This window comes from Pelodiscus sinensis, chromosome 4, assembly GCF_052426305.1.
Source record: "Pelodiscus sinensis isolate ZL-2025 chromosome 4, ASM5242630v1, whole genome shotgun sequence".
Classification (NCBI taxonomy): Eukaryota; Metazoa; Chordata; order Testudines; family Trionychidae; genus Pelodiscus; species Pelodiscus sinensis.
In genome coordinates this window covers 50,814,467-50,958,645 of record NC_143055.1, presented here as the reverse complement: position 1 = coordinate 50,958,645, position 144,179 = coordinate 50,814,467, and the positions used below count along the sequence as shown (strand labels likewise).

Sequence of the window (144,179 nt, the reverse complement as noted above, 5' to 3'; positions counted from 1 at the left end):
ACACTGCAGGCCTTCTTGGCCCAGTGATCACTTCATAAGGTTCAAAGCAAATACAATTTATTAAACATCAACTGATTAAAGAGAATAGAATAAGAAACAATGAGAATGGTTAAATGAGAACACACAGCCCTGCTCTGTAGCACAGGGACATCAACACAGCAGTCTGCAGAGTGTAAGGACAGTTCACAGTCTCTTCCTTAGAAGCCCTGGAAGTGCTGCAAGGGGCTGCAGGCTGGACACGCTTGCACTGGCAGTGACCACACAGCCTCAGTCTCTAAGTGGCCAGACCCCTCTCCCAGTCCAGAGCCTTTCCCCACACTTTGCAGGTCCCAGTAGCTCACCACATCCAGCTGCAGGCTGTGCTGCTTGGCTGTTCCAGCTCCTTGTGTTGCTTCTCTGTTCCTTTTGGCTTTCTGAGCACTGCCAGTCTGCTGCTCAACACAGGGTCTGCACTGCTTGGCCTGTCTGTGTCTGGTTCTGTCGCTGCAGGACTTCTTCTTGTACTCCTCTTTCAGCTCTCTGTCTTTGCAGGACCTCTTCTGCACACAGCTTGTTTGTTCAGAGCCAGAGCCAGAACAATCCCCACTTACAACCTGTCAGTCAGGCTGAGCTGGAGTGTTGACTGCTTTCCATTGTCTCTGGGGTCTGTCAGTCTCATGAACCCTTCCCCTTCTGAAGCTGGTAAACCAAAAAACTCCCACAGAGTTTTAGTAAGGGGTAACAGTCCCCTTACACTTGTGTTAGTGGTTCCATGTTTGTCACTGGAACCAAGAAAAATACCACCTGGGAAGGAGCTGCATTTTGCATGTGGGCTGCCAGTTTGTTCACCCTCTAGTCTGCTTTAGGTTTGTAAGACTGTTCTGCTAGGGGTTAGGTGAAACATCAGTGAAGCTGGTGGGTGTACCAGCTGCCCTTCATTCTGGATACATGTACAATGCAGCTGAGTGCCTTTTAGAGTAAGAGAGCTGAAACAATGGAAGCCAGTGCCCGAAACACAGGCCAGATACAAGGCTGGTCAAAAACCAAGATATGTGAGCTGCACTCTCGCAGAGCTGAGTGCATATGTGTTGGGGTGTATCAGCCCCGCACTGTGAAGACTGAGGCTAATCAGGCCCACCTGGCCGAAGAAGTCCTGCCCCCACAACTCTGCTGCGCATGCTCAGACTGCAGCCCAGGTATAAAAGCCTGGAGAGAGGCTCAGTCTGTGCTGACTTCTGGAGAGAAAGGACCTCAGAGGGGAGCTCTGGACCTGCACCAGCCAGCTGATTGGCTGGAAGACAGCAGATACCCAAGGGCCCATTGGGACGTCTCCCCAGCTGTTGACAAGGGAGAAGCAGCTCCCAGGGAAGTAGTGGACTCAGTGAGCACCTGGAACTCCAGCCCACTGGATCAGATAGGCAGTGGCCCAGGGAGGGGACGGGAGCTGCCTCTCCCACCCTGGAATCCTCGGTGAGTTTTGGATGGATTACCCAGTGAGCGAGTGGTGAATCCTCCTGCCACTCAAAGGACCCTGGGCCGGGATCCAGTGGAGATGGGTGGGCCTGGGTCCCCCTACCAGGGGTGTAGCCCCTTCCCATTACTTTGTGTACTGATTCTGGCCAGTGAGCCCTGCCTTAAAGGGCCAGCTACTGACTTTGGGTATTGACTCTTGCTGGTGGGCTGCAAGAGTCCCTGCTTTAAAGGGCCAGTGAGCTTGTCTATTCGACCAGTTCTAGTTGTGCAGCCTGTCAGGCCATAGGGTTGGGGCTAGGCCATGGCACAGGGTAGAGCATGCAGGACGGACAGTAGACCTAAGAGGGGGAAAGTACGAACTGCCCAGCGACAGCATATATGAACAGTAGTCAGAAACACCACAGAATCAGACAGACAAAGCAGTAAAGAGTGAAACACAATCAGAGAAGCACTTTTAGTGTGACCCGAATAGCCACAAGATGTGGCTAGTTGGAGGAGTCTTGAGCCACAGCCACATGGAGGAGCTCTGAGCCACACCATGGCCGATCCCCAGGGCTGTGGAGGGGACGGAAGCAATTGTGGAGGTCTGAGGAGGCTAAGCCTCGCCGGTCTTTCATTTTGTACTTCTGATGATCTTTTACGTATATTCTTTGTAAATAAATTTGATTGCATCAAAAAACACCTGACTGCCATCAGTTTCTCCTCCTAACTGAAACAACCTGGAAGATCCTGAATATTGGTTAACCACTCAAGTCAAAAGGTATAACAATATGGCATCTGAAAGAGTACAGGAGGTTTTTCTCTTAAGCCATCTATGGCTGTGTCCAGACTCAGGGTTTTTTTTTTAAAAAGTAGCCTTTTTTCGAAAAAACTTCCCCTGCGTCCAGACTCAAGCCGAGTTCTTTCGAAATTAATTCAAAAGAACGCGGCTTTTCTTTCGATGGCGGTAAACCTCAATTTACGAGGAAGAACGCCTTCTTTCAAAAGTTCCTCTTTCGAAAGAAGGCGTTCTTCAATGTAAATAGGGCTTCTTCGAAAGAGAGCATCCAGACTCACTGGATGCTTTCTTTCGAAAAAGCAAGCCGCTTTTTCAAAATTTCTCCGTGCAGTCTAGACGCTCTCTTTCGAAAGAGGCTCTTTCGAAAGATGCTTTCGAAAGAGCCTCTTTCGAAAGAGGCTTGCAGTCTAGACATAGCCTATGACAGTCTGGCCAACAGCATCAGCTATTGGCCACACCAAAATCTCTGTGCTCAGATTACCTGATAGTAGACAACTTGCAGGTCCTACTTTGAGATTGCCCTTCAAAAAGAGAATGAGAAAAAGCAGGGGAAATCCCAACATTTTGGACCTTATTGTCAATGAGTAAACAAAACAGCTATTGTTAAGAGCATTCAGTTACCTTCACTGATGTTGATAATCTTTGAAAATAGACACCCCTCTTCATCTGTCCCCCAACAGCGTCCTTATTTTTCACCTGAGTGGCATTTACAAACAGCCTGAGAGCAGCATACATTTCATTTCTGCCTACTCTATCCAGATAATCTTCCCCATTTGTAAAATGTGCAAGAAAAGAAATAAAGTGAGTCCATCAATGACCGCAGCATGTCTAGTACATGAAGGGATGCTTTGTGCTGATTAATTCTGTTCCATGGTTGAACTACTTAGCCTTACTGAAGTCAGTGGAAGTTTTGTCATTGACTTCAGTGGGGCCAGGCTTTCACCCCACGTTCATACTGTATCTCTGTGGATCCGCATCCATGCATGGGTCCACACAGTTCATATGATCCCTGCAGGTCCACATCTTGGAGAATGTTACACAAGCAAACCATATCATGATAGGTATTTGTGCTTTAAAAATCAGCCAGCCTTTGAAAACAAAAGAGATGGCAATAAAGCCAGTTAGCAAATGACTTAGAGAACTTTTCAGGTCATTTAGAAGAAACTATGTCTGCTCTTGATAGTGTGTCTAAAATTTCATTGCAAAATAATAAAATAGTGAACAAACTGGAATTGTTCTCAGAGAATTTCTCCCTTTTGCCCTCCATTATTGGTTTCTTATTCCTCCTTCTAACGTTCTGCCAGTTCTTTGCATTTATATCTTTCCCCTCCATTCTCTTCACCCAGCTTCAATTAAATGTCCCTCGAACAAGCAAATATAAATGAAAACATCTGCCAGCTCAGATGAGTATGAGCAGAGTAAAGACTGTTTTCAGCTATAAATTCTTTGAGATTTAGCCTTTTTCTTTAAAGACATTTCTGATTCACTTATCTGTGATTATGCAAATTACATGTTGATGAGTCTGTGAGGAAGGATTATTTCACTGAATAAATTAGCAGGATCTTAATAACAACAAGAAGATATGCTTCACATTTGCACAGCACCTTTTATCCTGGTGAATCCCAACATACTTTATACAGTGCCACTGAAATGGTGTAAGACTTGAAAATAAAAAAAATAAAAAAATCACCAAAGAACCAATTCTCTATTCCCATTGACTTTACACCAGAATACATCCATTGACTTGATTGGAGTTACACCTGTTTTATGCAAGTGGAAGTAAGACGAGATAAAACCCCTAACCCTTCCCATCATTTGCTCCTGTCAGAGAAAGTACTGCTCTCTCCTCTACCCTGATTCCTCTTTATGAAAGTTCTAACGGTGTTACTCAGTGCTCCGTGATTGTCTTCCTCCTCTCTTAACTGAGAAGACATGGGATTAAACAAGCATACAATTTAGGCTCTGAAATGGTTGCTCTGCATTAGTTTGCAGGATATATCTGCCCACTCTGGCTTTACTTTTCAGTCACCCTAAAATTTGTCCTTAGAAAACCCTAATCAAAGCTCCCTAGGCTTTAAAGCTCTCTTCCTCGTGCTTCTTTAGGTTTTGTAGGTATTTGCCATCTGTGTCTGAATTCCTGAGAAGCAACTCCCTCCTTTGCTATCGTCTAGTGTAATTTAATAACATCCTGGACCTATTTTCCTAGCAAGCTGTTTGTTTTTTAAAACAGGAAATTCTTTTATTCTCTGAGAGAGAATGAATGTCTCCATAGCCTGTGGTTTAGGGTACTTACCTGAAAAGTGGATACAACCCAGATTCTAGTCCCCAATCCAGTAACAATTTAATTATTTAAAGGCTTCAGGGGAAGTGGGCTGTGCCTATGAAAGCTCATGATACCATCTACACGTTTTGTTAGTCTTTAAAGTGCTACCAGACTATTTGTTGTTTTTTAAGTTTAATTATTTAAACAAAGTGGAATGATTTCAATAGGAGAGAGACCTACCTTAACATCCCTTACCTATATAGCATGGTGGTTAAGGAGTCTGGAGCAGACTTATAGTTAAGGTGTAGGAAACCTAGCTTCACATTTTAGCCACTGGACTACAGGGAATAGGGGTTCTTCCTTTTCTGTTTTGTGAATGATGCCTAAGTCTTTATGAATCGAGCCTGAAAAAATTCAAAACATTTTTTCAAAAATGTTTAAACGATTCCTTTTAGACGTTTCAAAAAAATCAACCAAAATAATTTGAATCTTCATTTTTTGATAAAGATGATGGCCAATATTTTTTATGCAGTCGTCATTAGAATTTGTTATGTTGCCTACTCTATTTCAAGGGCTATTCTGGATTTAAAAACATATGTTCCTAGTAACAGTCTTTTCACAGTTTTTGCAGTGTTTTACATACCCAGTACATTAGGCTAATAAAATGGCAGACTGCTAAGCACTCTGATAAAAAGATAGGACTTGAGCAGAAACAAGTCAGTGGGAGTCTTTTGACTGACTTCAGTGGGCACTAGACAAAGTCCCTGAGGCACACAGAACAAAACATCACCCAAGAAGTTTGTAATTTTTGTTTTGGGATGCTTGAAGAGAAAAATTAAACACTTTTTGTACTGTACATGGAATTATAGTTCCAGATTGGTGTCTCTAGGGAAGCAGTCAGGGTTTATCTAACAGACATTTAATTAAATTAGGATGGCTTTAGATAAGACAGCAGTAATCAGCTCAGACTCCTCCTACACAGACTTATGAGTCTGTGAAGAAAAGTATTTTTTATTGCTGTTAACAAGACTACAAAGAGCTTTGGCAGTTAAAAAGAAAGAAATAGAAACCAAAGTACATAGTTTAATTTTAAAATGGGATTCAATGCCTTGGAAGACCACATAGGCAGAAAACATCAGCTCTTTTCAAGTGGCTTCAGAATGGTTAATATCCCCTTCAAGCTCTCACTCATTGATTAAATCTTTGTCATTTCAAAGAATGGGTTTCAGAAAAAAAAATACAACATATGTTCCCCAGACTGGAGGGGGGAAAAAACACAAGATACACATTGTTAATATGTTGAGCCAGATTCCCCATTGTCCAGCCTCTTACGTAATCATTTACCCCAGCATCAAACATGATACCATTAGAATGTGGTAGTATTTTATACCCACACTTTGCACTGAAATAAAGGACTACCCCCAGGTGCAGGGCTTTGGAGAACAAAAAGCCTTAAGAATGGGTCCCAAACTGCGTGTGTGTGTGAAGAAATTCCAGGGTATGTGTGAGGCATGAGGCGACCCAGCTTCCCCCCCCCCCCCCCCATCAACTCCTGTCTCCTTAAGTTTTGCTGCTATTTTTGTTTTTTTGGCCCTGGTCAGTTCCTTTTTTTTTTTTTTTGCTCAACAAGTTTTGCTGCTATGGGAGGAGGCGGAGGGGGGACACGTGAGGGTTTCTCAAAAATCAAAAAGGGGGCATGATGCCAAAAAGTGTGGGAACCACTGGAATAGGACAACTAAGAGTAAAGATGACTGGGTTCTGTTCCCAGGTCTGCTACTAGCCTGCACTGAAACCTTGGACACCTTATATAACCTCTCTGCACAATTGATCCAACTGGAAAAAAGAGCATAATAATATCCACTTTATGGTGCTAGTTAGGCACCATGTGATCCTCAGATGAAAAGTGCTTTAAACAGGCATTAATGGGAGTACCCTTAGCTCTGGCTGCTGGGAGAGCATCGAGTTTGCATGGCAGGTACTTCATCACATGAATTACAATCTGTTTTAAGTGGAAGAGGAAATACTGGTGTGGTGAAACACTATCTCCAGCTTGGGTCCAAAAATGTCATGAGATCTTTACATTTCACTTTTGTGTCCTCCTTTTAAAAATTAAGGGATATAAGAGACTAGGTCAGTCAGAAGGGCTTGAGGCAGGAAGGGATTTTTCTCTCTCTCTCTCAGATCAGACTAATCTTAAAACAAAATTGTGCATACTTTGAATAGCAGGAACTGAATGAAAAAATTATATAGTAACTTGTACTAGATGTTAAAAGTAGTTGAGCAAAGGATATGCAAAAGAAAGAATTAAGATGTTAAGACTAAGTTCCACAATGGCCTCCAAAGTGTAGTTACCTAACAGATATCAGTACGTTATTATGTGCAGGGTCAGTGAAATGTCACTTGAATTTAACAGAATCCTTGTATTAGGCCAAAAAACTCTATAGTAAAGCATCTAAGCACTGCACTATTGCAATATTTGTCACAAGAAATGTGCTTTTAGAGTAAATGCTGTTACTTTTCCCATAGGCTCCTTTTGTTAACTTACTATATAAAACTGTTATTAACTTAAACACATAGTATTATAACAATTGCCCCACTAACAGCAATACAGTTGAAAATCAGTTTCTTTTAACTAAGGCTAAGATTTTGTCAGAATCCATGACTTCTAGTGACCTCTGTAACATTTTCCGCATCAGCCCTGCTAAGGCAATGAGGCTAGAAGTGTCAGCTGGCAGCAGCCCAACAGCTCTCTGCTGCCAGGCATTGAGGGATCCTGCAGCTCCCAGCCACCATGGGTGGCATGGAGACACTGCAGCTCTGAGCCAACACAGACACTTAGGCTGTGTCTAGACTGGCAAGTTTTTCTGCAAGATCATCTGCTTTTGAGGAAAAACTTGTCAGCTGTCTACACTGGCCGCTTGAATTTCCGGAAAAGCACTGACGATCTCATGTAAGATCGTCAGTGCTTTTCCGGAAATACTATGCTGATCCCGTTTGGGCAAAAGTCTTTTTCCAAAAGACTTTTGCGCAAAAGGGCCAGTGTAGTCAGCACAGTACTGTTTTCCACAAAAAAGCCCCGATCGCGAAAATGGCTTTTGCGGAAAAGCATCCTGCCAATCTAGACGTGCTTTTCCGAAAATGCTTTGAACAGAAAAGTTTTCCATTAAAAGCATTTTTGGAAAATCATGACAGTGTAGAAGTAGCCTTAGAATGTGTAGACTACAGCCCTCTTTCAACAGAGGGATGTAAAGTAGGCACTTCAAAATTGCAAATGAAGCTGGGATTTGAATTTTCTGAGCTTCATTTGCATAATCGTGTCATGGCACACTTTCAAAAGAGCTATTTCAAAAGTAAAACCACAATCTAGACGGGGTTCTTTCAAAAATAGAAGCCTTTTTTGAAAGATCCTGTAAACCTCAGGCTGTGTCTAGACTACATCCCTCTGTCGATAGAGAGATGTAGATTAGGCACGTCAAAATTGCTAATGAAGTGAGGATTTAACTATCTTTTGAAAGTACAACCCTTTTTCGAAAGATCCCTTATACAGGATCTTTCGAAAAAAGGGTTGTATTTTCGAAAGATCTGCATCTAGACTGCTGTTTTGTTTTCAAAAAAGCTCCATTTAAAAAAAAAAGTGGCGGCCATGTTTATGCTAATGAAGAGCAGGATATTTAAATCCCCACTTCATTAGCAATTTCAATGTGCCTAATCTACATCTCTCTGTCAACAGAGGTGTAGTCTAGACACACCCTTATTGTCTAGACTACAGAATTTTTTTAAAAAAGTGGCTTTTTTTCAAAAAAACTTCCCCTGTGTCTAGACGGCTGCTTTGTTCTTTCATAAGGAAATCGAAAGAATGTGGCAGTTTTTTCTATTGTGGAAAATTTCATTTTACAAGGAAGAATGCCTTTTTTTTTAAAGTGCTCTTCGAAAAAAGGCATTATGTAATGCAAACTGTGCTTTTTCGAAAGATAGAGCACCCAGGCAGTCTGGATGCTTTTTCAAAAAAGCAACTTGCTTTTCCGAAAGTACTGATTGTAGTCTAGATGCTCTTTTTTGGAAGACTTTTTCGAAAGTCTCTTTTGAAAAAGTCTCTTTCGAAAGAGGCTCCCAGTCTAGACGAAGCCTTTTTGAGGTTTACAGGATCTTTTGAAAAAGCCTTCCCTTTTCAAAAGAACCGCATCTAGACTGTGGTTTTACTTACAAAATAGCGCTTTTTCAAAAGTACGCCATGATGCGATTATGCAAATGAAGCTTGGGAGATTCAAATTCCACCTTCATTTGCAATTTCTAAGTGCCTAATTTACATCCCTCTGTTGAAAGAGGGATGTAGTCTAGACACACCCTGGGAGACCCCGCAACTCCCAGTAGAGGCAGAGAGATCCCCATGCTCTCAGCTGGGGCAGCTGTGGGTGCTGGACCTTTCTCCCTTCCAGTTTTCTCATAGTTATTTTTAGTAAAAGTCAGGGGCAGATCAGGGCTTCCATGATTTTTTGATTATTGCCTGTGATTTGTCTAGGTTTTTACTGAATAGAACTATGACAATGTTAGACTTATTTATAACCCCTATTTCCGCAGGCTCACAATATTCCAGAACAGTCACTTAAAATGCTGGAATGTTGCTTGCTTGTTCTGTGCACAGTGATGAGTAATTTAGAAAAGACTGAGCTGTAAAGGTATGCCTACATTGCGGCACTATTTCAGGATACCAGTGTCGTGAGAACCACAGGTCCGATGATGCATACCCAAGGGGGGAAGGACAGAACCAGGTAGACAGTTTTAGCAAATAAAATATATTTATTTATGACAGTGATGAATTTATAGTATTTATTCTAAGATTTTTAATAGACCATGTTACTAATGAATTTACAGTATTTATTCTACAATTCCTAGTTAAATGTTTCAGAGATATAAGGATGGGAATGGCAAGGGGAATAGTCTCTATTCTAAAAATATCCAGCTACACTAATTAAATAACAGTGATAACTACAAACTCTATGTACTACCCAAAACAACTATAACACTAAGCTTATACAATGAAGAAAATCAAATCATACATACCAACTTGCACAGCACACGGAACATTTCAAAGATATTGGTTTGGTTGTGAAGGCCTTGGTTACACCCGAGTGTCGGGGGAGGTGGCTGGTCAGTTGATCAGGCTGGCAGCGCTTTGGAGTATACGGGAAGGCACACGCACGGTGGTACATGTGTTGTGAAGACCTCCTCGAGTGACCTATGCGATGGGTATTTATCCCCAAATCTCCACATCGCTTTCCCGCACTTGCATATTACCATATACGGCCCAACAGTCACCAATTGCGGGTCTGTGTCCCAGGGATTTGGCTGAAACTATGCAGGTTTCATACGACCAGGTAAACCCCACAGTTCTCATGCCAAGGTGACAGGTGGGAGAGTCTGAGGCTATTTTCCCCTTTTCACACCTTCCCTTTTTCTAAAGGCAATGGTATGCAGGAAGGGTGTGGCCGGTTTCTCCCAAGGAGTACTGCAGCCCACTATAGCAAGAGCAGCCTGGCCAAACTTTTTTACTGGGGAGGCAGTTTTTTTTTTCTAACAACCAGAAGTATCCCGAAATAGCTACTCCACATCCACTGAAGCAGCCCATTATTTGGAAATAAGACTTTGAAATAACTCTTGTGGAACAAGCCGTCCATTAAGTGCAATTTCAGAATAGCGCCAAATTGCAAATTAATTTATTTTAAAATAGCATATAAATAAGCTATGCAATTTTCATAGCATAAATTGTGTCGCGTATTTCGAGTTAAGGGTGCTGTATAGATGCACACTAAGATCTGAGCAGCACTTATGTTGCAGTTTCTTCTGCTGGGAAGAAAAGGACTAAGAATGGATGCCATATTCTGGAATTGTGGGAGTTTCATAAAGGAATATCAGAGTTTGTCCTCTTCCCCCCAAATTTTCCTGGGTTCCCTTAAACATCCCAGAAGTCTTTCAAAATCTTCCTGAAGCTGTTGCTTCAAGGAATTGAGAGGACTTACAGGATATCTACCTAGAGTACACTAGAAAATGAACAGCATGATTAGTATGAACACACTGTACCTCCCATACTTTTACCAGCGCTGTTCTGTCAGTTCAATCACTAACCACACAACTATATTCCAAGTGGCAGCATGTGCCACTCCAAAATATAACTGCTTCTATTACAGTAACAAAGAGACAACCATTACAATATCATTCATGTACAAGTTCTGAAACCTATGTAAGAGTTGATGTACACACACTTTCAACAGATCACACTGTAAAAATGGCTATCTTGGAAAACTTTTGTAAAACAGCATTTAATGTACCTTTGGGCTGATGGATGACAATAAAAGGGGTTTCCAGAGGTAAATTCCCAACATAGATCCAATCCAATACACAATAAAGTTTATGGACAGATTCTGTTAATTTCTAATCAGGACCTTATCTTTTCAGACTATTTGTAACGGTTACATGAAACTTAGAAGGGTGATCAGAAAGGTTGCTTTGACCATTAGAAATCAACATGAAAATCTTGTGTGTGCAGAATTTATTTATCTGCATTCCTGTACTTCCTGGTTTGTCTTGAGAAAAAAATACCATAAGAACCACTTCTCCAACCTTTGGGTGTATCTAGACAATAGAGGGTTTTTTTTCGAAAAAAGTGCTTTTTTTTTTAAACTTCTCCTTTCAAAAGTAAATCCAAAGAACACGGCAGTTTTTTCGACCGTGGAACACCTAATTTTACGAGGAAGAACGCCTTTTTTTGAAAGTGCTCTTTCAAAAAAGGCGCTATGTAATACAGACTGCCTGGGTGCTCTCTTTTTTGAAAAAGCGGCTTCCTTTTCAAAAGTACTGGTGGTAGTCTAGACGCTCTTTTTCAAAAGAGGCTTTTTTGAAAGTATCCTTTGAAAAAGAGGCTTGCAGTCTAGACGTAGCCTTTGAATGTATCTACTAGTACTGGACTAAGAAAATTGGTATTAGAATCTCAAAATTTTCTTCTGCTTGTGTTTTGATCAAAGGTTCATGTGTATTCATGTTTTATTCATGCTAGTTTATATATGTCCATTCACCAATTTACAGAACCCTCTCTTTGTAAGTGGAGTACCAGTGTAAGCTTCTGTATCAAATGTCTGATAAATAAGCATGTTAACATCAAAGAAGTGTTTTTTGGCCTTTCCCCATGTTACTAAACATTTTGTATTCTGAAAACTTTAATTCTTTATAATTTCTGACTTCTGTAAGGTTTTGATAATGTTGATCACAAAATGCTTTATTATAGATAAATTTTGATTATGGGTTTGACACATAGCTAGTGACAATGAGTCAATGATCTCATGATACCTCCAGTAGCTAGTTAAGATAAAGGAATACACTCAAGCTTATATCTACCAAAAGATAAAATGTTTAGGAGATGTTTATTGGTTCAGACTGGGCCACAGATGTGAGTTTTGTATGGAGTGGCAATAGCCTCTCAAAAGATAAACTGCAAACTAACCTAATTATAATCCCAGTTGTCAGCCTCTGCAAGTTTTTCCCCAAAAGAAACTTCCTAAAACTTTGCATACAAACATCATACCAGAGTAAAAACTTTAAGGGATGTTTTGCAAAAATCAGAAGTGGGGATTTTAACATTCAATTTTGAAAGTTTTTGAGGGGGGACAGGTGCACAAAGTGGGCTCAAGAAATATGCAAAATGGTCTGGTGAAGAAACTCCAAATGCCGTGTGGTGTTCACCTTGCTGAGAAAGTATTGTTTAACATTCAGCATGGAGGGGTTTGATGGGGAAATTATGCAGATACATTAAAACAGCCTATAATATTCTGCACTACTTAACCATGGAAGAAATTAATTAGGGTCTGATTAAAGCAAGGTTATAAAAAGGGGAAATTTGAGAGGAAAAGGAAGAGAATACTTATATAGCTATGCTGTAGTGTAAGGAAGTGAGGGGTTTGGAGGGGCTCTATACATTTATTTGCTGTGTTATTGTAGTCATGTTGGTTCCAGCATATGAGACGCTGAGGCAATCTCTTTTACTAGGATCTGTTGGCAGATGAATAAAGCTTACAGAATTGTATAGCTTGTCTCTGCCAACAACAAACTTTGACCCAATAAAAGAACCTCACTCACCTGATCTCTCTAATATGGTATTATGGCAAACAGTGCTAGTGGTCATAAAAATATAAGCAGATAGGAACATAAAAATGCTACACAACGAGTTCTCCTGTGGTACCTTAAAGACTAACAGGACTTGTTGCTTTTGCTGAAAGATGCTATACACAAACAGTTAGCTCAGCAGTACGCAACCCGTGGAAGTCGCAGCTGTGTTCCTGGGGTCGCAGCGCAGTGATCCGGACAGCTGGTATTTTCTGCTTTTCCCAGCTTGGCACCCAATGGACATGCAGCGGGGGTGGGGGAAGTTGCAGGGGGATGTCTCGGCAATTAAAGGTAGGTTTTTGGGGGGTTTTTTTGCTCAACAAAATTTTCCCGGTGGTCGCGAATGAAAAAAAAGGTTGCGCACCACTGAGTTAGTTGTTGAAGGTTTTGCGTGGACTAAAGTTCTCTCCTTTTTTCAGCAGTTGAAAATTCTGTATTGAAGAGCAGCTACACAAAAGGAGGACAGATACTCTGGCTCCAAGTATGGACTAACTATAAGCTTTGGAGAGCAACCAGGGAGTAGGTGTTTCCCAGGTGTCAAATGGAAAGACTGAGGCAGGAAGGAGAGAGAGGGAGGGCAGCAGTAGGTTAGGTGGACTATGGTCTGGAGGACTGAGCAGCATGTAGTTGTGTTACTTTAAATTTAAAATAACTAATTCACACTGAAAAGATAATCACTGTGCTGTTAAGATTTTTTTGTTTTTGCAAATCTCTTCTCTCTGATTGGCTAATGATGGCTGTCAGCCTTTCAGAATATAGGGATTTGCATACTTCCTGGTTATTGCACAATAATCATGGACTTGTGCAAATCTGGGATCCTGAGGCATAGTGTGTGGCTTTGCAGTTGCTGAGCAAAAAATTGTATTGTTATGAGTAAATAAACATACAACATCCCTGCACTCCAGCCCTACCAATGCTATTTCATCACAATGCTAAATTACCGTCTTTCCTGACGATAGGAATACATATGTTAAAGGAGAACCAAGTTACTACTTGATAAACTATTTAAACTTGAAGAGGATGTCCCATCGTTTGAAGTAGTTCTACTACAGTATGTAGTACAATCATCAGAGAATCATTAGAGAATTGAATTGTGAGTGCAGTGATATTCTTTTAAAATATCTTTTCTTTGGGATATAGTTAAGGTGTTAGAGTCAGAAAAGGACATTTGATCAGTAAAACATCATCTCTTTATAAGCAGTTGTGTAAGGGTGCATCTACACAGCAGGGCTTAATTCGAAATAAGCTATGCAAATTGAGCTACATCAACTGCATAGCTTATTTTTAAATAGATTATTTCAGAATTGGGAGCATCTACACTTATTTCGAAATAGAGCACTCTTCCTCTGACTTCCCTTATTCCTCAAACAATGCGTGTTTCCGGAGTCAGAGTAAGAAGTCCTCCAGCTTGACAGTATTTTGTGCCCATGAAAGCTCATGGTATATATATGTTTTATTACTCTATAAAGTGCTACTAGACCAGTTTTTGTTTAAGTATTTTGACAGTATTTCAAAATAACTGCCTACTACATAGATGCAGACTGTGTTATTTTGGACTAGCACTACTTATTTAAAAATAGTGTTGTAGTGTAAACGTACTGTAAGAGAAGCCCCCTGTGTGCTAAATAGTGAAAACAGCAGAGTCCAGCTTTATAAAGGATATTTTATGCCTCATGGCATAAAGCCTTCATAATAAGAGGGCTTTGTTCCCCTGTGGGCTCTTCGGACTCTGAGTTTTCTGTTTGGTTTGTGTCTAAAGATGAATTCTCCAGAAGCTCTTTTCCCTGGAGGAAGGGAAGGGAGGAAACTGATATAATATTTGTGGTGAGTTTTAAAGGTATATTCTATTTTTGTAAGATTTGTGACCCTGTTACCCGCACAAATTTCTCTTTCCCTTCCACACTGTAGGGATACACACCTTTACCCAGTTCCTAGGGCTCAAGGTGCAACCCTGTTAATTTACACACCCACCCTTATCCAACTCCAAGGGCTCAGGGCACATCTTCCTGAGGGTCGGCAGGATCTTTAGCCACTGAAAGAGCCTCACACAGTAATAGCCTTATCCTCTATTTATTGACAGTTCCCAAACAAGCAGAATACACATGCTAAGAACACAGTGTCATGCTCACGAATCCTGGTACAGGCAGACTTTCCCTGTTGGCCAGGCAAGGTCAGTCTCTCTGGATCTTAGTGGCTACATATCAGGGTCTGGTCTTAGGCTATATCTTGGAGGGGAGTTCTTCTTCCAGGTATTCCCCCTTCTCCTTGGTGTTCCTTGTCTCCCTTTGGTCCCTTAACCAATTATGTTAGTATAATTTTATTAACCAAATCATAACAAAATTACCTAACCAATCATATCCTACCTCCTTAATTGATTTTACACCTAACAAAATTAATTATACAGCAGACAGGAACAATTACAAACCAGACAGTGATCACACAGACAAACATTAGGAAAGTGCAATGACAATGACCATAGAATGAGGATTCCATAACCTCAAGTATTGATAAGCAGTTCCTTGCCAGACAGAATGGTGTTTCTTAAGTTTTCTTTGCCCATCTTGAGATCTGTTTCTTTATCTGGTGACAGTGGGGGAGCTATCAGGACAAAATCCCCTCCTCACAGCTTGGTGTGACACTATTTTAATACAATTTAGATGGAATGTGAGGATGTGACTCTAGGCCTTACAGCTAATAGCTGCTGCTCTTCAGTCTGGCCGCAGAAGAAGGCTTTCGTTCAGGCCTACCACAGGCCTTCCAACATGGCTACAGAAAAGCCATATTGTTACCCCCCCCCCCCCCAATAAACCCTTCAGTGCAGAATGGTCCAAGTCTTCGGCACTGCCAAGTTACCTTAGGCTACAGAGACACTGGGATTTCATTTGTCTTTGAGCAGCACGGGGTTACACAGAGCACTATGCACAGTCCATGCACAACCAAAGACACAGGCCTGAAAGCACCAAAAGGAGTTTGGTGTTGTGTTGCTGAGCATTGCCGTGCCTAACTTGTAGGTACCTAGAAACATCACTGTGATTCTCAAAGCCTGAGTTAGATGCCTGAGTTTCTATACAATGCATGGGAACAGGTAGGCCCTTAGACTGTGATTCACAAGAGTCTGCATACCTGCCAGGGAGACACCTAAACTAGATGCCAGTGATAGGGAGTGTATGGTAAGCCCCACCTTGTCTCAGAGAGGTGCCTGAATCTGGAGGGGAGGTGTCTCCCTCTAATTGGGATTGTCAGCTGTAGCCTATGAATCTTCTCCAGCTGGTAGGTGTTTGTGCTGTTAGCAAGCAGCAGAGGATGGCCACAGAGAAGTAATGTTGAGCGTAGTGGTTAGTAGTCTCAACCTTTGGCCAACATATCTTGAGAAAGAAACTCTGGGCACATCTATACTGCAGAGCAAAAGTCAGATTCAGCTATGCAACTTCAGCTATGTCAATTGCTTAGCTGAAGTCAAAACTTAATTAGGCTTTTGGTGCTGTCTCCACAGCAGAAAGCTGAAGGAAGAGCACTCTTTCTCTAACTTCCCTTACTCCTCATAAAATGAGGGTTACAGGAGTCAGAGTAAGAAGTTCTCCAGCTCACCATTATTTCGAAATAATGGCTTGCTGTGTAGACGTGCTCTTTGTTGTTTTGGAATAATATCAGTTATTCCGAAATAACGCTGCTGTGTAGACATACCCTGTGTGACTATAGTCTAGTGATTAGAGCACTCATTTTGAAGAGCCAGGGTCCAATTCCCCAGGTCTACTAATCATTTATTGAGAGTTCAATAGTTCCAACGGGAGGGATTGAGGGAGCAGCCCTTCCCCCGTCAACACACACAGTAGAATATTCCATAAGCCAGTGTTTAGAGGACTCATCCAAGATATGGGTATGACAGAAGGTTGGTTCAAATCCCTTCTCTCTCTCAGGTGGAAGGGGAAATTGAATTGGGACCAGGTGAGTACCTTAACCACTGAATTGAATATTATGAGGGAAATTGTTCTCATCCTCCTTCCCCTGCAACATAAGCAGAGATCCAGAGGCTCAGACAAGATTTGGACTCCTGAATTCTTAGAGTGAGGCAGCAGTGTGCATCAAAAAGGCAAAATCATAGGGCCCTAAGAAACTTTTATTGCAAAACCAGCCACTGAGTTCAAGCACCTGGGTACAACTCCGTGGTTCCAAAATTGGAACCTAGCTGCCTAATTCCTTTTGTGCAACCCTTGCCCTGAGGTGCTCAGAAGCTAGCTTGTGAAGTTGCTTACCTATGCGAGGAAAGTAAAAGGTTGGATAAAATCAGTGACAAAAATGCATACTCTTAATTTTCCTGACAGTAGAATTTTGCTTCCCACCCACAAGATGGAGCCAGCTAATTGAGGTTAATTTTGGTTCTTTCCCATGTTGTGTTTATATGAGGAATACTGAAAGGATTTGGGTTTAGTATTCAACATACCATGATTTGGAAGTTGTTCAGAGGGACTCTTAATAAGGTTCACTTTTGTTGTTGTTGTTAGCAACAATAGCTTATACAGCAAGACTGGCTTCATCTTAACTTAACATGAAATAGGTCAGTATTAGGCTAGACAGTTTAATTGTGCACTTTGTATTTGGGATTAACAGTTAAAATAAATAGTCCTTTTCTTCCCTTGGTAGCTGAAGAGCCAGCCTTACTAACTGACTCAAGACTTCTTAATTGGAGCACTGTATTTGTCAAAGAGCACAGAATAGTAAACAGGATTAGACACACTGAAAAAAAGCTCTTTATCATTAGAAAGTTTGAATGTGGGAAGTGGGATCTGCTTTAAGTGTTAATTGTTATACTGATTTAGTGATTTTTCAAATCCAGAGGTGAGATTTTTGAAAGGGGAAAGCACTTAAAAGCAGGCATCTATCTATATATAATTTAAAATGAAGTTTTTAAGGTTCACAGACTTAGACTTATTATTAGCCACTTGAACAGATAAGCAACTTATTCCTCTTTAATTAGTGGTTTCTATTAAATATAGTTGATTTATAGATTTTTTTTAAATCTTTTTTTCACTCAAATGGATGAAAACCAAAACTTTCAAGGCTGAGTCAGACACATTATGTTTGTAACTGTAGCAAGAGGCAAAAGACACAGGGTATGTCTAAACTACATTCTATTTTCGAAAGAGGATATGCAAATTCTGTGGATCTTTTGAAAGTGAAAGTAGTCTGGACGTGATTTTTTTCGGGAAAAAAACCCTTTTTCGAAAAAACAAACAAACAAAAGTGCAAACCTCATTTTTTAAGGAAGAGCGGGGGGGGTTTCCGAAAAAGGGGTTTTTTCCCCCCCAAAAAACGCATCCAGACGACTTTCATTTTTGAAAGATCCACTTTTGAAAGTGAGATTGGAAGAAGATATGTAAATTCCCATAGAATTTGCAATCCTCTTTCGAAAATAGAACGTAGTCTAGACATAGCCTCAGTAAGCAAGTTTGTTGGGAGCTCATGAGTCCATTAGATTCTGTGTCTGAATACAATTCACCATCTCCAAATAGAGATTTATTGCTGGGGTTCTGGTTTAGTCCAAATTGCCATGAATTTGGCCAGTTTCCAACTGCAGCTCTTCCATCCAGTATCACAAGTGATAAGCTCACAATTATAACAGAAGTACAAAGTTTTCCTCCGTGATTTTGTTATCCTATACTTAGATGGCTCCCTCACAGTGCCCTGCACTGGATTTTGAGCAGCATGAGCTTTTTGGCTCTCTGTCCATAGGAGAAACACCATTCATTAAAGGTGTTTAGGTGAAATAGGCTCTGTTACACCAAAATCAGTTCCTGTTTGTTAGTGTCTCAGGGTACATCTACACAGCAGCATTTTTTCAGAATAATGTCAGTTATTCCAAAATAACGTATAATGCGTCTACCCAGCAAGCCCATTATTTCAAAATAAATTCAAAATAATGGGCTTCTTACTCCCACTTCTGTGAATCTCATTGTATGAGGAGTTAGGGAAGTCGGAGGAAAAGTGCTTTTTTTCAAAATAAGTGCTGTGTAGACGTGCCCAAATTCGAAATAAGCTATTTCAATTTAAGTTGCGCAATTAGTGTAGCTCAAATTGGATAGCTTATTTCAAGTTTAGCCCTGCTATGTAGACGTACCCTCAATGAGTAGCCTCTGCACTCTGCCTCAGAAGTAACCCCAAAACCCAATACTGCTCAACTCATTTGGAATTATTTCTAGGGATATCCTTTGACCAGAGTACAGCAGGAGCTTATGCACCCTGTCAAAATAAATAATGAAAGGAAAATCATAGTGATCCATTTATATTTAACAGCTTAATGCATTTAATTATCTAGAATGATTGTTTTCATAACTGCTCTCCTCTGTGTTCTGGAGCCAAGGCAACAACAAAAGTTCCCTGAACTGGCCTGAAGTTTTCCAGGCTGCTCCTGGAGTGCTTTGATAACCTACCTGTCTATCCCATTTCTTGTGCAATGTGGATCTAACTCCTATGTTCTCAAAAGAGTGGAAGAGATTCTACTTTCCAACTTAGTTCCAAGAGAGAAGAACAATACAATATATGCTAATTTGAGATGGATGTTCAGAAAAATCAGGGAATTTTTTCAGTGAGAAAAGTGTTTCAGATTAACAGGTCTAACAAACTACAGGAAATGTAATATTTGAAGGAGGTTAAAAAGGCAAAGGAAATTCTTATATGCTGTAGGATCTCTCAAGTTAATATTCTTTCTCCACAGCAAAATAATTTAGGTTCTTTTTTTGCTATTGATTGTATTTTTAGTTTCAGAGATCAATGGTTTGTGAGAGGGAAAATGAGAGTCCATATTAATGGCACAAGTTGGCAAGGACTCATTGCTAAGTGCTTATAATACATAAATAACTGCCTTACCAGCTCAGCCCATTTAGTCATCATCAGATACTTCACAGAAGGTCCAAGAAATCCAATGCAGGACAGTTACAAAAACAATCTGCTTCACTTATTAGAGAGTGGCTTATGCTCTAATCATGAGAGCTTGTATGCCATATAATGTAACTATGGATGTTCACATTAGCTGTATAATTATCTAATCCTTTTTGCCAGTGATTAAGCTTTTGAGCTCAATGACATCCGGTGGCAATTATTTCCACAGGTTAGATATGCACTGTTTAACATAGTATGACCTTTTTATCAGTTTATACTTGTTGCCATTCCATTTCATTGTATATCTCTTGCTCTCATATTATTAGAGAGTAAATAGGAGCCACTTTTATTGTTTTGTATATTTGCATTTATATATTGTTTTGTATATTTCTCCTCTCTAATTAAACTTGCTTCAAATGGAAGACTTTCCATGATTCTGATATAGTCCAGCAATTATCTATGGGCACTTTTTTACTTCAGAGAAGGTGACCCGAACCCCCAAACCTCAAGCAAATTCTTTCCAGTAACCACGCAGCACACCTCCATCATACTCGTCCAGGAACCCACCCCTGCAATCAACCCCAATGCCAACTCTGTCCACATATCTATATGGGTGATATAATCACAGGACTTAACCACATCAGCCACCACATCAAAGGCTTGTACAACTGCACACCCACTAATGTGATCAATGCCCCTTTGCCATGTAAATTGGCCAAACCAGACAGTCTCTACGGGAGAGAATTAATGGGCACAAATCAGATATTCGAAAAGGCAACACACAGAAACCTACTGGGGAACATTTTAACTTGCCCAGGCACTCATTAATGGTTCTCCAAGTCTGTTTCAGGCCAATTCCACAAGCCAGCTCAATAGGGAAGCTACAGAACTTAATTTCTTTTATGAGTTTGATTCCTACAACAGAAGTTTAAACAACGACATTGGCTGGATGGCCTGCTACATTCCACATCCTAATGACATAAAAAACCAAAGGGTACTTGGAGTGGGTACTAAGTATTCTTATCAGCTTCATTTAGCATTGATGCTCTAATTGACAATTTCCTTGCCCTCCTTTTTTTCCTTCTTTTTCCTTCTCTCCCTCCGCCCCCATCCTCTCTCTGTGCTATTTATTTGAAAACTGGACCCCTTAAACTCCATTCATCTGAAGAAGTGGGTTTTCCCCACGAAAGCTCATGATACCATCTGCATGTTTTGTTAGTCTCAAAGGTGCTGCAAGACTATTGGTTGTTTAAGTTTTTCCAGAACTGAATTCAGTATTCCAGGTAAGGATGTATCATCGATTTACATAATATTTGCAGTACATTGTAATCTGTTCCTTATGCACATCGACACCCCTTGCTCATATGACTTCATGTTGACATTGAGCAGATGTTCGCAGCAAGGCACCTACATATTACAATGCTGATGGACATGTAATTTATAGCTAGAACACACCCAGATCTTTTTCATGAGTTTTTACAGTTAATACCTGCTGTGGTTTATGCTTCTTTCTATTGGCTTCCCTCAGGATAGAATCCATTTTATTAAGAACATTTGTGTGGCTCTAAAAGTATCTTGAACTTTGCCTTTTAGTCTATTGTTTCCAATTTCTTGTTTTATTGATTCTGATTCTGTTTAGGGCAATGGTAGGGAACTTAAGGCCAAGGAGCCGTTTGCCTGGTACCAGCCCCGGAGGCTCAGGGTCTCTCCTCCAGCATTGGGAAGCTTGTTCTGGTGCTCCAGTCCCTGTGCTTCTCACTTGTGTGCTGCCCCCATCTGATTTTCCTGCAGGTCAGTGGCCTCTTACCCCAAAAAAGGTTCCCCACCCCTGATTTAGGATATGCATGTGTTTGTGATGCTATTCTCATGTGCCCTAGATATCCTCCATACTGAGTCTAAGGATTTTCATACTCTTGACTTAGAGGGTGAGTTTGGACTAGCTGCCTCATTTTTAGAGAGCCTTCGGTCTTGTGGAGATTGAAGGAAAATGGCAGGTCTGGGTAAGTCTGTCTGCCTCCTTCCATATTCCTCTTTAGATATTCTGAGCCAGTAGAGACCATCCCTAAAAATTATGGACCTTCATAGAGATACAAAAGAGACAAATGGGAAATATCCAAACAGAAAGGAAAATCAAAACCATGGAGCTATCACTGTTCCAGTTTAGTTTGGTTTCTATATCTTACTCTCACCTCCTTTCTCAACCCTAGCATGCTACACAGAGGTAGGAGAGAAAGATGCTGAGTTATAGACACTCTAATCACTAACCTCACACTTGGGAATGCTTCAACATGCAATAAAATATTTTCGCATGCTTTACTTTACACTTCCCAAATTGTTTGTAGATTAAATGAGGCCTTTCTTAGATAAAGGAGAACACAGGAAGGAAGTGTAGTGGAGTAGATCTTAGCATGGAGCAAGGAATTTTGCAGCTGCATTTGTTGATAGAAACTTGAAAAAAAAAACCACTCCTGGCTTAATGCCCTTGTTTTCTTGGTGTCCATGGTAGTTTCACACATTTCCCAGTGTTCCATCTGTGTAAGACAGAATTGCAGTAACAATGTTCAATGCACAAGCATTAGTAAAGGCAGACAGAGGAAGAGCTTTACTCAATGGCTGAGCTCAGTGAGAGATCGGGAAATTCATTCAAATCAGTTGACACATTGCAAAGCAAAAGGACGTTAAGGAGTATAAGAAACATTCCATAAAACACACATCTGCAAGTTACTGTCATTGATAATACGTGATTTGATTAATATAAATGTGTGAGTAATAAAATATTTTGAAAGGGAAGTAGATAACTATTGTGGGGCTGACTGCAAAGGAAAAAAGAACCTTTTGTTTACTTTTCCTTTTTTGTTTTGTACCAAATTATGATGCTACATTGCTAGAATTGGAAGATAGGGAAATTATCTTTAAACACTGGAAGGATAATGCTGCTTTGATGGAAACAGAGCAATTAACAAGCATGTCCCAAGCAGTTTTATATGGGAAGATTTCAAATTTTATCCAAATGTCTTGCATAAGATGTTTATTATCCATATAGAAAAAATGCAGATTCTGGTTAATAAAATAAAATATAGAATGTTCCTTTAAAATGTAAGATGTCTACTTAGGATATTATGTTCACCTTGATATTAGATGAATAAATCTTTGAAGTAATTGACCACTAGTTACTTCCCACAATACTTTTTAATTTCGACATGATCTAACTAAGAGTTGGACATTCAGCTTGGATTGGTGAATCTGATAGAGATGGAGCTCTGGTAAGCAAGTGTAATTATGTGTTTCAAACTATTATAAATTATTTGTCAGGAATCTCATTTTAGGTGTTAACCAATGAGCACCAATAAAACACCCCCAAACCAAACATCTTTTTAACTATATTTGTGTTTAACTCATAAATACCAGATACACCATGAGAATGGTTATTCAATGCATGTTGACCTCACTGCTTTTCCAGTCCAGTTTGTGTATATAGGTGATATCCCTGCTCCCTGATTTTAGTGGAAACCTCACAAAATTGACAGCTCAGTTGTGAAGTCCCAAAAGGTTTCAGTCAGTCAGGTGAAGTTTTGATGGACCTGCAAGCTAGTGCATAGCTATTCATGCCCAGTTCTTACTAGCTGTTATGATAATGACTGATGATAATGGAGTAATGAGATTTTGTAAGGGTTATATTTCAGCACAAAGGTTTTCAAAAAAGAGTTGCTACAGAAATCTGCTTTCATCATTTTGGGTACATCTACACTAGCCCCCTAGATCGATCTAGGGAGGCTAATGAGGGCGACCGGAATTGCAAATCAAGCCTGGGATTTAAATATCCCGTGCTTGATTTACATGTTCCCGGCCGGTCACCATTTTAGAAATTGACTAGCCCGAAGTAACTGCTCGTGTCTACATGCGACAGTGAAACGGCATTCCAGAATAAAGCCCTACATTGAATTGTGGTATTCCTCATGGAATGAGGTTTACCACCTAATTCGAATTAGGGGCTTTATTCCGGAATCCCATTTCACTGCTGCGTGTAGACATGGGCAGTTACTTCGAGCTAGTCAATTTCTAAAATGGCGATCGGCCGGGAACATGTAAATCAAGCGCGGGATATTTAAATCCCGGGCTTGATTTGCAATTCCAGTTACCCTCGTTAGCCTCCCAAGATCGATCTAGGGGGGCTAGTGTAGATGTACCCTTTGTATCTTCTAAATTGCTATTCACACTGAGATTAGACCAGTGTACAGCCACATTGTTTAAACTGTGTTGGAGCTCAGAAGATTGTCCTGCATTTTGCTTCTGATCCTTTGTTTGTGACCAAAACCTAATGTTCCCTTCCTACAGAAAGTCTGGACTAAAAGCACAACATAGACCTCAGGTATCAGTCAGATTAATTCTCTGGTGTAATATGCATTTTACAGTTACCTGGAAGTGACAGGGTCTTCCCAAGATTCTTGCAACCTGATAAGGGGACTCTGTGAAAGAGCTACATATTAGTGTACTAACTCCAGGGACCACAAAAATGAAAAGATGGCTCGTAGTTAACAGTCTGTCAAAAATGCATAAAGAAAAGCAACAGAAAGTGGTTTCTGCAGACTACAGTCTCTGCATGATGTCCAAATACTCAGACTGATATGGATACTGTCGATAAGAGCTAGTCAGATAAAGGGGCTTAGGACTCAATCAAAAATTATCTGTCACAATCTCTAAAACTACCATAAACCTTATAATCTCGTAATCCTTCTGGTTTTCTTCTGCCTTTCCAATTTCCTTCCTCTTTTAGTGTACGTCTACACTAGCCACCCTCGTTCGAACTAGGGTGGCTAATGTAGTCATTCGAACTTGCAAACGAAGCCCGGGATTTAAATATCCCAGGCTTCATTTGCATGTTCCCAGGTGCCGCCATTTTAAAATGCCCCATAGTTTGAATTACCTGCCTGTGGCTACATGCGGCACGGGCTAGGTAGTTCAAATTAAAGCTCCTAATTCGAACTACCGTTACTCCTCATTGCAGGAGGATATTTAAATCCTGAGCTTCATTTGCAAGTTCAAATGACTACATTAGCCACCGTAGTTCAAACTAGGGTGGCAGTGTAGACATCCCCTCAGATCATTACATACTTACAAAAATTAAATCTAATCCTTCATAAAAATGATGTAATATGGGCTTTATGATCATACCCTATTCATCATCTTACCAGACTTATGTATGCTTTGTTGTTGATTTTTGTTAAAAAAGAAGCTATACAATATTCACCTTTACTATTTGATTTATTGAAATGTCTATTCAGGGCTGCTGACAGAATTGCTGGGCCACTGTGCAAGGTGGGAGGGGCCAATCCTGGATCCCCAGAAGGGGCAGATTCTCAGGCAGAAGGGACAGATATCTGGGGTTGGGGGCTTGCTTCCCCTAGCCAGCCCTTCAGAGCTGCCCAGCCTGTGCTGCCCAGGGCTCTGGCAGTGGTTGAAAGGGCCCACGGCTCTGGCTGCTGCCATGGTAGCAAGAGTCACAAGAACTAGACTCTTTTAAATGGCTGCATCCTGGGGCAGCTGACTCTTTTGCCCTCTCCCCCATCAGTGCCCAGTGTCCATTAGTCACTCTTTACATCTCTGGAATTTCTCCAGGGAGCTAGAGGAAAAGAGATTCTTCTTTTTGTTTTAAATTTTATTTACTGTTATTTCAAGTAGTTAATAAGGATTTAGTGTTCCATAGGACGAATATTAATGCTACAAAGAAAAAAAATATTTATATTAAAACTGTGCAACTGACAGTACTTCCTAAGACGTATCAGACAGGCAGTGAGCTCAGGTAATAATTTCTCTCTTCCCCTGAACATTAAAGCATGCCACTTTAAGAAAGCCCCCAATATGACCACACCTAGCTATCTTTAGATATGTTTGCCAATGAAGAAGTCACAGTCAATCTAATGACAAATGGCATGTAGGCAACTCCATCAAAGCTAAGAGTTTGCAGTGATTTCTTCATTGACAAGCATGTCTGTAGGGAAAGTACTAGGCCCTAGGTCACCGTTTCGGGTGGGCTAAAAGGTCTGCAGCCCTCCCTAAGACTCCTACCATAGTAGCACACTGTCTTCTGCCTCCCCTCTATCCAGAAGTGAGGGGAAAGAAGGCAGCTTTCTTCATTTTCTCCTTTTCCCTTCCTGCAGGAGAGTCAAAGGAATGTGGGCTCATCAAACAGAACAAAAGGCCCATCCCAGGCAGACTCCTGGCTGAAATCAGGAGCAGCTGGGTTAGAATCAGAGCTCCTGAGATACTGGTTCCATCTTGGCAAACACAGAACTGCAGCAGCAAATGCAAAACTCACAGGTGAGCAGTCCCACTGCTTGCTTGCCTCCCTTGGCTTCCGCTTCTCCCCTCTCCCCTCCTGGCCTGGCTATTCTTTCTTCTACCAACAAAAATGCAGAGGTGTATCTGGCAGAGGCTGGGAGCTTCTTCAGCACTTTTTTTCAAATTCATTTAAATAAGTAGATTCAGGGAATAGTGGGGAAGGAAGCTCTGTGCTTAGGTCAGAAGATGTTTGGGGCAGATTTCATCATGATCTTCCCTCATCTTCACATAAAGGCTGGGAGGAGCAAGCCCCTTGTGACACCAGGAGATGAAGGGCTTCTTGGGAAAGGGAGAGGCATGCTCCCCCATGCACATTCAAGCTAGCCCAGCTTTAGGTGTTTCACTGCAAGAACCACAACGCTAAAGAATGACTACTTGGGATCTTTCCTTGCTGTCAAGAAACAAACATGAGGTGCAACACCAAACATTGCTTAAATTTTCCCATTTTTTTCCAACTCAAATTTTTTTGAGGTGTGGAGAAATCAATACCCCAGGTTGGCTGCTATTCTTCCATTTAGTCCCACTAGTTTCTATGGGTCTTTCCTTTGATTAAAATGGGCTTTGGGCCAGGTTGCCAGGTAGGGCCATACAGACTGTTACACACAAATGCTGATTCCTCAGTTGGGTTGCAGCTGCATTTTTTAATTCTAGGACTTTTCCCCAGAACACCTCTTAAGGAGCTTCTGGTCCTTTATATGTGTGGACACAAACACATGCTGCCCTATACATGCCTGTTAGCAGTAGCTACAAGTACAACCACCATCAGCTGTTTGTTAAAGTGCCGCAGGAGCGAGGCCAGAAGAGACTTGAGCTAGACAGATTAAGTTAAACTCACTGGTCATGCCAGTACAACTCTGCATACAAGATATGGCACAATATTGGAAACACTTGAAGCCATTTCAATTCAGAATGCGGATGGCTTTGGCCCATCAGCTAGCATTGTAAAGGGATTGATGGAAAAGCTAATGACTTATTCCTTTCTGCTGAGGTTTTGGAAAGAATATTCAAGATTTTGAATAGCGCTCCAGAAGTACTACAAAATGAAAATTTGAATTTGCCAAGTGCCATGGAATTAGTAGAAAGCAATGTTGCTGCTCTTCAAAAAAAATGAGAACATCTGATAGCAAATAAAAGGAGCTGTGTGATGAAGCTGCAATCATTGCCAAGAAATTTGAAAATGCTACTCCATTTCAGGCAGTCACAACTCCTGAGCCCAGGAATACCAAAGCCCCGTGGCCAAAAGACCAAAAAACAAAAACAAACAAAAAACCTCAAACAAACAAAAACCCCAGGCTGGCCTTGTATTTTGTTTCTAGTTTACTGTGTCAGCTATTTACACATGATGTTCCCAAGAGCACTTGAGAAATCTATAAAATCTGATTTCTACTCTCCTGTTCTGGACAGAATTCTTGCAAAGCTTCATAAACAATTCACATCCAACTCCAGTTTGCTTTCTGCATTAACTGCTTGTGACCCAAAGAGTGGGAAATTTTCTTGATTATAAGAAATTGAAAATAATTGCAGATCACTGAGTCAATAGGGACTGACTTTGACAGTGTGGATGCAGAAGTCCAAGTTACTACGAAGCACATTGCACTAAAAAAAAATTAACCCCAATTTCTGAATTCTGGAATGTTCTGACCTTACCAACAAGTTACCACTATTTACTGCCAACTATGGAAGTTGTGTTGAGCCTTCCAGTTTCTACAGCATCAAATGAGAGGTACTTCGCTGTACTCAAAACAGTGAACAACTACTTAAAATCCACAATGGGAGATGGATATTTAAGTGACTTGATAATTTTAGCCTGTGAATGTGAAGCTTCACAACATCTGGATATCAATAAGGCCACTGGCAATTTTGTGAAGATGAGTCTACAGCATTATCCTTTGCTTTAGCTCATATTTGGATTGTTAATGGCAGATTTTAAGATTTTATTTATCTCTACTAAAGATCATGTACCAAGTATCAAACTTGTGTTAAGGCTCCAAAGCTGAAACTTCAAGATTTGGGATGGGATATATCTTGCTGTTGATTGTTCTAAATTTACAAATAAACTTAAATTATGCCTTTAATTGGTATTTGTTAAATATTTTTCTTAAGAATTAGGAACACTGTTCCTGTCAGATAATTTCTAATGATTACTAGCAAAAGAAACCTAGTTTTCAGGTGCCTAAGTAGCTTTAACCATGATTCAATTCCAGGGGCTGCCTCCCCAACACCAAAATCTGACACGGAACCCCTGCAGTAGGCAGAGGGGAGGAGGTGGAGATAATGTACACTGCATGCCTTTTATCACCTCAAGTGACCTATTTCTGAAAAATAACAAAACCCATTACAAATGGCATTTCTAAGCAAATATACAGCATCCTCTTTTTGATTTTGAGTCAATTAACTTACCACTTCCGGGTCACTTATTTAATCTAGAAATCTTCATATTCTAAGCATACTGTTCTAGAATGTCTCTACCAAAAAGCTGTGTTCTTTGCAGTCTACAAGACTCCCTCTACTGCTTTCTTTTCTCATGCTATGACTGAATCTGTAAGGCATAATCCTTATGATGCTAGAATGTAACATGAAGCAAACTTTGGAGACAGAATAAAGAAAACCTACTGGGGCTGGGAGTAATTCAATAAATAGTTGGAAAGAGATATTCTGAAAACAGTGTTTGACAGATGTGTGATACAATGAAATAAAACCATAAAAAGAAAAGCAAAGGTTAGCAGGAGCACGTCCAAAGTGTTTCACTCAGCTCATATTGCACACCACAACATTAATAACATCCTCTTTCCCCAAAGACTAACAGCATCCAGTGGTATTTGGATAAGACTCTAAAGTCAGTGGAGAGATTCATGTCAACTTCAATAGCATTGGATCAGGCCTTTAAATTTCAGTGAACCTAGTTAGGATTAGCCAACTAAAGAATGGTTAACATCAGTAGACAATATTAGGCTGGTTAGACACTAAGCTACACCTCTGCATTAATAGTAGAATGTTGTTGGATGATGAATTTATACATTAAAGCTACAGTTGTTAACATAATGAAAGTATGTAATAAAAACACTCACCTATTGTTTTCACAAGAAAAATATTTTGATTTGCAGTAACTCAAGGGATGAGACTGCCGTAGAAGAGTAGCAAATCAATAACTATGCTTCTCTACAAACAGTTTTCAATGGTATAGCATTTCATGCATAAATATTGTGTAAACAGACATTACATTATAGCAAGGAAAAAAAGAGCAGATGGAAAAAGAAATCCTGTATTTTGCACTATAATTCTTTTATATTGCAGATGAATTACATTAATAACGTAACACACAGTTCCCTTTAGGAGACAGAATATGAAACAGTAGCTAGAATTACAAGAATGTGTTGTCTCATCCAAAGAATATATTCCTTTGTCGCTGAACTGCAGGGCTAGAAGAAAGTTTTCTGTTGAAACTTGTTTATAATGGAAAGTTGGATTTTTGACTGCACAAAATTTCCAATCAAGACCTCACCTACCTGAAGAAACATTTCTAGCTCCTTTATATTCTGGAGGTAACAGGATGCAACAGCATGACTCAGCAATAATTATTCTGAATCATAATGCTGGTTTCAATGCCTGAATTTAGCATGACTTAAAAGAAGAGCCCTTTAATCCTATACAATATCTTAGGGCATGTCTGCATTATGGAAACTATACTGGGATTGCTTGCCCTGTCACATAGTCACAGCTTACAACACCAGAAGGAATTTTTCTGTTGGTGCAGGAATGTCACCTCCCCAAATGAAAACAACAAGTAGTCCAGTGGCATTTTAGAGACTAACAAATATAGAGAAAGTATCATGAGCTTTTGTAGGTAAAACCCACTTCATCAGGTGAGCTCAAATGAAATTAGGTATGTGTCTGGAAGCACTTTTCAACTGACATGACTGTGTCTACACTGGAGGTTTTGTCAGCATAGTTGCATCAGTTGCATTTTAAATGGCTTAGCTATGCTGAAGTAACATCTGTGTGTAGATCAAGCATTGTATTGGTATAGGTATACTGATATCATTACCCTGGAGCAAACCTCAAATGTAGATGCACTGCACCATGGATCATGCACTTTGGGGACTTACTCTGGAAATTTAACCACATTTTACGTACAAATAGCACATCTATAGTGTTGTTACATCGGTACAAAAGTCATTAATATTCCTAGGACCATAGTCTGCCATCCCACAAATCTTCTCTGTATGTTTGTTCTTTTAGTTCTGAAATATTGAGTCTGAGTTTCATCTCCATCATCTTCACCCACCAGGTCTACATGGGTCTAACACAACTGATCTTACAGGAGTCACTCCTGATTAATAACACTGTGACATCCAAGCCAAGTCCATCATGTCCTCTTTTTCCACAAAGGTAGCAAAAGCCTAGCCCTATTGTGCAGGGACAACAAATTGCAGCTCAAGTTTCAATCTCATGTGTCCTCATTATTCAGGTCCTCCAAAGGACCTGTGTGTGTAAAATAGGTTTTGCTGAGGTCCTTCAGTAAGAAGAGAAAAGGGGAAGACAAAATTTCCCTGACATATCTAGCATAAGCAAAACTTCTTTAATAAATGGAATCATTCATCATTTATATAAAAAGAATAGTAAGTGGCAAAACAAATGTGGTTTTTTTTTCTTTGTACTTTCTCTTTAACAAATGTCTGGTACTTAGTTACCAAACAACACGGCAAATTTATGGAAAACACATTTAGATTATTTTGATGGCAACGTACAACTTACTGCAAAGATATCACTATCATTGTGGTTTTCTTTGAAAAAAAGGCCTTTTATTTTGTTTGCATGTAAAATGTAAAGTCTAATTATTCAAACTGACATCCCACAGGAACTTTTATGAAAATGTGTCTGGGTCTGCAGATGGGCAAAAGCACATCAGATAATCATTTGCAAGATTAGGGCCTAATCCTGTTCTGCTGAGTTCAGTGCTTGTTACCAGGAGTGGAACTATTGACTTCTGTGAATACTGGGCTTGTCTGGGGGGAGTCACCGTACAGCAAGCTGGGGTGAAGATCCATAGCACTCTAGCATATCACAAACTGCCTGCCAGTGTAGGCCCATCTGCTGCACACTAATAATCCAAAGTACACTAGAGAACCTTTAGTGCACACTGGCAGGGTCCTTGTGGCCAGTCAGTGGATGGCAGGCTTCCAATATAGAACTTTATCCCAACTTTCCCCATGCTAACTTTCCACTATTCACAGGAGTCAGTGCTCTGCTTGATAGAATTTTCAGGATCTGGTCCCTATGTTGCTCCCTTTGCTATTCTTATTAGTTGTGAACAGCCCATTATAATAAGGCTGTGCTTAACTCCAAGAGGCTCTGGGAGACAGACCCAGAGTCTCCTATATGTAAGGGGACTGTTAGCCCCTTACTTAAACTCTGTGGGAGTTTTTTGGCTTGCCAGCTCCCAGTGTCAACAGGGGAAGGGTCCATGAGACTGACAGACCCCAGAGACAATGGAAAGCAGCCAACACTCCAGCTTAGCCTGATTGACAAGTTGGACAGGCCAGTGAGAAAAGCAAGAGGCCAGGACCCGTCCTCCCTGTGAGCTGGGATTGTTCTGGCTCTCTCTGAGCAAACAGAGAGCTGAGAGACTGCCCAAGGGGGGGCAAGCAGTGTGCAGAAGAAGTCCTGCAAAAACAGGGAGCAGAGGGTACGTCTACACTACAGCGCTAATTCGAACTAACTTAGTTCGAATTAGTTAATTCGAACTAAGCTAATTCGAACTAGCGCATCTAGAACTAAAAACTAGTTCGAATTAGCGTTTTGCTAATTCGAACTAGCGCGTCCACACTGATTGGACGCAGGGGGGCATTTAAGGGCAGCTGAAACCGGTTCTGGCAGGGCATCAGGTCAGTAGTTGCTTTGTGTGGCTGCTGTCTGAGGCTATCTGAGGCTCGAGCTTAAAGGGACCCCCCCGGACAGCCGGTTCTCAGCTTTTCCTGCTTGCTTGCCAAACTCGCCGAGGGACAGCAAAGCGTTGGTCTCTGTGCCCGTCTGTGTTGGTGCTTCCCTTCGGGGACGCCGCCGCAGGTGGCAACATGGAGCCATGGCTCGCCCTGCACCTTCTGGTGCTCTTTCTGGACTTGCTGCTGCAAGCCTGCCAGCAATGGCTTGAGGCTGCCTGGCACCACCTGGTGCACGTCAGCCCCCTGCCTCTCCGCCTGGCCGCCCTGGGGGCTGTGGAGGAGCCGCGGCGGCGCCCCGGCACCGGCGTGCCCCTCCGTGTCTGGCGTCGGGACACCAGCACCGACTGGTGGGACCGCATCATCCTGGAGCACTGGGACGACCGACAGTGGACCCAGAACTTCAGGATGAGGAGGGACACCTTCCTGGAGCTCTGCGAGTGGCTCGCCCCTGCCCTGCGCAGAAGGGACACTCGCATGAGGCCCGCCATCTCCCTCCAGAAGCATGTGGCCATCGCCATCTGGAAGCTCTCCACGCCGGACAGCTACCGATCCATCGGGAACTAGTTCGGCGTGGGGAGATCCACCGTCGGAGCGGTGCTCATGCAGGTACGGCACTCGTCGGCCACCGAGCCGAGGGGGGAGGGGGCTGCGAGGAGGGGATGGGCCGCCCCAGGGACAAAGGGGGGGCGGGAGGAGGCGAAAGCGCCCCGCACCGGAGGGGTCGGGCTGTCCCGGCCGTACTACACGCCGCCAGGGGGGTTGCTACCGGGAGTGGGGCGCGGGGCACTACCATGGCACGAACGCTCCCAGCCACCCGGGCGCCCCACTGATTGGCGCTTTGCTGTGTCTCTCTCCGCAGGTGGTCAAGGCCATCAACCGGGTGCTGCTCCGCAGGGTGGTCCGCCTCGCCGACCCGGACGCCGTCATCCGGGGATTCGGCGCCCTGGGCTTCCTCAACTGCAGGGGGGCCATCGACGGGACGCACATCCCCATCCATGCCCCGGAACACCAGGCGTCCCGGTACGTCAACCGCAAGGGGTACTTCTCCGTGATCCTGCAGGCCGTGTGTGACCACCGGGGCCAGTTCACGGACATTAATGTGGGCTGGTCCGGCAAATCACACGACGCACGGGTGTACCGCAACTCCTCCGAGTGCCAGCGGCTGCAGGCCGGGACCTTCTTCCCCGACCGCCACATCAGGGTCGGGGATGTGGACATGCCCGTGTGCCTGGTGGGGGATGCCGCCTACCCACTGCAGCCCTGGCTCATGAAGCCCTACACGGGGCACCTCAATCCCTCCCACCAGGCCTTCAATGCCAGGCTCACCAGGGCCCGCATCGTGGTGGAGGGGGCCTTCGGGCGACTGAAAGCCCGCTTTCGATGCCTCCTCACCCGTCTGGACCTGGCCGAGCACAACATCCCTCCCGTGGTGGCGGCATGTTGTGTACTCCACAATTTGTGTGAGCGAAAGGGGGAGGCTTTCCTGCCAGCCTGGATGGCTGAGGCTGACCGCATGGCTGGCCACTACGGTCAGCCCCGCACCGCCGCCATCCGGGAAGTCCAGCGGGGGGGTGTCCGGATCCGGGAAGCCCTGCGGGAGAGCTTCCTGGTGGAGGAGGAGGAGGACTGACCTCTCCCTGCATGCCCCACTGGGGCCTTCTTCCACCCTACCCCCCTTCCTCTTTCCCCTCCCTATCTACTGTAAAATAAAGACACCTGTTTTTGAAACATAAACGTCTGTTTATTTAACATAACTGGGTGCGGGAAGGGAGGAATGAGGGTTGGAGAGGGGAGGGGGAAACCTGGGACGAGGGAGCTGGAAGGGGAGGGGAGGGGAGGGGAGGGAAGGGAGGAAGGGAAAGGAAAGCTCAGGGGTGGGAGTCCAGCTGCCTCTCCCGTCTCGCCACACTGCAGGTCCGGGGGCGTCGGTGGGAAATGGTTGTGGGGGGGGGGGGGCAGGAGGGACAGGGGGTGTGGAGGAAGCAGGAGCGGAAGCGGGAGCAGGAGGAGCAGGAGGAGCAGGGGGAGCAGGAGGAGCAGGGGGAGCAGCAGGAGGAGGAAATGGGAAGCGGTCGAGCAGGCTCTGGAGGTGGCCTCGCAGGGCACGGCCCTGCTCCTCCAGGGCCTCCAGACTCCTCCGGCGCAGCCTCAGGTCCTCCTGGACCCAGTGGTCCTGGAGACGGAGCTGTTGATCCAGGAACCGGAGGTGCTGCCTCTGGTACTCCTCCTGGTTCCTGGCTCTCCTGCTTGCCCGGGCGTGGGCGGCTGCTGCAGGCGGGGTGGTGTGCCCTGCAGTCCCAGGTGCTGCAGCTGTGGTGCAACAAGACCAGCGGTCAATTACCCCAGGGGCCCAGGTGTGTGAAACCCAGCTCCCCTCTGCAAGGCCAGGGCCCCTGCAGGATCCCCAGCTGCTGCTCCTTGGTGGGCAAGGCCCAGGCGCACGGTCCCGGGGCTCCCTCTCGCCCCAGCCCCCCGTACACATAAGGGGAACATGAGGGTACTCACAGGTGGACGCCTCCCCGGCCTCAGACGACACAGGCAAGCGGCTCTGTGGCGTGCCTCGGGGGTCCCGGGTCCCGGGCAGGCTGGCGGCAGGCTCCTGGCTCTCAGAGCCCTCTTCCTCCTCCTCCGTCTCCAGGAGCGGTCCCTCTGCCCCGGGGTCAATCACGTCCCGGGGGGCAGGGATGGCATGAGCCCCCAGGATGCGGTCCAGGGCGTGGAAGTGGGGGCAGGCCTCCGGGTCGGCCCCTGGCTGGCAGGCCCGGGAGTAGGACTGCCGCAGGTCCTTAATTTTGCAGCGGACCTGCTCCCGGCTGCGCTGGTGGCCCCTGGCGGCCAGGCTGGCAGCCATGCGGCCGTAGACGGCCGCGTTCCTGTGGCTAGTGCGGAGATCGTGGACATTGGAGGCTTCCCCCCAAACCTCGATGAGGTCCACGATCTCCGCACTTGACCAGGCGGGCGCCCGCCTTTTGCGCCCCCGGGCAGGCACCTGGGAGCCGCCAGGCTGGTCGTGGGGAGCAGTGGAGGGCTGGGAGCCCTCGGATGGCTGGCTCATGTTGTGGCAGGTGCAGGGTCTGCTGGCACGGGTGCTTGCAGCCTTGCAACTGGCACAAACTGTGTAGCCAGCCCGTGGCCCTTTAAGGGCTCCGGGGCCGGGAGGGGAGCAGACGAGTTTCCCTGGTGTTGGCCAGAGTGGCCACCAGGGAAACCTGGGAAGCCTTAGCCTCCCACTAGTTCGAATTAAGGGTCTACACAGCCCTTAATTCGAACTAGCTAGTTCGAACTAGGCTTAATCCTCGTAAAATGAGGTTTACCTAGTTCGAACTAAGCGCTCCGCTAGTTCGAATTAAGTTCGAACTAACGGAGCGCTAGTGTAGCGCCTAGGAAAGTTAGTTTGAACTAACGTCCGTTAGTTCGAACTAACTTTGTAGTGTAGACATACCCAGAGAGACAGCCCAAGCAAAGCAAGCTGTGTGCTATGGGGCAGTTTTTGCAGCAGCTGAGCCAGACACACACAGCCCAAGGAGCGCAGACCCTGTGTTGAGCAGCAGACTGGCAGTGCTCAAAGAGCCAAAAGGAACAGAAGCAACGCAAGAAGCTAGAGACTGGCCAAGCAGCACCCTGCAGCTGGATGTGGTGAGCAGCTGGGAACTGCAAAGTGTGGGGAGAGGCTCTGGACTGGGAGAGGAGTCTGTCCACTTAGAGCTTGAGGCTGTGTGGTCACTGCCAGAGCAAGCGTATCCAGCCTGCAGCCCCCCTGCAGCACATCCAGGGCCTCTAAGGGGCCTCTAAGGAAGAGACTGTGGACTGTCCTTACACTCTGCAGGCTGCTGTTTTGATGTCCCTGTGCTACAGAGCAGGGCTGTGTGTTCTCATTTAACCATTCTCATTTTTTCTTATTCTTTTCTCTTTAATCAGTTGATGTTTAATAAATTGTATTTGCTTTGAACCTTATGAAGTGATCACTGGGCCAAGAAGGCCTGCAGTGTAAAGAGAGCACCTCGGAGTGGGGACACCCTAACTCCTGCCCCTAGTGACTACAAGGTCGGGGATTAAGCCCCAGGAAACCTGAGCCCAGCTTTGTTGGGGTTTCGAGGGCTCTGCTTCTCAGGAGAGTGGAGGGGGAGCCCTCAGGATCAGGGAGGCCGTGGGGTAAAGGAAGTGGGAACGGGGACTCAGACCCTTTCGCTGGTCCATTTCACCGGGGCGTATAGAAGCCAGGAAAGTTCCCCACAATAGCGGGACCATTCCCCCGCTTACATATAGACAACCACCTAGCCTCAAGATGATTCTTACCAACAACCACAGGACATACCACACTAATACCAACCCCGTTGCTAGCTTTGTCCACATATTCACTCTGCTGATACCATTATTGGACCCAACCAAGTGAGTTATAAGATCAAGAACACATAATCCTGCGCATCCAGAAATACAATTTATGCTATCATGTGCCGAAAGTGTCCGTCTGCTTTGTACATTGGACAAACGTCTCAGACACTTCGCCAAAGGATTAATGCCCACAAAACAGATATTAGACAGGATCACAAAGAAAAAACAGTTTCTTGCCATTTCAACCAGAAAGGACATTGTCTCAATGACTTGATTACTTGCATCCTGCTTCAGAAGCCTTTTAAATCTGCACTTGAAAGGGAATCCTCTGAACTGTCATTCATGCTAAAATTCGACACTCTCCAAAAAGGAATGAACAAACACTCAAGCTATCTTACCCATTACCAAGATAGCTTCCCCAATTATCACCTCTAATACCATTAACTCACAAACATCCCACTCTCCCCACCTCTAATATCATCAATTCACAGACACTTACCTTCCTTCCTTCCCCCCCTCCCCCCCCCCCCGCATCTCCCTCCTGTTCTGAAATGTGATTTGTCCTTTTCATATGTGTTCATTTTTTTTAATTGTATCCTTTGGTATATATGGTTGTGACTATTTTCTTCCACTATTTGATCTGAGGAAGTGGGTCTGGCCCACGAAAGCTCATCATCTAATAAACCATCTTGTTAGTCTTTAAAGTGCTACATTGTCCTGCATTCTGCTTCATGCTAAAATTAGACACTCTACGCGAGGGGCTCAACAAAGACTCTGGCTATCTTACCCATTACAAAGATAGCCTCCCCAATTATCACCTCTAATACCATTAGCTCACAGACATTTACCTTTCCCCTCTCCCCCCCCGGCATCCCCCATCTGTTCTGAAATTTGATTTGTCCTTTTCATATGTGTTCATTTTTTTTAATTGTATCCTTTGGTATATATGGCTGTGACTATTTTCTTCCACTATTTGATCTGAGGAAGTGGGTCTGGCCCACGAAAGCTCATCATCTAATAAACCATCTTGTTAGTCTTTAAAGTGCTACATAGTCCTGTCTTTTGTTTCAGCTACACCAGACTAACACGGCTACATTTCTATCACTATCCTACTAAAGGAGTAACTTGCTATTTTGTGTCATGCTTTTAGACCCTATTTTGCCCTCACTGATAGCCAGTGAAAATTTCGACATTCATTTAAATGGGGGTAGAAGCAGAGTTTTTATAGTGCAAGATGCAGTGAATACTGGCTTTGACTCATGTTGGGTTTATTCCTCTAATACTTCATTCTCCCTGTGATGGGCCGTCACTGACCTAGGGGCGGGACGACCGGAGCCCCCACTGGCAGGGGGCTGACGGCCAGCCCCGGACCCCGCAGTACCTCCGCAACACCAGCCGCCGGGGACGGTGGGCTGGGGCGCTTCCCCCGTGCCTGCACCGGCAGCCGTCTTACGGCTCGACCCCCGAGGGCTCGCACGGGGGGGGGGGGCGGGGCCGAGGAACGCGGCTGCTGGACAGGGCCGCCCGCCGGGACATGCCCGGAAGAGGCGGGGCCCCGGGCGGCGGCCGGCGCAGCGGGCCAATTCAAAAGGGCCCGCCGCCAAAGAGGCAGGGTGCAGGCTCCTCGCGGCGGCGGAGGAGCAGCCCCTGCCACAGGTTGGAGCGCGCGCGAGCGTCCCTCAGCCCGGCTACTGGCCCGGCGCTGGTCCCGGGGCCTCCAGGACAGCCACTGCCCCTGGCGAGCGATCAGCCCCTCTTTGGACGGCGGGCAGACCCCGCCGCGCCGAGCCAGGAGGGAACGGGACAGCCAGGAGCACGCCGGGACCAGAGAACCCACCCCCGAGACTCCACCCGGACACTGGACGCCGCGGGCCGCCGAGTCAGGGTAGGCGCAGGGGCGTCGGGGGCGGTCCGCAGGACATGGCGAGAGGGAGGAAGGAGCCCGGGGCAAGGCGCTTTTGGCGACCGTGGGTGGACGAGCTTAGGGGGGAGTGAATCCTCCCCCCCCCCGTCCACCGTGCCGGGGTCCCCTCCCTCCACCGGGTCCCCCTCCCTCCACAAGGGGAGCATCCAGCCCCAACAGCCACACTTAAAGGACGAGCGCAAACCAAATCCCCGTGTTGGGGAGGACTTACACTGGGGGCGTATTCCCCACCCCGCAGGGCGGGTAGTCATTGCCAGGGTTCACTGACCCCCCCCCTCCCATCGGGGAGGGGGTGATCGCACCCAAGGGCCCGGGCCCCATATCCGGGATCCGGGGACACTAAGGAACAAAAGGAGGACAAAAAGGGGTCCGCAGACCCCCCCTCTCTTGCCGAGAGGGGGTGATCGCACCCCAAACCCTCACACTCCCTATCAGGAGTGTGATTCAAAGCTCACTGAAGTCACAGGAAGACTTCCATTGACCATGAAATCTTTGGATCAAGTCCTTGGATATTTCCCCCAGTTTTGAAATAATGAGGGCATGATTCTCAGGTCATCCTTCTCAGCCTCCCTGTTTCCTTTTGCCTTTGTAATTACTTGGGCACACTAATTATGTGCATTCACTACTATTTGTGGATGTGATTGTTGTAATGTAGCTATCTAATTACCTGATTGTATGCACATCTCAAATGATGTAGTGGCTAAATTTATTCCCCCAGGTAATTGTGGAAATAACTCTTGTGCCTGCTACTTCGTTACCCCCAAACTGTGTGTGTAAAATAGGAGACCAGGCTTTAAAAATCTGGCCTTGAAGCATTCCTGTTTACTCATGGTTTCCTCTTATACTTTCAATTTTCAGGTTTTTACTTTCTGACTCAGATGCTGCTGACTGTAATCTGACCTCAGTCCTGCAGTCTATATTCATATGTGCATGCATAAAGTGGAAGGGTTGCTCATAGATATAAGGTTTTGCAGGTTTGGGCTCTTTAACAGTAAATGAAAACCAGTCATCTAATTGTCCAAAGATCTTTCAGGATGAGTGTATTTATTTTAGATGAAAGAGCACAACAAAACAAGAAGGAATGTAGGTAAAGTCTCCATGAGACCACAGTACATGCATTTTCTGTAACATCCTTTATCAACTGACAGATTCTTGAAAACTCGAAAGCCCGAGGTACAGAGAAAAACAAAATTATGACCCAGAGCCCTCAGCATTGCCCGGTATGTGCTGCGCAGGGCTCTGATGGCAAATTAAAGGGCCTGAGACTGCAGCCACTGCTGTTGTCACGGTAGCAGCGGCAGCAGTCCAGAGTTGCTGGGACCCAGGGCAACTCTCTCTCTGTCCCCCATCTCTTCCCTGCCCCTCTCCCATTGATGGTCCTGCTGATGACTGAAGTCTTCACATTGGCATGCACAGCAATCTATACTGAAGCAGTACAGTGGCTGCAGTGTTTTAAGCATAGACAAGGCCTTTGCCTTTGCACATTTACCACAAACAATGTATAGACAATGTGGTAAAAAAACTGTTCCATTTCAATCAGCATTGCTCGAGGTATCCATCGACACACTGTGGAAAAAACAAGGCCCACTGAGATTGTTCACTGAATATTATTTCCAAACTCAAAGGTCTTCCAGGTCCTTTGCCTTTTGACATGCACTGTAAATCATTTGGGTTTTGATAGGCACTCTTATTTTTATTAAACTGATATTTTGCATTCCACAGCTTCCCCTTTCCTGTAAAGGGCAATGGTCTTAAAATACACGCCTAAGCCACTAAGCCACAAACTGAAAAGTAAATGAGAATAATACACAAAGTCTCCAACTATACTGATGAAAAAAAAGACAAATTAAAAAGATACAAAGTTTTAGTTAAAACAAGAAGGCCTGCTTGTTTAAACTTCTTATCTAATTTTCCAATTCCACGTGTCCAAAGGTGAAAGGTTTTGTACATTTTGTAAGTTTCTGGGCTGCTCAAGCTTGTTCAAAATACTCTTGTTTCTCACACAGGTTTCCCACTCACGCAGCAAAAGAACCGCTCCTGAAAAGTTCTTTGCTTCCCATCCTCCCATGCTCTAATCTAATCTGACAACATGTACCCACAATGGTGTTTTAAAAGGAAAAATATGACCTATCCCTATTCCAGGCCAGCTTAACATAATGTCTTCATTTGTAGACATATGGTGCAAGGGCTTCACTGCTTCGTAATTTGTAATGCAGAGGGAGTAAAATATACAGATTATTAAAAGTTTAACTATAAATGTCAAAATAGCAGGAAGATAGACAGATGTCATCTGGGAGGTTTTTATGCAAAAAGGACTCCCTGGCAAAATGATGTGGTGCACAGAGAAGATGCAAATGGCACGCTACCAGATAATAGCTCTCAGGACTCGATGTGCAAAAAATGCTGTGGGAGTTTGCTGGAGATGACAGGGGAAAGAAGAGGACAGAGCGGGTAACTTTTGTGCTCAGCCACGGGCAGTGGATAATGTAGGCAAGGGAAGGCATTGCCTTCCCCAAACTGCCCAGCTGCCTGGCAGGGGCTGGGGCTGCACCACGCAGCTCCCCAGTAGCCAGGGAATTCTGGGGCCGCACCATGTGGCTTTCCCAGGGAAGGCTGGGGCCTAGCTGTGTGGCACCTCCAGCCCTCAGCTGGGGTTGGGCAGGGCATGGCTGAGGGGGAAGAAAGGTTGTGAAGTGGCAGGGTCTCGGGGAAAGGGGTTTGGCTTTGAGCAGAAGGGTGGAACTTTGGCTGCCTTCCCCAGCTAGGCCTTCACCTACCACTCATGCCCTCAGCATCTGTGGGTCAGGAATCCAGTGCAGTCTTCTTTGGAGTGCTAGACCAGATGTCCCCCACCACATCTGCAGAGGACCTTGCTCTGATAGCTTTGATGCTTATACTGTGTTTTGAAGCGGGCTTGTTACAGGACTACATGTTACTCATTATTACCAGGACAAGGGCAGTAAAGTCAACCTCAGCGTGTATTCCCCGCCCTAGCACATCAGATCAAATGCCTTATATCTTCTCTCATCAAAACAAGTTTGTTTTAGCCATAGAAAAACTAGCTACCCAGCTATAAAAGGAAAATGGAGACAAGGAACTTGTAGCATAGGGAAGCTAAGTGAAGTCAACAACAAGTGGTGGGATAAGGTTGACCTGGCCTACCTAGTTTTTGATAAACCCTACAGTGCTTTCTCTCGCTGTTAAGCCCTGCATGGCAGCAATCCTGTGCATTAACTTGCTGTAAAGCTACCTGTGTGTCAGGGAGAACAAAGCCTGAATCATCTTCCTGCTCTGTGTTGGCAAGATGGCTCAGGCTACGTCTACACTGCAGGCTTCTTGCACAAGAAGTTTTGTGTGGAAGAGAGAGCTGAAGGGTATTGATTCCCTTAGCTGCTTGGATAACAACAGCCCCCACTGTAGATTTCTTCACTCCGAATTGATTCCCAACTGACAAGTAGCTGTCTGGCATTGCAAGGATCAGGAGATTGGCCAAACTAGATTATATGAAACTAGAGTATTACTATTCCACTGGGAATCTTACAATTCTATTCATAGAATACTAGAACTAGAAGAGACCTTGAGAGGTCAGCAAGTCCAGTCCCCTGCCCTCATGACAGGACCAAGCCCCATCTAGAACATCTCTGATACATGTCTGTCTAACCTGCTCTTAAAAATCTCTGGTGATGGAGATTCCACAACGTCACCTCTCAGGCTAGATCTAGACTACACTCTTTTATCAGCAATTTGCGTAGGCTTTTCCAATTGCTTTTCCAGAACCTTTTCCAGCAATCTAGATGGGGCCAAATGGCAAAAAAGCCTCCTCTTTTAGTGGAACCTTTAGTCCTCATAGAACAAGGTATACAGGGTTCCCTGAAAGAGCGTGTTTGCTCTTCCACACCACTCTAGCTGTACCCTCAGTCTTCTCTTTTCTAAACTAAACTAGCCCAAGTCTTTCAGTCTTCCCTCATTGGCCATGTTTTCTAGACCTTTAATCACTTTTGTTGATCTTCTCTGGACCCTCTCCAATTTCTCCACATCTTTCTTGAAATGTGGTGCCCAGAACTGGACACAATACTCCAACTGAGGCCTAAGCAGCGCAGAGTAGAGCCGAAGAATCACTTCTCACGTCTTCTTCACAACACTCCTGTTAATGCATCCCATAATCATATTTGCTTTTTTTGCAACAACATCACACTGCTGGCTCATATTTAGCTTGTGGTCCACTATGACCCCTAGATCCCTTTCTGTAGTACTCCTTCCTAGACAGTCACTTCCCATTCTGAATGTGTGAAACCGATTGTTCCTTCCTAAGTGAAGCACTTTGCATTTGTTCTTATTAAACTTCATCCTGTTTATCTCAGATCATTTCTCCAGTTTGTCCAGATTATTTTGAATTATGACCCTATCCTCCAAAGCACTTGTACTCCTCCCAGCTTAGTATCATCTGCAAACTTAATAAGTGTACTCTGTATGCCAATATCTAAATTGTTGATGAAGATATTGAACAGAACCGGTCCCAAAACTGACCTCTGCAGAACCCTACTTGTTATGCCCTTCCAGCATGAGTGAACCATTCATAACTACTCTCTGAAAATGATTATCCATCCAATGCCCACCAAAATCAATGGAAGGACTAACAGACTTCACCTGGCTTTGGCTCAGACTTTATATTGGCTGCTTCCTTGTTTAATATTTGTGAGATACAAGCAGTGCCAAGTGTCAATGCAGAAGACATAGTTCATTTTGTAGTCTACATACAAAAAATGGTGTGATGCAATTTTTTGTTAAACTTTTTTTTTTCTGTGGGAACAGCTCACTTAAACTAGTCTGTAATAGAAGGTTTTTCCAACATCAAATATTTATATGAACAGGAATACTGTACTATATCAAACACTTTAGAAGCCTGAAGACATTTGTAAAGATCTATGTATCTGCTCTTTTAAAGGATTTGATAAGCTATTATGGAACTAGTTTATATAAAAAATATCTAAGAATTACAGTACCTGCATTTGTTAGTTTTGAGTTTGCAGTGCATGACCTTAAGTTACCCAAATGACAGAAGAGGATGTATATATTACACAACCCAATCTGGTTTATGTCTTTTAGATTTTAATGCTATTACTCTCTTAGTCAAGCAAATGAATGTTAAGTTTAACCATTGTTGTGAACAGGAGAAAAATATCCCCCTTATCTTTCAAAAAGGGTATAGATTCAATCTTTATAATTTCGAATATATAATACTTCAGTCTAGAAACTACAAGTCATATTTCTTCATCTCATATCACTAGTGAAACAATGAACAAAACAAAATTAACTTTTTAAAGTTTTGTAGTCTAGTGCATATTATCTGTTAATTCTAAAAGTCCAGGTTTGCTCTGAAAATGGTATTCCTTGTGCATACTCTCTCAATGTGTTTCATAACATTTCAAATTTGAAAAACAGGGGGGTCTTTGCCTGTCATGTAAACTCAACTTGTGATTGGAGATTCAAGTTGGATTCTTTCCTTTTCACAGCTCATCAGTAATAAAAGCTTCATAGTCCCAATGCCAGTCACTCCTGTACAGTCCAGTTCTGTTAAGGAAAAGTAAAAGTGTGCAAAAGAGGTTCCTGAGGTACTGAAGCAAAGCAAATTGTCCAGATTCCCATTCAATTCCTTCCTTATTTCTCATGATGATCTTTGACGTTGTGGATCTAATCTATTTGTGAAATTGTGATGTCTTGAAGGGGCCACCATACCTGAGCCAGGAGTTAGAACTGAAACACACTTTTCAAGTTATGAAGAGCAGTTAGAGTAAATTCTTTGCTGCATCCATTGGCACCAGAGCTGGGCATGGCTGATATGGAAGAAACAGTGGTACCATTGGCTTGAAGAGCTGCATAGGTTACATAATCCTAAAATTGTCACTGCATCCCAGATGGCCAGAGTGAGGTTCTAGGGAATGAGTTTCTTCCCACCTCCCTCAAGAATAACATGGAAGAAAAACCAGGAAGCACAGACACCAGGAAGGATGCATGATGAACAGGTCTGTGTAAGAGCATTAGCTGCACTATCTTAAATTGTGCTTTGACTCCAAAATGGGGCTCTGTAAAACTGGCAACCTGAGTTGCCATTAGTATGGCATCCCATCAATATGATTTACTTGTGACACTGTACTCTGCTTCCTTTCACAAGTCACAGATCGGGGACAAAGCCAAACCAGCTGGTTTCAATTTCTTGTTATAATCAGTAATAGAGATGTAGCCATGTTAGAGCTTTAAAGTGCTGCATCGCCCTCTCTTTTGTTATAGTCAGTTTTACTTTCTCCTTCTCTGGCACCTGTGCAAGGTTGCAATATTTGAGTTAAGATTTGAAGAAAATAAATTAACAAAAATGTTACATTGTTTGTAGAACTTAAAAAAACTGAACTTTTAGCCTAAACTACTTGATACTATCCCTTAGATAGAGCTTATCTAAACTTGTGATGGGATGTACGGGATGTGCAATTACACGCTGCAATGAAAGGCAGAATCGCTGAAACCAGTTCAGGCTCAGGCTCTGGGTTTGGATTAATAGAGAACGAGCATGTCTGTCTGCCCATCTGACTCTAAGTGTCTGCGTCAGCAGCAGTCCTTACTCAGGCAAAGTGCTGGCTGAAGTTCCTGGGTTCTGAATGGTGTTGACATAGGACAAATTTGAGATTTAAAGTGTAGTCAGACAAAACATTTAATTCCTGTTGTGGGCTTTGTTGAGTGAGTTCCCTAAGAAGATTGTAGCAGCAAACCAGGCAAGTTCATTCAATAAGCTAATACATATATTGAGAAGTATGTCTTATTTTATATTAAAATGTAAAGCCAAATAGAGCAGAATGCAGAATATGGCCATACATCATATGAAGGGAGCATTTATAAGTAGTTAATAACTTATGAACAGATGGTAAATAAATGGTTAATCACTGTCTATAGACTCCAAGAGGTCAAGAGGTTGTTTTTATAATGATGGCATATACCTATCTTTCTGATGATGTGCTTATAGCCTTTTGCACCACAGACCACTTATCTTTGTAAAATGCTCATAACATTTTTAATTGTTTAAGCCTTTGACAGCCTAAGTTCACCCTTTATATAAAGTGTGACCAAAATTCTTTAGGTTTTGGTTAACTCTCCAGCAAATATCTGAAAATACGGGCAAGCCTCCATAGTGATTTCTTTTTATTCATTCTGGTCCATGATGTTTACTTGTGAGTTCACTTTCATGCTACTTTAAAAACAGCATAATCAAGAGTGTATAAAAGTCCTGCAAAGCTAAGGAAGACTTTGAATTTTTCCCTCTTTATTCCCATTCCTTGGCTCTCTGATGTTCCCAGCTATATTCTGTGATCTCTGATACTTGTGGTATATGCACTAGCACTACTTGAAGAACTGATAAGCAGTACAGGAAGCTTTGAAAGAGATTGAATTTATATTGATTATGAGACTTCTGGCCATATAAGATATAGTTTCATAATCTTACAGGATGTCTGAACTGACTTTTTTTCTCTGTTGGAAATACTTTCCAATACACACTACTGTACTGTTTTCAGTCTTAGTTAATCTTTGGGATGATTTATGATCTTTGCAGTATTCAACATGATGAGCCCCACTGATATGAGTACCCATGGGAAGGCTCTTTTAAAGAGATAGATGATTACAGTTGGTGACTTGTGACAAAAATCTGAAGCCAAGTATTCTCTTGAGAACAATTTCTCTTTTAAATGACACAAGTGGAACTTTTTCTGAAAAGTAATAGACTAGATGCAAATGCAGTCAGAGGAATTTATCATCTTAATCACTCTAAGACATATTGGTGATGATATGACTATATGGTAGTAATGAATTTTTCATGGTTTTATAAATGCTGTTTGTTACAATGTTATGCATATATATTGAAAGTCAAACTGGAAATCCAGTTTCACTGGTTTTTTATTCTCTTGCCACCATGGACGTGCTTTATAAATATTTAGAATGAGTGGATCAACTGCTACATTCATACTACCATGACTCATATATTTCTCTGGATATTATGCTGGATATTTTGGCATAATTTGGTTTTGAAGTTTCTCTCTAGAAGGCAGGCTTTCTAATCCTTTCTGCAGTCTCCTGGCTCTTCTCTGGACCCTTTCCAATTCATTAACATCCTCCTTGGGCTCTGGGCACTAGGACTAGACACAGTATTCCAGCACTCACCATGTGGTATCAAGAAATCTCTAAAACAAGTGTTTGACTGGTGTTGTAGGATATGGGAGACAAAACAGAGATAAACAAAATCAGGATACAGAAAAAAAGTAAAAAAAAGACAGACCGTTAATTACTCATCAGCATAGTCTCTGTCTTTTCATATCCGGCTTATAAAATGGGTGAGATGGGACAGAATTTCTGATGAAAGATCATGGGACAGCTGAATTACATAACAAATATATATTATGGGATGCAATGCCAAAACAGCATATGACAAGGAAACTATACAAATAGTTTTAACACATTCCAAGCTTCCTGAAGTTGTTTATATCTTTCTTCAGTTGATGAAAAGCCTTTTATTATATGCTTGTGTGAACTAGCTTTCAGCCAGTACTTAGTCTGCAAAGGATTGTGGGTAAAACTGAAATCTTGTTGCCTGAGGCTAGGAGAAATATATTTATACCCCAACTGAATACTGACATATTGGTTTTATCCAAACATTACTTTCCTTGTATAAATTAGTGGAACTAGGAGGAATTCTGGTGTTATTTTGGATTAATTTTATTGGGCAGCATCTCTGCAGACATAATTCAATAACTTTTTGTGAGCTACTGAATGATTCCAAGGACTGGTGATGAAAGGTAGAGACTTGCAAGAATCTCATTTGAATACAAAGTAGGGCCATATTCACCACTACATCACTATGCTGTTTATGCTAGCATAACTCACATTGATCATTGCCTAAAAGTAGAGTAAGGCAGTTATGAATGAGACACAAAGTGATTAGACACCAGTTGTTAATGTCTGTATTTGGTGAGCCCTATGAAATGGGTTGATATTTTCAGTGTAGCTCATAGAAGAGAAGACATGTTTTCACTCTTGATATACCCCAATGAGAGAAAAAGGAGTAAGAAACAAAACAAAACTACTGCCAGCTTCAAAAATCACACTTGTCTGAACTACACTTATGGTAGCTGAGAGAGCTGGGAAAAGAGCTCCTTATGTATTTCTCTGAGAAAGCATAATCATGCTCCGTCCCTGAGTGAAAGCTGTAGATGTCAGATTCATATAAACAATGAAGATAAAATAAGTGAAAGGGTTATTAACGGAAAGATTAAAGAAAGGACATTTTTCAGTTTATTTTCTTGGGCACTTAAAAGGCACTTTGGCACTAACTCAGCAGAGTACTTAAGCATATACTTAATGCTGTGCTCGTGACTAGTTCCATTGCTGAAGCAATGTAAATGCCATGTTTCATTGTGGTCAGTTACCATTTTCAGGGCCTGCACAGACAGCAGCAGAGGATATAGACATTAAAAAGAAGACAGGAAACTTATGGTTGAATCCCAACCTATTAAATAAAATGAGTTAAAAGTTAGTGGATTTCAAGCCAATGGCATTTTTCAATGGACATGGAGATGCCAACTCTACACGGCGGTACCTCTGGAACAAGGCTAGGCTAGATTAGTGGAGCAATGTGGGAAGTTTCTGCTGCCAGGTTCTAGGGGTAAACAGAAGAGATTTAGTTCCTCAAGGAGCACTGAAGACTAATTTCATGTTTTAAGTTACTTTAATTTATACAGTAATATGAATAGGAAATCAGCTAGTATCAGCCCTTGATTTTATTTTTGCTACAACTTCTGTACCTTCCTATTGCTACTTCTTTATCTTTAGCTGATTCTTACTCAGACATTTTGGATCCATTATGGCTGGGGATAGGTTGCTTTTGATATCTGATCCACTCTTCCTTTGAAACCTTCTCTTTTCTGGACTTGATCTATACTTATATTTTCATGCTCCCCCTTTAGTACTCCTGTTTCTCCTCAATGCCCTAGTCCTCATCTCCTTCCAAGCAGGAAGAGTGAATATCTAAATGCCAAGAAGTATGAAAAATTAAAACAAAAGATTATTTGTGTTTTGGAAATATTTCAGATTTCCCCTGACTTTTCTCACACTCCCCTGCTATTAATCGCTTCATGCAGGATCTCTTCATCAGGGACGCCATTTCAGATTTTGGTGGCAGTGGGGACTTGTGCAAGCTGTGATGTGGGAGAGGGGAAGAATGAAACGATGGGGGGGATGAACTGAGGACAAGGCTTCAGCAGTGTTACTGAGCATGCTCAGTAGAAGCCAAGCAGCAAATGAGGAGGGGAGAACCAACCCCATCTGTCCTCCCCCCACATACATCATCTCTATCTGGGGGCTACCAAGGTATTGGAAAACTATTTTTTGGGCAGACAACTTAGCAGTTAGCTGACAAGAGCACTGTATCTAATTCCTATATAAAAGAAAGAAAATTAAATAAATATTAGACCCACTCAGCTCTAAAACTAACATATTCTGACATTGTGTGGCAAGTCACTTAAAGTTTAAAATTTTAATGTATAGTCTTACTTTGTTACTAACTCTGTGGAAAGAGAGAGACACTCCATCAGGACTCCTGGGCTCTCTCTCATCTCTGGAAGGAGAGAGGGGTCCAGTGGGTAACAGCAAGGGGGCAGATACATTTCAGCTCTATATAAGAACACCAGAATGGTCATACTGGGTCAGACCACAGATCCTTCTAGCCCAGTACCCTGCCTTCAACAGTGAACAATGCCAGATTCTTCAGAAGGAATAAACCAAAGAGACAATCATCATGATCCATCCCCTATCACCCATTCCTAGCTCTTGGCAAACAGAAGCTAGGGACACCATCCCTGTCCATTCTGGCTAGTAGCTATTGAGGGACCTATCCTCTTTGAATGTCTTCTTATTGGAACCCTGTTGTAGTTTTGGCTTTTCCACCATCTCCTGGAGTTCCACAAGTTGATTGTGAAAAAAATCATTTATTTTGTTTGTTTTACATCTGCTGCCTTTAAATTGGGCCAGTTTCTTGTTTTATGTTAGTAAAGGAATAAATAACATTTCCTTATTCTATTTTTCCACACCATTCATGATTTTCTAGACCTCTAACATATCCCCCCACCCTTTAGTCATTTCTCTTCCAAGCTGAAAGTCCCAGTCTTGTTAATCTCTCCTCATATGGAAGCTGTTCCTTACCCCTAATAATTTCTGTTGCCCTTTCTGTACCTTTTCCCAATACAATATATCTTTCTTTACATGGGTTGACCACATCAGCATACAGTATTCAAGATGTGGGCATACAAGGACTTTATGTTGAGGCAATATGGTATGTTGTCTAATTATCTATTCCTTTCCTAATGATTCCCAATAGTCTGTCACTTTTTAGTTTTTAGACTGCCACTGCACATTGAACAGATGTTTTCAGGGGACTATCTATAATGATTCCAAGATCTCTTTCTTGAGTGATAACAGCTATTTTGTATCTATGGTTAGGATTATATTTTCCCACCTGTGTTACTTCACACGTATCAACACTGAATTCCACCTGCCTTTGCATTACCCAATCACCCAACTTTGTGAAATCCCTTTGTAACTCCTTGCAGTCAGTTTTGGATTAGTCCTGGTTCACTCCTTTTTCAAAAACATTCATAAGTTTAACAAAGTGCTTCAAATGCAGATTCCTGCTGCTCAACACTCATTTCTCTCCCCCATCTCTTCCCCTCTCTCTTCCCATGCCATCTTTTAAGTGGAGTACCCAGCAATGTTTTTATAATGATCTAACGATCCTTCAATTGCCTAAATGCCCAGCTTTTTGTTATTCTTAATCATCTGCCTTCTTCTTTTTATAACAAACTCCCTGCCCCAAAGGCAAAACTGGGAGCAGCTCAAATGCTGTTGCATTTAAAAACTGCTTCCAGAGTCAGGGCATACAGCTTTAAGGAGACCTCAAATAGGAAATCCATGGAGTTCAAACTCGGGGGGTGGCTATGGTCACCCTAGCCCCCCATAAATGGTGCTCTTGCTCTTCATTATGTCACTATTTGCTTCCACTCAGCTAGGTGAGCTACAAGGGAGAGAAACCCCAACAAGCTACATTGAAACAGATGCTCCTACAGACTTGCTATGGAATTTTGGAGGGAGCAGTTAAGGACAGACCATAGAGAAGAGAACTTATTCTCCCTAAGGATGGAGGAAACTAAAGAGCAAATATAAAACCAAATTAACAAAGAGGAACTGTAAAGTTACACCTGCAGTGGCATATGCAGGGGGTGGAAGGGATGAAGTAATCACTCTTATTGGACCAACTTCCGTGGTGAGAGAGACAAGCTCTGGGAAATACATTTCCCAGACACAAAGACCTCTGTGTAAGCTCAAATGCTACCCTCTCTTATCAGAAATCAGTTCCATAAGGGATATTACCTCATCCACCTGTCTCTATTAAAGCGGGATGTAAGTTTGGAAGCTGGCTTGAAGCCTCTGATAATTTGGCCCATAAAATAAAAATTAAGTGTAAATTAAGTCAGCTGTATTGTTTTTTGTAGATGAGAAAGTATAAACTAGAATCAGCACCAATGGCTCCTGAAAAAAGTAGTCCATTGAACTTGCATCCACTCAGTTTTGTGCAGACCGCTGCCTACATTATGTACAGTGCAATGTTTTATCAATGATGTGTTTGGCACTGTCTCCTGGGAGTCCCAGGTTAAAAGCCATGCCACCAAGGGAAGGGATAATTTTCTTGCCACTGATGGCATATAAGCTATAGCCTTCTCTGTCTACTGCTACATCATCTCTGCCAGAGACTACTTATCCCTAGCCAGGAAGCATGGTTCTGAAAAATTAGGTTTTTTTAATATTTGGAATTGGCTGGAGGCCACAAATGCAGTGTTTTCAACTCTTGTGATTGTATCATGACTTTGCAATATTCAATGTTCTTAAGATCCAGCTTGTGGAATCAAGAGATGATTGCAGGAGCATCTCAGCTTAGATTTTAAAAAGTTGTGGTGCTCACAGTTGCAAAAAACAAAAAAACCCACCACACACACACTTGATAACATGAAGTGAGTGCTCCTTACAGACTCAGAAACTGAAAGGCAAATAATATCCACAATGTATTTTTATTATCCCAACTCACGATTTTTAAATGCTTAGGGTTGGCACTCCTGAAAATAACAGGTTCAGTCAAATATTTCTTGAGGGAAAACAGCTCTTTTCCTTCTACAAAGCTATCCTTCCCAATAACAATTACCCCAGAAGGGTTATCTGATTTGAGGGACACATACACAGCACAAGCATAGTATGCAAATCGCACACCACAACACCCTGCTCCAAAGACCATTCAAGTCAATGGGAAGCTTTCCAATGGCTTCACTGACGTTTGGACCATGCTCTGCAATAGGAGATTTATTACAGGTGAAGGCAGGAGTGGGCTGTTAGACGCGCTTGGTAGGCTATTACTATTAGACAATGTTACTAAATGAACCCTACTAATTAGCCAGGGGTGTAGTAATCACCTGGAGAACCCTTTCTGCTCTGGAGATGGCATAAGACAGCAGCTTAAGTTATTTGATTGTTCTTAACTTCCCACGGCTACATAGCTTTGGATTTGAAAAAGCTTTGGCCTAACATCAGACATATATTGATTAGAAGGATTTAGAGGTAATAAGCAGTTTTTGCCTGATGTATATCCCTCTTTTAATGGAATGTCTCTTAAAAATAACCCTGAAACTGTCTTGGTGGTGGTGTTTTTTTAAGAGCAACATTATGCCCCCTGGATAGTCACACAAAACAAACTGCCAGTGAAATCAATGGGAGTTACATATGAAGGCAAACTGGGACTCAGAGCAGCTGTGTCCTTCAGAGCAGTATTTAGGAGACTGAGTCATTGCACCTGCAGAGAGGGAAGGGTGAATCAAGTCAATTTTCTATAGTCCTGTCCACAGACAGAAAAGGGTAAGAGATGGCACTTGGGCAGGGACAAGAACAGAGGATTGCATTGCTTTTTGTGCCTCCCCTAATAACAGGCACTTAGAAAATTAGGAAGAGCATATAGTCATTAGCTGCCACTTTCTGGCTACTTCAGTTTAAGGGGACCGTCTGCCAGTCACTTTAAAAGATTGTAGTTTACTAGATATTAAGTTTTAATACCTTTGGGGCCAGAGACCCTAGAGGCAGTGCAAAGTCATAGAGCCTGCTTGTAGATACAGCCCTTGTTTTCTACGGGATCCCCACCCAGTTCTAGGTCTGCCAATATACCTGCCTTCTGACCTGCAGTATCTTCACTAGGACAAGACGGTTGTATTTGTGATCCAACCCATCTTGAATCAGTTTCCTCAGGTAAAGAGCAAGCTAAGCTCTCCTACTATTCATCACTCATGTGGTATAAGGCAGCACTCTGATATTCATATCAATGTTTTCAAAAAGTTAACTTAGACATTAATGTTTTTTCAAGATTTAAGTCTATGATTATATTACTTAGGCCCCAGTTCTGCAAAGACTTAAACACATACACAGGTATACACATAAGCAGGGCTCAACAAATAATGCAATCTACTTGCCCGTGGTGAGTAGATTGCAACCTGGAAGAGCCGGGTTCGGGTGATGTGTGCAGATCACCAGACAGCGCGGCTGGCGAGCTGGGCTCGCCATGGTTTAGCAAGCCCTGCACATAAGTATTTCCATTTACTTAAATTACATTTACATATATGAAGCTAGTCAAATGCTTAAGACTTTGCAAGATCAGAGACTTAGATTTTTAGATTGAATTTAAATTGTTCTGATGTAGTAATGTGAAAATCAAAAGTGTACATTTGCAGTAAAGTTCTAGGCTATGTCTAGACTGCCATGATTTTCCGCAAATGCTTTTAACAGAAAAGTTTTCCGTTAAAAGCATTTGCGGAAAAGAGCATCTAGATTGGCACGGACGCTTTTCCGCAAAAGCACTTTTTGCAGAAAAGCATCCGTGCCAATCTAGACGCATTTTTCCGCAAAAAAGCCCCGATCGCCATTTTCGCAATCGGGGTATTTTTGCTCAAAACAAATCTGAGCTGTCTTCACTGGCCCTTTTGCGCAAAAGCTTTGCGCAAAAGGACTTTTGCCCGAACAGGAGCAGCATAGCATTTCCGTAAGTAGCACTGATTTCAGACAGTAGGAAGTCAGTGCTCTTGCGGAAATTCAAGCGGCCAGTGTAGACAGCTGGCAAGTCTAGACACAGCCCTAGTGTTCTTAAGAGCTGATACATTACCTACCTGTGTCCAACCCTATGTCCTTTCGTGTGCAGAACTACTACTGAAGCCAGTGGAAGGTCTGCACTCAGATTGCAGACTTGCATACAGTAATTCCTCGCTTAACACGTTTTCGCGATAGCACGATTTTTTGGGGGGGAACATTTTTTGAACAACACGACCCATCCCCGCAATAACACGATTTTCCCTAGGGCTGGCCGGTGGCTGGCAGCTGCGCGAGGCTTTCCCTGCCTCCCTGCCAAGTGGCAGAGGTTCTCTGCTCGCCATGCTGTTCCCTGGCCATCCCCTCTGGCCGGATGCTTTGCTCCCGCTCCTCCACCCCCTGCTTGCAGCTGGTGACTGGGTTTCCCCAGCTGGCAAGTCACTGGCAGCTGTGCGGAGCTTACCCTGCCTCGGGAAGTTCACCGCTCACCGTGCCATTCTCTGCTGACCCCCTCTGACCGAATGCCTCTCTCCCTCTCCTCTGTCCCCTGCTTGCAGTTGGCGGCTGGGTTTCCCCAGCTCTCTGGTCACCGTCAGTTGCGTGGGACTTCGTTTGCCTCCTTACCAAGCGGCGGAGGTTTGCCGCTCTCTGTGCAGTTCCCCGGTGACCCCCTCTGGCCTGATGCCTTGTATCCAGCCAGAGGGGGGGTCACCAAGGAACTGTGCGGCAAACGGAGAACCTCTGCCGCTTTGTAAGGAGGCAGAGGAAGCCCGGGGCAGCTGCTGGTGACCGGCAAGCTGGGAAAACCCAGCTGCAAGCGGGAGGCAGAGGAGAAGGAGCAAGGCATCCAGCCAGAAGGGGTCGCCAGGGAATGGTGCAGCGAGCGGTGAACCTCCGGAGGCAGGGTAAGCCCTGCGTAGCTGCCGGTGACTGGCCAGCTGGGGAAACGCAGCCGCTGGCTGCAAGCCCCCTCCCCTGTCCTTCCCTTCCCTTTCCCAGAGCTAAACACCTCCCCTTCCTGCTATAACTCAGTCCCCTTTCTCCCCCAACCTTATGTCCCGGTCCCAGCTGCTAACAAATGCAGGCTGGAGCTGCAAGCGCACGTGCACTTGAAACGCAACTCCCACCTTTTCCATTATTTTCAATGGGAAAACTGACCCCACATAACACATTTTCACTTAGCGCAATCATTTTCTGAAACGTATCTACCGTGTTAAATGAGGAATTACTGTACAGGAAATATATTAGGTTGTGCATAATTTTTACTTAATCTTGATTTTTAACTTTGAAATGTGGTGGCCAAAATATTTTTCATATGTGCCTTTTCAACTGAAAATTAACTCATTTTGGTCAAAGTTTTCTGGTCTTTGTTTTCTAATACCAATTAAGCTTCAGTTTCCTTCCCATCTCTCTTTTCCTCTTTTCCGAGGGGGAGGGTAATGCATAGCTGTAAGGGGAAAAGAGGCCCAAAAATTAAAAGCAAAAACAGATCGCAAATACCACCGCAAGTTAAACAAATTGCATGTTCTTCATTTTATTCAAAAGTTTCACAAAATATATCTGGCGTTTTTCATCCAGCTCTACTTAGGATGGATGAAAATTCAAAGAGAACAGAAAGTGCAGACTATGGCCAAATGAGCATTTCAAATCAGGAAACAATTAAAGGTTATTGTTATGTGCACTTAAATGCATTTTCTGATTCTCTCTTGAGTCCAATTGCTCTGAAGAAGGCAAATAATCGTAACCCATGTATTTTGAGCAACTTTCATCTCACCACATCACATCAGTTTGAATAATGTATGAACTTATCAAATTCATAATTTGTCAGTATTTTAGCAATTACATGGCATGTTGAAATAAAAAGAGTAACTCAGCTGAGAACTGTATAGGTTTAGGGGTTGAGAGGGCATAAAGCTAGTCAGCTGTTCAAATCCAGCCCAGGTTGCTAATGGAAAAAGCAGCAATGGAAAGTCTTTACCATCTGACAGCTGTTTGGCTTTGTGAGAAGTGAGTCAGTGGCTACTCAGATATTTTTAGAGCACCCACTATGGATTCTAGGCAGCAGCATCTGTATCCCTGCCCAGATTCTCATGGACAGGTGTCCATATCATGAAGCTCATTAATGGCATCCAAAAATCTCTGCTGTGGCACCGAGGAAGGAATAAGTTCAGTTGGTGACTGAACAGCCCTCTGACTGAGAGCTAGTCCCCGCAAGCAAGCATGGGGACACCAGGGAAGCAGAAGGCAATGTGATAACCCATATTGTACTAGTCTTACAGATACTTCTAGAACATTCTTCAGGCCTGTTATTTCAGAACCTTTCACAAGCCCAACATTCACTCAAATATGAAAGGTGGAAAACTGAGCTCGCAAAACTCCATAAAATAATTATGAATGAGCATGTGCTCCAAATACTATCCTCCCAATTAGGCTCCTCTCATTTTTTCCTGTAAAATATTGTCAGCCTTTAGGTCCTACATCTAGGTTATTCATTTGTTATTACTGGTGCCTTACTCAAAGAGCCTCATGAGCATATGGTAACGTGTACATACAGAGATAATGCTGTGTTCAATATTTGTGATTTATTTTGTCACAAATGTCATCTTGGAGCTGTCACTTGTATAACCTCCCTGCAATCTAATGCTCAGGAAGAAAGGAGGAATAATATGGGATCTTTCATGGACCCACATACTGAACATTTCCCTCTCCTTTTATTTTTGTGCAGATCTTAGCTGAGGCACAGGAAGAAAGGCATCTGCAGACTAAGTGGCAGGTTCCAAGAAATTGTCTGTGTCTAACACATAATTGATACATTAATAAACACCTCACTGCAGTTAGTCAACCCAACTAGCTTTCTCACAGTGCATATATGCACTATGTCCTGTATTTTTTTTATTCTGAACGTAAACTTTTTCCTCGTACATACTCTAGCCAAGGTCTGAAGAGAGTAGGAAACTTAACAGTGCAATGTTTGAGTATCAGAAGAGTATTCACATCCAGTTTGTTAAGAAGATTTTTGAAACAGAAAAGTGTTCATCTAAATTTTTCCACGGAAATATTTGATTTTTTTTCAGCATAAGTTTGAATACCAAAAAAATTGTCTAAAACCAAAATCCTCCAGGTTTGGGGGGGGAGTGGTGGTGTTTGTTTTTTTGGAAGCGGGGAGTGCAGGATGGAAAATAAAACTCAAAAGATTCCTTGAGGAACCAGGTACTTTTCAGAAATAAAAGTAAGAATGTCTTTTGTTGAAAGCACAGTTTTGCATTAGACATAGTTGGCAGAACTTACTTGCATTATTTAATTTGGGAGGCTTCTCTTTAGCTTAATGGTTCATCTTGTCCTCTCCCTGAACACAAGAGACTCGCAACACTTGTCTCAGAATTAAAGTTTATGAAGCTAAACACTCATTGTGTTCCTAGGGTTGACTGTTATTTCTGCCCGTTCTTGCCATCAAGAGTTGGCTATTAATGGAATTACCGAGCCTCAGACAGAAGCTCAAGGTTCATTGGGCTGGGAACCCCTTCTGATAACAAAAATTACTCTAGCCTACCCTTCTGGTCTGTAAGGCCTGAGCTCCACCAGCACTGGTGGAAGCCAAAGCCAAAAGCCTGACCCCCTTCATTCAGGGCAGAAGCCCTTGAACTTTGACCCCTGGCACAGGGTCTCGGGCTTTGATTTCCAACCTAAGTAGTGGGGCGTAAGCTTCAGCTCTGGGCCCCAGCAAGCTGAATGCCAATCCCGACCCACAGTTTGAGAACCATTGACTTAGAGGATGATTAGCACCCCACCCCCAAGTCCTCTCTATCAATGTCCCTGCACGTGCAGCTCCTAATTTATTCACCTGTACTAGGGGGGAAATCTACTCTGTAGTGCCTACCTACCACATGCTGTGGTCCAAAAAGCAGTGAGTCCACAGGAGTCTCCTGTGCAGGAGGGAAGGGGAGCAGGTATCTGAACTCATGTAGGGGAATCTATGCACCTACAAACTGCAGATATCCCTGGTATCATAAAGGGTGATTTTAGGTGTAGGAGAGAGTTCCTTTACTGCTGCAACCAGCAATCAAAACTCCTTGTGAACAGGGAAAAACTGGCACATTGTTTCAGTGTTGCTATATCTCAATAAAATAGATTCTCCTTCCCTGTTCCTAGCCTCACGAAGTTCTACACAAAACCTTCTTACTTCAACTTCTACAATTGTACAACTCCCCCTGCTCAACTCAGTTGACATGAGCTAACCCTGGGGCTGTGTCTACATTGGCATGATTTTGTGCAAAAGCGTCTGCTTGTGTGCAAAGACATGCTGCCTGTCTACACTGGCGGGGAGTTCTTGCGCAAGAACACTGATGTTCTAATGTGTGAAATCAGTGCTTCTTGCACAAGAACTGTGATGCTTCTGCTCAGGAATAAGTCCTCTTGCACAACTGTTCTTGAGGCAACATAAATTTCTTGCGCAAGAAAGCCTGATGGCTAAAATGGCCATTGGAGCTTTCTTGCGCAAGAGAGCGTCTACACTGGCACAGATGCTTTTGCGCAAAAGCACATCTCTTGTGCAAAGGCACATGCCAGTGTAGACACTGTCTTGCGCAAATACTTTAACACAAAAACTCTTGCGTTAAAAGTATTTGTGCAAAATCTTGCCAAAAAGTAGCCTGGGGGTTTAACTGTAGTATAGATGTACCCCTGCAGTGCTTCAGCATCTGAGCCAGGATACAGCATGCTGTTGCCAACAACCCTGCAGTTATGCAGTCACACCATGGTGTGACCATCTATAAATGTGGTATTTATATTAAATATCTACAGACAGAGTGCAATAGCCTTAATCACAAAGGGGATATTGAGGCATACAGTGCATTTACTTAGAGATGGGGCCCTTACTCATAAGTCTGAGAATATTATGCCAACTTGTCCAAAGCATATAAAGGCACTTCCTGGGGGTGTTCAGATCCACAGTTTTGGTTCAGCACATTATAAGATTAGGTATCAGCAGTTAAGTTTTGTCTGTGAAATTCTAAATCTCCAGGCATCAAGGGTTTTTGAATCCAGCCCTCTCCTTTAATTTTAGAAAAATACTAACATGGTGGGAGAATAATGTTGGTAACTATTACAAGTTTTCTTAAATATAATGGAAGCTAATCTCAGTTTGAGATTTTAGGCCCAATCACCAGAGATACTTAAATACTTAATTCTAAATTCCATTAGCTTCAGAAAAACTACTCATGAGCTTAACCTTATATCTGTGAAGTATCAGGGTTTTATATTTCAATATGAGTTGCAATAACTAAAAATTAATAAAGTTGCACCAGATTCCTCAGTGGAGTTATTCTGATTCTCTGTTAAGAGCAGAATTTGCTCATTTGTTTTACCTCTTTCAGAAAAGTACCCGCATAGTTTGAGTTGTATGGAAAATCATTCATATCAGGATCATAGTACTTCCCAACAAAGCATTTGGATATGAACGACAATCTGTCACTTACCTCCAGAATCTGTGAAGACTATCAGCTGCTTCAGAAGAATTCACTGTCTGGGAGGGCAACAGTGGAAAAAACAGTGAATGTAGCTTACTGATGTTTGTGTAATGTTTCCATCTTGTGGCCAGATAAGTGAGAAGCTTCTCTTTTAACACGGATTAAGAAATGCCTTAAAGATGAGAGATTTTTGTAAAGATTAGAGACTTTTGTGCTAGTGTCTACATTAGGGTTGCCAGGTGTCCGGTATTGACCCAGACCATCTAGTATTTTTGCCTCCTGTCCGGTAAGAAAAATTCAGAAAATACTGGATGCTTAAAATGTCCAGGATTTTCTAATTTTTTTTCCCAGCCAGGAGATGAAAATACCGGGTGCTTACCTGCTTCTGCAGGGAAGCTGTCTGGCCCAGAGCAGGAAAACAAGATGGCAGGTGGCTGCCAGCAGCTTGTTAAGGCCAAAAAAGCCTCAAAAGCATTTCTTAAAGGGGTCGTGCTGGTGGGTTTTTTTTTGTTTGTTTGCTTTTTTAATTAATAACGCTCGGGTCCTTTTTTTTGCTCAACAACTTTGTTCTCAACAGAATTTTTATCCACAATTTTTGGGGGGGGGGGGGGCGGGGGGGAGATGTTCAGTATTTTTGGTTAAACCATCTGGCAACCCTAACTACATTTACTAATAAATTTAACAAATCATGAGAACTTTGTGTTTTAAGTAGATGAGTGTAAAAGAATGGACACTCCACTGAATTGCCATTAGGCATGGAGTTGCAGCTCTCTGCCTTCTAGGTACACCCTGCAAACAATCACTCCACTCCTGGGATAGTCTCTCTTCTCATGATTCAGCCCTCCAGGCAGGTCCACCCCTATCAGGGTAACAGAGTTCAACAAATAAACACTCCAATGTCCTTACAACATGTCTTCAGGCCTGCCTCTGGACCTGAAGGTCCTCTCTTGGCTCAGATCTGTGAGTATCATTATCCCCTTTTTATGTCTAAAAGGAGGGCAGGAAGGGGCTTCATATTACCTTTTTCCAGTGCTGGATGTGGGAAACCCATTGCTTCTCTCTACTGTGGATTCCAGTCCAATAATCCTGTAGCAAGCTGGCTAGGTCTGACTAGTGAAAGCAAGCCCTGCTGCCTCCCTGGACTTCTTCTATAGCCTTTTACTAGGCTGTCTCCCTACTACCTCTCTAGGTTCACCCTTCTCTCAGAACTCCCAAAGTTCTCCTGAAATCCACAGTAAGTCTCAAACCACAAAGGTACATCTTAGCTCAAATTCAGTCCTCCTCAAGCAGCTCCTGTCACCACTCAAATATCCCCCCTGGCAGAGCTGTTCTTCACTTAGCTACTTTGCAGGGCTCTCTCCCTGGAATGCTTCATCCTGCCTTTTTATCAGGGCTCACCACTTGTGACTGCTTTATGTCACTCCTGTCAGATTTGCCCACTCCCAAGAGCCAACTTTCCTTCTGGACAGCCTCCTTTGGGCTGCTGGCTACTACGCCCTCATGTAACACATTTATTCTATGCAGCACCTTCTGGGGCACACTCGCTGTGTTTTAAATAACCCACCAACTTCCTCGCCCTCCTGGGACCCATTTTTAATTAAGCCTGGCTGGCCAGCTCACTGTCCAGGCAGTCAGGGCCACATTAACCCTTTCAGATTCTGTATGGAGTACACATACCATCACAAGCTAGTCAAAACATTTCCTTTTAAACTTGCTTTTGGGGGGAAGGGGCAGACAATAGTATTTTCAAATTACATGTACATTTTCATTTTTCTTGAAATGTTTAAATTTTTTGTCAGAAAGCCAGAAGAGTTTCGGTTTTTAGCAACATATTGAGGTTTCAAATTTGTGGATTCCTCCCTCCCTCCCCCAATAACAAATCACATTTCTGTTGAAGAAATGCTCCTTTTTCAGCCTTTTCCAACTCCCCCCAGGGAAAGAAGGATTTCTGGAGCCATTCAGGGGTTGGACCCCTGCAAGGAGTTGGGAAGAGAGATAAGGAAATACGGTAGGGGCGGTAGAGATAGGGTCAATGAATCTGGAGCCAGTGACTCCCACAGAGGCAGGGGATATGTCAGCACCGGGGAAAACTGCAGCTCCAGGCTTAATTTCAGTTGCAAATTCTAGGAGCCATCCAGTTCCCAAAGGGGCTTTTATTGTTCCAAAAGCATACACATGCCAAGCAGCTTTTTTTTCTTTTTTGTTCTGACCCAGAGGGTTGATGTTGCTTTTGGCTAGGTCAGCCCAGCACACAACTTCCATAGGCAAACAATTTCACAAGGATCAGGCCATTAGAAGGGCCATCTCACCCATCCTATCATGAGAATGCCAGGTCTCAGCTTCCCTCAGTCTCTCTGGCAGGTTAGATGATTTAAGTGCTTTGGCCCTCTGGCTAGAGCAGGATGAATAAACTTGGATGAAGCCATGTTCCACTAGAATGGGCAGCTCTGTCAAAAATCAAAATGCTTGGAAAAATCTGTTGCTCCAGCATTTTGCTGAAAAACAAAAAATTTCCAACAATATAAAAGCCTCCACTTTGACATTGTCAGAACAAATTTGTTTCAAGTGATATTCCTGTTTCAATGCATAATATCATATTAACATTTTAAAAGTTGAAATAAAAATGAAGCATTGAATTTTTGTAGAACAAAATGTTTTGAACAACCAAACAGAAAAATGAGGCTTTTCTTAGTAAAGAATTTTTAAGTGTTTGGTTTTCCCTTCAGTTGTGAATGAAGACAAATTTCAAAATCTTAAAGTCCTTCATGAACAACCTCCATACAGCTCTACCGCTGGTGTACCCTAGCAGGGTAAATAAAAGTACATAGCAACACACTTTTTCATCTTCCTGAGCCATCACCCACTACATATAACCGTCAAGTCCTTCTCCCCGGATTGCAAGGGGTTCCTTCTTCACATCTAGCACAGGGCTGACCACGGTCCCCAGCCCATTGCTGAACTCAGAGCCAGCAGACCTTTGTCCTCAAGAACTACAATTTCTTTGATGCTCCTTAGGCTAAGTCTTTGTTTCTAGATGACAAGATATTTTGTTATCATGACACAATATGGTAACCCTGGCCCTGAGATCCCATGGTAGAAAACAGCAACCTGACCTCAAATCTAAACTGTCCCACTTCCTAGTTCCCAGAAGCATTCCACACTTCTGCTCATTTATTTTTTTCCCTTCCCCAAATTCTGCCTCAGCAATAGGGTTACCAGATGGTTTCAAAAAAATACCAGACACACTTGATCTCAGATGAAGCGGGGGGGGGGGGGGGGGGGGAGGGAGGGGGAAGGGTAGAACCAGCTGGCAGGAAGCAGGGTGGCTGGGATGGGGTTGGGGGGAGCAGGGCTGTCTGGGAAGAGGTTGGGGAGAGTGGGTCTGGCTGGGGGGAAACCAGCCAGCGGGGAGTGGGGTTGGCCCGGGTGCACACAGATCCCAGGGCGCTGCCCGTCCCGCACTCGGTCCCGTCAGCGTTCACGTTCGGGTCCGGCTCCTGGGATTCCAGCCCGCCCTGCCCCCGCCCCCGCCCCTCTCCTCTCTACTGTGTAGTTGTGTACTGCCTGGCTGGTAGACACACTCATTCAGTGTAAGCATGTCTACCAGGTAGGCAGTACACAACTACGTACTGATGGTACTCATGATAATAATAAAACATACTTAATTAGAAAATACTGGACATGTATGTATCCAGTACTTTCTCAATTTGTTTTCTGGACAGAAAGCTCAAATACCAGACTGTCCAGTTCAAAACCGGACACCTGGCAACCCTACTCAGCAAGCTGGTTAATTCCCTGGCTCCATCTCCACAGGATAACACAGCTGGTTACTCAGGAGCCATCTCGGCAAGCTTCTTTCCTTCTGCAAGTTTCTCTATACTGCCTTCCCCCTGTCACAAGAGTCTCCCAGCACACTGCTATGCCTGCCATCTCGCTTCCTTACGGAAAAAAGATTTCCTCCTGTATCCCAGCAGGGCTAGTTCTCAGTCACCTAGGGCCAGATTTTTTTTAAAAACTATTCAGGTCCTAAGGATGCATATAGCCCCAAATAGCTTTTTAAAAAGTGTCCAGGTTCCTAACTACCTTTAGAATCAATGGGACTTAGGCACTTGTGTGTTTTCAAAAATCCCAAGAGGTGCCTATCTGTATTTCTAGGCATCTAAATACCTTTAAATGTGGCCAAAATCCCTCTCCTATGATTTAAGAGGAAAATCAGACATAGGTAGAGGTGGGCTTGACTTCCCCATTCAAGTGTTGTAGGTTCCAACCTTATATCAAAGTGATCATAGAGGGCATTTGCACAGTGCTAAAAGGCATGTTTCAAAGACCAAATCATTTTGGCCTCCTTAGAAGCACAATGAGCCTTTAATAATGTACTACTCTGTATGGGACTTTTTTAAATACAAATCAGATATGTAATTCTATATGAGGAACGATCCAGATATGTAGACAGTATCCAGGCAGGTTTGAATTGGGTACAATTTGAATGTTCAAATATTTAAAGTTGAAGTTGAGCATATTGCTCTTGCAGGGCCTCATGGGTAGATTGCATTCACCTGGAACACTGCTCTGCACAAGTTCCTGCTTCCTTTGCAGGAGCTCTTTGAAAAGTTGTTGTCACATTTTGTTGTGACCAGGGTGTGTGGATGAGCAGGTTGGCCGTCCTCCTTACACAGTAGTGTCTTTGTTATACAAGTGTTCTGAACAGTTTTCAGGCTGCTTTCAGGAGGAACGAAGGAGCTTGAACTGGCCTGCAGCAGACTGAACAGGAAGATGATGTCAGAAAACCAGTGGCAAGGGTGAGCAAAGCCTGACAGCCGAAAAAGCTACATTGACAGGTATTTATTTGGGCACTGACTAGACCAGGGGTCGGCAACCTTTCTGAAGTGGCATACCAAGATTTAACCCTCCTGCTCTGGGCCACACCGCTCTGCCAAGAGGTGGGCAGGGGTCCTCTCCACTACGTGCCCCAGTTGGTCTCCTGCCCTGGGCTTGGCTCAGCTGATGTACGTCATTTCCGCTTTTGCAAGTGGAGACGACGCACACTTAACGCCGTGTTACCCACCCTGTGGCAGCAGCGCGCAAATGTGCCTAACTCTTCCCCTCCCATCCCTGAACTCAGTCTTACATCTGCAGGGCACGAGCAATGAACAGGTTCCCCCTCCCCCCCTCAGGAAGCCAGTCTTGCGAGAGGCGTGATGCTGGATCACCAGCACGGGCTCCCTGTTGTGTGCTGGATGTTGCCAGTCCCTGGACTAGACAGAGAAGAGAGCAATGAGGTGAGTCCTGGGTAGACCTGTTAGAACAGTCACTGGGTGGCCAGGGCTGGATAGTTCATGTTTGTCTAGGTGAAAAGAAAGTCAAAGAGACTGTGGTGAAAGAAAAATCAAGGCATCTGTGTGTGCTGGGGAGCAATAACCTACAACAAGGAAAAAGAAGGAATGTCTGTTGATGGGGAATAACTGGGAGACAACAGGGCTGGCCTTACCATGAGGCGAATTAAGGCGGCCGCCTCAGGTGCCAGACTGTGGGGGAGGTGCCACTAGGACCCAGAGTATAGAAAATTGTGTCTGCTGCTGGTGCATATGTATTCTCTCTGCTCTAGATGCACAGAGATGGTGGAGTGCCATGAGAGGAGCAGAACAGGAAGAAGGCAAAATTGAGACCTTTCAAAGTTTTGGCCCAAGTGAGGAGGTATGGGGATGTCATTTGAGCTCCCCATCTCAGGTGCCAAAATGTTGTGGGCCGGCCCTGGGAGACAAAATATTTGGGGCTCCACATTTTGATAAATCTGGGTTATAGTTAGCCATAGGCCACCCCTATGGTAACCACATGCTGTAGAGTGGAATTATTAAGTCAATGATATAGCAAAGTAGGACTTATCATAACAGGTTAAAGCTGTAATAAATAAATATGAATGACCACATACTAATCAGACAGGGAGCACGCTTATATTCCACAACATGGAATATCATTGCATATCTTTGACACATTTATTTAAACACCAAACTGAAGAGAGTGCCACAACTCACACACCTGATCTGAATATATTTTTCAGAACTTAAGTGATGCGATTTAGTAATTACTGAAGTAAAAGTCTATGGTACATATAGATTTATCAACAATCAAATCATAATGGTTATCAGTGTTTGAAGTTTATTTAAAATTGATTTATTTAAGTATGGTCTTAAATTTGCAGACGCAGGGGTAGAGCAGGGGGCAGAGGCACGAGGAAAGTAAATGTCATTGACAATCTGAGCAAGTTTTATTCATTATCAAGTGATCATCTTTAAATGAGTATAGACCCCTAAATAGCCTTAAATTATATATCATTTATTGAAATATAGAGATCTTAATGTACAGGTTTATGACAAAATATGAACGGGGCATATGTAATACATGTTGTACTTCCCATCATTTATATCAGTTAGCCCTTCTTCAAACACTTCACAATGCCACCATTTTGGAAACACTTTTTTTTTATTATTCTAAAATATAATTTTTGGACATTCAAAAGTGCAACAGTTAACGTGCCTGTGGATTATATCACAGTTAAAAAAATATAAACAAAGGCAGTGATACAGCTGTCATAATTGTTTTGGCAGTATTCTAGGGCTATGTCTACACTTCGGGAGAGGCATACGGATCTTGTGCAAAAGGGGTTTTTTTTTGCGCAAAACGGAAGCGGCTACATTGCTTCTTTTTGCACAAAAATCCCTTGCGCAAAAGGAATCCGTAGAAAATATGCTAATGACATCGCAACGTATTTTCTGCCGCAAAAACTTGCAGTGTAGACAAAGCCTAGAAGTCTATATAAAAATACATATATACATATTGATGTATAACATCATTATATCTTACGTCCTTCATCATATAATAGGACCATTTTGTACAAGAGACAGCCCAAATTTTAAGGGATTTGATTGGCCATTCAAAATAGGAAGCTGTGTTTCACAGGAAGGTTTTGATTGTCATTATACAGAAGGAACTGGGAATTTCTCTTCCGGTGGCTTCTCAAAATTAAGCCATAAAAGAAAAAAAATCTGCAATGCTAAAAGTGTCAAACAAACAAACAAAAAAAATCTTAACTCTGCTTTCTACTCAAATCCAAATAATTTTTCCAGGCTAATATCCCTGGCCCCAGTCCTGCAATGAACTGTGCTTGGACAGACCCCTTCACCTTGCAGTGAACCCCACGGTCTTCAATGGGGTTCTGCACAAGCTTCCATCTGCATGCAACTCATTGCAGGGCTGGGGGTTTATGATTGATAAGGGAATGGCGAGACAGGAAATGTTTGAGTGCCAATCTAAAGCATAGGTCCAGTCCCAAAATGTGTAGTGAGATTCAGAATAAAACCAACAAGAGGAGGGTGGGGGGCAGTATAAGAATGTTACATGACCTGTCTTTTGATAACACTAAGCTACACGGCCTGATTTTCAAACATGATGAAATATGAGCCCTATGCAAAACTGTTTGCCTACCATAAACATGAAGTTATGTGACTGTACATATAATTTATGTAATTTGTGGTCTTGGTTGGTCAGTGCTTAATTTGTAATAAAAGATGCTCAAGCAGTTAGGAACTCAAGCATTTTTTTAAGCTTTCACTTCTGACACAGCAAACCCAGAAGTTTGAGCTGTGGCATAAAATAAGAAATGAAAATGGCCCTTCAGCTATCTAATAGGCCATTTTTTCATAGATTCATAGAGTTCAAAGCCAGAAAGCAAAATTAGGTCATCTAGGGCTATGTCTACACTGAAAAGAAAAGTCAGTAAAAGATATACACATTACGAATCACAATATGCATATCTTTCCACTTTTCTTTTAAAAGAGGCTTTTCTGAAATTTGGCACGTCTACACAGCGCCAAATTTTGGAAAACCCTTCTTTTTTGAGCCATCCCTTATTCCTCGTGAAACAAGGTTTACAGGGATGGCAAAAGAATGTGTCCGCTTTTTCAGATATTTTTCAGAAAAAGCGGACGCATTCCTTAGATGCGGCATAGCTTTTCTGGGATACCTCTGGTATCCTGGAAAAGAGCTGCAGTCTAGACGTACCCTAGTTTGACCTCCTGTATGTGTCAGGCTCTTAAATTTCATCCAGTAGTGAACCCAATAACTTGTGTTTGACTAAAGCATAGTTTGAGATTACCACAAGCTTATTTTCCAGAAAGGCATCCAGTCTTGATCTGAAGACATCAAGACCTTGAGAATCCACCACTTCCGTTGGTAGTTTTTTCCAGTGGTTAATCACCCTCTTTGATTAAAAAAAAACATTGTGCCTTACTTCCAATTTGAATATGTCTGGCTTTTGTTTGCAAATGCCTCATTGGCACCCACAGTTGCATGCATGCATACTTTTGCATGTGGCCTGAGCCATCTGACACTTTGAAATTCATACCCGTACTGATTTATCTGTAACAATGGCAGTACTACATTTGAGACCTATTTTGCTCTCCTCTGCTCACCACAGTAAGTGAAGTCAAGAGGCAGTGCACAGTATTTCTAAGGGCCTAACAACTGGTCCTTCAAGTTTAGTTTTAGTTGTTATTCAGAATCCAGTCACTTTGTTCTGTTTAGTCACTCACTGGTTGTCCAATTCCACATGTAGTAGGAAAAAACATCCCATGCAAGCTTGAGTTTAGATCTCATTTGTGTTGAGTGTGTCATCTCAGGTACTGAGCACTTGCTGTGAGGTTCTCAGAGCACACAACTCCTACTGAGTTTAAAACCTAAGCACCAAATAGGATTTGGCCCATAATTGGCATGTACCTTATCTGTAAGACTTCCAAAGCATCACATTTCACAATGACAGCAGTAATCATAGCATATTCTATGTACATGTTATATCAACAAACAAATATTGCAGACCCAAGAGCCGATTTCATTTTGTAGTCCCTCTTTCCTAAGTAAAGGATTCAGACCAGAATAACCAATACACTTGAAAGCAATTACCTGTCTTAGAGGGTTGATATAGATAATACAGACAGCTTCTTCTGCTGCAACTGAAACCTGAAAACTAAGATAAGAACATGTGTTGCAAAATGATGACTGCATATTTAATCTGGAGTCACAGGCTAAGAAACAAGGCTTCCTTGTTTGCTTCCAGAACAGTTCATATATCAAATCAGTTCTTCACATTTGACCCCCAAATAAGCTCCCTTTTGAACAGATGTGCAAAATATTACTTAAACACTAACAATAATGTTACTATTGATTAGTCATACCTCTGTTTTATCATAACTTCGGAAACATGATGTACATTATTTAAAGGTTTAAAAATAGCTCTACATTTGAAAAAAAAAAACCTCAGTAAATCAAAAGGTGATTGATTTAAGAACATCTTAGTAAAAAAGCCACTCATCTGATGCTGGCAAATTAACTCTTCACGTTTTAGAAGATACAAAGTTCTTTTCTACGCGTGAAACTAGTTTTAGCTCACCAGAGCAATTATCGTATTGTATACAGTCAAATACAACAGTTGTTTCATATAAACATTTTGAATCCTAAATCCTACTTATAAGTTTTTAAAATCTGTGCTTTTACTGAAGAACAATGAGTTATAAACTATATAGTTAGTGTTATTGAAAACAGTAGTAGTATGAAAATAGCTATTTTCTATCGTTAAAAACTCACTAGGTTTCTAACACCTATTATAGATGGTTTTTTAAATTACTATTCCTTTTTATTTGTATTAACTGTAAAAATTAAAATGTTATGTAGTTCCGGTACCTTTAAATTTCAAAAGTGGTTTTTGCACGTACTTCATTCACACATGGATAGTTCAGCAGCAGAACTGAAATCAAACAGAAATCTGGAATGGTCTCTTCAGAAGTCCACAGAGTATATTCAATGCATACCTCAAAAGATCCTTGAGCTGACAGTTATTTACATAATTACAATGATGATGTTTTGCCATAGTGGAAATTCTATCCATCGGAGTCATGAATGCCCTTGAAACACAAAACTGGTCTGTTTTATGGCCTCTGTCCTTGTACCTATTCAAACTGCAAACAACACTGAGATGCTACTGAAGTACTGCAAAATGCAATGCTGAAATGCTGGCTTCAGCCTGTCTTACTCTTTCAAATTCAGGATGATCTCTGTGTGCCGGGAACAAATTTCTACTTTCTTTGCATCCTTTGCATTGCAATAAAGTGGTTTTCTCTACAGAGTAAAAAAATCCTTAGACTGCATGGAGAGTTTCTCTTTTGATATAGCTCAAAGATGTCTATTTATTCCCTGTGAATTACAGGAAACTGTCTTCCACCAGGTCTGAGGAATCTATTCCAATGTCGTCCATCATGTCAATGTCCTCAATGGTCTCATCCTCTCTCTTGATAAAGGTAGAGCTGCTGGAACCAGTCTCAATGGCACTTTCTTCGGATGTCTGGGAACTGTAAGAGGCAAAGTAACTAGGAGCTGTAATACACAGTGAAATAAACATGATCTTTAAATTTCTAGTAGTTGGCCTATTGACCTGGAAATGGATGATGTATGCCCTATCTTTTGGCACCTTGGGTTATCGTGGGTGATCTCTGACCACCTGTTTCTTAGACATCTGGTAGGAAGAAGTCACCAGAGGTAATGAATAATCTTGGAATTCAAGGGAGCGGGTTGCTCCTCCCCCCCTTTTCTGGGAATGACCCCTGACAACTCATCCATACAGTATTCAGGAGTGAAATGTTAGACTTGAGAGCAGCCCCCACCAAACAAAATCAGATGTTGCTGTGGCAACTGGCTAACTAGAAAAGTCTGGAAAAGTGAGGGAATGAGATGCTTAAAGAAAAGATGGTACAACAGAAAAAGATGGCAGGTGCTTAGATCAGGCCTGGAAATTTCTGCCCTACGGCCATGAGTGACCTCATTTCAGCATCTCTTGATTATAGTCTAAAAATCCAAAAAACTTGGCTCCTGGAATCTTAACTTTATAATTCATGTAGCATAATAAGAATGTAGCTGGAAATATTGCTAGCTACATAGTGCTAGATTCAGCTACCCTCATTCACATTAAGCATTTTATTAATGTAACTATTTATATTGATAACAGTCCATTGAAAAAAATCCCAGCCAAAGGCTCTGTCACCAATTTAAAATAAAAATAAACTCTCTCTGAAATAGCCTAACCCCAGTTGTTCTGAAATAAAATAAATGGATCCATGGATCCCTCACATATCTCAAACCTGTTTCAACTCATTCACTCTAGGAAAAACAAATGGGGTCTTACAGTGTGTCCCAAAGGTCAGTCAATTTTGGCTGCTGGACCAAGCAGGAAAGTGAATTCCAAAGGTGAGGGGCCTCATGGGTAATATCCTGCCAGCCCCTTTCTCTATGGCAGTGTGGTATAAGAATGGAGGTAGCCTCGTGAGTAGGCAGGTTTCTGGCCATAATGAATAGCTAGTTTCATGGGCTGCCCCACTGAAATCATTGGGGCCAGTCACGGAGGGCTGCACTCTACCCCCTGACTGATGATGAATAGTACCTAACTCAACAAGTAGTCCCACTGAAGTCAATGGGCTAGCTTTTGAGTAAGGTGCTACTCAAGAAGAGAAAGGGAATCAGAATCTAGAGCAGAGTAAAGTGCTATAGAAGTGTGAATGCAGACAGCAGGTCCATAATGTATTATAAGCAGCAACTACCTGTGCCTGTTCCTTTTGCCAAGTTCATCTTCGGAGATGGGATCAATGTCAGGCAGAGGAATGATGTAGCCACTGTCAGCACTCAATCGCTGCTCATCAAATCCACTCTCCCTGTCCTTTAACTTGTCTTCATTCTTGTAGGTGACACCGATGTAGGTGTTGTCACAGTCCACTCTCATGCGTGTGACAGCCGGGTGGTCACTTTTCAGGAAGTCCAGATGAATCCTTTCATAGCTCTGAAAAGATTCATTTAAAAATGCTATTTGATGCTGTATGCGGAGGCCTCAGCTTCCTGCTGCAGATAGCTGTGCTGCGTAACTAAAATGGATGGCACTCTGAGCAGGCCTGAGTGGAGCTTTGCAGACTTACTCAAGAAGATTTACAAGCCTTCCCTGGACCAGTGCCTATAGCCTGACCCTACAGATAGGGTACCAATATTTCATATATGGAAGGGTTTCATTTTAAATTAGTGCTCAGGCCCCTCCATGTGCATAACTTGCAGGCACGTGATGGCAGCTTGCAGATGCAACTCTGATCCAAACAGGGAGTTACTAGTTTAACTATCCAGTGGTGCATGTACGCCATGAGCCTGGTTACCTCGTGACTGTTAAACTATATTAGTGCTGGGGATAAGTGAACATGCAAGTGTTCAACTGTGGGGAGTACTGGGACTGCATGATCTCTCTCCCTTCTGTTTTTGCTTCCACCTGCTCTCCCTACTCTAAGCTAATGAGGAGCAAGAATGAAGATTCCCCATTGGTTTCCCTTCCCCGTTGCTCCTGGCAGCTACCCTTCCCCTGAGTTTACTAACCAGTTCTGGCACCTTCTCCAAGGAAGGAATGAAAAGATACTCCTGTTGGAGAGAGGATGAATTCCTCTCCTCTCGCACTCCAGTGGGTGGGGCCAGGAAGTGTGGATGTTTGCAAATGGAGCCAAAGATGATGATCCAGGAAGAAGTCAGGGGAGCTGACAGCCACGATGGATCCCTGGGCCAAGCGTGGGGAGGGAAGGCAGCTCCATGCTCCACTGAGCCTTGGACAGAAGGGGTGGGGCCAAAGGCAACTGACCCTCCGCGCAGCTGAACCCCCTCCCAGCCGTTAGCGCTACCAACAGCATGCACAGCACTCTGGTGGCCATTCCATAGGGTCTCAGGCTCTTGGCCACTGTAGCGGCAGCGGTAGCCAGGGGCCTCAGGTCCTTTCAAATCACCAAGCCCTGGGGCACTTGCCTCCTTTATTCCCCATTGGTGAGCCTGGAAGGAGTGTGTGTGTGTCCTGAGGAGGGTCAGAAATAATTACCACCTCTGTGGAGAGGAAGAAGAGGGACTCAGACATCAGTGAAGTTCCAGGGGCCCAGAAATGATGGGCTGGCCATCATCATCCATGCTTCTCTGTATATTAGGCAGTAGAGTCCCAGCAATAAGGGATGAATGTAGTGAGATAAGAGGCCCATCAGTGAGAAGTGACTGGGTAGTTGTGGGGTGAAGAAGTGAGGAGCACGTTTAGGGAGGCACAGCAGTGGGGATGAGCAGCAGAAGTGAATGGAGGGGCAAGAGTGAGTGAGGGCTGCGGGAGGGGGCAGCAGGAATGACGATGTGTGGGAGAACCCACTAATAAATGATGGGTGAATGGGAAGCAGGACTGAGTGATAGGAGTGTGTGTGATGAGGGGTCATTAGTACCCGGGGATCAGGGTTCAACGTGGGAAGGAAGGGTTGATTGAGGTTGGTGGAGATTATACACAAGGAGGAATTGGTGCCTTTCTTAGGATTTTGCATTTTCTTTAAAAGGCCTATGCTGTAGGAGCAGCTCTGTGGTCAACAGAAGGATTAAGATGATAGAAGGCCTACAGGAAATGAAGAGTGTCGTTCCTTATGTAATATTGTAAAATGATTCTTGGCAGCAGCCTTAATTTTATAGCTTTACTGCAGGGGTAACCAACACCCTTAAAGTGCGCGAAGCAGCCCCTGTGCCCCTAGAAATGGCCTCGGCTCCCTGTGCTCACGGGAGCAGGGAAGCCATCTGGTGTGGCAACTGAAAAAGCCTTGTCTTTTAAAGGGGAAGTGTCCTTTTTTTTTTGGCTCAACAACTCCGGGAGGCTGGTGGGGAGCTCTTCCTTTTTTTTTCTTTCCCTCAACAAAATTGCTCAAAAAAAAAAAAATTCTGGTGCGGCTCTTCGCATTTTTTCTTCCACTCTTTTGGCTCTCTATGTTTAATGGGTTGGCCACCCCTACTTTATTGTCTCTTATATGCTGCAACAGCATATCTGAAGGATTTCACTGACATGGCTTAATGAAATGCTTACTGTACAGATGATCTGAGTCGCTGAATTTCAATTCCTCTGGGGAACAAAGATACAAAGTGCAATAGAAATTCCAAAAAACAAACCTTCTTGTACTCGCCAGGCAACAGATTCTCAACGATTTCACTCAAATGGTAAAATGAAGGTCTTTTCTCTGGTTCGCTGTTCCAACATTTCACCATGATCTCATACCTGAAAATAAGACAGAAACCAGTTTCATCCGTTGGAAGTTGAAAATAAAACAAAGTTAACTAGAAGTAGGCTTTGGCACAGGAGAAACAAGAAAGAACATACGTACACTTCACTGGTAGCATGGTCAGGTTTTGCCATTCGGTAGCCACTTTTTATCTTGTTGTAGAAAGAAGAATCAACCATCATGCCAGGGTATGGGGTGCCACCTTATCAGTAAAAGGCAACAAAAATAGCTTTTTTTACACTGTTCAAATACTTCCAATGTCATAATAAGACACGACTAAATATGTGAAAAACCAACCATCCAGCAGAGCCCCTTTAAACCACTAATCTCCTCTGCTGGGTATTTAGTGAGCTGGAAACGTGCTCTTTTCCTGTGTCTGGTTATTATTTTTTGCATTAGATGTTCTCCGAAGTTTTGGAGAGAGCTAGGAATGTGAGCTAGATTTGGAAGGTAGGAGTTTAGCTGGCATGTCTAAGGCTCTTGAATCAATGTACTGTATTTCTGATTTCTGTACTGTACTTTTTAAGTCTTGTAATATATCAGGACCTAGGGATTGATGCTCTAAGTCTGAAAATTCAACAAAAATAATTCTTAGTCTCTGCTATCTCTTTTCATCTTTCAGAGATGTAATAGCAGGACACTGTAGTAGGTTTCATTATTACTATTATTGATTATTTATAATGCCTTATGGCCTCAGCTGAGATCAGAGTCTCATTTTGCCAGGTGTTGTAAAAACATATAGGTACGTATAGGGAAGGCATACAGCATATACTACAGTATATTTACTAGTACAAAAGCTATTCCTTTTATTGGCTTTTACTTGTCATCATATGTTTAATTTTTTTTTTTTTTTTTTTTTTGCCTGGGCAAAAGCTCTGCCTGTGGGAAAATGCTAGATTAGTATCATTAACTAGAAGTTAGTTATTAATAGCAAGTGGGTGTTGCTATTGGCTAATTGCTGGGGCCTAAATGGGGCAGAACTGTATTATGAAGTGTTATCAACTAATTAATGCCAAACAACAGTTGACAAAAATGAATGAACAAAGTACAGTTTATGATGCATTATCCTTGATTGTTTTTATTGCATGTATTCACTTTGAGTTATTCAGCCGCTCTTACTGACTCTGAGCACTGCACTCCTTCACAGGTAGTCCCATTGGAATCGATGGGACTAGTCAACAGAAAGCTCAGCATTTAATAGAAACTAGTCAACATGAACAGTCAGGACCTTTACAAAATTCAGTTATTCACAATAGCTCTTCCTAAGACTAACATGAGTCATTGAGATTCTAATGTACACCTTTGGAAACTCATTGAACTATAGCATGACTGTAATACTCTATGTTTGTACAGCACCAAACACAAAGGAGCCCCTGGCTGAGGTTCCTAGATGCTCCCATGATAAAAAATAAACAAATAAATAAATAAATACATGTGCCAGAGCTCACATTAATGTCCTGCAGAAAGAAAGCTTAATATGGTTAACAGATTTAGATAAAATGTCTTTTAGAAACAATTGTAATAGGCTCTATTTAGAGAAAAATCAATCTTCAATATTTTTGAAGTTTATTATGCTAGGAGAGAGAAAGGAAGGGCAATGCAGGGGGGTCCAGGCACTGGATTTGGGTGGCCTGGATTTTTCTACATTCCCCCTACAGTTCAGACAATGGGGGTGTGAATAGAACAGCACAACCAAGTATTGCTCTGGAGCTCCCCTGTGTGGAGAATGTGGCATATGCAAACAAAATGTTTCTAGTTCATATTAATGATTAATGTAAGCACATGTAATAATGGTGTTTAGATACTATAGACATGGATGAGATAGGATTGAGAGAGAGAAAGAAAGAGAAAGAGATTATATTGCATTGACCTGATTAATGTGTTGGAACATCATTGCCCTCCTCCGGATATAATCAGAACTTCTCCAATGTCTCATAGACTCTCCACTGCAGGAGTACATCAATGCAACATTGGCACCTTTTTAGTTTGCACCTGCAGCATTTATGTAGGAGCGTTTCAGCACAACAGGTCTGGTACTCTACAGGGCAGTGTAGCCATAGCCAATATCTTGTCTCTCTGGGCCAGATCAAAGGTATTTAGGGGCCTAACTCCCATTGATTTCAAAAGAATGTAGGTACCTAAATACCTTTGAGGATGTGAGCCTCAGTTGCCCATCTGCAAAACATGCCTTACTCACAGCAGTGCTGGAAAATTTTAAAAGATTGTGAGATACTCAGGTTCTCAGTTGCCAAGGGCTGAATAAACCCAGCTGATAGATGTGTGTGTGTGTGTGTGTGTGTGTGTGTGTGTGTGTTGCTGTTTTAATAAGTACTTATGTGACAAGTCATTCTAGAGCTTAACAGTCACTGCTCACTTTAAAGGCTACTAGCATGTGGTGAGTCCAAGGGCTATTCAATGCCGTCAGCTCTCACCATTGTAATTTCAGGCAGACTCACCTAATTTAGTCTCTTCCTACCAGGCTTGAAATGAGCCACCAAGCATGCGGGCAGCTGCCCAGGGGGTTAGTCAGTAGGTCAGCTAAAGAGCCGTTCTTCTTCTAGTCCCAGTACATGCAGGCTGTGTCTATACTGGGCCACTTATTCCGGAAAAGCAGCCCACTTTTCCGGAATAACTTGCCAGCTATCTACACTGGCCGCTTGCTTTTCCGGAAAAGCAATGACGATCTACTGTAAAATTGTCAGTGTTTTTCCGGAAAAACTATGCTGCTCCCGTTCGGGCAAAAGTCCTTTTCCGGAAAAACTGTTCCAGAAAAGGGCCAGTGTAGACAGCACAGTAGTCTTTTCCTCAAAAAAGCCCCGATAGCAAAAATGACGATCAGGGCTTTTTTCCGGAAAAGCGTCCGTGGCCAATGTAGATGCGCTTTTTCTGGAAATACTTATAACGGAAAACTGTTCTGTTTTAAGCATTTCAGGAAAAGGGTGCCAGTGTAGCCGTAGTCCCTTCTGAAAGATCCCTTATTCCTTATTTTAAGAAGAATAGGGGATCTTTCGGAAAAGGCTTTATTTTCTGAAAGATCCCCGTCTAGACTGGCGCTTTTTTCCGGCAAAGCTCCGGAAAAGGGATGCAGTCTAGACACAGCCTAGCTGTGCTTCCCTAAGCCTGTCTGCTAGGCAAGTTTTCCCAAGCCTGTATGTAGTATGCCTCTGTCCTTTGGTTCAGTAAATGGAAGGAAATGAGTTGAGGGTGGCTTTCAACTCAGTAGCAGCCAACTCAAAGTCAGCAGTGATCAATAGCACACGCCTTTAATCTGCCTACTATCAAAAACCAATACTCTCAGTTCTTTGGCACAGGGGCTGACTTTTTACTTCATGCCTGCACAGAACCTTACACAGTGGGACTCTGATCCCAGTAATATCTACTAGAAATCATTGAGATAATTCATCCCTGCAGTTTAGCACAATAGAATTTACAGTTCTTAATTTAATATGGCATGAATTCACCCAACTTAATTATTACTGTAGAGAAGCGCTCATGGTACATACCAAGAGAAAATATCTCCCACAGCAGAATGCCATAAGACCAGACATCGCTTAATGTGGTGTACAGGTTGTCAAAAATGCTTTCAGGTGCCATCCATTTCACTGGGAGAAAAGTCTGCAAAAAAACCCACCATATTTATCATTACAGAAATCCTGCTCAGTAGAGCAGGTGTATCATTTTTAGCAGGAAAGTTTGCACTAATACACATTTGCTGAAGTGGTTAGTAAGTTGTTTTATTCAAGGAACTATGAAGAGGTTACAGGATTGGGAGCAAAGCTTCTACTTACTCCGTGTAAAGACTAATCTTGGAATCGCTGAATTGATAAAGTGTTAGCAAGTGACTCAGTTGATTTGTGGACATGATATAGGAGGTAGACTGGTGATTTGCTTATGCAAATGTGTCACTGATTGCTATGTTATGTTACATTATAATGACAGTGCCTAATAATTTATTCAGTCACAAAACTGGCCAGTTAAAATCTGACTGCTAAATGCTTGTTCTGGCCAAGAACTTTTTATCATTCAGACAAACTTTATTCCCCTAGTTTTCATCTTGCTGTCAATTAGTGTAAGCAAACTCTGACCAGAAGAATCTTACAAAGCATATTATACTGAAACTTATCATCTCAATTAAGAACTGAAAGAAAAAGATTAAAGAAGTACATACGCTGCCTTTGGAGACATAGTTGGAATCGTGCATGATGTCCCTAGCCAGACCAAAGTCACAGATCTTCACAATTTTTCCTTGAGCCAGAAGGACATTACGAGCTGCCAAGTCACGGTGCACACACTGCATGGAGAGATAAGACATGTAAAGAGATACCAATTCCCATGAAGGCACGTTTCCTTTGGAATGCATAGCCCTCCTCCCCCCGCAAAAAAATGTGTTGACCTTTTAGGTAGGCACTGTTTAAAATTGGACCATCTTTTGAGCCAGCACTTAAGGAGGGTAGATTTGGGAGGGGGTGGGTCTTGTCAGCTAGGAAAGTATGATGTGAAAAAGCTCTGCCTTGCAGTTGATATTTTGGCTAGTAATTTGTAATCACTTTTGTCTTGGCTTTCTAGTTAACAAGGAGAATGTGTAGAACCTTGAAAGGACAATCTTTCATGTTGTGATTTTTAAATAATAGTAAAAAAAAAAAAAAAAAGACTAGGCCATTTCTATTGTGTTCCACATGACACTCACATTTTTAGAAGCCAAGAACTCCATTCCTCGTGCAACTTGGTACGTGAAGCTTAGTAAATCCAGCAGACTGAGGCTGTCAGAATTGTCATCGGAAAGCAGGTTTTTGACTTCTGGTTCTGTTGAAAAAAGCAGAAAGGAAGGGGGATATGTTATAAAAGTGTATTTAGGCCAATTGGTGCCCATGTTCTTTCTACCTTCTGTGCCTCTGAAGTAATGATGTTAACAGAGTATCATGACCCCAAATCCATCTTTTCAGAATAAATAATCATGTTTGCATCAGTTACTAACACAAGCTGCATTCCTTATGAAAAAATCAATATTAAATATAGTTTTTTGTTTGTCTTCTGTACATAGACTTTTTATGGGGAACTGTAAAAAACAGCTAAGTTAGAAAGGGCCAGTGACATTATGTGGGTTGTGTTTACAATCTGACATGGTTAGAAGCTAGGCATTAGCTTAGATATGGTAATGCCATTAAGACTTTTGTACATTTTTGACCATTTCAGTTTTGCTGAGCGCTGTTATGTTTCTCAGCACCTACACATTAGAATATGTCCAATACTATCAGTGGAGGATCAGGAATTCTATGGCAATCATTCTTTTTTAAATTAAAACAAATTCAGGAAAAAGCAGTCCAAGCCATTCGTTTATCCCTGCTGACCCAGAGCAAAGCAGCAGTGCACTGATGGGACTAATGACTTGGGAATTGGTATTGACTCTGAGTCTGAAAATGATTCAGAGACAGAAATGAGCAACCTTCTTTTGGAAGCAGTGCTTTTGTTTGCTGAGAAAAGGGAAGAGGAATGGGATGTGCGGCCCTTCCTCACCTGTGTTACATAATCCAGAAAAGCATTTGAATTTTTTCCCTTTTTCATAAATGTCAGATAATGAAAGTGCAAACAGGGAAAGAAAAATGATCATGGTGAGTAGTACTGTGACATTGCTCAAAATCTTGTAACACGCACAGAAGTAACAATACCATTGCTACTTAAGACCCTGAATGTCACCATGCCATATTCCATGATTAATCAGTTAACATTTAACCAGTTAACCAATTAAAGAGAGACAGGCAGGGGCTGTTTTGGCAGGGCTGGAGTGCACCCAACCTGCAGTGGGCACCACAAGGCTGGAGCAGCTCCCTGCCTGTGGAAGATGGGAAGCTGCTCCAATCCTCACTGGTTAACCCGTAAGGGTGATGCTTACCTGTTAACCAGTTAATCATTCACATCCCTAATCATGACGGCTCAGCTGCAGCAACCACAAAGATAAAACTCCATTCTTTTTGCCCCACAAGCACAGATGGCTATCACATGAGCTGAAGGAGAATCTTCCTTGTTGGTAAACTGCATGAGGCTTGCACAGATATTGGAGTACTTCTAATTCTTTCTATTGGAGAGCAGAGGTAACAGGCATTTCTGAAGGAATAATTTTTAACAACAAAAAATACACTTACCTGACACAGATTTTTTCTTATATGATGCAGGCCGATCATACAACGATCTCTGGATATCCGAATACTTAGAACCCTGCTTCCTTTCCAGCATTGGCACATACTGTGTTGTATCAGCTTGTTTCATGTCCATGTATTCTCCATTGTTTTCAAAAGATAAAATGACATAACTGAAATAATAAGCAAAGGCAATATTACCCAGTGAATTGGTTGATATTTCACATGGCATTTTCATAGTTCTACTTCTAGATCATAGTTAATTATGGCACAGTAAGGCCTATCATGTCACTCTGATGCAAAGAAGTATAAAACATTACTTCTCAGGGTAATAAAAAAAACCCTGCCCAACATTTTCTAAACTAGGTGCTTATATTACACTCCTATATCCAAATTCAGACACTTATATAAGACTAGTTGATGAGGCTATTTGCCTAAATCAAGATTTGCATTGTAACATCAGGGCCTTGCATTGTAACATCAGGCACCAGGTCTTTTTGTCCACCTTTTTCCCCACCTTCTTGTGCTTTCATCAGCTGTGTTCATCCCAAAAATGTCGAAGTCCTTCTTTGACTTTTCTGGATGTCGGCTCAGGAAATTATCCCTGTTTTTATGCAGGTAGTTTACCAAGTCACCATAAAAGCAGTATTCAGTAATGATGTAAATTGGACCTAATGAAAGATGGCACAATAATACTTAGATAAGAGAAAAAATATAAATCTGTGAAAAGATCATGGAAACCAAATAAACAGTATACAGAGTATTAAGGATTGTGCAAGTCTATTTGTTGGGCTGTAAGAAGAACTACCAGTATACTTGCTCAACACCTAGACTATGTTAAATGCTAATTTTAGTTGCTTGGCAGACACCAATTTGGGATTGTTAAATACACAATTTTATATCCTTGGCAAACATTGATTTATCTTAGACAAACCTACCTGATTTGGTACAAGCTCCTAAGAGATTCACAATGTTCAAATGGGGCCCAAGATGTGTCATTATCTTCAATTCAGACATCAGTGCCTGTTTTTCACTGGATCTAGCTGTGGCTGTCAGAAAAATAAACAGGCCACTTAAGGGTCAAGGATCCTTGTTCTTGAAAATGTTAATACAATTCCGTTAATACAAATATTTAATATGATGCATTGTTTGATTGGTGAAAACATTTACATAGAGGCCTCTTGAGGTTGGCTTTGCACTTTATCTGATGATGGAATTACTAGATACTAATAAAGGACTCACATGACACAATTCACTAGTGAGTCCTATCTATTTGCCATTCTCTGTGATACAAAGTGGTCATAATCCCAGGTCATAATCCCTTTGAGTTTTCTCCATGGTTGGATGAACCTCCAAGTGGCACAGAGACAAGGGCTAGATTTGTAATAGCCAGGGCTCAAGCAATTTTCTTGGCCCAGTGCCAGAGCTGAGAACTGACAAGCCTAGAAGTGCTGGGGCTAAGCCTGGCACAAATTAAATACTGACAGAGTCTCTTTAGAAGCTCCCCACTGAGCACCTCTACTCCCTGACAGCACCCACTGAATGGAACAGCCTTTGGGGGCCATGAACAACCAGAATAAAATAGAGAAGCCTTAAGGCAAATATATTTTATACCATTTCAGACTAGGGTTGCCAGGTGTCCGGTTTTGAACCGGTCAGTCCGGTATTTGAGCTTTCTGTCTGGGAAATAAATTGAGATTTATATGTCCGGTATTTTCTATTAAGATTTATTATTATCATGGGTATCAGTATGCAGTTGCGTACTGCCTGGATGGTAGACACGCTCACACTGCATGAGTGTGTCTACCAGCCAGGCAGTACGCAACTACACAGTAGAGAGGAGGGCCGGGGCAGGAATCCCCAGGGCCGGACTCGCCTGTGCACCCTGCCGGGACTGTGCGCAGGACAGGCAGCACCCCGGGTCCTGCGTGCGCCCGGGCTAGCCCCACTCCCCGCCTACCATTTCCTCCCCGTCCAGCCCCACTCCCCCCAATTCCCTCCCAGCCAGCCCTGCTTCCTGCCAGCCAGTCTCCCCCAGCCAGTTCTGCTCCTCCCAACCCCCTCCCAGCCAGCCGCACTCCTCCCAAACCCTTCTTGGCCAGCCCTGCTTCCTACCGGCCATTTCTCCCCCCCACCCCCGATCTTCCCTGGCCAGCCCCGCTCCCGCAACCTCCTCCTGGCCAGCCCTGCTCCCCTCCTCACCAGTCCCCACTCCCATCTGAGATCAAGTGTGTCTGGTATTTTTTTGAAATCATCTGATAACCCTATTTCAACTACACAGCCCTAAATCAAGGGCCCACAATCTTTCTGCCCAATACTTTCAATCACACACCAGCCAATCTGGCTTGTGAGGTTTATATACTCACAGGCTAACCCCCTCACCTTTCTGATCATGCCAGAGCACCACTATCAGAAATATTTACAGACACAGAGATATTAGATTCCAAAACGTTTATCACTGATTTTTACCTCAAAAGTAGCTCTTTGTGGTGTGATGGGTGCACATTACCACATATATGCTGTAGTCATTGATTTTAAATTTCTTTTCAAGTCATTGGGTCAGCTCCTTAGCTAACATAAGATGATTTAGTATCAGTGGAACTTCAGTGAGAGGAATTTCTTTATAGGTTGGACCCCCGGTGTGTGCACAGGCAGTGGGGCTGCCTGGTAGGGCAGCAGGCCAGCAAGAGTATGGAGCCAGCTGGGAGGGCAGTCGTTGGGCCAGGATTAGAGGGGCTGGCAGCCAGAGGCCAGAAATGACCACCTCTGGTCCAGCAAAATCCCCCATCTGGGACTGGACAGGTCCCAAGGGTGCTGCTCCAGTGCCCAGCAGCCCTATTGTCTCTGCATGCTGGGTTCCCGCTGCAGAGCCTGGCTCCTGTTGGGAAGTCCCACTGCCTTGCCAGTCTGCAGGGCTCCTGGGTGCTCACCCTCCAGTGAGACTCTCTGGTCCTGGAACATCCATGGTCCGTGACGGAGTAAAGAGTCCCAGTTAAAAGAGTTTCAACCTGTACCTGAGAATCTGACTGATTCCACTTCATTGCACCATGGTATTATTTTAATTTGTTAAAAAAAAAAGATTATTTATCCTTTTCCAAACTTCTTGAGTTAGCTCAAAGTCTAAGCCAATGCAATTAAGACAGAACCTTCTAATATCTGCAGAAGCCTCAAGGATATTTTTAAACCACAAATATCACAGATCAGTCCAAAAGAATCTCAAAATCAGGCAGCTCTATGGTTTACTTTCAACATTACAAATGTAAGGAGAAATCAGAGATACAAATGAAAACAATGCTAATGATTCTGCACAAGCTTGAACCACCTGGCTTGGATACTGACAACATGAGAATCACTTACGTTTTAGCATTTTCACAGCTACCTTCATCACCGGTTGAGAGCGACTTAATCCATATGCAGTTCCTTCAACCACTTTCCCAAACGCGCCTGAACCCAGGATTCGCCCTGCAGACAATAGAGTTTGTTAGTCAATGAACAGTTGCATGATAACTTATCTCAGCTTCTGCACCCATTGCTCTTTATGTAATGCTGCTGGTATGTGTTCTATGTACACAGAGTGAGCATGTTCTTCTAAGGCTGGTAGTAGCACTAGTAGTAGTAATACCACCACCACCAATAAAAATCAGGTAAGCAGGAAAAAAACAAGAAAAAGAATTGCTTGAATTAAACAATATTCCTAAAAAAAGCCAAGTAACCAAGAAGACAAGAGCACATTATTAATCAGCTTGTAGGGCAGGAGGTGACATCACTGGGACTCCCTGTTTCATTCAGGGTTGCCCACTAAATTCTTTGGCTGAACACTTTTAACTATAGAACACTGATTTCCTATTGCCTAATCTAAATTCTCTGTTCCAAAGTTTGTTGTAGTGTAACTGATTTGAGTTGTGTTGTTTTGCTTACCCCAGGGCAGAATTTGAGTCTCCATGATTAGTTTGATGCCCTCGCTGTCGTTAGACTCAATTTCAGATAGAACTATCAATCTAAAGCAGTGGTGTCCAATGCAGTGCCCGTGGGCGCAATGGTGCCTGCTGGGGCATTTATGTGCACCCATCTAGTGACCAGGGCCGGCCCGAGCCATTCTTACGCCCCAGACGCCCAGAGCATGCGCGGCCTCTGCCCCGGGTGCGCGGTGCATGTGTGGTGCTGCCCCCAGGCAAGCGGCATATGTGCGGTCCCGCCCCCAGGTGCCTGGCAGCCCCAAAAGGTTGGGGACCACTGATCTAAAGGATAGTCCAGCAGAGTGCCTTAGACTGTTATGTTCATGCTCTAACAATAAGATAGATTTGATGTCAGAACCAGCTTAGTTTAAGAATTCAAAACCAGGGACTATCAACAATCTAAGAGAAGTTAAAATACATGCTGATTGCCCATGAGGGAAAAGTCCTCTGAAGTTTCATAAACAAATGTGTTTCATATAGATTGTATTGCTACAATCCATATGTTATATTCACACCTCCCATGTTTAACCCACTTTATTCTGCCCACAAATCAGTTAAGACAAAATGGTGGATTATTATATTCTATCCTTTGTTGTGGGTTCAGGATGTGGAAGAATTGTATGAGGAACTGAAGACTCCAGACAGATTTTTTTAAAAATACACAACATGCAAAAATACACCCAAATTACTAAAGTCCATGGATTTGATATTCAAAAGCAAGTGCAGGTGCATTAAGTCAATGTCTGTTCAGTAAACAAACTGTGCATAAATTCCAGATGTCAGTATGTGATCACATTTCGGATGCACTTTTTTTTATTACCAGTACCAAAAAAAAAAAAAGGTCACCCGGATTCTGTTCTTATCGGGAAATACAACATTGCTCCTTTTAATATTCCTGTCGTTTACCCTTAATCTGTCATATATTGCCCCTGTTCTCTCCTTCATTTCTGGAGATGATGCTTCTGAAGATGCTACTCTTTCTCTTAACTACAATACCCAGTACAAGGCCTACATATAGGCTATGTCTAGACTGCATTCCTCTCTGAAAGAGGAATGCAAATAAAGCAGATCAAAAATTTAAATGAAGCAAGGATTTACAAATCTTGTGCTTCATTTGCATAATCGTATCCAAGCTCTTTTTCAAAAAAGGAGTTTTCGAAAAAAAAACCACAGTCTAAACGGGGTTCTTTAAAAAATCACCCTTTTTTTGAAAGAACCCGTACTCCCGAAAAAATGAGGTGTATGGGTTCTTTTGAAAAAGGGTTTTTTCCCCAAAAAAGAACCCCATCTAGACTGCAGGGGTTTTTTTTTTTTCGAAAAACCCTTTGTCAAAAAAGCGCTCGGACGCGATTATGCAAATGAAGCACAAAATTTGTAAATCCGCGCTTCATTTGAATTTTTTATTTGCTTCATTTGCATTCCTCTTTCGAGAGAGGAATGCCATCTAGACGAGCCCATAGTGAACAAACTTACATGTAATTTTCAGTAAAAAAATGAATGTATCACCAAGATAAACAAGAAAGATGGGATTTTCAGAAATGGTCAGTGCTGGCCTATCTATAATCCTATCTAAGGTCTCTCTCAACTCGGTTACAAAACAGCATGATTTTTTCTCATTTTCTTTCCTATTCTTGTGCGCCACTAGAGTCTCCTACCAGTCAGGATGTGAGATGCTTCCTATTAAATTCCGCCATCCTGAGTGTGTAATTTAGCCCTGGAACATTTTCAGCTTCCAGATCTGTGAACCACATGGCAGGATGCAGCCCTTTTAAACATGCTGACCTTTGCCAACATGGCTTGATCTTGTCATCTGCACTCACGAGTTCAGTCCACAATTGTATCGGACTGTGAGTATGAGAAGTCCTTCCCCCGCACTGGTATTTCAGTGCAATCTGAGGACTTGTGGAGAATGGTGAGCCTCTGACATTTAGGAAGTGGTTCCATTATTTCCCCCTTCCACCATACTCTTCACATATTTTTTAAGTCCTGCGTCCCATATCTTTTACCCTTGCATTTTGGAATTGGAGTTAACTGCTTGGAGCTGAATGCTTCTTCTGGCACAAAGTGAAGTTTTATGCTATTGATACAGACACCTTGACTGGTTGCCCCCAATTAGACTATACATTTATGTTTATTTTTACTATACTGGTGCCAGAGTGATAGCCCTGGAGAGTGAACTCTTCTATTTCTCTACATTGATGGAAAAGGCAATATCTTGGGATAAGGAGGTGCCTTAGTTCAGCATCCATCTACATTCAGTCCTTGGCTTCTCTGCTTAGAATGCCAAGGAGAGAGACCATTTTTGTCATCAATTCTAGACCAAATTCCACTCTAAGCATAAATCTGGTAAGTTCCTGAGATGCTCCAGATGTAGATCTGTGAAATGGAGACCTAGACACATAAATTTGCATTGTGCCAATTAATTAATTTCAAATCCAGCCTCCAAATGGTAACACACACACAGTCATTGGCGTAGGGTGCCAGTCTGTGTTAGTGGCTAATAAATGATAGACTCTGAAGCCATATCCAGTCTTGTGAACTATTCAGGGAATTTAGAGTCATTAGTTTCAATGGAGTTTTGTGCATGAAGCAGCTACATAGTTGGGTCACTCGGTTGGTATTTAAATACTGTTGGTAGTCTGGGCATGGGAGTGAAGCCATTAGTCTTTCAGAGTTTATCAGGCAGAGTAACACCAGATTTTTAATAAGACTATTGTGGCAAATTTGTGGCCATGTACGAGACCATGCATGTCACTATGCTGCACACTGTGGGTATGTCTACACTTGCACCCTCTTTCGAGAGAGGGATGCAAATGCACAGAGCGAAATTGCAAATGAAGCATGGATTTTAATTTCCCGCACTTCATTTGCATATTTGCGTTATGGCGCTGTTTTGAAATAGCGTTATTTCGAAAAAAGAAATGCTGTCTAGATGCAGTTATTTCGAAAGAAAACCCTTCTTCTGAAATAATTGGTAAAACTCGTTGTAGGAGGAATAAGGGTTATTTCAGAAGAAGGGTTTTCTTTCAAAATAACCACTTCTAAACAGCATTTCTTTTTTCAAAATAGTGCTATTTCGAAACAGCGCCATAAGGCAAATATGCAAATGAAGTGTGGGAAATTCAAATCCATGCTTCATTTGCAATTTCACTCAGCTGCATTTGCATCCCTCTCTCGAAAGAGGGTGCAAGTGTAGACAGACCCTATGGCATTTCAGAAATTCACAGCAATGGCAGGGATAGAACTCAGATCTTGGCATTCTAAAATCACTATTTTCTACCACTTCAGAGAAAGAAGAATGTTGATTTAGCTAGTAGCAATGGAGGTCTTATGGCACATAGTGGGGGTATTCTGATTACAGGACATCCCTGCTATAATTCTCCCTGGTATATATCCATTCTGCACTAAAGTTGTTGGTACTTGTAGGAACTATAAGTCCTCCTATTCCTTGCTCTTAAGTCACGCAAAAAAAAATCATTTTGCTATAAGTCCAAGTTTTTTTGAACATATCTTGGACTCATAGTGAGGACAGCCTGCGTATCCAACAGAAGGTAGTGGTATTTAAACACATTAACCAAGTCATTGCAATGTAATTTATCTCTCTCAGGTAGTTCTAACTCATCCATGACTGTAGGATCTAAACCCCATCCTTGTATGTAATTGTCACAGGAGAAGGTTTCCTCTCCTTGGATTCCTATTGCACACAGCCCTCACACACATCATTAACAAATTCAACCAAGTGCTTTATTTACAATGTGCTTGATAAATGTTTGTTCACCATAATATACGACTTCTCCCCAAGTCTGTCCTTTACCAACAAACAGGGCAGGGGAGAGCTCTGACCTCTTTAAAATCTTGGGCTTCTTTGGCCTGCAGCCTTCCAACCTAGGCTCTTCCTGCCTCTCTCTTGTAATGGTTTCCAGCTGATGAGCTGAATCACCCAGCTAATTAGTTAATCACTGAGAACTTAACTATTACCTCCTCAATTTACCTAAGGTAGGGATGCTGCCCCCAACCCTCCACCAGAGCACTGAGTCAGCGTTGGCCTATTCACACTCCATCAGTGTAATACATTGGGGGAACAAAACAAAGCAAAATTGTAGTGTGACCTCAATTTATTGAATTCCAGTCAACTGAACTCCAGTGACCCAAAGCTGAGTATGGTCACCTTGCACTCCAGATATCACACTCTAGATACCACAACCCTATAAAACAGGTAGAAGGAGGCCTTCTGGAAGAAGAGGAAACTTGCATGTTTAAGGAACAACACTAGTTAAGCCACATCCCCTAATTTTCCTAAAGGCTTTGGATACCTCTTAAGATCTTCAATACATTTGCTATAAGAACATGCAATGCCATTTTTCTAAAGTGAACCTTCCTCCCGCATAAACAAGAATATATTGAAGTTAACTGATGCCAATGAGTCACAGAGACACAAAAAAATACTGTGGTGAACAATTAACAATGCAATTCCAGCAATCTTTTTACTCATATAATTAAAGCCAGGGACATAGTCAAATATTTCCCTTAAATGTCCATCATGGTTTAGTCTGCAGTTAGCATAGCAAATTTAATTAAACAAATTTATTTCTGAATCAGAAATTCCTGGTGATACATTCATTTGAGAATCAACAGAAATCCGCTCCCTGACAAGAAGTACTTTTGATTATATTGATTCACATAAGAAATAGAGGTGTATAAAGTGAAGAGGTTTTGTAAAGTGTATGAAACAAAAATAGCATTCTTTTTTTTCACGTTTTGTGTATTATTTGATGCATAGATACCTCTGTAATGGGGATGTTCAAAATACATAAGATGCTATATACAGATAGGAGAGAGAAAGAGGTAAGCAGACAGACAATTATTTATTATATCACACTTCCTAAAATTCCCTTATAGTTGAATTCCACATGAGATGTGACAAAGAAACGGTAAAGCAGGAGTGGAAGAAAGAAAGGCAGTGGTTACAGAAATAAGTTTATGAGGTTACTTGACAATAGCATTTCACATCATGGATTAATAAATTATAACATTTTTTAATAAAATGGCATAACTACTTCCAGGTTACATTTGGTTCCTACAGATAGAATTAATAATTGTATTTTACAATAAAAATGCCATTGCTGACTCACTTCTTGTGGGCTTCTCAGCAGAAGTGAATCTTAAGGCAGGAATTTAGGGAGGAGAGGAGAAGTTAATGGCCTAACAAACCATTTTGGGGAAAGCATGATGTGTGAAGCAGTGTGGAAGCAGTATGAAAGAGGTATATTTAGAGACACTAAAATGTGTGTCTCAAGGCAGCCAAGTCTGGTAGAGAAGAATGGTCAGTGGGTAGTGTGAAGAAAAATATGGACAGATACATAAGTAGGGGCAGTTCCACAGACCATTAAGAGGAAGTGGAAGGAGCTTGAACTTAAGGCAATGAAGCAGGGATAAATCAAAGGAAGGACAGTGACAGTTTTGTAGGGACTTGAGAGGAGCCATGTGGGGAGAAGAAATGCCAGATATGAAAAGGTCACAGCACTCAACACAGGAGAGAACTTTGCTGTCTGGAAAGAGAAGAAATTGGATCTCAGAAATGTTGTGAATAAGCTTGGATGTGAGAGGTAAAAGAGTGGGAGAGGCAAACATGGCTCCAGGTTTCAAGTCAGGGTGACAGGGAGGATAGTGATATGACAGAAAAAGGAGAAAGAGAAGAGGATTTTTGGAGGAAAGTCAAGCATCTAAGATAGGTGTAGATGAATGTATTTTTGGTATATTCAGAATAACTTTCCATGAAAAATCAGTTTGCTTGTTCATTTATTAATAATTTTGTAAAGATTCTGCAGCCGCATAGAACTTCATGGCCATCAGCTGTATTTCCAGCCATGGGCATGGAGATTCAGTTGTCCTTAAACTTTCTGTTCACAAATCCAAAGCTCCTAATGATGCCACTACGTGGAAATTTCCATGAACTTTAATAGCATTAGGGTTTTTATACTCTATGATCCATATACTAGTGGGTGACATGATCAAGCACACGGTGCATGTCTGAGATTCTGTCCAATACTGGGCAATGGTACTTATATACTTGCCAGGGCATTCTCATTTCTATGTTTTTGCAAGTCTTTTCTGCTTTTGTTTATATGCCAGGTTAAGAACAGTATTAATGTTGGATAGCATAGAATTGCTGTGGTGTGATATTTTCATTTCACAACATAGAAAGTTATTTTTCTGTAAATCAACTTTTTCTGCAAACTTTGGCTCTTCACAGAGCTCATCCAATGATTGTAGGTCAAAAGCTCTGCTTCACCACATCATTAAATCAACATCTTATCTCTACAGAAGAAGAGGGGCTCGCAGTTCTTACCAAGTACTAATCCATCTCTAGGAAACTCCCATCTTGAGTCATAGGGCAATTGCATTGGGTCCACATAAATGTACTCATGGCCATCAGGGCTGATAGACTCAATGACTCTCCATCTTATCTCATACCTTGGTTTCTGCCATACATAATAAATAAAACATAAATTGTCAGGCTCATGCCTGATTTACAAATGGGTCAGATCACTCACTGAATTCAATATAAAAATTACATTCTTTAAGTTACCTGTTTCCATACGATGACCAGGACAATCAGTAAAATAATCACAAACACTAATAACACTAGGACTGCAGCAGCCACGGTTAATTTTGAATTCAATGCTGTAGTAAAAGAAAAGAGTGTAATTTAGATTTGCCTCCTGAATGCAGGATGTGATAAAGTTTGTGAGTGACATAAGACTCCCACTCCTTTGCCATCAAAGTTCATGTGCACTGCAGATGTGATAATGCAGTCTTCTGAAGCAGGGAACATTAAGCTATTCACTGTCTAGCGTAACCCTCCCTCCGTAATTAAGGAACACTTGTGGTAACCTGAAGAGGCCTCCATGGCCATTAGTAACTAAAAAGAACAGACAGATCATGGAGCTACATAATATGGGAAAGATGGATCCAGAACTAAGACCTGAAGAATGGCTCACGTCTGGGGAAGATTTGTCAAATCTGTTTGCATTGTTATTTACTTTCAAAAAGCTGGGTTTTTTTTAAAACCTATTAGACATATTGCATAATTATTTCCAGATTTGATGGGGAGTGACAAAGTTAACTCACTAGGAGCCACAAGCTTCAGTTCCCGAGTAACAGCACCAAGAGTGTTCCTCGCCATGCACCGTACTGCCAGGGTCTCTTCTACCTTTTGGAAGGTCACCTGGCTTTCCACCTGGTCCTTCTCAACCCGATGAGCCTCCATGTGTATATCTGAGATGTTGTTAGTCAGAAGCATCCATGAGGTATCATTACTGCATCTGCAGAAATAGAATAACCATGAATATAGACATCAGATTTATGTATGGGTCAGCAAGTGTAAACAAAATGAGGCTCACCCTAAGGCTTTTCCCTTCTCCTTTCCTTTGGCAAGAATAATTTTAAGGACCAAAAATGTTTAAATTATGTACCCACTGCCTAATAATCCCCTGGCTCCTATAACTAATAGGTTTCTGATCCCTACCAGCACTACTATCTTTAAAGCACCAGTAATGGAGCCCAGCAGTCCACTGCTGCTTAGTCCAAACTTTGCTTTGCTTTGGGGGTTTTCATTACATCCCAGAATTTTTGGCTTGTCTCTGAAGTCCTGGCACCAATTCTGGGATAGAAAAGAGTGGGAAATCCCATAGGGCAATAGTGAAATGTGAATATAATGACACTAGAAAGCATCTCTGAAGTTACCAGGGCTGCTGGGGCTCACCAGACTTGTTGGCGGCCTGTGAGACTGCCTCCAGAGGAGGAGGAGAATGGATGACCCTGGAACTAGATCAGCATATGTGAGGGGATTAATTAGTTAATATTTTAAAGCACATTGAATGTAAAATATATTATCTATGATGGGATCAGTTACAGGAAGAAAGGTGGCTGGGGGAACATGAAAGGGATAGGTTAGTCTGTTCAGGAGATGGCAGGAGAGCTTCAGAAGTATGTGGATATGCATCTGACTTTTTCAATCTTCTTTGGACTTCATTGAGTCGCACTCAATACTAATCTCCGCTTAGAGAAACTTACCAAATAAATATAGCAGATGTGTCTACAGAACAAAATCAGTAGGAATATCTCCTAGCCCCATCTCTATGCTGATTAAGTATAAACAACTTGTCACTTTGGCAAGACAATCTAGAATCATAATTTACAGAGGACTGACCAGGAATGTGTGTCATGAGTTTAAATTATGTTGGTCAAGGGAAAACACTCACATTTGGAGATAAAGGCACATCTGTTTTCTTACTTTTTAATGTCCTTGCAAATCAGCCAATCCACGTCAGGGAAAGGTGTCCCTTTTGCCATGCATTGGACTGTCTGTCCCCCTCCAGAGCTGTGGTGATCATCCACTAGGTCTAGAATTGACGCTGCAACTAGAAGTGAATAGGGAAACACATGTCAACATTTTCCCCCTGTATTTGGGGTAGAATTACAAATGGAATATGACAGAGGTTTAAATTGCTCTGCTCCTCAGGGAATCCAAGTCTGGGTCCTAAGTTCTTTACTTCGCTCCAGGCTTGATGATTCCCTGAAGGATATGACTAACTCAGATTGACCTTGATATCCTGCCAGGCTATAACACAGCACCAGAAGGGGGCACTGTGGAAGGGGCATGCTCAGAGCTGGGACATAGGGAGAACATGAGAGCCTCACATTCAGGAGCGGATTTATAATGAAACATACCATACCCTGCCATGGGGCCCCCCAAATGTCATGGGACCCCCAAGGGCTGGGCAGGCCAGCATCCCCTGTGCGGGGTGAAGTCCCTCTGCAAAGTGGGCTGTGGGGGGGGGGGGAGGAGAGCAGGAAGGCTCACCTACAGGCTGCAGCCCCAGGAGATCCAGGAGGAGGTGGTGAGCAGCATGAACACAGGCTGGAAGGCGTCAGAGTCGCAAAGGCCAGCTGCACTGCCAGCCAAAGAAAAGCAGTGCTTTGAAGCGGGAAAGTGCCACATTTCTCTGGCTGCTGGCTTTGCAGCCACCCAGGTTCCTCTGAAGTCTTCCAGCCCATGTTCCTGCTGCGGACCACCTCCTGGTGAGTGGTGGGTGCCCACAGGATGGGGAGGGTGGCTGGCCGTGTCTGGGGTGGATGCGGCTGGGAAACGGAGAGCCTAGGAGCTGCACAGCCAGCAGGAAAAAGCCACACTTGGAAGCGGGAATGCATTGCTTCTCTCCAGCAGCTGGCTGTGCTGCTCCCTCCTCCTGAGTCCTCCAGCCCTTGTAATGTTGCGCTGCTGTTGGCTGCCACCTGGTGAGTGGCTGCTGCCCGCAGGCGAGGGGGAGAGCTCCAGAGGATGGAGAGTCTGGGGAGGAGAAGAAGGGTGTTCAAGTGGCCAAAGGAACTGTGCCCCCCCACCCCCTTCAGATAGATAAGCTGAGTAAGTTTCTTCAGAGGAAGTTAACTTTTATTTTTCCAGTCATGTGTCATCTAAACATTTTATTTTACATCTTTTCCATGTTAGCTTAATGCAAAAAAACAAACAAAAACAAATTAAACGAAAGTTTTCATCTAGACCAGAAGTTCTCAAACTGTATTCTGAAAACTCCATTCAGGTAGACTGAGGAAAGGTTATTATGTTTTTTTCAATAAATTGCTCTTATCCAAAGCTCTTTCCAATAGTTAGCTAATGACAGAAAAAATATTTGGAAAGATCATTAAGTGATCCACTGAGACCCTCAGCAATTTTCAAGTGATCTGTGAAAAAAGTTAGACTACAAAAACAATCAAGGTACCTGAGACGGGGCATCAAGACCCCGCACTAAGACCCAGGGGGTCTGCGCCCTGGCAGAGAAGCCACGGAGCAGATACCAGCTGTGCGCCGGCTGCTCCCAAGCCGCGGCTCAGCCGGGTAGAGCCACAGCTCAGCTGAGCGGGGACACCGCGGCTCAGCTGAGCGGAGGCGCAGCTTGGCGGGGCAGCGCCGCGGTCAGCTGAGCGAAAGCGCAGCTCAGCTGGACGAGCGCAGCAGCGCCGCTGGAGAGATGCTGAGGCCAGCCCTGACAGGCCGAGAGGCCAATCAGCAGGGCGGATGATGCAGGGGGCGGGACGGACTCCGGCGTACCAGCACGGCCGGAGCTTTAAAAACCGCCGGACAACACAGGAAGGGGGGAGCAGTTGGGCAGAGAGGCTGGATCCACCAGGAGGGACATTGATGGACTCCGAGCTGTCGCCCCACTGAGACCCGCCGCCACCGGGGTAAGGACCATGGAAGGGGGAAAGGAAGTAGCCCAGGGCAGGGCGGGGAGGAAGCCCATGGACTGACGCGTTTAGGGGCACACCCCCATCAGCCGGACCCACACTGGCAGGCAGTCTGAGTCCTTAGGGCCCTGGGCTGGGGCCCATGAGTGAGGGCGGGCCCGGGCCCCCTTTTTCCCCCCTTCCATGTGCGGGAGCATGACCGACGAGGAGTGCCCAGCAGTGAGGGGCTAGGGAGCCTCGCGTTTAGAGGGCCTGACGTCCCAGGACAGGACCGACGTGGGCAGGACTGGGCGTGACGGACTCGCATCTTCCCCCCCTCTTCCTCCAGGATAGATGAGGGGGTAAGGCCGTCACAGTACCTCACTTTTTTTCATTTACTACTTATTCCTTATAATATAGGAGGAGGAGGAAGGAAAAAGAATGAAAAATGGGAGGGGCAGGAAGAGTGAATGTTCTTTTTTTTGTCTAGGTTCCCAGAGGCCCCCCAAAATGAAGCTGAGCACAGGGCCCCAGAAACTTTAAATCCACCACTGCTCACATTGCTCCTGAGAGCCACAAGTAGGGTAGCAATTTGGATGTCTCTGATGGAATGGAGAAGGAATATTCTCCTTTGTTATGCTGCCTCATTTGAGAGCACAGGGAAAGTAAAGATGAAAAATAGAGAGAAAAAAAACCCCAAAGGATCTTCCTCCCATCCACCTCTCAGAACTCAAGCTATTTTGCAAAATCACTATGATTGTTATTTATGTCTTACATGAGCACACCTGTAGGAAGCAGCCAGGGCCAAACCTCAGGAGCCAACAGGACTTTTCAGATAGGGGATGAAAGAGAGGGAGAAGTTTATACCATTTTCGTGAGAGGAGGGAGCAGAAAGCACCCAGCACCTCGGGGTACTCTGCTCCTTCCCTCCTCCCTTTGCCACTCCTGCAACACCCAGCCTAGGCAGGGGAAGTGGGTGAAGTGTGTGTGAAAGACCCCTAGAGCTGCAGAAGGAGCAGAAGTGAGGCTGAGGGAAAAAAGCACGTATTGGAGTGGGACCGGCAGAATTAATGTGGGAGCTGGGAAGCAATTAATTGCTGGACTGGGGATGGGCAGACATGGGGTCGATGTAGTTAAGTAGAATTTGGGGGTCAGAGGAAAAGATGGAAGCTCCACACCATCAGGCAGCCAGGGAGAGCGCCTGCAGCAGGGACCACGTTTCCTCATTTTATACATCTGAGAAAGGTGGTGACATTGTAACCATGACACAAACACTGGAGTGGGAGGGAGAGTTCAAAAGACAGACAAAAAATATAACAAAGTTCATGATTTTGGGGGATCTGACTCACTATTTTTGAACTTTTTGAATTGGCAATATTGGAAATATTGTTCCTGAAATGTGCATCTCCTGCAGGGGATAATAAACAGTATGAGGATATGTCTAGAGTTTTTTCAGAAAAACAGCCGTTTTTCAAAAAAAACTTCAATTATGTCCACATATTGCTATCACATTCTTTCGAAAGAGAATTGGAAGAACAGAGGGGTTTTTCTGACATTGGTAAATTTCTTTCTATGAGGAAGAAGCCTTTTTCCAAAAGAGCTCTTTCGGAAAAAAGTGTGTGTGGATGGGGAAGAGGGAGTTCTTTCGGTAGAAGAGGAAAGAGGAAAAAAGCACAGGTGCCCTGGTGGCCACTCCATCCATAGTAATCACAGCTTAAATGCAAGATAGAGTCCATTCAGTGTGGATGTTATCGTTCGAAAAAGCAAATTGCTTTTTTGATGTGCTTTGGCAGTGTGGATGCTCTCTTTTGGAAGAAGTTTTTTTAGAAGATCTCTTCCGGAAAAGCTTCTTCCAAAAGAAACCTGCAGTCTAGATGTAATCTGAGCGTGGAGTGGCTATAGGTGAGCTGTTGTTCCTAAGAGTCCTACCTGAATGACCAGTCAGTACAAGTGGCATATCCAGTGAGAACTACTCTTGGAAAACAACAATCCAGCTCCAGCCAATCAGCTAGACTACGTCTACATTGGCCCCTATTCCATAATAGGGATGCTAATGTAGCACTTGGGAATAGGCAAATCAGCGGGGGATGTAAATATTTAAATCCCCCGCGGGATTTGCATTTTCATGGCTGCCGCTTTTTTCCGGCTTCTAGATAAGCCGGAGAAAAGCGCCAGTCTGGACGCGATCCTCCGGAAAATAAGCTCTTTTCCGGAGGATCTCTTATTCCTTGAAAGTAGGAATAAGAGATCCTCGTAAAAGAGCTTATTTCTTTTCTTATCTACAAGCCAGAAAAAAGCGGCAGCCATGAAAATGCAAGAGCTTATTTTCTGGAGGATCGCGTCCAGACTGGCGCTTTTCTCCGGCTTATCTACAAGCCAGAAAAAAGCAGCAGCCATGAAAATGCAAATCCCGCGGGGGATATTTAAATCCCCTGCGGATTTGCCTATTCCCAAGTGCTACATTAGCATCCCTATTACGGAATAGGGGCCAATGTTGACGTAGCCCTAGTGTTTTGCTACTAAGCAATGTGGCAGGGAAGCAGCCAAACGGATTTGTTGCTAAAATTCTAACACTTAGCACTCTTTGTCTTCATAATAATCTCTTGTGAAGTAAATTTAAAAAACAACAAATAGTCTGGTAGCACTTTATAGACTAACAAAACATGTAGATGGTATCATGAGCTTTCATGGGCACAGCCCACTTCTTCAGATGACTGGAGTTTTCTTCAGATGACTCCGGTCATCTGAAGAAGTGGGCTGTGCCCATGAAAGCTCATGATATCATCTACGTGTTTTGTTATCCTATAAAGTACTACCAGACCATTTGGGTTTTTTTAAGTTTATCCTGCACAGACTAATTCGGCTACCCCCTGAATCTTGTGAAGTAGTTTAATTAGTATGCTCTCCATTTTGCAGATGGAATAACTCAGGTAGGGAGATAAACTACTTGCAAAAGGCCTCTGAAGAAATCAAGTCAGGATTAGAACACAGCCATTCCTGGCTTCCAGGCCTTTCATTTTAGTGTACCTGTAGGTAGCAGGATATTGTATTTGAATGAACCTGTCTTTACTGTCTACTGCTACCTCTGCCTAGTCCAACAGGTTTCTCAATGTGCTTACCTTGTATTATCAATGAGAAAGTATAGCTTTTAGTCTCTTCTCCGTTTTCAGCAACCAAAGTATAATCTCCACTATCTTCTTCCTTGGCCCGAATCAGTTTTAATATACTTTGGAATCTATGGAAACAAGAGATTTTGTACACATTATTTTATAAAACATCAGAACAAATAATTACAAAAATCAAGCAATTTTAGTAGAATATATATATGTACGCAGATACTTTGCATTTCTATAATGCCCTTCCTGTCAAAGTGCTGTTCAAACATTAAGTAAGTCTCCCACACCTCTGAGAAGCAAGCAAACATTATCATACCCTTCAGGGATTTGGCAAGGGCACTGATGTGATTAAAATGATGAGCAAGAGATTATTTTGACAGCAACATTTTGAAAAGATTGGAATGGAGCCAGGCGAGTATCCAGAAGGCAGGATTGTAGTAAGATTAAAGGAGGTTACAATTGTCAAGGTAGCAGCCGATTACAGCCTGGAAAAGCAAATTAGCTGATAAGATGGCCAGAAAAGGATGGTTTTTATATTTGGCACTGTGTGACTGCTGCTGGCATAAAGTTCTCGTACCTAAAATTCAAGAGGGATATTGATGAATTGCTCAGAGAAAAGCCTCAGGAATCACTGAAAGATTAGAAAACATGCTTTATAATGATAGATTCAAAGAGCTCAATCTATTTAGCTTAACAAAGAGAAAATTAAATGATGACTTTTCTACAGTTTATAAATATCTACAAGTAAAACAAATATTTGATAATGAGCTCTTCAGTCTAGCAGAGGAAGGTATAGCACAATCCAATGTTTGAAAGTTGAAGCTAAAGAAATTCAGACAAGAAATAAGATGTACATTTTCAATGGCAAGAATAATAGACCACTGGAACAATTTGCCAAGGGTTGTGGTGGTTTCTCTATCACTGCCAATTTTTAAATCAACACTGGATGTTTTTCTATAAAATGTGTTCTTGGAATTATTTTGGGGAAGTTCTATTGCTTGTTTTATACAGGAAGTCAGATGAGGTAGATCACAGTGGTCCTTTCTTGGCTTTTGAATCTGTGAATATTGTGGCGGAAGCAGCAGTAGAATATGGAGTGAAAGAGGAAGAAGGAGTCAAAAATGTTGCCCAGGTTACGTTAAATTATAATGTTGTCAACAGCAATGGAAAATGAATGAAGGGCATAAAGTGTGAAGGAAAAATAATGAGCTAGGTTTGGCTTTGATAAACTTGAGTTAACTGCAAGTCATACAAGAAGGGCTAGCTATCAGAGAGAGAGATAACAGTAAACCACTGTAAAAGTATACTTGAGAATTGCCACCAGAGCAATCATAATTAAAAGAGAGTTAGGCTACCCAAGTATAAAGGAGAAGAGGATGAGTGGAAAGAGAGAGCCCTGACATACTCCAGTGAAGAGGAATGCCCCCAAAGGAAACTCTTAAAGAAGCGTAAGAAAAGCAGGAAAAGAATCAGAAGGAGACAGTGACATGGAAGCAGGCCCACCAACAGGGGTGGAGAGTGGGGAAAGGGAGCAACTGTCCAGTGGCCTGGTGATTCAAAGGGGCCCGGAGCTCTGGACATCACTATCATTGCTATGACATGGCAGTACCCAGACCCTGGATTTTTTAAACCACTGCTAGAGAGCTATGCAGTGCTTTGGGGCAACTCTTAGGGCTGGCTGGGGAGGTGGGGGCACAGCCCCCCACACACCAGGCAGCACTGGGGGGGGGGGGGGCGGAAAGACATCTGGGTGAGGCTGGCTGCCCTCGATCACAGCCATCCCATCTGAGGATCTGCCCCTTCCAGCTCCCAAGAGCCCAGTGTGGCTGTCAGCTACCCTGCATGGAAATCAAGGACAGAAAGGATATCAAAGAGGGGATTATCATAGGCAAGGAAAATGAGATTTTATGTGATGTCTTGGTTCTTCTCACCAAATTCTAGGCATAGATTTGATTAAATGGAATCACAAGATTTCTGGAAGAGAAACTCAGACCGTCACCTTATCAAGACCTTTCTTTACCTTGTCTCATGGATCTTGTTTGAACTAGTAACAATCTCTGTAAGGTTCTCAGTCAGAGTCACATTGTCTTTCAGCCAGATCATTTTTGGAGCTGGGTACGCCTGCACATCCACTATGAAATTTTTGACCTCATGTAAATTGACTGCTTCCAAAGGACTGAACTGGGGGTCCAGATGAATGAATCCTTTATCTGTAAATGACAATGGTTGACATAAATATTGCTACTCACTTTATTTCAAACATGGTATTTGCCAGCATGCTAACAATTTCTGGACACTAGAATTGGACCTTACCATAAACTGTAATTGCTACTCTCTTATTTTCTTTAACCTCCTTGGTTGCATGTTGGGCAGTACATTCATAATCCCCGGTGTCTTTCACTGAAGCCTCAGGAATGGTCAAAGTGTAAACCAGCTTCTGAGATGGAACTTTAATATCATCAACTTTTGTCACACCTTTTTCTTTCTGTGTTTTGGAGAGAAAACTTATCTTATTTAAACAACCCAGCTACAGGAAATAAATACAGTACAAAAATGATGATCCCATCTGAAGGACAGCAATGAAAGAGTTACTACTGTATGATCCAAATTCCATATTCAAAAAAAATGGCTTTATGAGCAAGGACAAATTTTCAGGCATGGATGCTGCAGGTATGCCCATAAGAATGCATAGTTTTGGAGCTAACAAAGGTTAAAATAGGTTAAAAATTGCATAGGTTGTGCACAGCGCCGTAACTAGGTATTTTTGTACCTGGGGCAAAATACTAATCATGCGGCCCCTTTTCTTAGGTCAGCACATGTCAGTCACACTCTTCATATTTGCAGCTTATTATTTTTACTTATTGCATCTTTGCACCCCTGATTATGATGCACGCGAGGCGAGTGCCCCACTTGCCCCACTGGTGACAATGGAAGAAGACTGAAGTGATGAATGTGTAAAACTGAAAATAAAATGGAACCTTCTTACACAAAGTAATTTTTTTTTTCAGGCCCTTACATTTAAAAAAATTAAAGCTGCAAATCTGGGTCCAAATTATTCTACAACTTTAAAAGAATCCACAATTACCAGACCTTTTACACAACAGCAAATCTGTGGGACACTGACTACAAATGGGATTTCACTGAACAGAAACTTCACTTCAGAATCAACATTATGAGAATTTGGGACTGGTTCTCCTCTCACAACAGGTTTTCATTAGTGTAATTCCACTGACTTTACCTGAGTTACTCCTCATTTACACCAGTGTAACTGAGAAAAATCAGGCCCTATCAACACTGCGACTTGAAGAGAGTCATTTTTAGAGTCAGATTCACTTCCCCACCAGTGTTACGTGCAGACATTTGGAGACATTTCCAGAACATTCCATCTTTATTCCACCAGGCTTTCTAAAGCACATGTTTAAGAGAAATTTTATTCCTTCTTTGCCACAGTTCCAATCCCTGATAACTTCTTATGCTCCCAGTCACCCCAATCTTGCTCAAATCCTTTGCATGCTTACTAATATGAATTCTATCACCCGATACTGATTTTCTGTAGTCATAACCTGAAATAAAAGAAATGGTACTTTCTTTTCTCTCTTCCTCTGTCCTTGTTCAAATGGTGAAGAACTGATCTCTTCATATCCCCATATTCCTCACCAACTGATAACGATAATTATGCAAAAACAAACCAAGATATTTACCACTTTCCCTGGATAATTCCACTGTAAATTAACCATCTCGTTGTCAAAGACCACACAAGTTACAACAATTGTTTCTCCTTTTACATGTACAGTTTGAAGGGCCTCAATCTCAACTGGCAGCTGTGAAGTAGCTGAGGGGAAAAGAAAGAGAGTGCACCAAGTTTAACAACCATATGCTGTATACAAATGGTATTCTTCTAGGGCTAGATTGTTTACGCAATTATGGTGTTAGCAGGGAAAGAATCGCACTCAATATTTTTGCCGTCCTTTAGAAAATAAACAAGAGTACCTTTCAAAATGTAGATGAAAAACTGATCTGACTTGAACTCCACTCCTTTAACAGTTGTTTTGCATGTGTATGAGCCTGCAGGAAAATTTCCTAGGAACCCTTGTTTGCTGTCATAATAGGCATATACGACCTTGGCTTCACTGTTAATTAAAACTACTTGAGCATTAGGGTCACTTGTCCGACAAGGGATAATGGTCGAATCTCCATCTTCTATTAGGATGAATTGATCCTCTGGAAGTAGAGGAACAAAGGGCATATCTGGATCTGTAAAAAAGATAATAATTTAACATTGTATTGTTTTTAATGTACAAGTGGGGAGACATTAGCAGGTAATTATGCATATTGATTGAAATGAATAAATTTGTTTCTTTAGCAACAACCCATAATGATATTTTCCATCTGTTGAAACATGTAACAAGTCAGGAGTCCCACCAATAGACAGGATCCTATGGCCCCAGCCTGGGAAGTTTGAGGTCTCCAGGAGAATGGGAAATGTTCTTATTTCCTTTTGATGTGGATCTGGTGCAGCTTTCCCACAATGCTATTCATAGACAAAAACCAAAAGGCTAGAAAATCAGTAATGTTTAAGTGTGAGAACTGTTGCACATTCCTGAAGGAGAAAATAAAAATGAAGGGCTGAACCTCTTGTTACGCCTATGCAACCCCACTGACAACTCTTTCCAGAAACACTTTTAGGGCAGAATTTGGACTGAAAAGACCCATTTTCCAGCTCAGGGAAATTGATTTGTATTTTGGATCTACATTAACTGGCATGCACAAAGGAGATTAGGCTGCTTAGAATAAATGTCCTGGCTTTCAAGTGGTATTGAGTATGAGTAGCCTAGGGCATGTCCACACTACCACTTTTGTCGGTCTGACTCAAGGGTGTGAAAAAACATCACCATGAGCCACATAAGTTACACTAGCGACGAGGAGTCCTGTGGCACCTTATAGACTAACTGAAGTGTAGGAGCATAAGCTTTCGTGGGCAAAGACCCACTTCGTCAGATGATAAGTTACACTGGTATACACAAACTTTCCTGGTGACACAGCTACCAGTACTCATAGAGGTAGGTGTGTTATGTCGATGAGCAAGCTGTCTCGTCAGTCACACAGAGTGGCTGTATGAGTGATCTGACAACAGCGCAGCATTGGTACAGCTGTGCTGCGGTAAGCTTGCTAGTGTAGACCTGGCCTCAGGCTGACTCACCAGGCTGTGCACTTTGTAAGAGCCCCCACTTGGGGAAAACTGATGAGATAATTGATAATTCCTTTTTAAATATAACCTCAGAGCCCTGGAAGACAATGGGAAGAGTTCGTAAAACATTCATTTTATAAAAAACACTTGTTCATGTTCCTCTCCCTCCCCCGTCAGCCCTCCAAAGAAAAAATATTAGAAACCAAAGACATTGATGTGATTGGTTTTCAGCTAAGTTAGTTAGATTTTTTTAAACATTTCTGGCTAGATATCTGTACCTATATATTTCTGTGTGTCCAGCACCAGGATACTCAGGTGTCATTAACTATGGTTGTTGTTGCACGCGGTTTCCTGAACTAAATGGCCCAACCATAAAAAAGCAAACAAATACCCAACATTTTAAAAAACAATGCAGTGCACCCCAGTGCCAATTGCAAGTCATAGCCAGCTTTAAAACAGCAGCTCTGGAAATGATCAGAATCTGCAACTTCTAAATACGTAAATAACTACTGCAAGCTTATGAGCTTATGAGCCAAGGTTCATCATCCATTTTAACAATGGGAGTATAAACCCCTCCAACAATGGGATTTATAACACAATGGCAGACTCCTTGTAACAATAACCCAAACATAGCACTATAGAACTAATATTCACCCAAGTTGATACTTTTGCTTTCCACATGTTTATTAAAAACATAAAGAGGATTCACCTAAAGTTTTTTTTCTGCTTGTATAGCTATTAGATCCTTATGTAAAAGTCTTAAAACAAGCTGGTTTTGATCAAGAAATTTGCTCCCCCACAACCCTCATAATTTATTATTGGGAGGGGAATTGCTTTGCACAAAATAAAAACATTTCAGGGTAGAAACAGAACTTTTCTTGATTATTCTAAAAATAGGTGAAAAAAACTTTTGGAACACTGCCAGCTGGCTCTCTAGTAAGAAGAAAAACTACAAGATGTCTATGTCTTGCAGATCTAGTAGGCTCAAATCTGTGACAGAAAGTACCTGTGGGTGTGTCTAGACTACATCCCTTTTCTCGAAAAAGGGATGTAAAATAGACACTTCAAAATTTCAAATTAAGCTGGGATTTAAATGTCCCATGCTTCACTTACATAATGCTGACCACGGGTTTTTTTTTAAAATGGGGCTTTTCTATAGAAAAATGACAGTTTAGACGGGGATCTTTTGAAAATAAAACCCTTTTTTGAAAGGTCCTGTAAACCTCATTTTTTGACCTTGTGTGTCCACACCTTATCTACTGTTGTAATAACTTTTGTACAAAGACTGCATTGAGAGGTATTATCTGAAAAATAGACAATATTATCCTTTTAAAATATGTGTGATAACACTGTAGGTGAAGTTATAAGATTCTACTGTATGGTGATCTTAACACATCATCCAAACTGAGATTGACAAACAAGTCTGTCTCAAACAAAGCAATGCACACTCTGCTTAATTTGCATTTAAGCAATAAACAAAGTCATCAAGCAGGAAGGGAAGACAAATAAACCTCAATCAACTAAGGAAAAGCAACAGGGAACATCCTTCTCACAAATTTTTTTTTCTCCAAAATCTCAGCTGGGAGCAGTGGTAAAAGTAATTTCTTACCAGTGTGGTGGGGCACATCAGTAAAGGGGGGGACCATGTGACCTTCCCACATGCCCCTCCTTGTGACTCTACTCTACTCCCAGTCTGGGGCCCAATACTCTTCCTCTCCCTTCCCTATCCCATGTCACCTAGGAAGAGGAGGACTGGGGGCAGTACAGCTGGAGGAGCTGCCAGCTGTTGTGCACCTTTCCCCGTTCTGCCCCAGCCAGCAGGGAAAGATACAGAGCCCACAGCCCCACCTCCTGCCCTTCCATGGAGCTGCCTCTCTTTGGGGTTGGGGGTTCTGCTCCTTTCCCCCACTGGGAGGGTCAGCAGTGTGGGCGAAAAGAAGCGGAATTATCAGAAGCTCCTCCAGCTGCTGTACTGCTCCCATTTCCCCCTCCTCTGCCTTGTTCTCCAGAGAGGCAGCTCCATGCGGGGGCTGGAGGTGGTATGGCATCTTTCCGGTACTCTGTACTGGCTATGTATAGCTTGCTGGTTGGCATACCAGACCATACTGGCTTCCTTGCACAGCTTTGTTCCTTTCTTACCTGTATGCTGTACTGGCCTGTACTCCCACCTCTGGCTGTAAATATTTTTCATGAGGGAGACTGACTCTATAAAAAGAGAGACAAAGACCCCCAAGGAACCTCTCTCCTTTTCCTTTCTCTCTCTCTCTCTTTGGCTGTGTCTACACTGGCACCCTTTTCCGTAAAAGGGATGCTAATGAGACACTTCGGAATTGCAAATGCCGCAGGGGATTTAAATATCCCCCGTGGCATTTGCATGAACATGGCTGCCGCTTTTTTCCGGCTCGGGGTTTTGCCGGAGAAAAGCGCCAGTCTAGACGGGATCTTGCGGAAAATAAGTCCTTTTCCGGAAGATCCCTTATTGTACGGAATAAGGGATCTTCCGGAAAAGGGCTTATTTTCCACAAGATCCCGTCTAGACTGGCGCTTTTCTCCGGCAAAACCCCGAGCCGGAAAAAAGCGGCAGCCATGTTCATGCAAATGCCGCGGGGGATATTTAAATCCCCCGCGGCATTTGCAATTCTGAAGTGTCTCATTAGCATCCCTTTTACGGAAAAGGGTGCCAGTGTAGACACAGCCTTTCTGTTCATTGCTTCACTGCACCAGAAGGGAAACAGGACACAGCCCCTGAACTGGAGAAGGGATCCCAGCATGGGCATTGAGTGAAAGCCCAGCTGGGGAAAGCAAGCCCAGCCCTGCCCCTTCCACCTGATATCCCCTCGACACCCAGTCCAGTCCTTCCTGGCCACTTGGGGTGTGTCTAGACTACATGCCTCCTTCGACGGAGGCATGTAGATTAGCCAGATCGGAAGAGGGAAATGAAGCCGCGATTAAAATAATCGCGGCTTCATTTAAATTTAAATGGCTGCCCCGATCTGCCGATCAGCTGTTTGTCGGCAGATCGGGGGAGTCTGGACGCGATGCCCCGACAAAGAAGCCTTTCTTCATCGACACAGGTAAACCTGGTTTCACGAGGCTTACCTGTGTCGATGAAGAAAGGCTTCTTTGTCGGGGCATCGCGTCCAGACTCCCCCGATCTGCCGACAAACAGCTGATCAGCAGATCGGGGCAGCCATTTAAATTTAAATGAAGCCGCGATTATTTTAATCGTGGCTTCATTTCTCTCTTCCGATCTGGCTAATCTACATGCCTCCGTCGAAGGAGGCATGTAGTCTAGACACACCCTTGGAGAGCCAGGGCTGCTATGCTGTGGCCCTGGCATAGCTCTCCCTGGTGGCTGGGGAAGATGAGCTGCTGTGTCATGGTCCTGTGACTTCCCTGGCAGCCAGGCTGTTGAGCTGGGCTGCCTCTCTCAGCAGCCCAGCAGAGTCATGCTGCCACGTCGCCTTCCCCAGACTTCCCCCTGATTGTGAGATTCCACCCTACCCAGAAGTATCTTTCTTGTGGTGGGCCACTTAGAACTGACCTGACGTTGAGGTATAAAGACACAGGCTCTGCCCAAGCTTCTATAACTGTCTTAAGAATACATATTAGTGCTGTGAGTTTGTCATGATAAATGTGAGGGAATTCATGGAAGAGTCATACTGACAGTCGCATTTATGGTCCATAGAAAATCCAAATGTCATTGCAAAACAGACTTCAAAGTTTTAGGGCACTTCACAACATCTCTGGTGCTGCCTCTTTCCCCTTATATAATCTTTTTGTAGCTCCCGGCATCTTTTTGTTTTCCTTCACTAACATGTTAAAGTTTTACAGGATGACTTGGAACCTTTTCTTTTCCCTTGTTTTCCTGTACTGCCCGTCTACGCTAGCACGCCGAGTGCTCACTGCCAGTCTACCCATCTGCTCCTTTGTGTCCCTGCAATATTGTCTCTCATCCCGTTCCCCAAGAGAGCCCCAGGCAGTCCTATATAATGCTTTACACAGGCTCTCAATAAAGTTTATAAAGCCATTTATCTTCACATCACCCACTTTTCACCCATCCACCCACTTACCCTCCTCTTCTCCCCGCCAAAATCCCCAGATGTCAATCGTTATCATCTCTTTCTTTTTAAGGACGTTGTTGCTCATGTAATAGTGGATCATGACTCAGGCTGTGACTCCTATTACAGCCATGACAAATATGTTTAATAAATTCTGACTCCAACCTCAGAGGATTGGCAGACAGGAGGGCATTCTGTGAAGTCCCCACCACTTCCCCAGGGGTGTGGGGGAGCACTTCTAAAAAGAGAATGGGAAGGATGATGTTCCCTGAAATCCCTGTTGGGCAGTGTTCTTGTTGTTAATCTAACACCTAGCTCAGTAGATTCAGAGTGATTTACCAAATTGCTGTGTCATTTGCCCATTTTATAGACGGGGAAACTGAGGCTTGGAACAGCTGTGGCTTGCCCAAGGTCACCCAGAGGGCAAGAGGCAGAACTGGGAATGAAACTTACATCTCCTGACTCACAGGCCAGTGCTCTATTTACTAGACTACACTGTCTTGTTGCTTTTGTCATTGTCATTTCTTTGGGGCTAACAGATTTTCCACTCTGCATGAGAGGAAGTTGGCAGGCAAGAAAGTCAGGTCTTGCTGTGGAAATTATGACACTTTGTGGCAAATGATGCATGAAAACACCGCATTATTTGCCTTTTGCCAGTCTGCCTCGCAGCAAATTCTTGTTTCCTGCTCTCTTGTTATAGGTGTTCAAATACAACATCTTATAATCACCTGGGATTCCTACTTCCTCCACCCCATACATAGGTGATCATCTGCTACACTGCAGTTTAAGTTTTCTATCAATTAATACATTTCCTCACCTCAGGTATTTGAAAGTCACAATATATAACCTCTAAGCTATCAATTCAAACCCAATTCAGCTCAACAGTGACCAAGAGCCATTAGCATCCACTGACTATGTTATGGGATGTATGAAGTTAGTTGGTCTCAGTACAGGTCCCAAAAGACTCATTCTACAAGCCACCACCAAATAATTAGCATTGGTGTTCTCCTGACTAGAAGCCTTCGCAAAGAAATCAGTGGCCACGGAGGTAGACCTACATGCACCTACAGGTCTGGTCTCTGTGTCTGAGTTGAGGTGTCCATGGGGGATCACTGCCTTTTCCTGCACTTTGTGGGGAGAATGCTTCAGTCACATAGGGATGTAAAATCCCATTTAACGGGTTAATCGGTTAACCGTAGTGCTATGCACTACATTTAACCAGTTAACCAGTTAAAGGAGGGGTAGATGTGGGGAGACCACTCCAGCCCAAGAGGTGACAGGTAGGGGGGTCTGCTGGCCCCATGTGGGGCTGCTGCTTCCAGCCCATGTCCAGTTAACCGTTACCCAGTAAGCACCAGGTTAACCGTTCACATCGCTGGTCTCCAAGGCCATCAGTTCATTATCTTTCATGAGAACAAATTCATACAAAACAAAATGACTGTGAAGAGGAGCATGCCCAGCCCAAATAATGAGGTTGCTCTCCATTTAAAAGCTCAATAGGGTCTTTGGTATTTCTACAGAGCAACCCAGGTAATCCTTTCAGCACTCACCCATAACACACTCACCAGGCACATAGATGTAGATATCCTTCCCCTCTATCTCCCCGTCCTCCTCTTGGGTATGATTGTAGTAACAAGTATATAATCCGGTATGAGCAGCTGAGGCATTCCCCACTTCCAGCAAAGTCACAAAGAGACCACTGTTGTTCTCTTCATTTCTAATGTCTATTCTGTGGCTTCCTTCAGCCATTGGATACTGCCAGGTCACTTCGCTGTCTCCAGAGCACTTCAGGGTAAAGGAGGAATTCAGCTGTACAACCATTTCATCTCTATTCGGAAGAACAGTCGGCAATGGAAGCTGGCAGAAAGTTAGCCAGGGTCCTGTCAAAGGAAATGAAGAAGTAACTGGTTACTAAGCAGAAGATGCTCACCACATGGATATGGACAAACCAGCCACATTGGTCAATGTGCCCTTTTGAAAGCAGTCACAGCCATTTCTCCATGGAGGGAAAAATAATTTCTCTTTGGAACTCTCAGACAAAATGCTGTTCAATTCAGATCAGTCTGTCTGGCACTGAGAAATGGAAGACAAAGAATTGAAATTAGAGGCGGCTCTTAAATCCTCAGATCCAAACAGCCCCAGACTGTGGGAGCATTTTGTGCTACATTAACGCCTATATCTGAGCATTACAGCAGCCTGGATCCAAACGTTGGGTGTGTTTCCACTGCAAAACAGACAACCAAACAAAACAACCAAAACAAAACCTTGCGGCAGTGAGTCTCAGAGCTTGGCTCTACAAATTTGGGAAATACTATGATGTTAAAAATCACCATGTAGACATTCTAGCTTGGGTTTGGAAGCCCAACTCAGACCTCAAGCTCCAGCTCAAGCCAGAATGTCTACTTGGCTATATTTAGTGCCATTCTGTCAACTGCAGGCCCCAGTCTGTAGACCCAAACGCTGAGACTCACGGCTGTGAGTTTGGGGGTAGGCGGTATTGCAGTGTAGACATAGCCTAAGAGGCTCAGGCCCATCTCTAGTTGAAGTATATGGCAGACCAGACAGCAAATATAACTAACTTATTGAACAGGGTATAGTAACTGTAGTACTTTTAATGTTCAAACTGGATTTACAGAGCCAGAGTCTCTGGTTTGGGCCAATTGTACTTGTGCTGGTTCAGACCCCACCATGAGAATAATGAATGGTTCAGCCACACTCAGCTCCGTGTCCCCCAAGAAATCATCAGGGGATAGATAAACGGTTTGTCTGCCAGGGGACCATCACAAAGCAGGTTGAGTGGAGGCAAGGACTGGGCCCATCGTGGTCACTGTTCTGTTTCTCAAGCCATTGCGAGTATTTTACCTCTCCTAGCTAGGAATTCTGGCCTTTTGTATATGTGGCACTTTGGAACAAAGCTTGTCCTGCCCCACACTTCCTTCTCTGGATCTAGAAGGTCTGCTCACCACAGCAGCCAGTGGTACAGAGGAAAGAGGCAGCCTGCACTCTGCTGCACATCCTTGAGCTCTGCTCCCACCAGTTGCTGAAGTAATATGGTGGGAGTGACATGGCATGGCTGTGCATCAGCAGTGACACAGACCCACGAGCCAAACCTCTTCCCCAGAGAGAGAGAGAGAGAGAGAGAGGGAGAGAGAGAGAGGTTCAGGGGTTACTACAGCTGTACAGTGACTTCCATTCCCCTCCATCCAGGAACTTCCTCATTTCATATCCACTCCTGCAGTCGGTGATCTTTAATCAGTTTTTAAAAAAAGAATGAACTGTCCATATATATTTAATCTGAGTTTTGGGACTGTGTTCCTCACTGTTTTTATTACAACTAATGTTAGAAAAAAAAAAAGAATTTACAGCAGCTTGGCTGTAAGCCATGTTGTGACATTCATTATCACTGATCACACTGAAAACAACCCTATCTTGGACATCTACTGCAGAGTGCTGATTGACGCCCAGATCTACAAAAGAGAATGAATGAAGACACACAGGAATGTTACCTGCCAGGAGACATCCCAGGAGCAGGAATGTCCTTGGGGAAGTACCCATCACTGCAGACACCTGAAACAAAAAAGCAGAAAATCAGGAAAAAGTACTTAGTGAACATATTGATAAAAGAAATGAGCTTTGTGTGGTGATTCTGATTCTACCAACAATTTAGGAGTACAGACAGCATACAACACACAGAGCTCTCTCAGGGAAAGAATACGGAACAAAAAACAGGACTCTGTAGCACTTTAAAGACTAACAAGATGGTTTATTAGGTGATGAGCTTTCCTGAGCCAGACCCACTTCCTCAGATCAAATAGTGGAAGAAAATTGTCACAACCATATATACCAAAGGATACAATTAAAAAAAATGAACACATATGAAAAGGACAAATCAAATTTCAGAACAGAAGGGGGGTGTGGGGGGGAGGTAAATGTCTGTGAGCTAATGATATTAGAGGTGATAATTGGGGAAGCTATCTTTTTGTAATGGGTAAGATAATTAGAGTCTTTGTTCAAACCTAAGTGTAAAGTGTTGAATTTGAGCATGAATGACAATTCAGAGGATTCTCTTTCAAGTGTATTCTTAAAAGGCCTTTGAAGCAGGATGCAGGTAATCAAGTCATTGAGACAATGTCCTTTCTGGTTGAAATGGCAAGAAACTGTTTTTTCTTTGTGATCCTGTCTAATATCTGTTTAGTGGGCATTGATCCTTTGGCGAAGTGTCTGAGACGTCTGTCCAATGTACACAGCAGACGGACACTTTTGGCACATGATAGCATAAATTATATTTCTGGATGCGCAGGAATATGTGTTCTTGATCTTATAGTTCACTTGGTTAGGTCCAATAGTGGTATCAGCAGAGTGAATATGTGGACAAAGCTGGCAACGGGGTTTGTTGCAAGGGAAGGTACCAGGGTTGGTATTACTGTGGTGTGTCCTGTGGTTGTTGGTAACAATCATCTTGAGGTTAGGTGGTTGTCTATAGGAGACTATGGATCTGTCTCCCAGAGCCTCTCGGAGTTTAGTACCCTGTTCCAGTATAGGCTGTAGTTTATTGAAGTAGTTGGTTTCTACGTATTCGTCTGGCTCTTTCAATTTGCTTTTTTATTTCTCTGTGTGGGTAGTTGAGTTTCTGGTCTCTGTCAGTGGGATTAGAGCAGATGCGGTTGTATTGCAGGGCTTGGCTATAGATGATGGATCGTATGGTGTGTTCTGGATGGAAGCTGGAAGCATGTAGGTAACTGTATGAGTCAGTGGGTTTTCTGTAGAGAGTGGTGTCTAATTTTCCATTGCTGATTTGTACTGTGGTGTCCAGGAAATGGATCTCTCGTGTAGAATGGTCCAGGCTGAGATTGATGGTGGGGTGTAGGTTGTTAAAATCTCTGTGGAATGTCTCCAGTGTTTCTTGGCCATGAGTCCGGATCATAAAGATGTCATCGATGTAGTGTAAGTAGAGAAGGGGTAAAAGAGGACGGGAGTTGAGGAAACGTTGTTCTAGGTCAGCCATAAAGATATTAGCATACTGTGGGGCCATGCGTGTACCCATGGCTGTGCCGCTGATCTGGAGGTATAAGTTGTTCTCAAATTGGAAATAATTGTGGGTGAGAACAAAGTTACGTAGATCTGCTATCAGATTGGCAGTGGTGTCCTTTTTGTTCCAGCTACACCAGACTAACACGGCTACATTTCTATCACTATTCTACAGGAAAGAATACGGGCACTTTAGGTCAAATTCTGCACTTGTGGTCCAATCATGCTAAGCACTTTCTGCCTAAAATCCCTACAGCACCTTGCAGAATTAGGCCCATAGTTCCATCGCTCTATGCATGGAGTAACTCTATGGAAGTAAGTGAGACTGCAATGGAATTATATCAGTGTAAATGATGGCGAGATCTGGCCTTTGGATTGCAGTATAATCTAAAATCACTTTCTCTAATAAAAATGTACCATCATCTGCAAAAGATCTATTTTATCGCTGTATCTCTTTTTCAGATTGTTCAATAAGTGCATTTGTTTCATTTAATAAGAATCCCCTTGATTGAGAGAGCTTCTGTTGAAAACATATGTTGAAGCTCTCTAGTAAAACACAAGAGGGAGCACAAGACTATAGTTGTGTTTCTCCAGAACCTCTTTTCCCAAGCAGCGTAAAGAGTAATGGACTATGTGGAGTTTTCTGGTCTTCTGTCTAAGAGATACAGAGCACATTGCCATAAGACAGCAGGCAGTGTCCAAAGAATAATTGCAATAAATAACATGCCATGTACTTTAATTTCAGCTTCTGGCAATCAAACTGTTCATATTTCCAAAGAAAAACCGGTCATCCCTATTCAGTTTTGCTATTGATTTCAATAGAGACCACAACATCAGTATATATTGAACAAGGACAATACAAATTGAGCTACCAAAGTGGACACAGAGCTCTGTAATGTTAATTAAATGTTGATAGCAAGCCATGCTAGTGTAACCGCCCGAACCTGGGACCTCTAGAGCTTAGTGCATGAGCCTCTACAGCTTGAGTTTTTACAAAGCCAGTTCACTCCCAGCTAAGGCTGTAGAGCTCACTCAATCTCATCTCTCCCTGTAAGTGGTCTAAATGCCACTCCATGGGACTGTGAACCACACCCAGTAGGTGTGTGGGTTACACTAGCAACCAGTTCTTCCAAAGTGCTGGACACCCTCTACAACCACCATAAGGACCCAACAGCTGTTGTTGAGAAGGGAACACATGCAGATTCTTCCAGCTGTCAACTACACTTCAGAACAGCATGATCAGAGAATGGCAAGAAATATTTATTTATGAAAGATGAGTCGGTCCTTCCTGCCTCTAGCCACATGTGGAACAACATATAAAGCTGGGTTGAAGACTAAAATGTGTTTCATACATTGTGAAGGACTTGAGCGGTGCAGTGGCAATATGAAGATTTACAAACTCCCAGCTAAACGGAACATATGCAACAGCTTCAGAAATTCAACAGACAGCATTCCAGCAAAGACAAGCTATTCAGCCTGATTTTGCAATTAGCAATAATGGCCATGTGTTTATGTATCTGCCTCCCACTGATAACTGACTCTGGGACATCAAAGAAGTACTCTGGTTTCAGCCTGTTTTCTCACTTTTATCACATTTATATCCTGTATTTCTTTAGATAAAGCAACCCACTTTAAAGAATTCCCATACTCTGCCTTATTGATTTGACTGTTTACAGCTCTGGTTCCCCAAGAGAATGTTACTCCTAATGTCTGCCAGGTTTCCTTCTGCCCTTACACATAGAAGGATCTTTTATCACAGTATATTGCTTTCATGGCTTTTCGTGAAAAAAAATGCAGTCTATAAAGAAGTGTTTTGGATCTGATTCTCCTCGGACCCTGATATGTAAATCCGGAGTAATTCCACTGAAGTCACTGACATGATGCTCGTGTAAAATTTGTATAACTACATGGTGAATCAGGGCTTCCAATGCCCAGTGTAACTATGGGTGATGACACTATGATGTGACATGATTAATCAGCTTAGCTGCTAGCGTTATTTTGAAATAACTTAGACCACATCTACACAGCAGAAAGTTATTTCTAAATAATGTTGAAATACTGTCAAACTGGAGGACTTCTTACTCTGACTCCTGTAATCCTCAGTGTACGAGGAATAAGGGAAGCTGGAGGAAGAGTGTTTCATTTCGAAATAAGTGCTGTGTAGATGCTCCCAATTTTGAAATAAGCTATTTTGAAATAAGCTACGCAATTCATGTAGCTCAGTTTGTGTTGCTTATTTCGAGTTAAGCTCTGCTGTGTAGATGCACCTAAACAAGCAAAAAAAAAATTGTCTCATTCCAGGGCAAGAGAGAGAGTTAGTCCATTCCAGCTCTTCATGCTTTTTATTTTAACTATTTTAATTTAGTCAGCTGCAGTAAACACACCAGGTTCAGTTCAGAACATCCCATGGACCAAATCCTTATCTGCCAAAAATTGAGTCAATAAAACTACACTAGCTGAGAATCTGGGATCAGGTCATAAGCATATATGCAGTGTATGAATATTTCTGGTGTGATCCTTCATTCCTTGTACATCTAGGACATCCACTGATAACAGAAGGAATAAGGAGGCATGCAAAGAATGTTACATCTGGTTCAAATTTCCAAATTAATCCGTCAATGTATATATAAAAAGCAGAGCATATAGAGAAAAGCAGTAACTATATTTATTTAGATGTTTTGGTCTTAATTAAATGTTAGCATTTTTTATACTTATTCTGATGACACTAAATCATGAAAGGAATATGTTCAAAATATTTGTGTATAAGGACCCAGTCTGCCACATACTTGCTATCATGTACAGTGCTTATCACCATGAGTGTTCCATTGTCTGTGGTGTGTAAGTCTAAACAAAATGTGGTGAAATTTTTATCCAGAATTTTGTGAACCTTGATGGAAAATTTCATATAGAAAATGAGAGACCCAGCCAGTCATTCTGCACATGGTAGAGGGAAAGCACCAGCACTACCAGGAGGAAAGAGTGGTATACCTCTTTCATACTGTCATAAATTAAGCAAAGACCTTCACCAGGAAAGTAGTAGTGTATATCCATTGTTAAATCCCGTTGGGTACCAGTCACCTGCATTTAATCCAATTGACCACATGATGGCAGTGTTGATCCACCCGAATGCAGCCAAACTGCATTTCTGCGGCAGAAAGGAACTTAACGAAGTGGCAGATGGAATTTGAAGACTCCAAGTCTCCATGGATCAACTTGAAACTGTTATTTTATATGGAAATGATTTTAACTTCATACAAGCAATAGTCTTCCTAAAAAGACTTGATTCCTGCAATGCTTATCTACATATGCAGAGCTAGGGGGGACTGCTGCAGCAGCAGGTCTAAATACTATTATCTATCTCTTCAGATTTTGAAACCATAATGATAAGATTATCTTAATTTGGGAATCAGTTTGATGCTTTTTTGTGCAAACTCTCGCTAAGACTGGCTTCTATGGGGAAGCTCTGAGCTTTTCCAGGAAAGATTGGAGCAAGATAAGAAAAAAAAGAAATCATTGGATGGAAATGGCATGCTTTCCCAGGGCTGATTTAAATATGTAAACAAGGCCACCTGTAACTTTCTTGGTCATTGGCTACTTTCTTTATAAGACATCCCAAAAGCAAGACCCTATGTACAGTGAACAACAAGTTCCGAAGATTTTCATCGATACTCAATGGAAAGGACCAAGCAAGCCAAAGCCCATTTAAAATATACTAGCAAAATGCAGTTTAAAATTAAATATCTGTTCTTAAAGAAAGGGTGGCTCCATTGCCCCTTTCAAACTATTTACATTCAGGGTAGCCTCAATTAGTTAGTAAATAGTAATTCTCACTCCCCAAAGAGCTTATAATCTAAGGCCCTGATCCTGCATTATGATCCATGAAGGCCCCTTTGACTTCAGAGAGAGACTACAGGAATCAAGATTTCCCCTTGCAGATCAAATTACAAGATCAGGGTCTAAAAGTTAAAAAAGAGAAGACAGTCTGAAGTGGCACACCCAAAGGAAAGGGAGAGTGGGTGACAGTCTGCCTTTGCATTTTAAGCTATTACCACTTTTTGTGAGCCACAGTGAGGCAGTCTTCGAAAACACTGCTCTTTGAAACAGCTGAAACAACTCTGGCTTAAATCATCCTAATTTGGATCCAGAGTACAACACAAAGAAAATTAGACCAAAAATGCACCTTACTTCATCATGCTTCCCTGGTACCAACTCTGTGCTGTGTGAAGATCTCTTTATAGCCTACACAGCTGGTGACAAATGGTAGCAAATATGGCCCCAATCCTACAGTCAGAGCCACGCTGGCAGACACTTGTGTGTCCCCTCCCTGCACACACTGATGTAATTGTGGAATCTGGGCCATCATTTAAAAACACAGATCTCTGACCAGGGACAGAAGAATCTGGTGTTTGGGGGTTCTGAAATCCCCTTGAACTTTTAAAATACACTTTTAAATTTACTGAAGTTTTATCAAGTGCTTAGACATTTTTCTCTTAATTCAAATCACTGCTTAGTCAGGCACATTTCTTTTAACAAAAGAAAAAGCTGACTAGACACTAAGAATGAAGATGTGTTATTGAAGATAATTCTTCCCTGATTGTAGGGCATTTTTAAAAGCCAGATCTTTATAGTTCAAATTTTGCTTGAGCCAAATGGAAGATAAACCTCCAAATCTTTTCTTTCTGTCCTATTAGTTTTGCTTAGTCCTGTCTCTGAATCCACTGTGGCAGATTAAATCTACCCAGCCCTTGAGTCTGGGTAGAGTGGCATTGACTTCAAGAGGGTTCTGCATTGGTGTGGGGAACTACTCTAGTAGATCCTATAGCAGGATGGGCTCCTTAGTTTGGGCGTGGGGGGAGCGGTACTACTCAGATTCTGGTCAACTTTCTATAAACATTGTACGACTCGGGAGGTAACCATACATCTAACTGCTAGAGGGCAGTACAGCACTGCAAAAGGCACGACTTCAAGCCCTGCTTTTGCAGAACGCAGTCAGCCCCAGACTGGATAATCTCCTGCCGCCTCTTCCCATGGGAAAACAATCCGGCACCAAGCAGCCTATCCACCATGTCATCCCACTCAAGGCACCAGCTCTAACCGTTTAACTAACGCCTCGTCTCTCACTTGGAAAGCAACCTCGGCCCTTTTGTTAAACCAGGCGGCTTTGTTTGGGAGGGAAAGTTCTTTGGGGCTGCCTTTCTAACTGTGGATGCTAACCAATGGGGACGGGTATTAGCCAGTCACTTTAAGAACGAGCAGTCCTGTGGCACCTTTAGAGACAGATATATCATGAGCCTTCGTGGGGAAAACTAATATAACCAATATATGTGATCGTGAGTTTCTTGTGAGTAAAAACGGTGAACGGTTAGGTGTGTTCTCACCACTTCAATCCCCCCCAGCGTTGTGGCAGGAGGCTGAGATGTTTCCCTTATGCACACACGGACATGTATGGTACTAATTACTGGCAGGAAAAACCCTGCAGAATCAACATTCCTATACCTAGAGATACAGGCAGACAGCTGAAGGACAGACCTCTGTAACTCTTCCCTTCCTCCTCGCCTCAGCCCTGACTCAGACGAAGAGGCCACTGATTTCCTTCCCTCCCTGTGGGGCGCAACCAATTCTCCTCTGCGAGAAACACCAAGGTTTGGGATTACAGCCTGGGGAACGGTGTCAGGTCAAACCATTCTTCTCCCCAGCGCCGCTCTCTGTAGGGCAGGCTGTCATTTCAACATGGGTTCCGAAACCCAAGCGCGCACACAGGGAAAACTCGCGGAGAACTCAATAGAGATAAAACCTGTCAGGTCAATGGACATTTAACAGGGTGCAATGGAAATTACGCTAACTCCCTAGACCTTTTAAGAAGGAGTGCTGTCCTTGAGTTGAACCTAAATCCTAGGGCAAGGAATATACTTCTCCATTACAGCAGGGAGATGGAACAATGTTTATAGCAGGCTGCTGAGAGCCCTGGAACTAAACCGTAAATCTTGGAAACCACTTCAAGGCTCCCCTAGTTCCAGTACCTATACTCTGCAGTTAAACAACCAACTGGACTTGTGAGCCCTTTCTGCGAAAGACTGCAGGGCGTTAGCATTGCAGCGCGCACGCACACACCCATGTACACAAACACACACACACTCTCAACCGCCAAGCCCAGTCCCCTATGGCCGGAGAACAACTGGATGCTATAAAGCCTGCCTTGATGGTATCAGTTTGTTTAGTTTCGGGGGAGGGGAATGTTTACATTCACACTTTCAAGCGCCTTGGTCTGTTTTTAACGTCTGGCCAGCGCTTGCCACTTACTGACTCTTTGGGAGCGAAGCCAAACGATCCGAGGGTACCACCCAGCGAACAAAGTCAGCGCATGTTAGGGAAGACCCGTCTATGCCGTGACCATATTGGCAAGCCAAGAAGCGGCGAGTTAGCGGGAGAGGCTGACTCGAAAGAGCCCAAGAACAATGAGAGAGCCCAGCAGTGACGTCAAATTTCAGCCACTTCGCTATTTTCAGAGGAAACAATAGCACGACCTTTGCCAAGCTGCAGCAGCAACCCTTAGGCGAGCCCGCCAGAAAAGGAACAAGAGGCGGGGAGGCGCCCCGCAAATTTGTACTTTACGTGGGTGAGTCAAATGTTTTCCACTCCGCATGTCCTGGAGCTGTCACACTGGATCTGTCCCCAAGGCCTCGGGGACCCCTTCACACACGAATTCCAGTCCACACTAGTCCATGCCCAGCAGTTGCCCACCGTGGCGGTAAGGAGCCTGCAGGGTCCCCAAAGCCGCTTTCCATGGAGGGGGTATTTAGATGTTAGGGATCCATTCACCCTTTGTGGGATGCCCGGTCTTGTAGGGGATCCGACGCTGTGGACATCCTGCACAGATAAAGGCGCCTGTTGGGGCAAGGGAAAGAGTTCCTCTCTCTACCTGGCCTCAAACCTTCTCAGCCCCGAAACGCTCCGTATTTGACCTACGGCGCAGTTCCAGAGGCACACGCTGGGCGAGGGGAACGCAATCCGAATTCCGGGACCACCGGTCTCAACAGTGGGGCCCGGAGAGATGTCTGCACGCCAGAGGTGTCACTCCCAAATCTGCTCCCCGAGCCTGCAGCTGGTTCCTGGCTTGCATGGCTTTCTTCGCAGGGACTAAACATGTGGGTGGGACGTGGCCAAAGCAACTGGAGAATTTGCTTATGGAAGGGTTGAAAACTCCGGATAGAAAAGAAACCCGTAATCCAGGCAGGAGCACAGCGAAGGCGCTGTCTGTAATTGCAGTTACCTCACGTTAACTAAAGGCAGCGCTCTCTCCTCGGGGATTGACCCCAGTCTCTGCTCCCAGACGTGTTGCTGAGCCCTGAGGGCTGGTGCTGTCTCCCTAGAGCCATCCCGCTCCAAAAATCTGTCCAGCCCTTTTCTTAGGAGTGTCTACAAGCTGCTGGAGCCCAGTCCAAAAACGTTCAGCAATGTAGCGAGGAGCCAAGAAGCCATTTCCTCGTCCTCTCGGGACTTGTCCAGGGGACTCCAGGCTGGCAGGCCCGGCTAGTGTCAACCGCAGCGCCTGACAAAACCCAGGCGCCCACACCACAAGCCGCAAAAGGCGACGGCCCCCGACAACCCCCGGTCATCCCCACAGGGCTCGTGCGCCTGGGCTGGAGCGGGCTGCCAGGGGCGGAGCAGGGAGCTAGGGGCCCTTTAGTGGCTTCCAGGTAGCGCCCAGAGTATGGAGCTCGAGGGGGGAGCGGCTCCTGGGCGCAGGGATCGGATGGAGAATGACTTGCCCCTGCAGGCTGAGTCCTCCGGGCATCTCCAAGCGCGTAGCCCGAGAGGGGAAGGGGCTCGGGAGGAGCAGGGAAAGACAAGGCAGGGAGGGGTGTGAACCGCCGTGGGGACAATGGAAGAGGAGGGCAAGTGGGGAGGGAAAAAGATAAAGCCCAGCGTGGATTGAGACCACAACAGCCAAGGGGTTGGGAGGCTCGAGAAAGAGCGCTCCCCCCACCCCGCGTCGGTCCGTCGCATCTTCCTTTTACCTTAGCGAAGCCCTAAGCTCCCCGCCTACGCCGCCCAACAAGCGGAGCCGGGCTCCTTGGCAAACCCCCCGCTCCCCTTCCCGCTACGAGATTCCTCCGCCCATCCCGGTCTGCACACAAAGGGTTTCACTCCAGATTGGGGCGCCTCCTGCACGGAGCCCGGCGGCAGGAATGCGGCGCTGTGGCCCCTTCGCCGCGGCCCAAATGTGTTTGTCATTAGCGCTGCCTTTCCGCCAGCGGGGCAGCCGCCTCCAGACAGGGGCCTTGCTCGCAGCTCCCAGTGGGAGAGCCCCCGCTGCTACCTCCAGTCCCTAGGCGATCGCCGCTCTCTCTTGCCCCCGGGACACCGGAGCGCCTGCTCCATCCATCTCCCGGGCCGAAGGGGATCAGGGAGACGTTTCCAGCCTTCGCTCCTCTGCCAGCGCCCTCGCTGCGCGTCCCGGGGTGCGGCAAGTGCCCCGACCTCGTCCGCCCCTTCTCCAGCCAAGCCCCCTTCGCCAACAAAGCGCCGATGAGTTGTGCTCTCAGGGGTGGAAGGAGCGTCCCCTTCCCGGGACAAAACACCTTCCCAGCCCGGGGAGCCTCCGTGCGCCCCCTAGGAGAGGGCTGCCCCCCGAGGAGCGAAAGCTTCTAGCGCCCTGTGAGTCTCAAGCGCAAACTTCCAGGGTGAGGATCCCCAGCGCGGATCCCGGGAGGGGAGCCTGCCCCGTCAGCCCCCGCACGCACAGGCAGATCCCCAGCAAACTTCCATTCCTTCGATCCGGATCGACAACGTCCCCTGGACAGAGAACCCGGACTGGAACGCTCCCCCGCCCTTACCTTCCCGTTCACACGTTAATCCGCAATGAAAAGTCTAGAGAAAGAGTCAAAAATATGTCCACGTCCTCGCCGCCGCCTCCTCCCTCGCTCCCCGCGGCTCAGACTGCAATGCTCTCACAGACCGAGTCTCGTAATTGATTCGATGTTCGAGTCCATCCTTCCAAAACTAATCATTGCTTTAAGTAAATAGTTGTCAGGAAACGAGCCCCCCCTTCGCCCCTTCAGAATAAGAGCTGCCTTGGTCCGCTCCGCGCCTGAAGCCCAGCCCCCAGCGGCTCTTACGCAGGCAGGGGGGCCAGCCAGCTCCCGCCGCGGAGGGGGGCGACAAGTAGAGCCATATGGCAGGGGAATGGGGGGCGAATTTGAGAGTTTTGCACTGCGAGGAAAGGGGGGTTTCCTGCAAACCCACCGTGTTCCCAATGGCACCAGTGCGCTTCCCTCCACACGCGCTTTGGGCAGGTGAGGGCTGCCCAGGCTGGTCCCTCTCCCGGTGTCAGAGCCGGGATGAAGAGGCAGCGCTGGAAATGAATGGGAAGCTTGCTGATGCGCTGGGGCTTGGTGTAGGATGGTGGCTGGCGGGCTGGCTGAGAAGCGCCCGGCTCCCACAGACAGGCGAGGCCCTAGAGGGTAGGAATGGAGGGGCCAACGCAAGGTAACGCTGCCCGAGCCCCGCTGCTTCCAGTGGGCGCCCTCTCTTCCTAGGTGCGCTCCGCTCCCAGCGCCCCCGCAGAGCAGCGAGGCGCTTGGCAGGACATTGCCTGGCGCTTCGGAACAGGTCGCTTTCGCAGAGTCTCAGGCCAGAGCTTTGATCCCCCGCCGGGAGATACGCGTATCTCGGCGGGGTCGGCGGTCGCTATGTGCTGGAGATAAGCGAGCGTGGAGACACTGAGATGGAATCGTGGTGGGAGTCAGATGGGGCTGCTCTTCGTTTTCTGGCTGGCTCCTGCCACGAGGCGCTGAGCTCACCGCTGCTCGCCTCGAGAGTTATTCAGCTGTTGGGGGCGAGGGGGCACTGCAGCCCTAGGAATGGGAGCTGAGGCGCGTTTCTCCAGGGCAGGACTTGGGGCGCGCAGGGGGGAGGAGGGGCGCTGCTGCAGAGGGTGCCCTAGAGGAACTGGGGGTGAAATTGCGTCCTCGGTTTGTTCGGTCCTTTCCCTTTCTCTCACCCTGCGTCTGTCCTTCCTAAACAAAAGAAGTTTGTTCTCAAAGTCAAGCAACGGGCTCTGGAGGGGTTTTCTCCCTCCCAAGCGAAGGAGAATTGGTCTCTGAAGCGCAAATCCCCGAAGGGACAGGGCCGCGAGAACTGTGAAAGGCAAGGAGTGTAATCCTGCTCAAGCGGAGAGCCCTCTGGCTGCCTTTGCAGGGTCCCTGGTGCTCCCACTGCCTGCAGCCTTTTGCATGTTCTCCACCAAGGCAACTTCGGCTTGGGTGAGTGCACAACCTCACTATTGCTTCCACATGTTCCTCCAGGAAATCATTGGAAGCAGCTATATGAACAGTCCCTTGTTTGGAATGCTAACAGGATACCGTAATGCTTGTAAATAAATACCAGGCTCCCATCGATCCTCAAGCAAGGAGAAAACGTATGCATCTTGGAGTGATTTTAGCTACGATCTTTCAAATGGATGGATAGAAGAAAAACAAAACCTCTAACGAAACCGATGAACCCTGTATCCTTACAACGGTTTAAATAAAAGCGAGATTTGGAATTCGAAACACCCACCCAGTCTGGGCTCCGGAATGGCAACGAACTCGCTAGTAGCTTTGCAAAATAGTTTTGTTTCCCTTGGGTTTATAGCCATAAATATCGCGTGGGGATTAAATCCCTAAAACGATAGACTGGACGTTTGATGCTGTTGTGTCCGGACTAGAGGTGAAGGGAGAGTCACTCTTGCCAAAAGAACAGAGAAAAAGGGGGGGAAAGGACTTTTCCTTCTGGTTGCAATTACCTGTCTCATTTGAATAATGTCTTTGTTATGATCATTAGCAAACAGTCGCTAACTGCTTCCATGTGGGATACCCCTGGGCTTAGAGAAAAAAGTAAATGCCCCTCAGTAGAAAAGTTCTTTGGAGGATGATCTGGTATTCTGGGAGCTAGCATTTTATTTACTGGCTCTACCGCAGCCACCTCTAATATGAAATAAGTACTTTAGTTAGCCACAACGTGGCTAATTACAAGCCCTGGAAATCTATGGCCAGACTCCCTTTGCCTTCAGCTTTGGCTAGGTTCGGGCCCAACGAAATACCGCGTATAGTTCAGCTGATATTGACTCTGCTTCTGTCGTGTTGACATTCTCAGCCTTTTATCTCAGTCCCTGAGCCAGGCGGGCTGCCTCCTTCAGCTGGCTTACCAAAGGGAGTGCGAGATGCCCTTCCCTCCCTGTTGCTCTAAGATCCTACGGGATAGTAGAGCAGAGCCAAGCAGGGGGCCATGTGTGGTCCCAGGCTTGGGAACAGGGCGAGAAACCTCCCCCTTACAAGGCTGGGTGTTTGGTTTGGTTCTTATCTAGTGTATCTGGTTGATAGGAAGCAGCGAGCTGCACACCATATGGGCGCCCCAGGCCGGAGGGCTCCCTCTGCCCCTGCTACCGCCCCAGCTGCCTCTGGGCCATTTGCTGGGAACGAGAGACCACGCTGTGCTCCTGTCCTCCCCCTCTCGCCTCCGCTCCTTCGCTAGCCGCGCTCAGCCCTGCTTTGGAAACGCAGCTAAGGGTCCTGCCCTGATCACCGAGCCGTGCGGGGCGTGCAGGAGCCAGGGCTGAGGCGGCGCCCCATTGTCACATGGGTCCCACTTTGGCGAGCCAGGCTGGGGAATGGGCCTGAAGGACACCGCCTTGGGGGGAGGGGCTGGGGCGAGGGGAGGGAGAGGAGGACCCTGGACGGTTAAGAAACCCGTTTAAAACATAATTCAACATCTGGCTATTTTCACCCCCTCCCCCCTCTCCCGCCTCTAGGCACTGTGGTTCCCTGTGGCTTGGCCAGACTCGGCCTTCTGAAAGGCTGATGTATTGCAACAAGCCGTTCTCCTGAACAAGCGCCCGCCCCTCCCCACGCAAGGCCCGAGCCTTTCACAATCCTGCCTCGTTCGGACTCGGGGATAAGTGTGGGGAGTCTGCGGATCCCAGCCCGGGCTTTCGCGGGGCGAGCCAATAGATGTAACCCCTCCAGACAGGGGCAGCGGCAGCGGGGGGCGGGAAGGGGCGCTTTTTGGCTCTCTCCCCCGTGCTTCAAATGCCCCCCGCTTATGTCACAAACTCTTCCGAGGGGCATGGTGCTCTCGGGGGGACTTTCCTCCCCAGACTGTGGATGTGGCAGACAGATGGGAGCTTCGCGTCTGAAACAAAACAACTGGAGCCCAGCAGCTGACACGGCTGTTGCCTCAAAGTACATGTTTACACTTCAGCCCTGTACTTCGGCGTGTGTATACACTGCGGCGCTAACCCCGCCTGCAGGGCAGTTCGCACCCCCACCCCGGGCTTGCAGGGCCAAGAGCAGAGACAGTGGGGAGGAAGACTCCCCGTGGAGCAGGGGGCGGCCGGGGGGTGCTGTTGAAACAAGCGGCGGAGCTGCTCCTGTGCGCCGTGTATGGGGCCCGCAGCGCTCCTGGTCCCCAGGAGAAGGAACAATTTGCTGTAAATAATGAGCCTTTCCTGCGCCTCCCTCTGGCCCCAGGGCGAGATGGGCTGCGTGTGACTAGCCGGGGCTATTAGGCAGGCGAATGGTTTGTCAGTTCGCACCCCTGACTTGCGGGGCAGCGCTGGCTGGGGGGCTGGGTGAGCCTGCTCGCCCTCCAAGCGGGCAGCGGTTTTCACGTGCTTCGCGTGTACACGGGGGAGTGGCTGGAGCGGGGCTGGAGGCCTTTGTCTCGGCTCGAGGAGGTCTGGTTTTCATTATTCTTACCCGTGTTTGAGCGTTTGCAGCATGGACTTTCTTTGAAGCGCTGTGCTGGCTGATTCTTGCCCGCCCTACCTCTGCGGGCCGGGGGGAGCCTTCCTTGTATTTCCCACCTAACCTGGCTCATCTCCCGCAGCGCTCCGAGGTGGAGGGCTATAGGAACCCACGGGGCAAGCCCTTGTTTTGAGCGTACTCCTGTAAAACTGTGACTGGCCCACATCGGAGTCACTCGGGGCTTGTCTGGTTCGCTCCCAGCTCGGACCACAGTTACCTAAACCGAGTTGCACTCAGAAAGGTGCGAAGCTCCCCCCCCCCCCCAAAAACAGCAAGGAAATGACTTCCCAGCCGGCTCCGCAAGCACGAGCGCATTAAATGCCACAGGAATTGGCTTGTGGGGAATCGTTTCTGATCCCCAGTCCAATGAGCCCCGCAAGCTGGATCCCCTGAAACCCGATTTCGTTGTGGCACTACGCGTTTTCCTGAGCAGCCTGGTTTCCACGTGTCCCCAGCTTGTCCTCTAGATCGGCTCCCGGGCTAGTCACGCCACCCCGCCGCAGCAGCGATTCGGTTCCGTTCAAGAGGGTTTCTTAGGCCATGTCTACACTATGTCTTTGACCGGCTAAGCGAAACACTCGCGTTTGGGTTGGGCGGGCGTATTGACACCCTCGCGCGCGATGCCACCTTCGCTTCAAAGCACAATCCTGGTTTGGAGCAGTTACATTCAGGGGCGCGACCCCGCCAGTCCCAGAGAAGGGGGCTTCTCAGAGCCTCCGTTTGTCGCCACCTTTGGGGGAGGGGGCGGCAAAAGGGTTGTTATCCCTGCCAGACTAAACAACTAGCCAGCAAGTAAATCAAGCTGCAAATTCCCTCTGAGACACTACACGGGCCGCAGTGAAGACAAAAGCAGAGGAGAAAAAGAAATCCAGTCGTCATCTCTATTGAGTCTGACAAGGTTAGCCAGGCCCTCTGCTGACGCGCACACATTTACAGTTTCCCTGAGATCTTTTTTGTTCTGCCCCAACACCAGTTCCACTCAGTCTGTTTGTTCAACATAATTTGGCTTTGAATAGCAGGGATCCAGTGACACTGGAGGGGAGCCAGACAAAAGAAATCAACGGTTAGTTTCTTCCCCCCTCCCTTTCCTCCTATCTTTATTTTTATTCATAACAGTGTTGGTTAAGGTAGTTGTGCCCAGAGTTTTTTCTAGTGGGGCTGCTACAGCAACGGGGAGATATTTTACTTTCAGTGTTGTAGTTGGCTTTTAACATTAAAAGAGGGGAGGGAAAGGCTAAAAGCTTTATTCTCTGAAAATAAGCTTTGTTTTCCTTTGGCTCCTGCCCTGGCCTGGGTTTTGACTGTGGCAGAATAAACAGGCTGCTCTGGGCCTGAAGCAGCCCTAACCCGGTATAGAGGTGAGGTCATGCATCCCAGAGAGGCAAGGAAAAACTGACTCCTTGATATGCTCGCCGGAGAAGTAGCAGGATTCGTCAGAATTTCCATAGGTCCCACGCCACTGTGTTCACCACTTTCTGCCATTTGCGTTCGTAAGTGAAATTACTTTTCTCAGCCTTCTTAAGAGACAGACAAGTGCCTTGCCTCATAATAAGTAGTCCTGAGGCACCTTAGAGACTAACAAAATATAGATAGTATCATGAGCTTTCCTGGGCACGACCCAGTTCTTCAGATGAGCTTGAGTGGAGCAATAAAGGGGGACTCTCAGAATTCATAACCGAAAAAGAAAAGAAAGAGAGAGAGAGAAAAGTATCAATTGTAGTGTCAGGGCTAATGAGGTCAATACTGTATGGGACACACCTAGCTCTCTCAGCTGGCCTCATTAGCCCGGCACTACAATGGACGGGTACTCCCCTCCTTTTTCTGTTATAAATTCTGAGATTCCCCCTTTTTCTCCATTCCAGCTCATCTGAAGAAGTGGGTTTTGCCCAGGAAAGCCTATGATACTATATATATGTTAGTCTCTAAAGTGCCACAGGACTACACATTTTTAAAGTGACAGACTAGCACAGCTACCCCCTTGAGACTTCTATCCTATTAGAAGCCTCACACAGGACTGATGCTCCAGCTGAGATAGTCTGTGTGTATCTCCACACCTTCCTAGCAAGAGATAGTACCTGTCTGGGAAGAGTTAACCTTCTAAATAACCGAGGCTGGCAAAGGGCGGGAGGAAAGGAGAATATGATTATGAAACACAGATATATTTGCCCAATGGCACGCAGGAAGCTAGAAATTGGTACAGAGCTAAATGCACTGTGGGTAGATCCGAAAGATGGAGAGGGTATAACACAGGTATGAAAAAGTGGACTAAAAAGTGGACTCAAAAGCAGGGGGAGATTCTGAACATAAAAGCCTCCAGATGGCATGAGGATGAGCATTAAATCCGAAGGATTTCGGCTGTATTGTAAGTCAGGCTGTATTGAAAGGATTATTAATCTGCGTGCTATGCGAATTTCCAAATATCACGGCAGGAACATCTGTTAGAAGGTTTGAAAAAAAAACTTCCGCAGACTTCTGCGGCAGTCTTATTGCACAATGTGGGCTGGAGATTGTCGTTGAAAAAAGTTTAGTTGGTGATAAAGGAGGTTTTCAAGTACTTGGGGCGGGGGGAAGTGTCTGCAATATTGTTAAAACCACAGTGACAGAGGGGTGGGAGTTAGAGAAGAGCAAACCTCGGGAGAAATACTTCTTTCTGTAGCGCAAACATTTCCCGGTGCCCACACTTAAAACCACTAGAGGGCGGCCCAGACCGACAGGGAACCCAAACATCTGGCAACCAACCAAAGTGAAATGGGTCAAATTGTACATCGACCGTTCAGATTTCACCTCACTCATCTCTCCGGCCACACTTCAGAGACGCGCTTTTTTGCTACTTACAATTATGGACAGAACTCTTTTTTAAAAGTTTCCAGTCCGTTCTGTCGGAAATGTCAGCCTACAGCAACGAATGGATTACAACAGCAAATCAAGTGTCGGCAACTGCAGCCCGCGTTGTCTATACAGTTTTATTGACTATCAGGACCATTCCTCTGTGAGGTCTGACAACGCCTTGGCAGATAGGAACAGAAACAGTCAGCTGCTGCAGAAAGTGTTTTTAACTCAAATGTTGTTGTGAAAAAAACAAGCTCTATATGAATGGGGCCAGGATCTGCTCCCTTATTTAAATGTGTTGTAACTTCATTTAGCTGAGTGGAAATATTCCCGATTTAAACTCGTCTAACACCTACAAATGTGGCTGCTCTACATGTCTTTTCTTTGGCAATAAAAACAAAGCACTGCAAAGAGAAATAATTCAAACCAGAACATCATTTGGGAACACTTTTATTTAACATATGCTATAAGGGTTTAAAGACATTTATTCTCCATAGTAGCAACATTTTAAAATGTTCAGTTTGGTTCCAGTAACTAAGTTAACCCTTGAAAGCAGAGCATATTTCAACTGTAAATAAATTCATTAAAAAGAACATCAATAATGCAATTGTTAATATAATACAAGATCACTTCACATTATTGACTGGGTGATTATTGTCATGTGCTAAAGAAGCATATTTCCTTCTAGCCAGGATTTACAGTGCAGGTCACAATGGTCCAGAATATTTGGCCTGCATTATCAGAAGTAGCTAGTAATTTTGGGTGCCAGCTAAACACATGGACATTTCAGAAAGCATTTGTTCAGTAACTGAAAAGCAAGTATCTCATGGTGTCTCAAATTGGGGGCTCAAAACTGAACCACCCTAAATCACTAGCAGCTTTTGAAAATGGCCCTGCCTACATAACTCCCCATGCATAAAAATAACTTTATATCCTTTAATGGCCACCTTGTTTGATATAAATGTATTTGTTTAGTTTGTATCACTGATATAAAATTGGTTTATCCATACATTTTCCCAACCCCCAAGAAGTCTCTGGACTTGATTCATGTAGCTGAGTGATATTTTCCAGGCAGGGCTTACTTTTTTAGAGATTTTTTCCCCACAGTTGTACATGCCCCACCCCAGTTTGGGGATCTGGGCTTCAGCTAGAGGACATGGGGTGGGTCTTAGGATCTTTAGGATCACCAGGGCTTGGGGCTTTAGCCCCATAGGCAGGGAGAAGAGCAGAGACTTCCATGAGTTTGAACATATTTACTGAAACTCTGTTCCAGACAGCTTTGGATGAATTTGAGCTCTGGTTCCAGGGCTAAAGTGTTGGCCCCACTGAAGTCAATCAGATGTTTGCCATTGACAACAATGAGGTGGAATTTCAACCCAGGTTAATAGGAGTGTTTTAAAGGTGGGTTGCAGCAGGACAGGGAAGAATTAGGGTTGTGCTCTTATTTGTTCTTTGTGATCTATAAAAGAGCTTGAAAAAATTGTATTAGGGATTCTTTGTTTGTTTGTTCGTTTTTAGTGGCAGGAGGAGAAGAGACATCCCTATTTTGTTTGCTTATTAAGTGTAATAATTTCTCTTTTTTTGCTGAATGACTCTTGTGGCACCAGAGACTTGAAATGGGTATATTTTCAATGACCAGTTAAATCTGAACCTTTTACAAAGTAATCATTCATCCCAACTGCTTGCTGTACATTTGAGTTATAATTCTTATCCAAACAAACTGTCAAAGAATTTCTAGTGTTCTGAGAGAGGAAGGGATTTCTCATCAATTGCTCAGGCTTCCCTGCTGTTACTTGTGAAATCAATATCCTTCTAGTTAACTAGTCATCCATAGTCTGCTATGAAAAATACAGTAAATAAGACCTGGATTTTTAATGTAAAAAACAACCTTAAAGAAAAGTAGTGGCTTGATTCCCTTTAAGAGGAGTTTGCCAGTCAGAGTGAGAAGCTGCAACCGAATACAACACCTGTCAGCTTTTCAGAATTAAAATGGGGACAGTGTACTATGCAACATCCAAATAGGTCAGACAAATAAAAGCAGAGGGGCTCAAAGACCCAGAGAGAAAAGCGTTCTGCAGTGCACTGATATCAAAAGGGGGAAGTGTTAGCAAAGTTCATTCACACAGCAGATTCTAGGGGGTGTCCCACGTTGTTTGAGTACAGTCTCTGGCAGCTGCAGGGCACAGGGCGCATACATGCTATTGCTGTAGTTAGCAGCCTAAATCTGTCTATTAGTCCTGCCTGTGTGTGTTTCTTTGGGGTGGGAAAAGAGACCCCAGACTCCCCTCTTACTCTGCTAGCATATTTGTGCAAGAAAGCTTGATATGGATCAGTGAACGACACTGGAAATAGGGCCCATTATGTGTTCAAGAGGCATTTCCAGAGTCAGTAAAGATGAATATGGGCTATCTCACTGCTATTCATTTTTACTGAAAGAACCTGGAAATAGGTATAAAAATAGCAACGAGTCCATTTTCTTTCCATAAAGCTGAATTTAGGGCCATTCTGATTTATAGTATTTTACACTTGCACTGGGGTAAAAGCCTATTCATGGTATTAAGTGTTCTGTTCCAAATACATACTACCTCAAATACCCAAAAAAGGATGTTAGTAGTGCACATAAATTAGATGTGAAAAATTGTTAGAAGCTACCCATGAATGTGTTTAATACCTTATGTTATATTAAAATCATCATTAGCCTTTGTGGCTCAAATAACTTTATGATGCCCAACATCACATGAGTTTCAAAATGGGGAGTAGCATTCAGTCAGCCTAACAAAGTGATAGAAGCAGAGAACTGCTTTACTGCAAAGAAAATATGTCAGTAGCTGTATTTATAGGATTGTCTGGCAGGCTGATCCTAGAGTTTCAACTTCAGGATGAGAGCTGTGTTTTTTATAATGTCACCAATATAAGCACTGGCATTTAGATCATGGAACTTTCCTTGTGTGCAGTTCAACTATATAGGCAGCTAAACAGTTTCAATGAACAGAGGCCATTATAAATATATAAGAAACAGAGTGACTTCTTTTTCTGGGAGACAAATGGTCCCACAGCACACTTGCACCTGTCAGTGCCCCTTAATTGCCCTTTGCCCTGTGCAGTCACTTGTTGAGAGTGTTTCTAAAGTACACCCTGGCTCTAACTTCTTTTCCGTATGTTGGGTTTTTTCATTGTAGCCTATCCCAATATTGACTTAGGAAAGAGTAAAGTTAAAAGTAACTTGCTCTGTTATGGTCTACAGACCCACTGCATAGCTTTGCATTAGGGCCTTCAACGGCAAGCATTAGCTTAAACCATTATTAGCATCTGAATAGAGATAAAGGTCACAAAAGGAAAATTGGGTAAAGCAGTCACCTTGTGTACATACTATGCCATCAGCTATTTTGTAACAGAGAGTGGAAGCTGGGTCACATTGGACATCTTTTAAGTCTCTCTCAGAAAAGTAGATATTCTGATGGAGGGAAGCAGCAAACTCACTTTTAGCAAATGTATCAGGTTTCAGGGATACTCTGTTCACTGGATTTCAAATAGGGATGCTGATGTGGATCTAGTCAAGATCTTTTCAAAGGTCTCTTCTCTTCCTCTACTACCCATGCCCCCAACTTTTCATCTTGGTGCAGGGTGCTTTGCCCCTATTCCTCTCCAGGCACTGCCCACTTCACCCCTTCTCCCAAGCCCTGCCCCCCTCTTATCACCCCTGCTCTATCCCAGCCCTGCCTCTTCCCAGCCTCCTCCCACAAGCTTCTCCTTATCCCTGCTTCTCCTCCTACCTCGCAGAGCTTGAACACTGCAAATCAGATGTTCAAGGCACTCACAAGTGCTGGGAAGGAGGGGGAGGAGCTGGTAAGCAGGGGACCGCTGGTGCTCAAGAGGCATGCAGGGAGGGGAGTAGTGGGGAAGCATTAGTTCCAGAGGGTGCTCTGCACCCACTAATTTCTCCCTGTGGGTGATCCAGCCCTGGAGCACCCATAAAGTCAGTGCCTATATTCCCACAGCTGCTCCACCATGGTACACAAGTCCCTGAACAAGAGGTAGCAGTAGGGGAATCTCAGGGCATTGGGATGGTAGTGGGAAGGAGCCAGTATGTATATGGGAGGGGGCAGTGGGCAGCTCAATGGATGGCTCAGTAAACCTGGGCTTTATCAGATCACCAGAGAGAGCTGGTAGCATTCAAACAAGGAGCCCTCCACTAAGAACATCTCACCTCTAACCTCTAAAAGAGTGCACATCTGGAACTGTTAGCAATGGCATCTCAGCCTAGCTCATTAGTACAAAGTTGCATAAGAGCAGAGTCAACTGGAAAGAGCAATTCTGAGCCATGCTGTCAAACAGAAATTAAACTGATTTGGACCCAGAAGCTGATGACAAATCAGCAAAGCACATGGAGCAGAGGTATAATGTGCTCAAAGTGAGCCACTCCGCTAAACAGGTGGTTCATCAACTTGCACACTCTGGAACTTCAGGGTTGTCGTTAAGGGTAGCGCCAAGATATACTGCAGTAGTCAGGCCAGATGTGGAAGACATGAATGACAATGGAACGGTCTCCTTTCAGCAAGCAAAAGAAAAACAAATTAAAACCCTTAGCTGACCATAGAGGTGAACAGATAACAAAAGCCATTGCTTAAACCTAAGATGCCAAGCAGTTAGTGGGGTCAAAAATACCCTGATACTCTGGGCTTCTTTGGCAGGAAGTCTATTATGTCATCGTACCACAGGACCATAACAAAGCTCATCAGCCGCATTACCATAAACCCTGCATAGAGCTATAGAGGTAGCTTTGCTATGTTTCTGCAAGGCTAGATGAGCACCAGTCCTGGAATTGGAGTGTCATCCTGGGGTGGACAGAGAGGTATTATATGGAAGCACTAGGGCCAGCCAAAGAGAAAACGTAGGTTTATATTTATACTTTTTGCCTTTATTGCTAACTCAAATAATGACAGCCTAGGAAGAGGGCTATATCCCATGTATCTATTCTCTTCACAGCAGAGTGGAAATGCCATTTTTTTTACATATGATGGGAGCGATCCAGCACTGGAGGACAGAACAGCAGCTACCGTCCTTGATGACATTTCTGAAAAGCCAGGAGCCCAGGCCTGAGCCCAACAGCAACAGCAGGAAGAGCTCCAGGAAAGGCAGCAAATCCAGGCGGGAGTACAATAATAGCAGCAGCATTCCTAGAAGCAGCTGCTTCCAAGGCTATTTAATCCAAGTGCACCGTCCCTATCCAAGAACATACCAGGAGATGACCCAGCAACATGCTTGATGGCTTTCAAATGGGCAGGTGCTGCTGCTCAGTGAGAGAAAGTCTTGGACTACATGACTGACCCTGATTCTAATGGAAGCAGCCCAAGCAGCACATTAGGGCTTGGAGGAGGATGCATCTACAGACTATGAGTCATGAAAACTGCTATTTTGGAGCAGTTGAGAGTCTCTGTGGAGCAGTAATGGCTGTTTCAAGATAAGTCCTATTTAGGGTTATGCTTGATGGGTGATGGGGTGGCCAACAGTTGACTTGAGGCCAAGATCCAGGTAGTGGGGAACTAATGGACATGATAGAGTAGTATTTGGAAAGTCTGCCGGGGAAGATGCAGACTTGATGAAATAGCAACAATCATATACACTGGCAGACAAGGGCGGATGAGAGTGCCACGGGGCCCAGGGCAGCACCACGGGGCCCCGGGCAGCGAAATTTCGCGGGACCCCCCCTTTGACACGGCACATGCGCAGGGCCTCGGGAATCATGGGGCCAGAGGCAGCCGCCCCACTCACCCTGCCCTAAATCCGCCGCTGCTGGCAGAGGCAATGCCATAAACCAAACAGGCTGACTCTCCAAAGAGACCACCATTTAGAATGAAAGAATAATCAAATATATAGATGTATGAGCCATTATACAGAAATATGAAGTGACTGGGGGACTCCATGGAGAACAAGAAAGTTCACAGAGACTCTAGGGGAAAGTCACTAGCTGTCCCATATGTTTACTTGTGGCAAATATTCTCATGCAAAGATTCTTTCCCTTGAGGGAGCATGGACTATGTTATATTTGAAGTCTTGCTTAGGTCACGAGGTGCAGGGAACCTAAGGAATATTCTGGGCTTGTGTATCTGAGAAGGTGGAAGAGATGTAGCCAAAAAGACTTGGAGTGGGTCCAGTGATGGTCAAGAATAGAGATGTAAAAGCAATTTCACAAACAATTTTGAAATGTCAAAGTTGTTTCTGGTTCACAGGATTCAAGTATCTGTCTCATTTGTTTTAAATTTGTTGTTTGTTTAAAAACATTTTAATTTCTATTGCATTTAGTCGTGAAAAAGAATAATGGGAAAAGGACGAGAGAGGGAGAAAAATGAAAGGAAATAAAAAGCTTGAAGAGCAGGAATTGTTTTTAAAATGATTTATTTTGCTTTTGATTACAAAGTAGAAAAAACATTTTAAAAGATTTTATTGGAAGATTTGTTTCAAAGAGAAGCCAGTTTTCATCAAAAAAATTCATGTGAAAAATATTGACTATATCTAGTGTCCAAGCATTGGTGTATGAGGGTTTGATCAAAGCCAAGCTACTGCAGAAATTATAACCAGGGATTTCTAGAAGTATTTCTTGGGTGTAATCCTATATGTGTTGTGGTTTCATTGTCTCCACAGGATAACCCACTCACTACTCTGGATATTTATGTTGAGGAGAGAGTGGGAGAACTTTTGTACCCTAGGGTATGTCTACATTACAAAGTTAGTTCGAACTAACGGACGTTAGTTCGAACTAACTTTAATAGGTGCTACACTAGCGCTCCGCTAGTTCGAATTTGAATCGAACTAGCGGAGCGCTTAGTTCGAACTAGGTAAACCTCATTTTACGAGGACTAACGCCTAGTTCGAACTAGCTAGTTCGAACTAAGGGCTGTGTAGCCCTTTAGTTCGAACTAGTGGGAGGCTAGCCCTCCCCAGGTTTCCCTGGTGGCCACTCTGGCCAACACCAGGGAAACTCTATGCCCCCCTCCCGGCCCCGGACCCTTTAAAGGGGCACGGGCTGGCTACGGTGCCCGTGCCAGGTGCAAGCCTGCCAGCACCCAGCTAGCAGACCCTGCATGTGGCACGGCACAGAGCCACCCACCCGATGCCCCCCAGCCCACCCCCTCTTGCCGGGACCAGGCTGGCGGCTCCCGGGAGCTTGCCCTGGACCGCAAGAGGCGGGCACCTTCCTGGGCTAGTGCGGACATCGTGGACCTCGTCCACGATCTCCGCACTAGGCACAGGAAAGTGGCCGTCTAGGGCAGGAGAGCTGCCAGCCTGGCCACCCAGGACCAGGTGTGCATGAAAATCAAGGGGGTCCAGTGAGACCCCCGACACTGAGCCCTGAGCTTACAATGGCCGTACTGGGTCAGACCAAAGGTCCATCTAGCCCAGTAGCCTGTCTGCCGACAGCGGCCAACCCTAGGGACCCTGGAGGGGATGGACCGAAGACAATGACCAAGCCATTTGTCTCGTGCCATCCCTCTCCAGCCTTCCACAAACTTTGGGCAGGGACACCACTCCTACCCTCTGGCTAATAGGACTCCATGGACCCAACCTCCATGACTTGATCTCACTTCCCTTTAAACTCTGTTCTAGTTCTAGCCTTCACAGCCTCCTGCAGCAAGGAGTTCCACAGGTTAACTATTTGCTTTGGCAACAACAACAACTTTCTCTTACTAGTTTCAAGCCTGCTACCCAGTCCTTTCCTTTGGTGTCCTCTAGTCCTTCTTGATGGGAACTCAGGAAGAACTTTTCTGTATGCACCCTCTCCACCCAACCCCTGCTTTTAGAGACCTCTATCCTGTCCCCCCTCCGTCTCCTCTTTTCTAAGCTGAGAAGTCCCAGTCTCTGTAGCCTCTCTTCATCTGAGACCTGTTCCCAACCCCTGATCATGTAAGTTGCCCTCCCCTCTCCCAGCCTTTTTCTTCCCCTTTCCCACCTCCTTTTCCCAGTCTCCCCCAGTTTTCTTCAATAAAGACAGATTCCATTTTTGACCACAATTGTCCTTTATTTTGTACATCAAGAAAAGGGGCTAGGGAAGGTTAAGTGGAAGGAGGTGAGGGGGGAATGGGGTACGAGCCCCCGATGGGGAGGACTGGGCTGGCTCTGCGGGCTTCTGGGGGTGGAAGCTCTCCTGCAGCCCCCCAATTACTCCCTCTCCCCAGATGGCAGCCTGCTGCAAGTGCAGCCGGGCTGATGGCCGAGTGGTGTGATGTGCCCAGTGTGGGCACTCAGGGCACTCCAAGCCAGAACTTCTTTGCAAGCGGGGCACCCCTTAGAACTGTGTGTCTGGGGTGGGGGTCGGGACCCTTTAAGCGCAGCCCTCGGCTAGCCTGAGACAGCATCTCCATGCTCTAAGTCCTCCTTTTATGCCCTGCCGGCACTGCTTCCGGCCATCCTTAAGCCCTGTTCAGAGTCCACTCAATGTGGACTTACTAGTTCGAACTAGCAAAACGCTAGTTCGAACTAGTTTTTAGTTCTAGATGCGTTAGTTCGAACTAGCTTAGTTCGAATTAACTAATTCGAACTAAGTTAGTTCGAACTAGCGCTGTAGTGTAGACGTACCCCTACTGAGCTCCAGAAGCTACTTAGAAGGTCATGGAATCTACTCATGACCACAAAAGGAAATGCCATACACAACAACAGATTTTCTGGTAGAAACATGGAATTTCTGGTGCTGAAGCTCTTAATATTATGCAGAACAGAAATAAGGAGGGCATCCATGTAGTCCAAGACTACCATGGGTGCTATACTAGAGGGATTTAATAGGGTAGCAGATTCTAGTACTTTGAATCTTCTTTTGAACTGTCATAATGTCAGAGCTTTGAACCCTGCATACAGATAAAGATTTTTTGCCAAGTCACAGTGAAGTTAGATCAGGTGGGTCCAGTTAGATCCAATCCAAGAGCATGAGATGGGTTTGAGAGTCTCACAGGCAGAAGGAACTAGGTCCAGGTGCAATAACCAAGCATGGGGAGAAATCATAGGCAGATAATTGAGTTTTCTTTTTGTTATTTAATTGAGACAAAGATATAGAATTAGCCCATATTCATTGTATTTTCTGTGCATGGCAAGGCAGGAACCTACAGTCCCAGCCATATTATACATAGATACAAATGACTGAAAGATACAGTCCATAGAAACAGAGCAAGATTTTACATAGAAAGTAGAATGCATCCACTACTGTTTGTTGCCAGCTGTGTGTAGAAAAAATACATCAATGTAACATTCAGTTACATTGATATAAATAAGGAATAATTCTGTTGATATTCATGAAATTACACCAGGACAGAATCAGTTAAGTGAGAAGAGAATCAGATTTTAAAGGTCAGAGAATTTTCTCCCAAGCTACAGGAATCACATATGGTATCTTTTTACATTTGATTATTAAAAATTGCCAGGCGATTTCAGCAATAAAACAGGGACTAAAAAATCTGCAAGGACAACATGAAGTATAACAAACACTATGCACCAAGAGCTGTCAAATGTCTGAGCAAATAATGTGTCCAAAAGGTGGGGTTTGGGGAATAGTTAGTAATGTTCTCATCCCACTTTTCCAGACTTATATGTTAGGAGTATAATTGGAAAGGAGACAGCTCTTTTGGGAAAAGAGGGAAAATTTTGTTTGGGAAAGATACAAAAAGAGAGCTTATTTTGTCTGATTCCCTTTCAAACATGACCCATTCAGCCAGAACGTGCAGGCTGCTTTGATTTGACAATGCATAGGTTATATATATTTGGTGAGGGGAAAAGGAAAACAGGGAAAGCATAAACAATACAGGAAGCGAAACACAACCACCTCTTTTCATAGTAAAAACAATGCCAGACTGTTTCCTATCTCTCAGCGCTAGGACCATTTTCTCAGATTTTTCAAATCCCATAGCATATGTTTATCAGCATGTTTTAACCATACAGCTCCAATGATTCTATGCATTCAGTTCAAAATCAGGCACTGCCTCCACAGGTTCAGAAGGAAAGCCAGGGAGGTTCCACAGTACACGTGGTGGCCCCTACATGGAAATACGGAGGGAGCAGGTCTCCTTTTCTGCTTGAAACATCCCTTCTTGGCCCACAAGGGCTGTGTGAACCTATTCTAGACTCTGCACAAGTGTAGGCTCCACAAAGTAGGTCCACTTCCTGGAATGAGGGTTGGGTGAGGGAGGTACTTTATGGAATTTCTGAGTGTACACAGCTATAGTGTTTATAAGGCAGGACTGAAGGAAGTTGTGACCTGCATCACTAGCAAATAAAGTTTGCATGCTATAGAAATGCACATAAATAGATGTAAAATAATGTGTCCTGGAATAGACACTCCATGCATATACTGCCATCTTCCCATGTGTGTGTGGGGATTCAACCACCTCTGTGATTGCCTGCCCCCTTTCTCTAGGCCTTATAGAAGATTCCTCCTGGTCTAGAATCTATGCAGGGGAGAAACAGGTACTGGGGCATGGAGTTGGAGGGTTCAGGAAGTAGTGGTGTGACCGGGGAAGGACTGAGAGCACACAATCTCCTCGTTCCAGTCACTAGATAATACAGCTTGAAGTGGTATGATCCTTCTGGCAGAAAATTCCTATCGGCCTGTCAGAGGCAGCCATGACCAGGGGTATTGCCAATAGCACAGCACCAGTTGAACCATACTACTGAAGAACAAGGGAACAAGGGCATGGTCAACATATAAATGGCCCTATGGCTTCCCTGAGACTCTCCAGTTTGGGGGTAAAACCTACAGCCTAATTTTTTTGAGAGGTGTACAAACCTCACCTATCATTCACTCCTATCCCCAACAGAATAGTGTGTAGAACTGTCCATGAGGTGATCTGTATTAATATATCCTCCCACTGAGATGTCTGCCTAGGATTTCAAACTGGTCTGACTTTATCTAACGATTTTTTATCTTTTAGTAAAGTGACTGCAACAAATATGCTGTATTCTATGGAATGCATCATGCTGGCAACATCTGAAGCTCCTCACACAACAGTCTCATAAAAGGATTATTGAAACAAAGCAGATAAAGGAAGGTACACAAGTTCCAGGCCACTCTAGAAAGTCTGGTCCTGATGCTCATGGAAGATAATAAAAAAACTCCAGAGGATTTTCAGAGAGTATTGGGCCTGAATCTGCAATCCCTTACACCTTTTTTATTTCAATGGAACCACACCAGCTGAACTGGTGTAATTGAATAGAGTACCAGTTGCATTCTCTTCAAAGGAGTTACTCCTGACTTACATTGATTGAGAATCAGTCTGGATGTGATTGCTGCCTGAAAAGGCTGCACAAGAATTTGGGGGGAAAGAAGGCATTACTCAGAACTAATGCTATTTACAGTAGCTTTTCCTCTTGAAAAGGAGTTAATATTAGGCAGCAGTGGCATGTGCACCATATCTTGGTAACTGCTCTTTCTAACACAAAAACATTACCATTAAAATGGAACTAACTGCATAAGAACCAATTGGGAACCTTAAGAAGCATTTAGATAGAAACTTACTACTGCATATTAAATAAACATACATTGTTTCCACTAAATAAGATATAGGAATATGTCATGCTACCTGGAGCATGGCTTAATAATGCATCAGCCTTTTCAGTGCACATGCGTGTACACATGCACGCACACACACTCACACTTAAAATGGCACTTTTTCTACATCATGCGGTGTGGAGGTTGGCCACAGTGATTGAAGGTTGGGAGAAGGTGCGATAACTGATAATGACACATTCACTAACTGCTGAGCAATATGCACAGGAAACAAAGAAGTTAGTTTTCTTTAGTTCCTTGCCTCACAAATTCTAATCTATAAACATTGTGTAGAGCAGTTGTTTACTCAAGGGTTTGATTTTGTTCCCACCTCAAGTCTCTGGACAAACTCACACTGATCCAAATGGTGCAAAATCAAACCTTAAAATGCCTTCACACTTGAGGTATGTCTAGACTACATGGCTCCATTGACGGAGCCATGTAGATGAGTTTACTAGACATAGGAAAATGAAGCGGCGATTTAAATAATCGCCGCTTCATTTACATCAAAATGGCCGCTGTGCTGTGCCGATCAGCTGTTTGGTGGCACATCGGGGCAGTCTGGACGCTCCGCAGTCGACAAAGGAAGCCTTTGTCGACCACTCCGGTAAACCACATTCCACGAGGCATAACGGAGCGGTCGACAAAGGCTTCTCTTGTCAACCGCGGCATGTCCAGACTGCCCTGCTGTGCCGCCAAACAGCTGACTGGCACAGCGCAGCAGCCATTTTGATGTAAATGAAGCAGCAATTATTTAAATTGCCGCTTCATTTTCCTATATCTAGTAAACTCATCTACATGGCTCTGTCGACAGAGCCATATAGTCTAGACATACCCTTGGTGCTACCATAAACACAAGAATTGGTCAGAAAGTGGTAATTGGTTTTCCATGGGAAATTGTGATCCATCTTAATCTGTTTTGAATTTGTTTCCAAAAGTTTATTACATTGACAAAAAAAAAGAGAGTCAACCCATAACAATGAAAGCCCATATTTTCTTCAGTTTTGAGGTTTATTTTCTCCCCAGACACACATTTCTTCCTCTTTCTTCTCTTCCCACTTTTATAGCTATATACCTAGATTTTGCTTATTACTTAATGATACTTCGCTTTTAGGTTGTGGCTACAGATGGCTACATCCTGTACTAATTTACATTGAACATATGAGCCCAAAGAATCAAGGGTCTTAACGTGACCCTGTCACTATCCAACAGGAAACAGTTTTAAACAAGGTTCGGGGTTTGCTCTAAAGACCTCAACCTACTTATTCCCATGGAAACACACCATTAATCTTTTATTAAAAGATACAGAAAAAGTAAAACAGTTAAAGCATGTGAAATGTAAAGTATTAAATAAGACTTTCATTTTAACCAAGATTGCAACCTGCAACCTTCACTGAGACCAGCGGGTAATATTATTGAACTCCTACTATTCTCAAAGTGAAACGATCCACTTTTATGCTATAGAATCCTGTAAGTTCTCTTTTCTGACCAACTAAGTCTTTATATCTATAATAGATTGAGATGAGAAGATACCACAAAATATCTGTGTGTTGTTGCATGTGATAATCATATTACCGTACTGATGTTAAATAGCTATCTTGTGGAGAGATATTGTCAGACATAGCTCTAAAAAAGTTGATTTTCAAAGTCATTTGAACCTCATGTTGTTTATACCTGTAAACTGATTAACCCTTGCACTCATCTTTCAACATATCAACTCAATTTTCCATTGAAAGTGTCAAATTAACTGACATTCCTAATAGTTTTTTCTTTAAAAACCTCTATATAAACATGTCACAATTGCTTGCTCTTGGGACTGTCTCTGTCCTTAGCACTAATGTCTCTGTTTTGCCAAATGATTGTGATCTAGATGTATTTTTGAACCACAGAGAGAATAAATCAACAACTACTACTGACTGCACAATAATCTTTAGCTCCAATGGCAGAGACTGGTATTTTCAAGCTGAGAGACAAAGTTCCTATTTTCTCATCATCAGCCACAGGTGTCTATTGTTTGCAGCACATGGTGCCATTAGAATATTCCTGAAAATCCATGAAAAGTAGAATTGAAAAATAAATGGATGTAGACCAATGCATGTGTCATCTGGAGTGACAAAGTTCAGAGTTAACCAATTAGAGATCAGAGTCAGCTTATGTTCAGAGAAAGTGAGGAGATGTCTGGACTGGGGACTTTCTGAAGACCTGAAATTAATCAGTTTAGGGCCTAATTCAACATCCATTGGAGTCAATGGAATAACTCTTCTTGACTTTAGTGGCCTTTGATTCAAGTCCTCTGAAGAGGCTGCAAAGACCACATAGAATATAAGGTATTGTGAGCCCTGTAATATGATTGTACCATGACTTGGTCTGATCTATAGAAGCAAACTCAAGGTGTTATAACATGGTTAGGATGCAGAGATATCCTGACTCTGTTTTCTAATAGGTTTGTAACTGTAATGTAAATAAGTTATCTGAGTATATATCCAAAATATTACTATGCTCTATTGTCTAGATATTTCTTCATATTTCTTCCTCTTCATATTTGGATGTCTGCCTATAAATACTGGACCAAATGATGAATAACCTACTCAGGACACATCTTGTAGCTTTTATTCTAATATGCCTCCTAGAGACTCCTTTTGCATTTGATGTCAATGGTAGTTTTGCCAATAATAAGATGTACACAATCGAGCCACAAATAAGGAATCCGGTTTATGTCCAACATCTAGAAACAGATAAAAACAACAGAAAACTGAAACATAATTTTTCTTCTGTTTTGGATTTATATTGTACAAAAGGAGACAGTGAAGACTGAAAGAAAATTAGATTGTTTCAACAGCTACCTTTTCATGTGATCATAAACATACACAGAAGCCAGATTTGATTTTTCAGTTAGAGATTTGTTTCCTCTTGAAATAATCAATCATGTTTTTATGAGAAAAAAGAATTTATGATTGCAGAAAATTTGCAACTACTGTGCTTTCCGAATCCTCAAAGTCAATAGTGATGATTTTACTGTAAGGAGATGTGGTATATAGCATTTCTTATTGTGCAACATAACTCCTTCTAAAGTAGGGAGAGACAGCACTGTTTTCCAAATTATGCCTAAAAAGGCCATAACTCTTCAGAACTATGGAAGAATGGAAATAACAGTTGGTTATTTTTACAGTAAAAAGCAATGTAACTTTATAATGAATCATTTCAAACTGCCTATCATATACCCCATTATAAAAATATTTTAAATCAAATTGTAAGGAAGTGAACCCAATAAATCTGAAAAGATTCTAAATCCTATGAGAACCACATTACTTCTCTTGGTAGGTCACATTTTGCATTGGAGAAGTCAGTAAGGGTACGTCTACACTGCACGCTTATTTCGAAATAGCAAGTCAACACTGCAGGGAAGCCTCAAAATTAGTCTGAGGCAGGCTTCCCTAATGTAGACATGTTATCTCAATTTAGAGCCCCAGGATGCACTGGGGAGGAATAACTTAGAATGGTCCTGGTGAGGGGCTATTTCAAAAAAGCAACAGTGGAGCGTCTACACACACCTTATTTTGAAAAGGTATTTCAGAATAGGTGTTATTCCTCTTAGAATGAGGTTTACAGAAATCACAATAAGCCATCCGTAATTTCAAATTTATTTCAAAATAACAGAATGGCTGTGTAGACGCTCACATTGTTATTTCAAAATATTTATGTGTCATTTAAAGTGACTACATAAAGTCCCCTGACACTCGAAATAATGGTGCAGTGTAGACTACACAGCAACCTAAACTCAAAATAAGATATGTAAATTGCATATCTTATTTTGAATCTATTTCAAAGTAGGCGACTTTGAAATTTGGTGCATCTACACAGCACCAAATTTTGAAATAACGTGCTATTTAGAGTCATTCCTTATCCCTCATGCAACAAGGTTTACCAGGATGGCAAAATAGTGCGCCCATTATTTAAAAAAATATTTTGAAATAAGAGGCAGCTTGTGTAGATGCAGGGTAGCTATTTTGGGATACCTCTGGTACGTCTACACTGGATAAATCCGGTATCCTGAAATAGCTGTGTAGTATAGACATACCCTAAGAGTTTTGCCACTCAACTTAATAGGATAGTATCAGGGGGTGTTATGTGGTCAATGTAAATGACAGTGCCCCAAACAGATTATATTATTGGAGTACTTTTCTTTTTCTCTAATCAGCCAGAATATTTTACTGAGCAGTTTAATAAAAGGCATGTTACACATGTGATTCAGCTCATAAATCAGGAGGACCTCCAGTTAAATCAGTGGAGTAACTGATTACTCTGAAATCCGTGTAATTGAAAGAAGAAACAGGCCTTACTTCTGAGAGAACTTTGCAGGTGTATATTTACCAGTTTTTTATTATAAATGATCCAGAGGGTTTCTATTCACTTGAGAATCTCCTCAAGTAAACATCTGTTCACATTTATATTCAACCGTCATATATTTTCAGGCTTTTTGGCATTCAAAATATAGTTTCATTTCCATTTTTAAAAAGCATGTGCTTTTCATACTCCTCATCAAAAAAATTTTCTCCTCAGCTCAGCCCTGATTTCTAGCATGTGATATGTATTCATCAAGAAAGATGTGGAGAAATTCAAGAAAGATGTGGAGAAATTGGAGAGGGTCCAGAGAAGAGCAACAAGAATGATTAAAGGTCTAGAGAACATGACCTATGAAGGAAGGCTGAAAGAATTGGGTTTGTTTAGTTTAGAAAAGAGAAGACCAAGGGGAGACATGATAGCCGTTTTTGGGTATCTAAAAGGATGTCATAAGGTAGAGAGAGAAAACTTGTTCTTCTTGGCCTATGAGGATAGAACAAGAAGCTATGGGCTTAAACTGCAGCAAGGGAGGTTTAGGTTGGACATTAGGAAAAAGTTCCTAACTGTCAGGGTAGTTAAACACTGGAATAAATTGCCCAGGGAGGTTGTGGAATCCCCATCTCTGGATATATTTAAGAGTAGGTTAGATAAATGTTTATCAGGGATGGTCTAGACAGTATTTGGTCCTGCCATGGGGGCAGGGGACTAGACTCGATGACCTCTCGAGGTCCCTTCCAGTCCTAGTATTCTATGATTCTATGATTCTAAGGTGCTGAAGCAGAGCTATAAGAAATAGCAATATTTGTACAGCAGATGCAATTGATGTTAAGAAACCCTCTTGATTTGGAAAATATGTCAGTGAAGTTCCAATCCACAGCCCAATCACATGAGTAACCCCAATCATGTCAATGTCAGCTCCAAATCAGTGCAGGTATAGTGGAACAATTTTATTAAAAAGTGCATTGCATCTCTTCATGGTGTGTAATTTCAGCAGCACTTATACCAGCCTTTGCCTTGGAGAAGGTGCTTCTAGGGATAAGCTCACATGAATGAGCAAATCAGTAAACATACTATCACCAATATTTCAGTGCTATTTGCTTTTTGAGGTAGCTTGTAAACTCAAAAGCTATATAAATACTGTAAGAAAATAGAAATCAGACTTCATTAAGGATTGGTCTACCATTTTTCCTACAAACATACACCTGGAAAAGGTATGTTGATATAGTATTTTGGAGCCCAGAGGAGCAAGCCAGACAGCCTTGGTCAACAGACTTGGGCTACTCGGGTCATACTAGTGCTCTGAATATAGCCCTGTAGACAGCACTTTGAAGTTGTGGGATGAAGCCTATGCAATAACTTCAAAGCAGTGTCCATACGGCTAGTTTTACAGAGCAAGCAAAACCCCAACGGCAGCATAGGTCTGTCAACCTGGGCTGGTAGGTTCTCTCCCAGAGGCTCCAAAATGCTGTGTAGATACCCTCTATAATCCTTATTCATGCTGGCAATCTCACAGCAGTGCTGTTCTGTGTGCACATAGCACCAAAGAGTATCTATGCAGGGCCCAAATGTCATGGATGCACCTGACTGTGCTAGCGATCTGACCAGTGGAAAGTCCTTGGAGGGGTATACCTCATGCTGTAAGACACCACTGCGAGGTCTCCATATATTGTTATAGGGAGAGACAGGGCAAGGGCACGTGTTGAGATTGTGACCAAAGAGTTCACACACAGTATTGATCCACAAGCACCACATTCCATGTGCAGAAGAGCAATGGGCTGAAGCCACTGAATACCCACCAGTTACCTTGTAACAACCCAGCAGGAGGTAGCTATGTGAGTTTGCTTCAAGACAATCTCAATTAGAAGTTATGGTGAAATTCTAATTTCCCATACTTGTCAGCTGTGGTATTTCTGCCCTCATTTTCTGAAGCATCTGGTACTAGCCACTATTGAGTACAGGATACTGGAGTAGATTGGCCATGGATCTGATCCAATACGACAACTGTTATGTTGAAATTATTCAAGATTTTGTCCTTCAGCTGCACTTTGAATAAAGCCCCTTTAATAGGATTTGGTCCTATATAAATGAAGAACCTTAGGGTATGTCTACACAGAAGGGCTAAA

At 43.6% G+C, this 144,179-nt stretch overlaps 1 protein-coding gene across 4 annotated transcripts; it reads right to left on the bottom strand.

The window, feature by feature from the left end:
• Nucleotides 1–65,041: 65,041 nt before the first annotated feature.
• On the bottom strand, nt 65,042–119,954 carry PDGFRA (platelet derived growth factor receptor alpha). Of its 4 annotated transcripts, none has more exons than XM_075930412.2 (23): nt 119,821–119,954; nt 109,053–109,113; nt 107,112–107,426; nt 100,288–100,551; nt 99,999–100,129; nt 98,611–98,782; nt 98,318–98,507; nt 96,301–96,416; nt 91,251–91,377; nt 90,086–90,279; nt 89,544–89,638; nt 89,304–89,436; nt 82,356–82,460; nt 79,937–80,047; nt 79,516–79,669; nt 79,005–79,171; nt 77,552–77,667; nt 77,033–77,155; nt 76,368–76,479; nt 72,967–73,066; nt 72,755–72,860; nt 70,369–70,604; nt 65,042–69,126 (listed from the first exon to the last, which is right to left on the bottom strand). In XM_075930412.2, exons 2-23 carry the CDS (start codon nt 109,099–109,101, stop codon nt 68,979–68,981), a joined length of 3,264 nt encoding a protein of 1,087 aa, XP_075786527.2. In that variant the 5' UTR covers nt 109,102–109,113; nt 119,821–119,954; the 3' UTR covers nt 65,042–68,978. The 4 variants fall into 4 exon arrangements, with proteins under 4 accessions (XP_075786527.2, XP_006113545.3, XP_075786526.2 ...); XM_006113483.5 differs by lacking the exon at nt 119,821–119,954 and adding an exon at nt 119,412–119,685; XM_075930411.2 differs by lacking the exon at nt 119,821–119,954 and adding an exon at nt 118,593–119,395.
• Between the last annotated feature and the right edge of the window lie 24,225 nt (nt 119,955–144,179).

Excerpts from the sequence above, each read along its gene's own strand:
- PDGFRA (XM_075930412.2), bottom strand. The coding sequence starts at position 109,101 with ATGGGTACTTCCCCAAGGACATTCCTGCTCCTGGGATGTCTCCTGGCA. Across the intron at positions 96,417-98,317 it reads AACAAGATCCATGAGACAAG|ATTCCAAAGTATATTAAAAC; the intron begins GTAAAGAAAGGT and ends TTGTTTCCATAG. Across the intron at positions 82,461-89,303 it reads TAGAGATGGATTAGTACTTG|GGCGAATCCTGGGTTCAGGC; the intron begins GTAAGAACTGCG and ends TATTGTCTGCAG.